General features: G+C 47.7%; 3 protein-coding genes across 3 annotated transcripts in view; 2 read left to right on the forward strand and 1 right to left on the reverse strand.

The window, feature by feature from the left end:
• The first annotated feature begins 6,969 nt into the window (after nucleotides 1-6,969).
• Nucleotides 6,970-81,950, forward strand: AMOTL1 (angiomotin like 1). The gene is made up of 14 exons (XM_050911651.1): nucleotides 6,970-7,054; nucleotides 9,649-9,699; nucleotides 31,939-32,085; nucleotides 34,442-35,330; nucleotides 47,649-47,931; nucleotides 53,395-53,539; nucleotides 54,609-54,698; nucleotides 62,400-62,545; nucleotides 69,053-69,202; nucleotides 72,838-73,028; nucleotides 74,346-74,471; nucleotides 76,363-76,589; nucleotides 77,314-77,583; nucleotides 78,929-81,950. The coding sequence occupies exons 1-14, from the start codon at nucleotides 6,970-6,972 to the stop codon at nucleotides 79,030-79,032; spliced, it is 2,904 nt and encodes a 967-aa protein (XP_050767608.1). The 3' UTR covers nucleotides 79,033-81,950.
• Nucleotides 81,951-108,256: 26,306 nt separating this feature from the next.
• CWC15 (CWC15 spliceosome associated protein homolog) lies at nucleotides 108,257-126,642 on the reverse strand. Its single transcript, XM_050899119.1, has 7 exons — nucleotides 126,597-126,642; nucleotides 124,032-124,170; nucleotides 121,812-121,924; nucleotides 120,784-120,872; nucleotides 119,884-119,994; nucleotides 109,341-109,459; nucleotides 108,257-108,606 (listed from the first exon to the last, which is right to left on the reverse strand). The coding sequence occupies exons 2-7, from the start codon at nucleotides 124,160-124,162 to the stop codon at nucleotides 108,477-108,479; spliced, it is 693 nt and encodes a 230-aa protein (XP_050755076.1). The 5' UTR covers nucleotides 124,163-124,170; nucleotides 126,597-126,642; the 3' UTR covers nucleotides 108,257-108,476.
• Nucleotides 126,643-141,663: 15,021 nt separating this feature from the next.
• The window catches only part of ENDOD1 (endonuclease domain containing 1), an 8,582-nt gene continuing 7,650 nt past the window's right edge, over nucleotides 141,664-142,595 (forward strand). The window contains exon 1 of the mRNA XM_050910298.1: nucleotides 141,664-141,972. Within this exon, the coding sequence (XP_050766255.1) occupies nucleotides 141,679-141,972 (294 nt within the window). The 5' untranslated portion in view covers nucleotides 141,664-141,678. The remainder of the gene's footprint in view (nucleotides 141,973-142,595) is intronic.

The raw sequence follows: 142,595 nt of genomic DNA on the forward strand, positions 1-142,595 counted from the left end.
GACCTTACAGATCTTAAAACCACCCCAAATCTGGGTTGACATACGCACCCAGCATCTCCTGTACCTTGTCATCAGAGCAGTGGTCCTGGAGCACTGCGAGGTGGCTCCTGGCATCCTGCCATGCCTGCGGGATGGCTGGGACAGGCTTGTGAGCTCCTTTGGGACTGTTTTAGGGGGTACTCTTGCTCAGGAGTGAGAGTAAGAGCTTGGCTGAAATTGAAGCTAGTATTTTCAAAGCTTTTCAAGCTTTTGTTGTGGTTCCTGGATATCTGTGTAGATGTGTGTCCCTAGCTAGGGATGACCTATTCAAATGAAATAGGGATGTATTTATTGATATGCCTCCTACCTTTATATCCAAAGGGATATAGAGGATATAGAGGAGCTTCTAGCGCCTGTTCCCATCAGTGCGGGTGACCTGAAACTACCCACCTGCCAATATGTCCCCTGAGACCAACAGGTCCTCCAATACAGCTTCATCATACATAGGGCTTATCAGAAATGCCTTGGGGTCCCTAAGCAATGCTGGGAGCCTGCCCCCGAGCCCCTTCCCACTCTGGCTGTCCTTGCAGCCCTGAACTGAGGCAGGGGGACAGCAGCTGCACTTTTGGGAAGGCTCCCTTCAGAGGAGAACGGATGTTTCCTGGCTCCTGAGTGTTTTTGTTCGTCAAGGCGAGGGGAGCGATACAACTTGCAGCTTGTCCTGACATGTGCCTGCTATGTGTAAACCCACAGCTTTTATAAAAAGGGCTCCTGTCCTGGGGACTGTGGAGCCTTCAAGTGCTTCTTGGCTCTGGGCTTCTCTTTTAGCTGTCGTAAGATCAGATTAATGATGTATTAGTTTGAGATAACTGCCATGAGATCATGTAATTAACTTGCGATCATGCTCTGTGCCAGTTGGCTGAAACTCGCCACTTTTAAAAAAACCTCTTTCAGACCAGCTACAAATAGAGCTTTTTGAATGATGACATTAACAAATAGCTCATTAGTCACCTTTTGGGCTAATTAAGGGAGAGCACATTCAAGGCAGTAAAGAACAGCAGTGGATGATTAAAGGCAGCCATCAGGCTGAGCTCTGTAGTACGGGGGAAGAAGTTGATCACTTTGTGCCCTTCGCTGTGGCCATCATGCTCTCAGTTACACGGATTCGTGATGGACCCCTCCAAGGCCTGATCCTGCCCTGCTCAGCTCCGTAAGGCTCGGTCAGACCTTCTCATTCCCGTTCACGTTGCCCTTGGGCAGACAAATAGCTGGGGAGAGGTGGGTGCAGAAAGGCAATGGCTTCGCAGGGCAGCGATATATGCCCAAGAGCAACTGCTGCTTGCCTAAGCAATGTGACTTCACCTCAGCACTGCTCCCAGATTTGGCATACGTGGCCTTTTTGATGCATAAAAGTTTTGCTCTGAGCAAAACTGAGGGTCAGAGGATGCTTTAACTTCTCTGGACTCCTTGGGAGTGGGAAGAATCTGCTTACTGTGTAGGCACCGTAAGGATGTATATACCATTTTGGTGAGCACTGGGCTGGAACAGGCACCGTAGGGATGTATATACCATTTTGGTGAGTGCGGGGCTGGACATTTCCAGCCTATGCCTGATGAGAGGAAGGCTGTGTCGCTATCCCAGTATTTTTGTAGGGCACTGGGAAACATCCCAGGGAAAGGGATCTGTCTCGTAGCATTTAATCCCATGCATGGCTACTGCAAGACTGCTGCTCGAGACCTTCTCCCACAGTCTGCCTGAGCTCTCTTCCTCTTCTCCAGCTGGATCAAGCTCCCTTCTTCAGTCCCTGCTTCTTGCCTCAGCCTCAGTCCTGCCTTGGCTGCCCACCTCATCCCTTTGGCATGGTGGATGTCCGTCCCAAACCCCACAAATTGCTCAGAGGCACAGGTTAGGGTCGGTGCCCTCTCTTGCTGGAAAACACACTAGCAACTGCCAGCCCCCACTGTAGGGTTTGCAATGTGAGCAGAAACAGAGATTTGTCTCCCCTGTCCCACCCTCCCTTGCCAAACTGATACCCAACCCCACTCTCCTCGGTGTTCTCCCTGCTGCCCCATCTACTAGACCTCCCGTGGCTGGTGGCCACCTCAGCTGTTGCGTAGCCCTTTCTCTTGCCCCAGTCCCTGCCGATGCTGACTCCCCCTTTACACCGGGCTGTGACATGCTGGTGGTGGCTCTGCAGTCACCCACCCTGGCCTGGTCACCAAGCCCTGTGATGGTGTGGCTTGGGGCTGCTCTGCTGCCCAGGAACCAGCTGTGTGCACCCCACGCTGCCTGACTCCCCCGGGCCAGATCCTGCTCAGAAGGGTTCACACGTGAGCTCTTCTTAGGTGCTACAAGAGGTTGGAAAGGTCGTTCATTGTCGTGGTTTAACCCCAGCCGGCAGCTAAGCACCACGCAGCCGCTCGCTCACTGCCCCCCCACCCCTGGGATGGGGGAGAGAATCAGGAAAAAAAACCTCGTGAGTTGAGATAAAGACAGTTTAATAGGACAGAAAGGAATGAAAAACAATGATAATGATAATAATAATAATATGACAATAGCAATACTAAAAGAATTAAACTATACAAAGCAAGTGGTGCACAATGCAATTGCTCACCACTCGTTGACCGATGCCCAGTTAGTTCCCGAGCCGCGATCGCCCCTCCCAGTTAACTCCCCCCAGTTTATATACTGGGCATGATGTCATATGGTATGGAATAGCTCTTTGGCCAGTTTGGGTCAGCTGTCCTGGCTGTGTCCCCTCCCAGCTTCTTGTGCCCCTCCAGCCTTCTTGCTGGCTGGGCATGAGAAGCTGAAAAATCCTTGACTTAGTATAAACACTACTTAGCAGCAACTGAAAACATCAGTGTGTTATCAACATTATTTTCCTACTAAATCCGAAACACAGCACTATACCAGCTACTAGGAAGAAAATTAACTCTGTCCTAGCCGAAACCAGGACATTCATCTAAACAAACAAATCCTTAAGCACAAAGGGCTCCTGTGTGCTGCTTTGGGGGTGCGGACCAGCAAGGTGGTGTGTGGTTATTGCCAGCCCTAGGTGGTCACCAGCCCTAGGTGGTCGCCAGCCCTAGCAATGCCCAGATCAGATTGGACTGAGCACCTCACGAAACTGTGCCTTCCTTCATTCCTCGTGGAGGAGAGGAGAAGTAGCTGAGTCTGTGTCTTCTGGAAGATGCCACTGATTTTTACCCCCAGTCAAGTAGGTGGATGCAGCTAGAGCTCTGAAGTTGAACCATACACAAGGAGATACGATAGCTGAGAGAAATGGGAGATCCTTCATACAGCATCTGCATCTCCGCTCAGCAGCGCCTGGTTTTGGTGAGCCACATGGATGGAGCCAATTTTGAGGGCAGTGCTTGGGCATATGCTGCCAGCTTCTTCTTGTCCTCCAGATCAAGCCCCTACGTGCTGGCACGTTTAGGATTTGACACTTTAATCTCTTGTCTGTCTGGGTTAGTCTCAGGTCATTAACTTTTTTTTTCCTGCTGTTCTGGCCATGTGAATTCTGCAGTTTATGGTACTAAAAAAAAAAATCCCCGTGCAGCTGCTGAGTGCCCAGAGAGGCTGTGTGGCAGATATTGTCTTAAATTGGAAATGCTCCAGAAGAGGAGCTTAACTGGGGCTTGTCCTCCGGCAGTCACTTCTTACAGATTAGAGGGGTTGTAAAATATTGCTGAAATGGTTATTCCAATATTACGCTATTTTATTCTGCAGTTTGGAAGAGATTTGCAGGTTAGGCCAAAAATGGACAGTGGTTTGTGATCCGTGTGGGTGTTATTGAGGTCTAGTGAAAGCTGTGAAGTGAAAGGGGTCTTAATTCATTCAGCCCCTATTATTCTTTTATATTGTATCAGGATATGACATATACCAGGAATGTGAGTCAAGTCTTTTCTCATCTTATTTTTTCTTAGAGGACTGGTGGAATCTGTAGGAGTGTAAAATGAGCTCCCCCTGCCCTAAGTGAAGACTGAACACAGGATCTGAGTGCAGGCACTTTGGAAAATCTGACATTTGATTTGTCTTTTTCTTAAAAGATGGAGGTAATAGGTGTTGACTATTGACTGCAATAAGGCTGAGCGCTTCAAGCAGCTGAAGCATAAATCCCAGCCGTCGCGAGACACCCAGCTGAACAGCAATGCCTCTATCTTCAGCTTTGCATTTTAGCAAGAAGTCTATTGCATGAACGTTAATGCAGCTAGTGGCCCCTGGTCCGTGTTCGTACCCATCCCCTTCCCTCCCATCCCATCCTGCTGGGTCGCCGCAGTGGAGGGTGGGCTCAACAGATGCTCTGTGGTGAGACAGGGACCACAAACCCATCCCTGATCCTGTGATGCTGGCCACGAGGAGCTGACACCACCAACTTCTGCTGGCACCAAGCTCTGCTGTGAAGGGATGGGATGGTTGCTACAAAGCTACAGCAATGACTGAGATTTATGATCTTTTAGGTGTTTCTCATTGCTGGTATTATTGTACCAAAGAAATTTTGGCCTTTGCTTTCTCTAATGTTGTTTGGACCTTATGTGTCGGTAAAGTTGGAAGTTTTACATTGGCAATTAATGTTCTGTGTGATGGGAGCTCAGGACTCGTGTCTACAGTATTTCATGTCTATATGATTCTGAGCAGAAGGGGACAGGGGGCAAAGAGCTGAGGTCCAGAGGTTTGCTTTTTTCCTCTTTCAGAGAAATGAGTGAATATGGAAAAGCCATTTTATCTTCTGTGTTACATTGATAAATTGCCCTTTCGTTCTTTCTCTCTTATACTGTTACTGAACTCGCAGACAAACCTCTCCCTTGGCAGGTGGAAAGAAGAAATTGCCAGCAGTACACATTGACGAGATGCCTTTCAGTAGTGGAGCTGTACAAATAATAGTTTTTTCATTTCAATGGCTGAATGGAAAATTTGAAAATAGTTTTTTTGGGGGGTCATCCCCTAAAGGAGAATGTTGTTTTTCTTCTTTGATTTCTTTTCATAAACATTGCACGAGACATTCTGGGTTAAGATTATTTAGTGCTTTTCATAACTTAAAAAAAGAAGAAAAACGAAAAGAAAAAGCAAACTAGGTCACTTTCAAACCAAAAACATCATTTGAAAGAACAACAAAAGAAGTTTCATTTTTTAAATGTCAAAATGGAGCCTTGCAGCTTTTTTCAGAACTTTTTTTCTTCTCTTTCAGCTAAAACTAATTACATATTCAACCCAAATTTGCCCAGAGTCTCAGTACCTCTTAATTGCACTTCAGGTGAATTTGCTACATCAAAAAAACTCCAGTCAAGCTCCACCTGCACGCGGCAGTGACCTGTCCTGTTTGCTGCTTAGCAAACGTATACGCACAAGTATTTAATTCTACTTAATTAAGGTATTGAGCAAGAGACCGTGTGAAATGACCTCTTGCAGGTCTGGCCAGCCAGGGAAGCACCGGCACGGCCATGATTCACCCTGGTGAGGTCCGGCAGTGCGCTGGGGCAGGGGCTTGGGTTGTGCCATGCCGGGAGCCTCCGGGGCGATACGCCAATGTGGGGCTGCTGTCCCTTCCCGCAGCCTTCCCAGCTCCAGCATCTCCCCCTGATGGGATGGTGGCTGGGAGGTACCAGTACTTGGGAAGTGCAGTGGTATGGCTCTGCCATGCTTCGCTTCCCCGTGGAGACAGGGCCTGTCCATCTCTTTCTTTGCCTGGTTTCCTAAGGAAATGGTGCTGGTGTGATGGTGTCTCTCCATCGCTACCTGCCCATCCCTCCCAGGAGTGCCCTGAATTAGGGTCCTGGAGGCATTAAATGACAACAAATTCCTACAAAAGATGATGATGAAAATCAGAGGCTGAGTAGAGATGCACAGCTGCCAGGGTGGTGGGTCTCAGGGCACTCACCTTGCCATGAAACCAGCTCCATTGGTGCCATTTGCGGTCTGGGTTTGCCTCAGACAGCATTAAGGAAAGTCCCTGTTGTCACCTCCTCTTCAGCATCTTCCCACAGAGACAAAAAAAGCTCTACAGTAACTTTTTGTTGCATCCCAACACTCTTGTGTGCTTCCTTGATAAATTAGAGGCTGTTGATGCTGGAAGAACTCTGTTCCCTCCCAAATTCATGTAATCCTGAAAACTTAGGGATGCATGAAATGCCCCTGTGTGCTTACCCCACCAGGGATGCACAGGTCCAACGGGTCAGGGAGGGAAAATGTCTCCATGTATCTCCATGGACTCCCAGCTGCATCAAACCTGTAGGTAACACCGAATGGCTGATAGTCAGGAAAATAATTCAGTGTCTACACCAGAAAGGAACTTTTTGGGGTTAGGAGCTCCAGCTTTAACTGCTCAGTAATCTCCATCCTTCCCTGGTGGCTCACAGCCGTCGCTCCAGGGCCAGGGCAGTTGCGAAAGCCAAGCGGCCAGTGGTAGCATCGGCTTGTAATGTGTAACTGATAACTCCCAGCCTGTAACTCCTGTCCATGGAGGGGCTGGGATGCGGGAGCAAGGGCCAGCACCCCTGCCTGCTCCCCTCACCAGCCAGGACCGCATAGCCGTCAGACTGGGCACGTAGAGCTGAGACACACATCCCTGACAGGTGCCCTCTTGGCACATCACCCCGCTCAGAAATAAAACCCCATCCCTGCAAATATTGTGAGAGATTAGGAATTTCTAAGCGTTGGTCAGACTGACAACAGAAAATGGAAGAGGTCCAAGCATCGGTGGCCTTTTGACACAGCAGGGAGACTTGTCGATGTGATAAGTCGAGGCTTGGCGGAGTCAGCTACTCCTTGGTCCAATAGTCCCCTGTGAGCTATGCAGGTTTTTTTCTCAATTTTTTTTTCTTTTCCTTTTTTCCTGAAATAATGACATTTTCCTCTGCTGAGGTAAGCTTCTCAGCAGCTGGCCATGGTGTGGACCACGACAGGCACTCAGAGTATCTTCTGGTTATTCCCCAGAGAGAGCGGCAGGAGGCATTGCAAACAGATCTTTGATGCTGCCGATCAGAGATGGACCCTGGTGAAAACTGGAAGCTGGATGAAACCAACTGGTTGTCTCATGGTGGGATCCATCCCTTTGCCAGTGTGAAAGGAGGTAGGACATGATTGCTGTTTTTTAATCCACCCAGTGAATGTGCTGGGAGCCTTCCCGATGTGCTGTTGCCATTCGCTGTGCTTGCAGTGGTCCCAGGGGTTTTGCTGGGCTATGTCCAGAGCAAGGCAGTACTCAGTATGAAGGTGGGAAAGGTCTGACCCAAACTGCAGTGTCTTGCCAGGAGCTGGCACACTGACACAGGCACTCGATCTGTGGCTTGTCTTCCTTCTCTGGAGTGGCCTTTTGCCAAAAAAACCCCCCATCACCCACCTTTTGGCAAGTTAATATGCCACTTGTGCTAGATGTAACCACCCTCATTTTTGACAAGCAGGACTCTGCAGATGACAGTGGTTGGAGAGGAGCGAGGAGGAGAGCTGGTAAAATATTCCCTTCTCTCTTCAATCATATTCGAGTGGGACAATTGAGGATGGCTCCAGGGAGACATGCTGTCCCAGCAGGGACAGGAGGGCTGAGGGCTGCCCCTGCTGGGGCTCCCAGTGCAGGACCATTCAAGGTTTCAGCCCACCTTAGCATGACACAAGACCTCCCAGCCCAAGGCCGGGGTCCATCGCTCTCCAGAAATTGCCAGTCTCAGGAAAGCACTCGGGGCAGATACAATGGGAAACAGCCAGCAGACCTATTTCCTCTGTCGATTCATCTCTACCTAATTTCCAGCCAGCTGCTGTAATTTGCTTTTTAATCCCTGTTTGAGCATTTGGCAGAAGCAGCCACATGTGCTCCCTGCTCAGCCCCAGCTCATCTTTGTCACCGGAGGTCCCCGTCCCCTGGGCCAGCACAAGCTGCCCCTCCTTGGGCAAAGCTCCTTCTTTGGCGGGGATGCGCTGTGCCCCGGACTAAAACCAAAATAAACCCACAGCCTTCCAGATTACAGTAGCTTGGGAACGGAAACATTTTGCTTTGGTAAAATGCTTCGCTTATCTCCATCTGTTTCCCGCGGCTTCCCGCTGATAGCCCAGATGCCTAGGGAAGGGGAAAGGGACAGTCTGAGATGTGGCATCGCCTCCTTTTCTGCGAGAGCTGAATGAGATAGGTAGGTTTATGCTTTTGAACCCAGCAGCCCTGGGTTCAACCTCCCCAGCCAAGCACCACTGGGTGGCATCCTTATGATAGAACATCTCCTGCTTCTGCAGGTACCCAGCCCAGGGTGGCTCCAAGGGACCAGCACAGGGACGATTGCTGCACTCCATCCTTTTTCCCCATTAGTACAATATCTGCTTCTGTTATTTTTTAAAAATCTTCGCCGCGTGCATGGTCTGTGTTACTGTTTATAGCTGTAGTGGTCAAATGCCTGTCGAGTTCAGGACCCCACTATGCTTGGGTCTGTAAAGTAGAGGAGGGCAGAGTCACTGCCATCAGGAGTTTATAAAAATCCCAAACAGTTAAATGAGGATATACATTGGCTTTTGGTTTTGTATGCAGCCCATTGCTATCCTAAACTGGTCGCTCACAGCTTTTTCTAACTGATGGGCCTAACAGCATTTTATTGTGGGGGGCAAGATCTCTTAGAAATGTCACAGGTATGGATTACTGTATGGTGTCATGCACCTGCCCTTCTTAAATATCCTCCTTGAACCCCCTAGGAACAGTCCACAGATTCCAGACCAAAAGGTTTTTTAGTCTAACCCATGCATTGAACAAATGCCATAACCCTGAAAGGAAAAAACCCACCAAAAAACCAAAAACCAACAGAAAAAAAATCCACCCTCTGCAAAAGTTTTTTTTTTTTAAATTGCATTGAGTTTTTGCAATTTAGCAGCATTTTGACATTGCAAGAAATGTTTCGAAATAATGAAATCCCCACCAACTCCAAGGCACAAATGGCATTTAACACTTGGCCACGTGCTCCTGTGTGGCTCTGGGTCTTTCTGGCAGTGAGGGATCCATGTGCGCTGTGCTCTGCAGCCGGGAGCAGACAAGAATGGGTGGGCTCATGGTGGGATCGGTTTTAGGATCCAAAATAATCTCCCACAAGCTTTCGGTGAGAGATGCCACTGTCTCAGGGGTTTCCAGAGCCCATGGTCTAACTTGCCACAGGCACTGAGTTACAGCAGTATTATTATCAGATGACTCAAGGGTTCGCTCTGCCTCTGAAATATTCTGGCCGGAGCATTTCCTGCTCTTGCTGGTTAAACTTACTCCAGCTGCTGTTGTCGGCAGAGACTGTAGCATTCACGAAAGCTTTGCTGCAGGCAGGATGCTCCTGGCCATGCCCTGAGTGCCGGGCGAGCCAGGGAAAGGGAGTGGAGAGCTGTGGCACGGCCGAAAAGGGGAGCACGGCCAGGGATCCCAGTGTGGGCAGAGATGGGGCAGCAGAGCTCTTGCTCTCTGGCGATGCTGGGGAGGGAATAAGGGTTCATCCTGTCAAGTCTCCGTCTTGAGCTGATTCCAAGGGTTTTCAATAACAGCTGGATTAAAAAAAACCCACAACACACATATGAAGGCTGTCAGGGGTGAACTGGAAGCAGGCTGAGCAGGGGCTTATCTGCAGTGTGATTAAAACAGCATTGTCACCCCAGCTCTCCACATCTACCTCTCCAGCTGACCTTTCTGAGCATTTCTTCTTCTTCCCTCAGACAATGAGCTCTCCGAAGGTGCCCCAGCCCTCTTTGCTCTGGATCAGCTGGGTAAGTCCATGCGTGATACATTTTCCTCTTCCTTTTTTCCTATGTAGAGTAATTAGGAGATGACAAAACACAGGGCAGCCGCTGAATGCTTTCCACCACATAAATATATCATCACCAGCACCTCCTTTCTGTGTTGCTTTTGAATGCCATCCATCAGAGGGATGGGACAGCTCGATGCTAGATGTGTTTAGTACCTTTCTGTGTTAAATTGATGCAGATTTTTTTCCCCTGGGAGAGAAGCTGTCACCTTTCTGGTGCAGAGCTCTCCTGGATGCTGCTGCTTCTTGGCTGAGCAAGAGTTTTGAGGCTTAGCTCGCGACTGGCACTGGAGCTTCTGTGACTTTCTGGTGCCTTGCAACATGATGAGGGTTTTTTTTCTCCCTGGGAGGCAGAAGTAGAGGTGTGTAAAGCAAGAGTGAAGAGTAAGACACCCAGGGAGAAAACAACCTCAAATGGGCATGGGAAGCTGAAGGCTTCAGAAGCTGAATCCATGGGGGAACCCTATCTGGCAGCAATCTCCCCTTAATCCGAGGGTCAAGGTCAAAAAAGACATGTTTCTCAAGATGAGTTAGAGATGCACAAGGTAAGGTTCAGGGTGAGGACTTGAGCTGCATGATGGGAAGCTTCTGCAGGAGGGCTTCTGGCCACCCAGCCCTGGAGGTCTGATGTGCAGGGAAGGGGGAAATCAAGCCCTCAGCCCCTCCTGAGAAAATGCCTGAAGGCTGGAGATGGAGCACGCTGGAAAGTGTGAATCAGATGTGTTGGGAGAGACGCCAGGCTCAGGTCTGTGCACCTTGCCTTGCTCTTTGGCAGCATGGTGGGACCGCCCCGGCGCACTGCAATGCCTGTCACCTTACATGACCGAGCACTGGCCCTTCCTCCCAAGGAAAAGGCACCCTCCTCTTCACTTTCAGGGCAATGAATTCTCCATCCTTGGAGATATTCAAAAGCTGCCTGGACATGGTTCTGGGTGACCAGCTCTAGGTGGCCCTGCTGCAGCAGGGGGGTTGGACCAGATGACCTCCAGAGGTGCCTGCCGACCTCAACCAGTCTGTGATTCTGTGACTTCCCCGCTGCTCTTGAAATCCACCTTGTCCCCAGTAAGGATGGTCCGTGTGCACCCACCGGCCTGCTCACCACATGCGGCACTGGTGGAAACTTGGAGTAGGAGGGTAAAAACCGCAGGAGCCCAGAACAGTGATTTTTATCATGTGTAACTATGTCTGCTGTAAACCTTTGATGCTAAGAGCCAGGATCTTGAAAAAATTCCTATAAATACAAACATGCCTATAAACTGTATGATGCCTCACTGGCGCTTGAAGGGGTGGCTGGGCCGGCAACTGTCCTCACTGGCAGTCTCATACACTTGATCGTATTTTAAAGGAGTCCTTGTGAGTTCTCTCCACTTGGTGTCAGGATAGAGACTGCTCTGACATGCGTTCACCCAGAGGAGTGTCTAACAGGGAATGGGAATAAAGCCAAGAGCCTTCCCTTGGCTGCCTCATTCGTTACCCAATTGCTGTTAAAACAAGTCAAGTAACTTTAAAATGTGTTTTCTGTGACATAGCTTCCATCAGCTCCTTTTCTTCTTGATCTTCCTCATCTTATCCCTTGACCAGTGTCTTCCCTCAGTGACATGTGCCCATTTCTCCTAACCTTGGCAAACCCTCCAAGTCTTAGCAAACGTATTCAGTGACAAGCTCCCTCTCCCAAATAACAAGATTTGCTTGGTTTTGGCTGAGTAGCAAAGAAATGCATTAGCAGCTAGACAGATGTTTTAGATGTGCAAAATGAGGCTCGTGGTAACCCCTGGTCAAGGGGCAGGACCCTGGAGGGGCAGGGATCAGGGCTGAAACACAGGACAACCGGCTTCCTGGCATCCTCCTCGTGTTAATGGGGAAATAGTCTGTGCCATCCAGTGTGACCCATTGCCTCCCGAGGTGGTGGTTGGCATCTCCCAGGGCTTCTGCACAGCCCCACGCCCAGTCGAGGGGTAGCAAGAGCTCCTCAGACACCGCTTTCCTTGGCACAGCAGTATTAGACGTCCCTCAATCTGGAAAAGATTATTCAAACCAGTGCTTGTATCACCTTACATTTCCACTCTGCTTTCCAAACACAGTACAAGACGTGATTGCTCCATCCAAGGTAGACAAGACAGACAAAGGATGTGAGATAGCAGAACAAGTAATGGAAAACTGATCTCTCCTCTTGCCTCCCTCCCGGCTGGTGAGTTTTCAGCTGGATCAGTCTCCTGACCTGAGTCATGCACAGCTGTGTGGTCTGCGGTGCCAGGCAAGCGAGGGGGTAAGAGCAAGCACATGTTGGAGGGGGAGAGGACAAAACCATCCCGGTAGCAGCTTGGATTTATGCTGTGTTGAAGTGATTGTGTAACCAGAGCCTGAGAATACCAGGTCAAATATACTCAGCCCTGGTCAAACCAGCCACCTAAACAGCAGGAGTTATTAGTAAACGAGCAGATAATAAAGCAGCATTATAATAACAACATCCTGAGACAAAACATCAATATCGTAACAAAGCATCATCACCATAAAAGTCACAGAAAGGCAGGTCTGAGCAGGACTTCAAGAGGTCAGCTACACCTCCCTCCTGCCTGGAGGCTGGGCTAGCGCCTCCTCTTCACCCATCACCCCACACGGAGGACCAACCTGTCCTAGCAGCCTTCCCAGGCAATCCACCCCAGTGCTTCACGGCACTGGAAGGGTTTTCTTGGTGTCTAATTAAATTTCTGTAATTTAAGCCAATTACGCATTGTGCTGCCAAAGGCAGGCATAAGCAGGGAAAAGGCCTTCCACGAGTCAGACTGAGTGTTTCTTGTTCTCTGTGCGGGGGCTGGAGGAGGATCCCAATGGAGGATCACTGGATTGCATCGGTTTTTTCCTGCTCGTCAAGTCTGCCTTGACCTCTAGTCCTGCGTGCAGCTTTCTGGCAGCTTGACCCAGCCTGCTGTCAACTGCAAATGTGAAAAGCTGTGCTTGGATTTCGAGTCATTCATGGAAATGCTGATCAGTAGCAGATTTACGAGAGGTTTTTTGCGTCGCCTCATGCCATGAGTAACTAACCTCCGAGAAAGGGTTTGACCAGTCATGCATCCATCTTTTCATACTTTCTTCTAGTCCAGGCTTCCCTCTCTTGCTTATAGTGATACCATATGACACAGTGTCACAAGCCTTACTTATACACCAACATATATGGCGTCTGCACCTCCCCCCTCACCTACAAGATTTATTACCTCATTGCAGAAGACTAGATGAGTCTGACCAGCTCGGTTCTTGCTGAATCTGCGCTGGCTATTACTCATATCCTTCTTTTCTACATGTTTGCAAAGCCTTTGGTCATTCCAGTGCTTCCAAGGATAGAATTAACAATGACTGGGAAATCACTTCCTAACTCTCCTTTCTCTCCTTGTCTTAAAGATTGGTGGTCTGCTTGCCATGCCTAACCTTTGGAAACCTCTCTGTGGTCCGCTGCTGTCTAAATCAGTGCATGGCTCACCTGTACCTTGAGCAGTGAGCACATTTCTGAGGTTCCCTGGAGAAGTACCAGGCAAGGGAGGCAAAGGTGACCTAGGGACAGAGCAGCTTCTGTGAAAGCAGACACTGAGTAAACTACAACTCGATGATGTGGAAAAGAGATGCTTGAAGGAGGATACAGGAGAAGTACAAGAATCATGAATGGCATAGAAGTAAATAAGTGCAAAAGAGACATGGACATACTGGAGATGATAGATAGTCCAGTGAAGGGCCACAAGGATGATGAAGGGACTGGAGCATCTCTCCTGTGGGGAAAGGCTGAGAGAGCTGGGTCTCATCAGCGCGGAGAGAAGGCTCTGGGGGATCTCATCAATGTCTATAAATACCTCCAGGGAGGTTGTAAAGAGGTCGGAATCAGGCTCTTTTCAGTGGTGCCCAGTGCCAGAACCAGATGCAATGGGCACAAACTGAAACACAGGAGTTCCCTCTGAACATCAGGAAACACTTTTCTCCTGTGAGGGTGACTGAGCGCTGGCACAGCGTTGCCCAGGGACGTTGTGGACTCTCCGTCCTTGGAGATATTCAAAAGCCACCTGGACGTGGTCCTGAGCAACTGTCTCTAGGTGGTCCTGCTTGAGCAGGAGGGTTGGACCAGATGACCTCCAGAGGCCTGTTCTGACCTCAAGCAGTCTGAGATTCTGTGAAATAAGGAAAGGCTTCAAACAACCCAAAGGAAATATGTCTTCACACAGCGCACAATTACATTGTGCAACTCGCTGCCACAGAATGTCCGGGGTGCCAAAAGTACGAATGGGCTCAAAAAGTGATGAGAAGACATCATGGAAGAAAGGTCTGTGAAGGACTCTCAAACCTGATGATGCAGCTACAACCTCTGGCTCAGGAAGGGAAACGGAGTCACGTACTAGAGGAAACAGCATTTGTACTTGTGCTGTTCCTTGTATTTTCTCTGCCGTCATCTACCAGAGGCCATGTCAGAGAGAGGACACCAGGGGCTCTTAAACTTTGGTGTAATCCAACGTGGTCCTTCTTGTCTTTCCTTAGGTCCACAGTGACTAACCAGAAGAAAAAAGCAAACCAAACCCACACCTCCTCTTCCTTTCCTCTCTTCATCTGTCTCTCTTCTCCCACAGCTTTGGCTGCTGGATTTCAGCAGATATGAATCAGACGGTGACTGTTGTGTTCCTTTTGTTCTGTAAATGATTAAAACAGAACATTTCACACTTGCTTTGTGGCCCAGCAGAGGGATGCTGCATTGTCTCCTTGGCAAGTCTCGAGGTGGAATTTCTGGCCGTGGAGAAAGTGAGGTCAGGGAGAGAGAAACTCTCCCAGCGGGGGAACATGTGCAGACTGCTTCGCTGTCTCTCTCCCGTGCTTGCATGTCTTCTCCCTGTCTTCCATTCCCTCATCCCTCCCCTCTTTTCCACCTCCTTCCCGCCTCACTGGCAATTTTTCTGCTTGCTGCTTTAAGATGATTTAGCTGAACATCAGAAAAAAGAAAGAAGACTGATTGGAAAATGCAATGTGAAAGCCCCCAGCCCAGAAAGCCTTGGGTAGACTAACAAGAATGTGATGAAATGGAAAAATAAAGTGGGAGTGGGGGGTAGGAACCCCACCTTGCCAAAATCAAGATGAAAATGCCTGTGTAGGAGATGCAATATCTCAGTGGAAACCCCTAGGACCTGTGCCTCACATTTCCCGACAGCCGACCAGAGGAGGGATTAGCTGGCTGTGCTATTTATACCTGCACCCTGGGTACGGTCAGCCTGCTGGAGGAGGCTCCCCGCAACGGCGGCTTGCAGGAAACACTGCTTTTGTGATACTGTCTGCCGGAGGAATAAATACACCCAGGAATGAAATCCCATTGGATAAATAAAAAGGGAAGGAAAGAAAAAGCCCTGGTCCCTGCCCTGTTTTTTCCCACTTCTTCATAGCCATCCAGCTGTTTCTTTTTCTTTGTTGTCCTGACCTCATCTCGTACTGGAGAAAATCCAGAGAGCGAGTGCTCTGCTTAGCTGTCTTCTGCCAGAAACCAAACAGGTCAAGTTATTAGAGAAAAATGAAAGCTCTTTGGCAGAACTGGAAAAACAGATGTGCAGAGATATTTCTCCTGCCTCCAAATACAATGCTCTCTGTTTAGTGTGTATCAGAGGGGACCTGATAAATATGCACAGTTGTCACTGTGAAAATCTTAACAGTGGCTATTAATTTATCGGGATAAGTTTCTTTGGGGCTCCCTGAGCTGCTGAGCTCACTGGCTGCCTGGTAGCAAGATTGCTTGAAAACCTTCCGCAGATGTGGGTTTGAAAGTGCTGCTCCACCACTGCAAGAGGATTCGCCTCTGCTCAGTAGTTAAAGATGCTTCGGGGATGCTGAGCATGGGTAGAAGGGTCTCTCCTGAAATGAGATGTGTGTGCCGGGTGAGCGAAGCCTGTGACTGTCAAGAAGAGGTAGGATTATCTCCACCTGAGATAACGGTAAGGGCATCTTTCATGTCAAAGGCTCTGTGTCTTTTATTTACTAAACTTACCTGGGTGAAGCTTTCTACACAATCTATTTGATTACTTGATTCAGCTCTCGCTGTGGTCTCAACATCGCACGGCAGTTATTTGTGCCGTCCCCCGCGGTGGCATTAACGGGGCTGTAACTCTCTGGCTGCCCATCGCTAAAAGCAGCAGTGACAGCAAGAAGTGAAACTGCGTGCAGGCATTTGGGGTTGCCGCAGTGTCAGGCGGAGCGGGACAATTATTTGTTTGCTTGCAGCATTAGGAATTTGTGGGATTACACGCATGGGTGGGTGCAAATGTAACGAGCGTCAATACCCGGGTGCGCTTGTGGTTTGGGATGGCCACGTCCCTTCTGCAGGGCCTCGGTGGTCCAGCCCTGGGTCTGGCGGTAGCAACCGCTCAGAGCTCCCCAGCCATGGGGGATTCGGGATGGCGCAGGGATGCTGAGTGATCCAGTGGGCTGCTAATGGCCGAGCCAGGGAGGCACCTGGAAATGCTTCTCCCTTCCCACGCAGCTCGCCGAAATGCTTGGGAAATCCATGAGAGGGGTTTATTTCCCACAGCAGGGTATAACAGACATGTGCTTCCAGCCCGTGGATGCTGTGTGTCTCCTGGATTCGTAGTTACCAGGGGCAAGCGGGAGGGAGGCAGTGAAGCGAGATGGCACTGTCAGCTCCACTCTGCTGACCTGACAACTGGAGTTGTGGTGGCACTTGGCCCTGGCTGAGCAGGTTAGGACCAAAAGGGGTGGAAGGATGAACTTCTTTCCTTCCCCAAATTCACTGGAGGAAAAACATTAAATAAATAAATAAAAATATATATAAAAATAGTGGCGCTATTCCCGAATTAGAGGAACAATGTATTTTAAAATATAAATAAATGAATAAATAAATACATATAAAAATATATAAAAATAGTGGAGCTGCAAAGGGGAGAAGCTTGAGCAGCAGTTGCCTTGCCCTCCTGGGCAGACACAGCTCCCCAGTGGTTATCAGATGTATCAAACCACAGAGGGATTAGAGACCTCCATCTCCAACCTGCCATCCTTCGTGGCCACTTAGTTTATCAAATCAAAATGGAGGTGAACAGGAAAAAGATTTTGAAAATCACATGGAAAAACACACACCAGAAAATGAATAATGTGGGGGAAAAGAGAAATGACATTTTTACCTCGGCAGAAAAAAAGGCTCTTTTCCTTGGAAACGTAACAGCATGGTTCACGAGGTCCTTGCAATGCTACTGAAAGACAAGACAGCAGATAATCTTTTTTCTTGACATACTTGTTCCTCTAGCACCAAAATCCTCACTGATCATCATGCAGCAGTAGGTAAAAGGGGAGCATAGACTGTGGGGCCAGAATGAGAAATAAAATAAGCCCTTGGATAGGCTGGATCTGCTTGGCCGAGGGCAGTACAGCCAGATTGCACCCAGTCCCCCATTGCACAGACTGTGAAGCAGAATAACCAGAATAATGTGTCCCATTTTGCCCAAGCAAATGATAAAGTTGGAGCATGACAAAAAGTAGCGCTTGAATTGTCATTTTGAACTGGGCTGGGCGAGCAGTGCCCTCATCCAACTTCATCCACCGCTGTGAACAGGCACCTAACAAGCCGAGGGCAAAATTTCACCTTCATTTACAGCTGAGCAGGTTCATGGTTCATCTGTGTCTATAGGCAAAGCCAACATTTATCTCTGGAGGAGGTAGAAGAGGGCAGCTATACAGTCTGAAAAACCAAAGGCCAGTTCCTCCAGGGGACTGAGGTGTCTATCTGTTGTCAAGGTTCTTCATGATTTCACAGAGGATTTAGCATTTAAAAACCTTAATTTGGGCCTGACTTTCTCTGAGATACTCAGGGCATCTTCAGAAGGCAAGGGAACTGAACATCCCTCTCTTGTCCAAGTCTGGTACCCTAACCACTAGCCTGTGTTTTCTCCCCTGAGGAGGCTAAACTGTGTGCCAAGGATGCAATGGTTCCCTTGCCTGCCCCTGGAATAGCACAGTATTTGCAATTCTCTGCTCTCGTGCTTGAGCGTAACCCCAGCCTGTATTAGGTGACCTCAAGGAGACAGCTAATAGCTGCCTCAGTTTCAAAGCTTCAGAGAGACACCTGCAGGGACAGCACCCGACTGTCACCTCGCCTTGCACGCCGACACGGAGGGAAGGGCATGTCCTGGTTTCAGCTGGGATAAAGTTAATTTTCTTCCTAGGAGCTGGTACAGTGCTGTGTTTTGGATTTAGTGTGAGAATAATGTTGATAACACGCTGATGTTTTAGTTGTTGCTAAGTAGCGCTTATCTTAAGTTGAGGACTTTTCAGTTTCCCATGCTCTGCCAGCAAGCAGGTGTGCAAGAAGCTGGGAGGGAGCAGAGCCGGGGCAGCTGACCCAAACTAGCCAAAGGGGTATTCCATACCATGGAACGTCATGCCCAGTATATAAACTGGGGGGAGTTGGCCAGGAGGGGTGGATCACTGCTCGAGCATCGGTCAGCGGGTGGTGAGCAGTTGCATTGTGCATCACTTGTCTTTTCTCGGGTTTTATTTCTCTCTTTTTTTGTTATATTCCTTTTCATTATAATTATTATTATTATTACATTTTTTATTACTATTAGTTAGTATTATATTTTATCTTACTTTAGTTATTAAACTGCTCTTATCTCAACCCATGAGTTTTACTTTTTCTTCCTGATCCTCCTCCCCATCCCACTGGGAGGGGGGACCGAGTGAGCGGCTGCGTGGTGCTTAGTTGCTGGCTGGGGTTAAACCATGACAGGGTACCTCTGAGGATGCTCAGCTCACATGGGAAACGTAGTTCTGGGGTAACTGCTGCCATGGGAGATGCACAGCTGCGGGAACCGAGGAACCTGATTTCACCATCAATATTTTTTTCCTCCTTTGCCCCTTTCCCATATCCTATACTTTCCCTGTGTGTTGCATACACCTAAGTAACATCGAGCAAAGCTGTGTTTTGCGATTCGAAAAACCAATGTCTCAGACTGCTGTGATTCACAGCACGCTCCCAGTGCCTGGAGCTGCCAGGAGTTGCCGCTGCATCCATCCAGCCTTGCAGCGATGGCCCCAGGCCAGCTCCCGTCTTGCCATGCCCCTTTACAGGGCTGCGGGGGCACTGGGTGCATTCCTCTTCAGCCTGTCGCTGCATTTCCATCTGCTTTTACCCCTTCGGTGCAGTACTTCAGGAGGCAGACCCACCTTTGGGGCCTGAAAATCTTGTCCGTGTGTTAAGAGCCGGGAGAAATGAGTGCAAATGGAAAGGATAATACTGGTATCACTAGGCATCTTGCTGGACTGAAGGAGTTTGGAGCAATGAGATGGGGAAACCCAAGCAGCGTGCTGACAGTGCCAGTCATCTGAAAAGAGGTCTGTCCTGTGGGGCAGTGCTGGGAAAAGGGTGCAGAGGGACTGCTGAACCCAATTTGTGCCCACATAGCCCCAAGGAGGGGAACAAAGCGCGGTGCAAACGCTCGAGGAGATCTCCCATGCCATACTCTCGGCAGCAGGGCCAGGGTGGGCTGGGGAGACAAAGCAGTGCCTCCAGCCCTAGTGAAAACACACCCCATGGAGCTGGTGTGCTGAACTGCAAAGAAACCCCGAGCTGACAAATGTTCTGTGTTCCTGTTACTGCAGCGCTCGTGTCCGGCATCGGCCGTAAGTCCCTTGACATCAAGGGATACGTGCATCCGCTGCTCACGTGAATATGCGTGATGAAGCGGGTGGGCAGCGGGGGAAAGGGGCTGCATTTAGGAATGGGGAGCTGCATTTAAGAACATGGGGCTACCCCAGCTCCGCACCGGCTAGATACAGCCCAGTCGCTCCCCAACAGCCACCTGCTCCTCCAGGCGCTGGGGAAGCAGCTGGAGCCCTGAGAGACAGGGAGGATGCCTGGGGTTAATGTACGGGCTTGGGACTCGGAGTAACTCCTATCAACTGTCCTGCGAGGCTTGGGGTGGGATTCAGGGAGCCTGTGTCGGTATCTAGGATGGGATTTAGGTCCCAAGCATCCCCAAGCATGAAGTGGGGAGGCCGTGCTGCCACACAGGCTCACCCCCGGGAGCATCCAGGTGTCTTCGGTGGCTCCGTTTGGGGCTGCGAAGCTCCAGCAGAGCCCGTGGCCCAGCCTGGGGGGCTCGGGCTCCCCCCGAACCTGCCGGCCCCCCAGCCCAGCCGGGAACCGTTCCCCGCGATGCCACCCCTCTCGCTGCCCGGGCGGCGCTCAGCGGCCGCGCCCCTCCCTCGCCAGGCGCAGGCCCCGCCCCGCCCCTGGCCACACCCCGCCCCTCCTCCGGCGGCTGCCCCCCGCCCCGCCCCTGGCCCCGCCCCCGCCGTGCTGCCGGCCCCGCCCCGCCCCGCCCCGGCCCGCGGCGGCCGGCGGTGCGCGCCTGGGGGCGGCGGGGAGCGGCGCGGATGGCCAAGGTGCTGCCGGGGGCGGCGGGGCGCGGAGCCGGAGGTAACGGCGGCGGGGAGGTGGTGGGGGTGTACGTGAGTGTGCGAGGTGTGTCGTGTGTCTGTATGTCACCGCACAAGGGCGCGTCTGTGCATGCATGTGTGTGTGCACACGTGTGTCTGTGTGCACCCGTGTGCGTGGGAGTGCGTGTGCCTTTGTCCACGTGTGTACCGGGGGGTGCACCGGGGTGCGTACCGGGGTGTGCGGGAGTGCCGGTGCGGGCTGTCCCTTCTCATAGCCACCCGTGCGTGGAGCGAGCGCTGCGTGGGGTGCCGGGCCGGGCCAGGCTCGCTGCTCCCCGGGGAGGTGCCCCGCCGCTCCCCCGGGAGCCGATCCGCAGCTCCCCCGGGGCCGTGCCCCGCTGCTCCCCGGGGACCTGCCCCGCTGCTCCCCGGGAGGATGCGGGGAGGCCTGGGCAGCCCTCAGCAGGCTCCTGGACCCGGCACACCCGGCTGCCCCCGGACTGCGTGGAAACCCCACCCGGTGTGGGAGCGGGGGCGAGTTTCTCCTTCCCCCGCCGCGCTGCACCGTTAGGGCCGGGCAGCCCAGCCTGCCCGGCCGCGGGCTACTCCATGTTTCTCCGCGCCCTGAACCCTCCCCGAGTACTTCTGCGAATTTTCTCCGCTCCAGAAAGGCAAAACCAGCCGGGCGTGCGAGCCCGGGGTTAGCGCCGGAGCCGCCACCGCTCCGATGGGGATGTTTGCAGTGTATTTTGACGGAGGAGTGTGTCAGGCGTGGAGGGGGAGCCGCCTCCGGCTCTCCTGGGGAAGAACGGAGCGAGCGGCCGGGACCGCAGCGGGAATATTTCCCGCGGGACCCGGAGTGGCCGCTTGTGTTTCCGCAGTAGCGGTCGCGGCGTCCCCGTGGGTCCCTCAGCGCCGGGCTGTCACCGCTCGTCCCAGCCCTGCCACCCGGTGGAGCAGCAGGCCTCGGAGGGCCCCCCCCCCCTCGGGAGCACCCATCGGGGGGGACGGCGGATCCCATCCTATCCCGTCCCGTCCCGTCCCGCTCCGCCGGCGCGGACGGGGCGAGCGTGGCCGCGTCCCGGTGCGGGGTGCGTGGGGAGGGCAGAGCCGGCGGGCAGGGTGAAATGCAGGAAGGGCCTCCCACGCCGGGAGAGCGTTTTCTCACGTTGTTGTTGTAGGGGGATGGTGAGAGGGAACTTTTATATTTAACCTTCCTACCCCTGCAGGGAGAACAAAGATAAACTCCTGTTTAAAAAAAAAAAAAAAAAAAGGCATTGAAAGAGGAGAAAAAAAACCCGCGTGAATTTAACTCGAATCCTCCTGCCAGGTTTTGTGATTCATAGTTTTAAATACAGGAAGGTCGCTGCTTGGTCTTTTTCCTCTTTCAATGGAAAGAGGGTTTTTTTTTTCTCTTTCCTGGTGCTGTGTGAACGTCCCGGGAGCAGTGAGCAGCTGCCTGCAGAGCGGCGGGCTGCCACACGCCCGCCAGAGACCCAGATCTGTCTGCTAAGGCATCTGCAAGGCCCTTATCGGGCATCCACTGAGCTGAGGTTTTGTCTTTTTTGTATAAAAATAAGCCTGAAAAGCTTTCGGAGAGAGAGGTGGCCGTGAAGATGAGGAGTCCCCTGATTTTTCCTGTGCACAGCTAGCTGGCAGTGCCGTTCCTGCTCACAAGGGTGCATGGAGATACATATTTACATATATATTTTAGATATATATTTTTTTACATATATGTAGAGATATATAAAAATATATTTAGATAAGTGTTTTTATATTTCTATATATTTACATATATGTAGATATATATGACTACCTACGAATTATATATATAAAAATATAAAATATACTACATATATATTTATATTTTTATATGTGTGTATATATATTATATATATTTTTATATGTAGCCATTGCTAATGGCCAGAAAAGCTCTTAAAAGGGTCCTATAAATACCTTATCAAGAAATGCCGGAGTGGTGAGGGCAGGGAATATCAGGTGGGTGAGAGCCCATAATAAAACCCTCTCCGGGGTTCCACTGGGTGCATGCCGTGGCCCCGCGTGGAGGGGCCGCATCCTGCCCAGCCTTCCTCATCCCCAGCCCGACTGGAGCAGTGGTGTGAGGGGATGAATTCAGGGGACTGTTTTTAGGTTGTTAAATAGGGAGGGATGTGCCCCCTGGCATTGCTGGGGCTGCGCCCCCCCAATTTCCCCAGGCTGTGTGAGGCCAGTGGGAGCCCCCCCATCACCTGCATGTCCATTCTCCTCCTCCTCTGTCCTGATGTCCATCGCTCCCCTTTGCTCTTTGCCAGCGTTTGGCAGGGGGAGCTTTGCTTTCCCTTTTCTTTTGGAAAGCGCTCGGCTGCAGGAGGAGGGCAGCTTCGACCCAAACAAGCACGTGCTGCCTCTCTGAAGTCCCAGTGCCCGCGGGATCGGTGGTTGCTCACTTACTTTTCATTTCCATGCACCTGTGACATTGGGGACAAGCGCAGGGGCAGTTCCCAGCGTCCTGGCCCTACGCAGCCATCTGGACCAAACCCTCCGCACATCAGCATCCTGGATGGAGGGACTGATGCACGGAGACAGCTCCGGTGCTCCTCGCAAGAGCTCCTCTGTGAGGAAACGCCGGCACAGAGCTAAAGGCATTGCATTTCTCCAGCAAAGAGACACCAAAGGGGGTTTGTAGGGATCCCAGCAGCAGCCCTGAGAGGGATGTGCGCAGGGCTGTCGCGGGGGATCAGGCTCAGCCGGACTTTCGAGGTGCACGTGGAGGTTTCAGAACGACATGGAGATGTTACTGCTGACCATTGCAGCTTTCCTTTGGGAAATGAAAGCCTGACGGTCCCCAGTGCCATTTTTTTTAACACTGATAGGTGTATAACTTGCTTTAAAGGACAGATCTGGTATAAATGTTATTTGGTGCTAAGGTGGGAGTACGTGCCTTGCGCAGCCTCCTTGTCCTGGAAACCATTAGGAGAACGGCTGCATACTCGGGTTTTTGCACAGAGACTATCTGCTAATGTAATAGTCCCAGTGGAAACTTTAGTGCTCGGGAATATTTTGCGGATTTGGGAAAAATCCCAGGAGGATTTTTGGTTTCATACAGCAATTGCTTTTTGGCAGCTTTGGGATAGATGTAATCTGGTTCCCATTTGTGTCCTGAATTTTTAAATGGAACAGCCTGCCTTCAGCTCAGGGCAGAAGTAGAAATAGATGCAAGTAGATAGAAAATAATAGTAATAACAACAAGAACAACATCACTTCTATAAAAAAACTGCTAGGGCAACTTTTCTATTGAAATGTTGCATTAGGAAGTGTATCTGTTCTTTTTTGGTCCTTTAAGTGACTTTTTCAGTAGGTGGGATGCTGCTGTGAGTGTAAATCTGGAGTAAATCTGTAGAAGCTGGTGAAATCGCTCTGGATTTGGACCCGTGCGTGTGAGGGCAGAGTTTTGCCTTGCAGTAAGGTGTATCCCATGTGCGGCAGCAGGTCCTGCAGCATTTGCTGGCTCTCGGTGGCCTTGCCCGGCCCCAGCGTGTCCCACCGCGGTGCGTGGCCATGCCTTTCCCCATGCGTGTCTCTACCACGTCTTGAAGTTGTAGAGGGTCCTTCTTGCGTGAGCCAGGCGATGACGGCCGGCACACGTTGAGGCAGTGCCTTTCAAGGAGCAGGGTGATCTACAGGGGGATGCCACATCTCTGGAAAACATAGCATGGGATTAAATAATTGAGCAATACTTGGGATTATCTGCTCTGACCATATTGGTTAGCACAAATATAAACCTGCTTTAGACAACAGTAACTCCAGTGATCAAGGCTTAGGCTGGAAAATAATGATATTATTTTATTAATTTAATTTAATGAATAATTTAATGAATTGAAATGCTTTTAGTAAAATTCAGTCTCAATTTAGGACCTAAACCAACTGAAGTCGTTAAAAAACTATTATTCCTCTGCCTTCCCTCCTCAATGTGTATGTTGTGAGCAGATATTTCAGTGAAGTCCCTGCTGGGCCGGGGGACGACACGCGGGTCCCCCGAGGTGACTGGAGGGCAGGAGGCACCCAGGTCTCCCCCCCAGGGACCTGGTCTGGGCTCCTGCATCCTGCAGAGGTGGGAGGCACTTCTTGGGGGGGCTCTCCCCCAGGATGGCTACCTGGGGTGGGCAGGGGGTCCCTGCCAATGACATGTCCCATCCCCTGGGACATGTCCCCCTGCCTGCAACGTGCATCATTTTGGGGCCATTTTCGAGGCGATGGCTCCATGCCATCGGCTGTTACCGTGATTTTCCCTGTTCTAAATCTGAGCTCAGCCATCTGGGAGCAGGAACTAAAGGCAATTATCCTGTTAGCACTTCTGTGCATAATACCTTTATTAAATTTCTGCATTTTAAAAGTGGCTGAATGTAAATTGCATGTAATGATTTAATAACAGAAGGCTCATAATTTTAATATATATTCTGGTGGGAAGAAAGTTTAATGTCTTTTTCCTTTAGACGTGACACTTAGATAAGAATAATGCAAAGGCTCCGCTCAGTGTAGGGTTATCATGAGCAGTTCTTCACACGGATCAAATGAAGAACTGTGGATCCTTAGCCTATGGTTTGTTGCCTGTGTTAAAAAAAAACGGAAAAGCTCTAGAAATCTGAAGATCCATACGATAGAGTTCAATGCCTGCATTTTCAGTTAGAGTACTGTACAGTCTTTGTACTATTTTTGTTCTGTCCTTATCCCAGGCTGCTTTGTATGCTGCAAGTTTGTGGGAATGACTCAGGGAGAAAGCTATTTAACCTAAAGGACACCACTGGCAAAAAAAATAGATGGATAAAGAGCGATGTCAGTGACTGTGAGTGGGAACCGAGAAGAGTATTTGTGTGTATCTGAGGAAGAGGATCCTGAAACCTCCTCCAAATGGGGTGAAAAAAAAATCCTCTTCTTCAGGTGCTGTTTATTCAGTTCAAGAAGGGAGTTTTATAATATGGTTGCTCGAAGTAGCGAGGAACTAGACTGAATGATCCACAGTCCTAGGTCCTATTTCACTTCTGGTTAATTAATGGAAGGGCTTAAATATCCAAGTGACATGGATCATGCCAGTGCTTTTCGGTAACGTGATCGTTTTTAAAGGCAGTAAGTACAGTTAATCATAGCTTAAACTCCTGCTTTGCAAGTGTCTTGTCTGTATGTTGTAGCTGGTTGATTTATGATTTTTTTTTTTCCCCCAGTGGAAAAAAAAATTCCTTCCCTAAGAATTTGCTTGATGAATTTTTATCTTAGAGGTTTTTTATGGCTTGGAAGTCAGAATTTACGGTGTAGTGAAAATGTCTGCAGACTCTTCGCTGTGCTGACAAGTGGCGCGGCCGTAGCAGAAGCGTTGTCTCATGAGCTCCATGTCAGCCTTTGTATTTCACTCTTTTACGGAGAGTTTCTTCCCTTACTTTCAGCTCCGAATAGTACTTACCCTTTTATCTTGGAGCAGCAACACTGACATGAGTCGTCATTGTGCCACTGGCACTTTGATCAAAGTAGAAATTTCAATTATTGATTCAATTCTTTGAATAAATTTAGGCTGGCTGCGTATTGTAGACTCACTGTTATAGCTGCAGAGGCAAATGTATAGCTCATAATATATAGAGGCCTTTAAAATGCACATATTTCTGCAAAGCCTAGCGCAGCCACCTAAGGAACATGTGTCCCTTCCTCCGTTGGGTTGATGCCCAGGTAACTGCTCGGCGCCTGGAGCTGCGATGAAAATACTCTGCCTGCATCCTGCCTCTTCTCTGAGGGTGAGCCTGGGAAGGGGGGAAAAAACCAGCGGATTATTCTAAAGTTATAAAACCTGTAACCATCTGAGATGAAAGACCTGTGACAGGCACTGTTTGCCCCCACACGCCCGTGCACCTGATTTCCATCGGGAAGGCGGGGAGGTGCGGGCATCCGTGGGGGATCTCCTGGGCAGGCAGACTTGGCTCTGCTCTTTCCTGTATCCATCTGATCTCACGCCAGGTTCAGGAGCTGCTTTCAGCTTTGCTCGTAGCTTTTTTGCTTGTGCGCTTTGTTTTTTGCTGATGGGAAGCGTGTATGAAAATAAGCACGAGGCTGAAGTTTCACGGAAAGTGTTCATCCTTGTAGGCAGTTAAATTTGGATGTGTTAGCATGATTCCTTGGGAGAGATGGGGTTTGGCTGCCTCCATTGCCTTTTCTCATTAGTCTTGCTAGTGCTTTCTTGGACGATGCACTTTTTGGAGAGTGAAATGACAGTACCCGAGCTGGGAGACTCCAGGAGCAATTCTTGAGCAAGGGAGTAGCACAACATGGATCCCGGAGCTGACACTGGGATAAGGATTTCTCTTCCCAGAGCAGGGAGCTGTGGAGGTGGGGCTCGGTCTGGTGAACCCTGCCAGGCACAGGAGTAAGGCCTCTCCCCGCTCAGACGTGGTAGATCCCTGGCTTTCATGTGGGAAACAAGAGGTGCTGCTCGCTCACATCTGGTGTGCGTTATGTGGGTTGGATTTCTGTCCTGCAAGATGTTGCTCTGCTCCCGTGAAAATAACATTAGTGGTGCTTATTCAGTCCTCGCGGGGCTCGGGAGCCCTGGCAGTGGATGTGAGGTTCCCAAGCAGAATTACAGGGTGCGGGAGTGAGCCGGCCACCCCAGAAGTGACCTAGAAAACCTGCGCATCTACCGAGGAACTGCCGATGGGAAACGATCATCAATGTGTGCCTGAATCCCTGCGCTTTGTTGCAGCTGGGGCTGCAAAGCACTCCCAGCATGGCTGGAGAAGAGCTGCTGGTGGTACCAAGACCATCCTTTGCAACGCTGTTGGAAGTGGTGTCTCCTTTTTGTAGGTAAACCAAGAAACGGGACACGTGAATTAATTTTTTCGGAGCCAAAGGAAACTCAAATCTGCCTCCCAGCCTTGGGAGAGCGGCGCAGCTGTGTGGCTGGGGTACGGTGATCCCCCCTCTTGAAACTGGGCTGATGCTTAGGAGAGAAAGTAAGGTTCACGGGCCGAGACGCACATGGAGGGGTGTCCAACCTCGACAGAGGGTCCCTGCAACCTGTTAGAGGGACTGATGGGTCCACCCTGGGGAATTCATGGCACAGCCTTTGGGCAGCCCCTGGGACCCTGGAGCCCTTCAACCGTCCTTTTGTTATCTCCCTTAAATAATTATTTTCCTTTCTTGTGACCTGAGATTTTTATGCAGCGACAGGACAGGGAAAATGTTTTAAATGTGGAATAAGGTATTTATACTCCTTTTTGGCTTGGCTATGAGACAAAAGGACAAATGTGGGCTTGGAAACGATGTCATTTTTGTTCTGTCATTTTTGGACCTCCCTTACAAACCACGGCAGAGTTTATAGGAAAGTGTAAAGCCGCCTTACTTACTTTTTAATTTCAGATGATTGCTTTGGATGGTTTTTGAAACGCCTCGGTCTCTTTCGAACCGCTCGGTTAGTAGGGTACAAATTGGAAGAGGATTTTTTGGAGGACAACTCTGTGTTTTTGTTTGACTGGGTGGCTTTTGGGTGGCAGAGGAGGAGCTGTACATGCTGGCAGCGTGGGCTGTGCCTCAGGCAGCCGCAGAGTGGTACCCGGGCGGGCAGTGGGGTGCAATGCAGAAACTCATCACCCGGGCGCTGCCTCGAGGTGTTGCCTCTAAATAGCAGCAAACTGTCTTTGCACAATGGGCATTTTTTTAGTGTTTTACTGAAGGCAAGAGTAGTAGTACAGTTTGGCTGTAAGAAAACCATCTTCTCTGACTATTTTTGTGAGGAGGAAATTTGCTTCTTGGGGATGCTCTTATTGCTCTAAAAACATGGTTTTCCTGTAATGTCGCTTCCTATGAGGTTTTGCTTTAGATCCTTTTCAAAACCAGACTGAAACCACATCAGAAACAGGAAATATTTAAGCGTTGCTCCTCTGTCTCTGGGTCCTTGCTGACTGTCTGGTGTTAATCTTAGCAAATGATTCATTGAAATAGTTCTGAATCTTCAAATGAATTGCACTGCTGTGTAGTAACCCTCTAGGATAATACGTCTGCTTCTGTACGGCGTAACGCATGTTTATCTTAAAAAAAAAAAAAAAAGGAAAACAAATGAATTGGTGTCAGGCAATCACTTAGATATGGGAGAGTTGGTAGAGATGCAGAAATGAAGGCCTGGAGCAGCTGCCCAATTGAGCAAGGACTGAACCGGGCCAGAAATGTGGTCATGTCTTACAGGGTTGGCTATAAGAGACACCGGATATATGGCAATTGAAGACATGATGTCTATGGACTGGGCTGTATCCTGCCATGCTGGGGCCGAGGGGACTGGGCTGGCTTTTGGGAGGGGGAGAGGAGAGAGCACAGCACAGCTGGCAGCTGCCTGCGGGCACCTACAGAGGTGACGGGGTTGGCTCTTCTTGGCAGCAGCAGCGACAGAACAGCTGGCAGCAGCCATGGTTTGTGGCTTAGGATGTTTGGGCTGGATGTGGGTAGAAAGCCCTTCCCCAGGGACACGTCCTTGGAGGGGTGATGGCAACTCCATCCTGGGTTGCCCTCAACTGGCTGCTTACCCGTGGCCCCTGGGCACTGCTGCTCAGGCACCAGGGTTCAGTTATAGGGATGAAAATTGCTTCTTTAGTGAGCATCATAGAAGAATGGGCAGGTTTGGGGAAGGAGCCAAGTGCCTGAGCATCGGACGGGCACCTTGCACCCCAGCAGAGCTGGGTGTAGCAAACCCTTTCCCTCCGGGGAGGGGAGCTGGGATTTGGGAGGCTCCAGTGACAGCAAGGGGGGAAAGAAAAAAGGCTCGTGCCTTGCTCCAAATGGCTCATGAGGCTTCACTGAGCTTTCAAGTGGTGCATTACTGCCCATGATCTGGATTGTGGCCATGCGCCAAGCACTGATCTTTCGGCAACTGTTATCTGTTTTACACATGAACTGGCTTTCTGTGCCAGTTACAGCTGACGTTTTATTAAAACCTACTGTGAATAAACATAAAATATCGTTACATCATTTTTAACATCATAAAACATCATTACATCATTTTATGATGATAAAACGTCAACATGGGTACAGCAAAGTGCAGTGGTTTCTGCCCGGGTCAGAGCTACTTGGTTTAGACTCTGATATAACAGAGATCAGAAACTGAGCAGTTTGGTAGATGCTGGCATTTACCAGTCTTGATTTTAGTAGAATATTGCTTTGCCACGGCCACCAAAGACAAGTGGTTAGGTGAGAATTTCTGCTCTTATTACAGAAAAGGCAAGTCTTTACTCTCCATTTTGCATCTTGGAAAATTTGAAACCACGACCCAAGGGTGCCTACAGACTCAAAATGCAGAAGGCGAGTGTACAGTTTTACTAACAGTTTCTTTCTTTGAAATTCTGTTTGGTGAGTGGTGAGGCCAAGCTGGTAGTTGCTGGCTGTTCAGGTTGCCTGTAGTGCTTGAAGCCGCTCGTCTTCCTTGGTGTGTGGATTTTCTTTGTTTCACCCCAATCCACTTTTTATTCATAAAAGAAGCTCAGGCTCAAAACTCCCTTGTTTCATACAGGATTCCCAATTCCAAGGCAGGACTGTGTGTGTGGAGGAGCAGTGAAGGGTGTCTTTAATGCTATTCTGTGCCATAATAGGGTGATAATGTTGGAAATAAGGGTTCTTGAGATATTTCTTGGGTCTGTATCAGCACCAGTACAAATTCCAGACCAGTCTACCATGCTCATTTTCACAAACATATTCGGCTTCGATCTACTCAAGTGAGCAATCTTTCCCTCTTGCTCTCTAAATATAGATAACTGCCATACACATTCATGCATAATATGAATGGTAAAGTGATGAATTCATTAACATTTCGCAGAAATGCCTGTTTCCTCTCCTCTGGGCACAGAAGAAAATAGTATCTTCATGCCTGTAGAGAAGACGGGCTGGATCCTGCCCTCCTCTGCCCCCCTGCTGCCCTGCACCATGCCGGAGCATGGGGTTAGTGGTGACCTGTACTTAAGGAGGAGAGCAAAGCAACTTCCCTGTATGCCGGTGAGCATGCAGTTAGCTGAGCACAAACGAAGCAGTCAAGATTAATAAGTCCAGGTCATCTGTAGCTGATGGTTTTTCTCGCAGAGCAGGGTGCTGCAGGTCCCTGTGCTCATGGGCTTCCTGCCCCACCGGGATGGACAGATGCCCCGCTGGGATGGATGGATGCCCCACTGGTGCCACTTCGAGCCCTCCACCTCCTGCTCAAGCAAGTCCCTCGGCAGTGGCCAGTGCTGGAGGTCAATGGCCATTCCCTTAGTCTAAAACCTATGGCAACCAGTGGTGTAAGTGGAGAGTGATTCTGCTGTGTCCCTGCTGCACCAGGGTACTCGGGGCCAGGAGATGCTCACCTCCAAGGTTTGGACCTCAAAGAGCCTTCTCTTTACAAAAATGAGGTAGTGCTCAGAAAAATAGGTAGGAAGTGGAAAATGATAGAATCATAGAACAGCACAGGTTGGAAGGGACCTTAAAAGATCATCTGGTCTAACCTTCTGTGGGAAGGGGAGCCTAGATGAGATTGTCTAGCACCCTGTCCAGTCGCATCTGGAAAACCTCCAGTGATGGGGACTCTACCGTGTCCCTGGGGAGGTTGTTCCAGTGAATGATTGTTTTCACTGTAAAAAATTTCTTTCTGATGTCAAGATAAAACCTCTCTTGTACCCATTGCCCCTTGTCTTCTCCGTGTAGCTCCTTGTGAAGAGAGAGCCTCTGTCCTCTTTGTAGCCACCCTTTAAGTACTGGAACACAGTGATGAGGTATCCCCCCCAGCCTTCTCTTCTCCAGGGAGAAAGGACCTAACTCCTTCAGCCTTTCCTCATAGGGCAGGTTCTACAGCCGTTTAATTGCCTTCGTGGCCCTCATTTGGATCCTCTCCAGTCTGTCTGTGTCTTTCTTGAATTGTGGGGTCATGCCAATGTCATTCCTGTCTTGAATTGTGGGGTCAAGCCAATGTCATTCCTGGCTTAACACTGCTGTGATGCATTTTGTATGAGCTTGTTAAAACAAGCACCGCCAGAGAAAGCCACCCCTGAGAGCAGATTTAGGATGACCCTTGTTGCTTGCCAGGAGAGCTTGTTCTTGCTCACCGATTGTGAAGGGAGTTGGGGGACTAGTCCAGCCGTCGATGTCTGTGGGATGCCGGAGCTCGAGCGTGCGGCTCCTGTGCAGTTGGTCTGCCAGATGCATTCCCATGGCCCTGCAGCTACATCCTCTCCTTACCGTATTAAGAACATCTGGACAAAGTGATTTATAAACTCTCTCCCTTGATAGCGTTGGCTGTATTTTATGTCTCAGCAATTTTCTGTATTGCTGAACTATTATTCATGAGCAGATTTTGTGGTAAAGCCTTTCCCAGACTTTAGCCCTGTTGAATGTGTGGCTGGGTCCTCACCTGTCCTTCTTTCCTTCTTTTTACCCACTCCGTCTTTCAGTTTTACACTGGCTCTGTTGGCTTCATGTCCTGGGGCCATGCCTTGATTTGTGAGCTTGTCACTTGTCACTGTTAGCTTTTATAGGCCTTGCTTTGTACCTGGACAGGGGACCTTGAAGGCCAGGCTGGGCTGGTGCATGAAACAGCACTGGCAACTTGGTGACTGCCTCTTGTTCCTCAGAGCTAATGTGTTACTTGAGTGGTGAGGACAGAAGAGGTGGTTTGCTCAGTGGCCTCAGCAGGGCTTCTCAGGCACCTAGCCATGCTCAAGAAAATTTTTTTGGACTTCTGTCGTAAGTCATGGCTTTATATTTTGTCATTCAAGTGGTTTCTTTACTGACATCCTGTTCTTTCTTACAGGCTCCACATCTGTTTGTTACAAGCCTACCAGCCCAGTGCAGGTACTGGAAGACACTGGCTTTCTTTACCAGGATCACCAGTTGTTTGCTGGCAGGCATGAAGTTTCTCCTCTAACAGCTGAAGCGATCAGTGCCAAAGAAAAAGCTGGTAAGTGCATGGCCACACTTCCATGTGGGAGTTACTTTTACTCCAAAGGGGAGTTACCTTTGACTTGAGTGTTATGACCCACCATCATTTGTCACCTGTGCTTGTGGAGGATGCCGCATTTCCGCTTGTCCTTCAGGACATGGCTGTTCTTCGCTGCACAGCTGGACCGAGGTCCATAGCTTTTTGCTGATGGAGCAGGACCACAGGCACCCAGTGGAAGGCTCACTGTGGTCGATCCTTTTGGACTTCAATAATGGGCGACTAAAGTACATCTCCCAAAACCAAGGATTCTAACAGATGACTAGCACAGGGGTGGAAATCCTTCTGATGTATGATAGAGCTGCCTTGACCGTGTGACATTTGCTTTACCCACTTTCCTCAGGCTTATCTCAGGCATAGTCTAACAACCTAGACTGTGAGCTTTCTGGTATGTTAGGGAGACTTTTATTGCATGTCTGCAAAAACGTCCAGTATGGTGAGGCTTCTGTGCACTGTGATAACATGAATAAAGCAGTAGGGGTTTGCTGTAATTGCAGGGACATATAAAGTAGGTGGATACCTGGCTGTTGTGCAGACAGGTAGATGGAGATGCGTGTGTCTGTGCATCCTTCTGGCTCAAACGCCGGCCCGGGGAGCTGACAGACCCTTTGAAAGCTGGTGGCCAGGCTGCAACCCCAGCAAGTCAGGCTGGCAGGCAGATAACATTGTCTCAGGGAAAGCAGGAGAGGTGTATCTCGTAAGGCAGATGTGGAGTGAAACAGCCTGGGAATATTCTCTCCCCCTCAAGCCCCACAATCATCTTTAAGGCTTTGCCGCAGAAATGTTGGTGGAAATGACCTACTCTCGTAGTTAAGAGTCGAAGGCTTTTCTTCCCCTCTGGCATCCAAGTTGTATATGTTATCCCACAGCATGTGCAGTGACTGATGAAACCTCAGGGAAATACTAGACCTCAAGAGAAAGTTTGCTTTTTAACTACTTTCAAATGCCAAAAAACAAATGTAAGTCCTTCTGACTAACTCCTCTGAGAATTGGAAACAGCAGGAGAGAGAGAGAAAGTTGCCAAGAATGACCTCAAAAACTGAACTGAAAACAGCACCTCCTTCTTGCCTAGGGACATGGGAGGACTCTGTCCAGAGCTGCGGGCTTATTCTCGCTTTTGTCCGCACTGGGGTCTTTCAGGAGCACCCTTCTGGGCTCAGACGCCACCCAGACAGACGTCTTACACCACTTTTGGGATGGATGTGGGAGGAGGGCTCCAGGAGGGAGGGATTCCAGCCTCCTAGCTGTGGTTATATGCCATTAGATGCTCAGCTCCGGGCAAGTTCCACTGCGTATATAGTGCAAAAATGGTGCCATTGCTTCTGAATGACCTCAGTAGCCTGTGTTAGGGTTGTGTAGCTAATCCATCTGTGCTCTTTTTAAAATGCTGGCATTACATCTATCACCGTAACACCTTCCTTGTACTCACCCAGCAAAATTACAACAGTTAGTATTGACTCCCTTAGAAATAGCGTTACTGGCCAGAAGGGAAATTGCAGTTTTAGTGGAAGATGCCAGAGCACAGATTATTCTTTAATTACACTTTTAGGACCCTTTTGTTTTCAGTGTCATTTCACAGTTTTCCTGCGACACATTCTGCATTTTATTTTGTCGTGGCAGGCAGTGCAGTTAGGAGGGAATTTGACTCTTCTGACTTAAGCCACCAAAAACACAGCATGTCGTTTAGTATTGCCATACAGGCTGCCTCTGTAAGCCATGCAAGGCATCGCTGGGGGGAGGTCAGTCACTGGAACAGGCTTCCTAGAGAGGTGGTCGATGTCCCAAGCCTGTCAGTGTTTAAGAGGCATTTGGACAATGCCCTTAATAACATGCTTTAACTTTTGGTCAGCCCTGAAGTGGTCAGGCAGTTGGACTAGATGATCGTTGTAGGTCCCTTCCAACTGAAGTAGCCTGTTCTATTTTATTTGTATTTTAGAAAAGACCAAATTTCCCTGTGACATCACCTGTTCTTCCGTTGACTTGGGAGGGGGTTGAGAGCTGTGGGTATGGGGCGCATGGAGTATTATGGAGAGGAGGGCCAGGAAGGGGATGGGAATATGTTTTTTTAGGGGTCACTGCAAACAGAATTAGGGATGATCGGGGGTGGGGGAACAAGCAGAGAGCCGTGCCCTGCCTCCTTTGGTGGCTTCGAGCCATGTCCCCTCTGTTCCCAGGGGGACCCTGGCAGGGCACTGCCCCTGGGTTGCATCCTGGGCATGGGGTCACAGCCATGCGGTGTAGGAGGGGGAAAAAAGCAGGGGGGATTGGACCTCCCGGGCAGCAGAGCTAATGGCCACCTCTCTCTCTCCCTACCCAGCCGAGGAGGCCCTCTGCACCCTGCGCCCACCCAGCTTCCGCCGGGTCCCAGAGGCGGAGATGCGAGGGGCGGAGGAGGTGGCAGCCGGCACCGTCCTGCAGCGCCTGATCCAGGAGCGGCTGAGGTATGGCAACCCCAGCGAGAACATGAACCTGCTGGCCATACAGCACCAGGCGACGGGCAGCGCCGGCCCCTCTAACAGCACTGCCAGCACTCTCTCTTCCGCAGAAAACCTCGTGCCCGAAGACCCGCCAATGGTCCAGCCGTCGGGGCGGCAGGAACCGCAGGGGCAGGAGCACCAGGGGGACGGTGCTGCGATGGAGAAGCAGCCCCGGGCCCCGCAGCCCCCGCACGGCACCGAGGAGCTCCCCACCTACGAGGAGGCCAAGGCCCAGTCTCAGTTTTTCCGAGGCCAGCCGCCGCCGCCGCCGGCCACCGCCGCCACGCCGGGTTTTTATGGCGCATCCGGCCAGAAGTCCAGGACAGAAGGGAGGCCGACGGTGAACCGGGCCAACAGCGGGCAGGCGCATAAGGATGAGGCGCTCAAGGAGCTGAAGCAGGGCCACGTCCGCTCGCTGAGCGAGAGGATCATGCAGCTCTCGCTGGAGAGGAACGGGGCCAAGCAGCACGCCCCGGCCCCGGGGAGCGGGAAGGGCTTCAAGGCGGCCCCGCCGCCCAGCAAGGCCACGGACCCACGGGGCCCACCGCCCGAGTACCCCTACAAAGGCAAGGCGGCGGCCCCCAGCAGCAAGGCGCAGGAGCACGGGCTCTTCTACGGCGAGCAGCCCGCGCAGGATGTCCTCAAGGCCTCCTATGCCGCCCCCCAGCCCGCCCGGGCAGAGGTGGCCCTCGTCCGCTACCAGCCACCCCCAGAGTACGGGGTCAGCAGGTAATGGCCGTCAAGGGCGGGGGGGGGTTGTCTGCTGGAGGGGCCTGATCCTGCCCTCACTGGAGGAGGCGGCTTCTGCGGGGCTTGGGCCTCGCGTGGATGTGGCCCCTGTGAGCTTCAGCCACAGGCACATGGTGGGGACATCACACCCCCGCAGCCGGGCCCGCACGGGACGGCTGGTGGAGGCACCTGCATCTCCAAGAGGGCTATATAAAGCATATACGCCACTTATGAGCTACTTAAATCTTCCCAACAGAGCTCACGTAGGGCTTTCATGGTACCGGGCCCCTCGTGCCAGGCCTCCCCACAAGCACGGGTTTATTCCAAGCGCATTAAAAATAATCCGGAGCGTTTACTCATTGCGAGCTGATCCCTGCGAGTGGCACGGGTCCTGCCCAGCGTCCAGGCAGGTTTGCTGCCTTCAGAGGCGAGCCCGTGCGTTGAGGGCTCCTTTTTCCTTGCTGTACCTAAACACAAGTGTTTCTCTGTCTCATCCCTGTCTCTTTGACTGCCCAGACAGTATTTTGCTGGATTTGGAAGGCTGGTGGTGTCTGGTGTGATTGTGGGTGGTTTTCACTTTGCAGGCTGCCTCATTAGCTCTTTTCTGACCCCAAAATCCCCAAAGGTTTTGTTGGCGTTGACTTAAGTTGCATGTACTTATTTTGCCACAGCGCAGGCACAGAGAAAAGATGGCGCAGCTGATGCGGCTCTTCCTTTCTGAAATTCGTAAGGCGTGAAACCAGGGGGTGAATGCTCTGCTTTTCTGTGTTTGCAAAAGTGACGGGTTTCATTTCAGGACAGGGAGGAACTCAGAGCATGGCTTTGATGAATGTTGCAAGGCGGTTGTGACAAGCAGAGGGCCCGCGCTGAGCACCGCTGGCCTTCCTCCAGCTACACATGTGTTTTGATTACCAGCCTACCACTGTGCGGAGTTTGTGCAATTTTTTCAGAGTGAGATGATATTTTTAAGAGCTCAGCGAAAATCTCTGTTTATGCTAAGAAACAGCTATACGAACTCCAGGGCAACGGGGTCGAGCTGGAGCCATGCTCTGCCGCAGCCATTCGCGGTGCTAACATCTCCGGCACCAAGCAGATTTGTCCTCACAGAAAAGGAGCTGGTTTGGGTTTTTTTATTACTCTTGGAAAATGCTGATTCAATGCCCACAGAGTCTGTTCTGCTGAGTCCGTGTAAGCGAGCAGACCTGGGCGCTACATGCACTGCTGCAGCTAACTGGGAACGGTGCTGGTGTTGAGTGGGAAACCCTTTGGGACCAGTTTCAAAACCTTGTCCAGGTGCCTGATCAGCAAGGTTAATGCTGAGAAACCCCTTGATTTCAGTGCAGCTTTCCACACCGGCAGCGCGGGCCAGCCCCCAGCCTTATCCCAGGGCGCTGCTGGATCACCCCAGCAGCTGTGGGGAGAAACCTGGCTCATGATGGTGGTTACTGCTCATTCCTGGTAAGGCAGCATGGTTTAACCCCCAAATCACACTGCAGAGGGGATGCCTGCTACCCCTGCGTGCTGTTTTCTTTGCGTGTGCCTCCTGGCAGGTTCAGGGACACCGGGGGTATGTGTTGTGCAGCAGAGGACTGGCAGCGTGGCAGAGCAGAGCCACTGCAGTTTTCAGACTTATTAAAAAATGTTGGGTGGTGTCTTTCTTGCAGCTCAACAAGGGCCTGCATATGTCTCGGTCTGCATATATGCCTGCTGGCTACTCCAGCATGCGTTTCCAGGGGTAGGTTAGGAGGTTGGCATAGCTGGGGAGTTTTTCTCCAAAGCTAGGTTTGGTCTAAGGCGTGTGGTCTCTCTTGAGCTTTCTCTAAGGCAGTTCTGGGTCCAGGTGTGCAGACGGGGATTTTCAGGTCCTTCTTAGCAACTTTCACACGGTGCCTGGATTTTGGGGGATGTGTTCCTGCCGGCTACATTTTAGGTGGTAATTAGCACTAGCAGGACAGTTGCTAACTTGCAGACTCTATCTTGTGCTGTTGCTTTGCACAGTGCCAGCGGCTGGGGGGACGTTTGGCTGCGCAGGAGATGTCGGCAAGCAGTGGTCTTCATCCTCATCTCGGGCTTTTTTCTGTGATACTTTTTGACACAGGAATGTCAACCTTTCACTTTGCTTGGGTGCACTGAAATATTCACTGTTGGCAGTACCCAGACTTGTTCTTAACTGGTATGAACTGGTTTGGTTTCTTCTCCTGTGCCATATCTCAGCTTACAACTGGCCCCACAGGCTGCAGGATCCCCTTATGGCCCTGTTACCTGGGAAGATTTGGGTGACAAAAGCCTTTAGGAAGTGGCAGTAATCCCAGTGGGCTCATCATTTGCCATTTCTCTGTCTGCAGCAGCTGTGCTCTGGTGCATCCCTGCACGCATCTCGGGCTGCCTCGCAGGATGGGCTTGCCCAGGTCTGGAATGAGCACGGTTAAAATGAAATTTCACAAAATGGCCTCTGCCACAAATACTCCTCTCTATGGACAGGGTTAAGGCAGGTTACCTGTCCGGGGATGTCAGCCCCATCTCTGCTAGAGGACTTGTCTGGGTGGCAGCCCCTGAGTACTGCTGGAGGAGAGCCGGGGGCTGTGTTACACTGCTGGGCTGCTCCCAAGCACAAACCTTCCTGTGCCTCAGCTCTGGCTCACTGCTTCCCCCCTTACCTGGGCTCTGGGGAAGCTCACAGCCAGCCATCTGACTGGGATGGAGGACCTTGATAAGAGAGGTCGAGGTAGGGCACTACTTGGTTTCATAAGGTTAATGGAAGAGTAGCGTTTGGAGAGGCTGTTCTTTGTTAGAGGAGCAAGCAAGGTGAGAAATTCCAGCTTTCATCTTGTCAGGAGGGCCTGGGAAAGAAGCTAATGGAAACAGAGCTTTGCCTGTGGTTAGATGGGAATCTCATACCATCCCAGCATCTCCTTCCTTCTGTCCTGGCCATATCTGTTCCACAGCCCATCCATCCTGGCATCCTCTGGACAGGGACTGTGCAAAAGGCTTCTGCCTTCCAGAAAAGAGAGGAGAGAAGCACAGAGCTGCATCGGTCCAGAGGAAGCACCCACAGATGCCAGGGATGGAAAAGACCTGTAGGATCACTGATCCCCCACTCCCCCCCAGTCCTTCTGTGATGAGGGAAATGTGGCTGGAAACCCAGAAATGCTGGCAGGGAGCTGTTGAAGGAGATGGGATAACTGCAGCTGCTGCTTAACTTGCTTTTTTGGTTTGGCTTTTTTTTTTGCAAGTGGCTGGTTTTAAAGGGAACGTTGCCTTTATAATCACTGTGGTGAAATCTCACAACTTTACTGTAAATCTCAAGATATTTGGTATTGTCTTGAAGACCTCCTAGACTCATATGATGCTGCGGTAATCTCAGCATTTATATAAATTAGACTTAGTGACCTCTGCTTTATGGACATCACGATTGCAGAGCAGAGCTTGAACCCTGAAGCTTAAAAGGCCAAAAAAACAGAGGGCAAATAAAAAGGAACCGATATTTGTTCCTGTTCTAAAATATCAGTATTTTAAAGCCAGTTGCCTGATGCTTGGGACCCTGACTCATGACTTCTGAATGCTTTAAGTTGGCCAAGTGTAATAATCTGTAGAAAACCTTTCCTTTCCTAGATGTGCAGCTATTCCTGAATGATGTCTTTGCTAACTTTCCTTAGGTGCGTGTTCAGAGAGTCACAGCTGGTCAGGTAAAAGGGCTTGGAAATAATCTAATTTAGTCTTTTGCACAATTCCGTGAATTAATTCCAGTTTGCGAAACATTCAGTCCTGGTGATTATAACACTCTGTGTCTGGAGAATCCATCACGGCCTTTACAGACTTGTTCCACTAGCTAATTGCCATCTCTGGCACAGATCTGCATCCTAGTTTTAGCCTGTATTTTCTAGTTACCGGTTGGGATTTTGCAATATCTTTGTCAGATACAGTGAGGAGCCCTGTGCTATCGGTCCTTTAATGCATTTAACAGATGGAACCTGGAGCCCCGTAATTATTTGACTGTTCTCAAAAGCCCTTTTTTCACTGTGGAAAGCTGACCTGGGCACTGTTGCAGTACCAGCTGAAGCAGAGGCTAATCAGATATAATGTCACCTCTGCAATGCGACTCAATGTTCCTCGTTTACGTAGCTCATTAACACTTGCAGTTTCAGACATTGGCACCGCGGGAGCTCCCCATCCAGCTTGTTATACGGTCAGGCATGTGAGGGTAGTCGCAGCCCGGGGTAGGATTTCCCACCCTTTTACTGTAGCTTGCTGTATTTATTCCTGGGTGGATGAACTTGGACCTGCTCAAGTCCATATTGTTTCTCCGTGCCCTGCTTAAGCAGTGATACAGATCACTCGATGCAGTGAATCCTCTTCATTGCTCCCAGTGGTCCTTGTCAGATCCTGGTGTCTTTTATCCAGGATGATTTCTTTCTCTGCACTGTTAATAAAAAGTGTGTATAATGCAAATGAAGCCTCGAACTGGAAACACCACTGCTTGGTGAGAGGACTTCATTTGTGGCTACATGCAGAAGTCAATCATGCAGGCACCTTTTAATTCTGATTTAATCCATGCATTTTAAAAGGTGCTATGCAACTGAAGAATAAATCTGGGCTGTTTTTAAAGATATCCCAGTTTTTTATGTGCCTCAAAATTCCATCCTGCCTGGATGTAGAAGCCTGTATTTAACTGCCGGAATAGTCTGTGGCTTCTCTGGTTATTTGTGTATTAACACCTCCCCCCCCCCCCCCCCCCATTACTGCTGTTTTCAGACAACCTGTTGATATTTACTCATTCAGCCACATGTCTGTGGCTGCTGAGGGGACTACAAGGAGCTCCTTTTCCTCTCTGAGACGCCCCAGGCAGGCGGGCGTTCTGGCAGCGTGGCCGAGCCGAGGGATGTCACGCCCAAGCTGACTTCTGCTGGCGTTTCTCTGCGAGGATAGCCCAAGTATGAGCGTGGGTCGGAGGCTATGCTTCCAGCTGACATGGATGCTGGCCGCCCTGCAGAAGAGCTTTGTATCCTCTCCTGGTCTAATCTGCCTTTCATTAAAATAAATGAAAGAGAAACGAAGCCGTTCCCACAGCTTGGGGGATGCCCATGTCATTTCTCCTTGCCCTTCTGTGTTATTATCCTGGTTCGTTCCTCTAGGAGTGCAGAGGTTGAGGAAGGCACCTTTTCCTTTGCTGAGAATCAGCTGGGCTTTAGAAAGAGTATCTGTTCTGAGTGTGGATTCCTGTGAAGAAATACGATATCCTGTCCTTCTCTTAACTACGGAGGATATGTTTAATGTAGCGTGTGTCTTTTCAGATGATAATTTTGCCCTGCAAATCTTGATGGAATCAACCCCGAAGAAGCTGGGCCAAGTCTGTCCAGCACTAACAAACATCACTAATGAAATAGTGAATTCTGGAGATGTGAGTCCAAGTCTGCAAAATGGTTTCTAAAATAAACCTTTGTGTTTATAAGGTGCTGCAACTGTTGCTGATTCCATAAGCCAGAGGATACCATGAGGGCTACGTCTTGGCTGTGGAAAGTCTTCTCCCATTTCTGGCTGTATCAGTATTTAATGATACATTGTAGCTGTGTTTCCTTGCACCATGACCATCAGACTGGGCTTACTGACTTTCCCAGGATCCTGTCTTTTTCCCACACGGTGACAACACTGATTCCTTTGTGTTATTCACAACTACAAAGAATAGCATTTGAAGTCTGCTTCATGACTGCAGAAGTCATAGCTGAAGTCAGGTAGACACCTGGCTCTGAGGTTAGTATCCAGACTCAAGGCTCCCGCTCAATGGACAGGAATAAGCACCTTTCACACACTTTTTACTCTCATTGTAAGGTAAAAGCCTAAGGCAGCTTCAAAGAACTGCACCCCAGAAATGCCTCTTTCTCTTCGCTGACTCAACTAGAGCATCCACAGTAGATGGGTGAAGTTGTGAGATGAAGTCCCTTGGGAGAGTCTTCGAGAGATGAAGTAGGCCAGTCTGCCCTAGAGGCAAAGGAAGGCAGAGAATTCAGAGAAAGATGAGCTAAATACGTTAGAGGAGGGCATTCTAATTATGAATGACATGGTATGTTGGAAACAAAGTCCTTCCTCCACTGGCCGCTCTCCCTCCCTACACAGAGGAGAACTGCATTAGCTGTAGCTAATGCAGCTACATTACATGCCCTGCTGTAGCAGGGCAGAGGTGGACTTACCTTTCCAGAACATTTACAGGCATTTTAGTTTTATTACTTCCTAATACTGCCTTGCTTTATTGAGCAATAGCTCTTCTGTATTTACTATTTCCTGGTGGTAAACAGCAAGTGGAATTTATCATTAATTGTCCTGTCAGGGTTTCTTATTCCTACATACAGCTACAAATTCCCCCAACATTCCTCTGTGTTGGTCATTCTTGCTCCCAGGGGTTCCAGTGTAAGAGGTGTATTAAGACCGTGCCTAAATTTGGGGGCTTGGGTGGCCTTGCTGAATTCTGAGGGATTTCTCATGAAAGTGAGGTCTACGGTCAAGCATTTTGCTGAAGCCACTGTATTGCAAGTTATATATAGCAAGCTATTATATATATTGCAAGCTATACATCACTTAAAAGAGTGAGTGCAGTCTGGTGACCCTAGCATGGCAGCCCTTGAAAGGCTCACTGCCTGCCTGGTGCTCCCCATTCGAAAAGCTGGTTTCCTTAGTTTTTTCTTTTTTTCTTCTTTACATTGCATTGCAGAAGTATATAGGAGCCCTGCTTCTACAATAATGTCAACAAAAAAAATACGTTTTCAATAGAAAGGTAGATGAAGTGTTGCAGAGATGCCCAAAACTAATAACGTTTCACAGTTTCATGCTTTTAAGAAGGACGATTTTCGATGAAAACATGTTTGGCTGGAAGATTTTAACCTGCTCTAATGCAGAGTAAGATCAACGTTTAAAATACAGTAGAAGCATTTTGAGAATGTCGTTCTTTACTAAGCCCGAAGGAGCTCAGGATAATCCTGATTGCTTCATTTCTTTGGAGCTTTACGTGAGTGGTAGGATGTGAACTAAGCTGATGTTATAACTCTCCTATTTCTACAAATGTTGATTTGTTAATGTGAATTGCTGTGTTGATTTTATTGCATATACACTCAGAGATTTTGCAGTTGGCTAAGTCAGAATTAAATTGGGACAGATTAAACAAGTAAAAGGAAAGTGAGAAACATGTTCATTATGTTGAACAGCCGCGCTTCAAAAGGCGTAATGTTGATTGTGCCTGTTCAGTTTCCAAGCTGGAAAACAGTTTGGGGAATCTCTCCTGTGGCCCCAGCTATTGAGACTCTGGTGCCTGGCTGCTGCTACAGGGTGTAAATCTTTAGTAGCTCAGTAAGTGGTTTGCAGTTCAAGAAAAAGGAGATCTCGGGGATCTTTCCTCCCTCTGTAGCATAAAGCTAGACAGACTGAAGTGCATGTGAAAAGGTTAAATTGATGGGAGGTTGAGATTTCCCAAAAGTACAGTGTTAAGAGTTCCTGCAAGTGTTCAAAGGGTGTATCTATGACCAAAGATTGCTCTACTTCATAACGAAAAAGAAAAATTGCTCTATCTCCACTGGTTTAGATTCAGAGATCCATTTAATTATATTGTTCTAAGCTATACCCATAAAGAAGTGAGAAAACCTGTACCTGTAGCAAATCTGTGTCTTTGTAGTGGTATAACTGTGTCCAGACAGCTGGGCTTTTACTGGCATAAAATCAGCTGTGGCCTTTATTTTGGTAAAGACAAATAAACTCACACTTAGCTGAATTAATTGCTGTGTTAAAATGTGCAAGTGCATACTGGCTGTCAGCAGCGCTGAGGAGGTGCTGCGTGCTTGACTGCGTTTGCATGTGCTTGTGGAGCATCTTTTGCATTGTGAGTGACGTCCCTCACTCATGATGTTCTTTATTGTTCAGATTTTTGAGCAAAAAATATTGCAGTCCCATGACGGGCGTGGGGTCCCTTGCTGGGTTTTACACGCTGGAGGACCAGAAGGAAAGGGGCACTGTGGGGGTGGTGTGAGAGCTGTGCCCATGGCGGGCTGTCCTTGTGATTTGCAGAGCAGCTCGGCACAGGGCTTGCTGGGCTTACCGACTCGCATGGCCTTGGATCACCACGCACTGGTAGGAGACATGGTTTTGGTCTAAGGAAGGTAAAACAAGCCCCCCAGGTCAGTGTGACCCCCCAGGGCATCCTGCTGCAAGGTCCCAGCAGCAGGCAGAAGTGGTGAGGCTGGAGAGGCAGTAAACTCCAAAGGCAGGTGAGCAGGGAGCAGCATCTTAATCCAGTGCCGGTGTCTGGGAGCTCTGGGGCTACCTTGGGACCACCCCATTGAGGGGGAAGTCCTTTTGCAGCCCTGGGGTTTGCTGAGCACTGTCCAAAGGCCATGGTGCAGATACATCAGCTAGAAAGTCAGCTTGGGGGTGGGGATGCATGCTCCTCTCCTTTCTGGCCATACAGCTGATGACAGATGCAAGAGAGCAAGGCAGCCTAACACCCCGAATTAAAATTATATGCCCCCTGTTGCAATGTCCCCCCTTCTTGCTAAGGCAGTGTCGAGCACTGCTGCAGATCGCTGCAGTCAGTACAGAAGAAAGAGCTGCAGTAGCTTCCTCTCCTCTGGTGGGGTGGGATGGTTTTCAGCTCCAGCTAGCACGGCATTTGATGAGGGGTGTTTTTGCATAGCAAAACTACTGCAGTTTCCTTTCTCCTGCTTCTCTGTGCCATTGCATTGCCGCTGTGGTGTGTGCTGCAGCATGAGATGAGCGAGCAGGGCCAGCGCGGGCAGAGCTTTCACCAGCAACAGCAGATAAAACTTTGCAATGTTTCTTAAGAAGTGGTAAGATCATGGAACAGATCCTCCTAGAAGATATGTCAGAACATATGGAAGCCAGGGAGGTGACTAGAGACAGCCAACATGGCTTCACTAAGGGCAAATCATGCCTGACTAATCTAGTGGCCTTCTACAATGGAGTGACTGCATCAGTGGACAAGGGAAGAGCTACTGGTGTCATATACCTAGATTTTTGTAAGGCCTTTGATATGGTCCCTCACAACATTCTTACCTCTGAATTGGAGAGATGTGGTTTGATGGATGGACTGTTAGATGGATAAGGAATTGGCTGGATCGCCACACCCAAAGAGTTACTGTCAATGGCTCAATGTCCATGTGGAAACCAGTGACGAGCGGTGTCCCTCAAGGGTCTGTACTGGGACCAATACTATTTAATATCTTCATCAATGACGTAGAAAGTGGGGTTGAGTGCACCCTCAGCAAGTTTGCAGATGACACCAAGCTGAGTGGTGCAGTTGATTTTCTAGAGGGAAGGGATGCCATCCAGAGGGTCCTTGACAGGCTTGAGGACTGGGCCCATGTGAACCTCATGAAGTTCAACAAGGCCACGTGCATGGTCCTGCATCTGGGTTGGGGCAATCCCCAGTACCAGTACAGACTGGGGGATGATTTAGAGCAACCCTGCGGAGAAAGACTTGGGGACAAAAAATTGGACATGAGCCAGCAATGTGCACTCGCAGCCCAGAAAGCCAGTTGTATCCTGGGCTGCATCAAAAGCATGGCCAGCAGGTTGAGGGAGGTGATTCTCCCCCTCTGCTCTGCTCTCATGAGACCACACCTGCAGTACTGCATCCGCTTCTGGGGTCCCCAGTACAAGACATGGACCTGTTAGAGTGGGTCCAGAGGAGGGCCACAAATCAGAGGGCTGAAACACCTCTCCTATGAGGACAGGCTGAGAGAGTTGGGGTTGTTCAACCTGGGGAAGAGAGGCACCAGGGGAGACCTTATTGCAGCCTTTCAGTACTTAAAGGGGGCTTATAAGAAAGATGGAGAAAGACTTTTTACCAAGGCCTGTAGTGACAGGACTGTGGGCAATGGTTTTTTAAACTGAAAGAGCGTAGATTTAGACTGGACATAAGGAAGAAATTTTTTATGCTGAGGATGGTGAGACAGTGGAACAGGTTGCTCAGAGTAGTTGTGGATGCCCCGTCATGGGAAGTGTTCAAGGTCAGGTTGGATGGGGCTTTGAGCAACCTGGTTTCGTGGAAGGTGTCCCTGCCCATGGCAGGGGGGTTGGACTAGATGATCTTTAAAGATCCCTTCTAACCCAAACCAGTCTATGATTCTATGAATTACTGTATGTTTTGTTGGCCATATGTGAAGTGTCATACAGCACCTCCCTGACTTCCTGTCCTTTGGAAAGTTTTATCCACTTTCAGTAGATGTTCAGCTCCTAAATCACTAGACTGCACCTTTGCCAGAGGAGTAATATGCCTGGGGCTGAGAGCAAACCCTCCTGGCCCTGGGAGGTGCCTGGGGGGAATGAGCCCTCTCTTGTGCTCCTGAGCTGCCTCCATGGATGTTTAATTTACCAGAGGAGACACAGCCTTAGGTTATGTCTATGCTGAGCAGGTAAAAGCCGTCTCGAGGCCAGGGTGTGCTCAGCACAGGCTTTCCCAATGCTGGCTGCACAAAGCTTGGCTGGGATCTTCTTCCCAAGAACACAGAGCATGGACCAGGGTCTGTGCTGCTGGGCAGGTTAGCAGTGTGCTTGTGTTCAGGACTGGGCTCATTGCTGGTCTTTGCTCCATTTCAATACCTTTCCGTGCCACGGTGGATGCATTGGGCAAAGCACGAGAGCCGGGATGGGAGCGCAGGGCTGTGTGTGCGCTGCGTCTCAGGGCTGCAGGGCCCCATTTGCTTTCCCTCTAGTTTGGACAGAAGATACGACTGAATTGCTGGCTTTCCTTGCCGTCGTGTGGCTTGGTGGTGACAAGCTTGTTAGAGCAGCACTGTTCACTTTTAGGGCAGGGTTTTAAAATTGCCTTTGCTTTTCATCCTGTTCTGCTGCAGTTGAAGGCAGTGATGGTGGTGATCTTTTGTCAGTAGAATTAGGCCAACGCTGAGAGCTTTTGAAAACCCCGCTTTGAGAAGCCGTGTAGGTGCTGAAGACAACAGTAATCATATTTATTATGTATTTATATAGCACAAAATGGTCTGTCTAAAAAATAGCATTCATGGATCTTTGAGGCCAAATGGGGTAAATACATCTGTTCCTTAGGTCTCCTGCCTTGTATAGTGTACAGAAATAAAGGCAATGATAGCTACAGCAGGCCTAATAGCTTGTGGTTAAGCTAAAATACAACTTTCGGGTGGTGCTTGATTGCAGACTTCAGGTGGGGTCCAGCAGCCAGCTTATTTTCCAGCCAAACTGGGCTCTGACACAGATGTCCCACATGGTCTGGGTTAAGTCTCTTAGACAAGCGCAGTGCAGAAGTTTCACAACTTTGGCATCTGGGCTGAGGAGTGGCTCAGTCTGTGCACAGCGAGGCTCTACACGGGGCCGCCCGCCCTGGCCGAAGCTCTGAGGCTGCCTGTACGGTGGATGGAGGGATGGAGATGGGTCCAGTGCAGCCAAGCTTTGAGCTGCTTCCTGCCTGAATTTCCCCCTTTTGAAACAGGGGCAGTCTCCGTTCTTGAGCTCGCAGGGCTGAAGTGCAGGACAGAAGTGAGGGACTCTGGTCCCGCCTGGCCACCAGCCGTAGGGTTACCCTCAGTGTGAAGATGTCCTTCTGGGTTATCCTACAGCCATTGCAGATTGTGACTTGGGTGGATTAAAGAGCCACCCGCCGTCAGAAAGCCTAGCCCACAAGCAGGTCTGCCACCAGCTCGCTTCTTATCCTTCCCCAACACGAGCCTGGTGGGTGATGGATGCTGTTAGTCGGGGAGTGACACAATGAGGTCTCACTCTGGAAGATGGCATTTGTGGCTCGCCGTGATTGACTGGAGCTGTGCCTCCAGCAGCTCCACAGCAGCCCTTCCCTTTGCTGTTTGCTAAAGCCACTCGGGGACGCTGCTTCGCTCACATCACTTCCTTTCGCCTCCCAATTCGGCTGATCAGCCGGTCTTTGTCCAGGCAGGGAGCGGTGTTCGAAGGATGAGTAATGCATCCCTTGTGTTTCCTTCGAGCCCGCCGGCTTACACTTCTCAGCGGTGAGGTTTGTGGCAAGGGGGGGCAGGGAGAGGCTGGCTGGCTGCTGAAATATTAGCTGTGCACCTAGGCAAAAATGCCGTTTTCGAGTCAATGCTTCCTTTATCCATTCGTGCCAGATGTATACATCACTGTCAGGAGCAGGCGAGGAGACAATTTACCCAGTCCCTGCTGCGATTGTTGGTATTTAGGAGTGACTAAAGACCGGAATCACGACTGTACAGTTGTAACTCTATTAATAAACTGTGCAGTCATTAGGCGAAAGCTCCTGCGCGCATTTTGAGGGCGCGCGGCTCTAACGCCTCCCCCATGTGTGCTTTCCCGCAGCCGACAATGCCAGCCGCCCTTCCCGCTGCCGCCGGCCCAGCAGCACAGCCCCATGTCCTCACAGGCCACTGCCGCTGGTGGCCCCCTGCTCCCGGGCGCCTTGCCCCCGCTGCCGGCCCCTGCCGCTGCCCAGACGCCGACGCCGACGGGCCAGCAGCTGACGCCCGACGCCTTCGCCATCGTGGAGCGGGCGCAGCAGATGGTAGAGATGCTCTCTGAGGAGAACCACGTGCTGCGGCAGGAGCTGGAGGGGTACTACGAGAAGGCGGACAAGCTGCAGAAGGTACGTGGAGAGGTGGGGATGGGGCCTGGGCAGGGCAGCCCTCTCGGTACTTCTGCATTTGGGTCCCCCAAGCTGTTCTTCATAGTCATGTCACTGCAATGGGGATGTACCAGCGGCCATCTCTACCATTGCCTCCCCGTGATGGTCTCCCAGAAGTGTGCCCCATGGCCTGTGCCCCATGGCCTGTGGGCTCCTCTGCCTTTAGGGCGAAATGGGGCAGCCCAGCACTTGTCTCTCAGTTGGAGACTTTCCCCTTCCATCCTTCCGTGCTGGCCTCATTAGAGCTTTCCCTGGAAGCCTCCTGTGGGCAGAGTCTGTTCCTGGTGCAGCTGGGTCCTGCACCATCTGCACAGGCGGTAGAGCTGTGGGTGAGAAGCATTTGAAGAGCACAGCCACGTCTGTCCTGAGTGGTCTTGTCCACCACAATACGCTCACGTGGCGCTTCACGCTCTTTGGAAGTGTAACGGCCGTCGGTGGGGTTGCCCGTTATTTGGAAATGCGTTAACTTGGTTGTCTCAGAGGCTTTCAGTGACTGCTCTGTGGGTTTCTAAGAGCTGATTGTGAGTGAACCAACACTCACCTTTGAACATGTTGGTTCAAAAAGCACTGCCCCCTTATCTGAAAGAACCATTTGGTAAAGATTTTGCTCAAAAACCCTTTTGCAAAGAGATCCTGCACACTCTTTTCTGTAGGCAAGCTGGCATTTTCAGTGAAGGGCGATGTCTTGCACGCTGCCTGGGGTGACAAGATGAAGAGTCAAATCAAACGAAGTAGAAGTTGCTTAAAAACGAGAGCTCACTGAAGGCAAAGCAGAGGTGCTCCCCAGAACTGCTGGCTTTGGGTCGCAAGGGCCCAGACCAAATGAGTTATATAGGATCCTACACTGCTACTTCATTTATGTCTTCCCACTGCTTATCCATAAATAGACTTAGGCTGCAGGTCTTTTCTCTCTGTATTTAGGAGTCTAAATAGAAGCTCAATTTTTTCTGTGCTGTGTGGGATCAGGGTGTTCTTGGAGACACCCTTCACAGGAGAAGAGGCAGCTCTGAGAGACCATGTCCCAGCCTCAGCTTTGGGAAAAATCTGTGACAATCTCTTCAAACAGGTCAGAAAAAAGACCTGTTGTTTTGTAGCTGCTGTTGTCTTTTCAGCCGCCTCCTCTGCAACCAGATGAGTTGAGTTTATTCACAGAATTTCCTAAACTTAGTTGAGAAATTTTTGCAGCAACGTTAACTATTTGTGAAGACGTCTGCAAAGATTTTAACACTGACTTCCCTGTGGCCTTTGTGGCAAAAAGAAATATTCCAGCTATTAATTTTACAAAAGCTGTGTTGTTCAGTAGAAGGTATTTGAGTGCGATGCCCTAAAAATATTCCGATTTCCTTTTACACTCTTGGAAACGGCTCTCTCTTTATCTTGGATGCCCTGCAAGTCGATTGCATCAGACACCAACAGAAAGGTATTCAAGCACGGGCTGAAGTCTCACTTCAGTCAACAGAGCGTGGACTCAAGTCCCATTGACTTTGGGGGAATGTAAGCGGAGTATTAAAGTGAAACACATGCTCAAGCGCATTCTTTCTTCTGGAAAATGTCCTGAACCAAAGCCTTAACACACAGTATCCCTCCCATGCTGTTTTTCCTGTGTTTGAACACAAAGAGAGGGCAGGTCCTCCTCTGTTCCCACAGTGTCAGCTGAACATCACCTCTGAAAACATGACAGTGAGTTAAATTACATACTTTGGATGTGAAAACTCTTCCTTCTCATTGGAAGTGGAAGGGTCATGAGGAGTATTTCTTGTTTGTCTGTGCGTAACAGTTTTATTCTAGGAAGGGCCACCCTCCCATCACTTTTATTCATTACAGAATAGGAGAAGAAATTAGAGAAAATCAGCTTGACACGGAGGGCTCCCTGGGCGTTTGTACGAACAGTTCAACCCTGAGGGCTGTCAAATTCTCGGTCGTGTTGGAACAGACTTTTTGCAGAGAGGTACAAGGTGGTGAATAATCCCTGTGCTGTTTGACAAGTTGTCTGTTTTTTTTACCTAAAAAGAGTTGGGGGGAAGAGGGGTTGTGCACATTTTATTTTTTTGCAAAAGCAGAGCATTCTTTTCTCTCTTCTTTTGCTGTTGTTTTTTTGTTGGGTGGTGTTACCTGGCTGAAGTTTAATGGCCAGGCTGGGCTGGCTCTTCCCCATGCCATGTGTGTGGGTTGTTTGAGTGGGTTGGCTCTAGGAGCTACCAGGCAGAGAAGAGGCTGAACTATTTTTTCGCCTCCACAGAAGAAGGGGAAGGAAATCCCAGAGCTGCTGAGAAATGCCGACACAATTTATGGCTGTTCTGCTCTCCTTTAATTTTGTTCAGTGCTGATGGAGGTTCTTTCTTTTCCTGCAGCAAGTCTTTGCCTCCGGGGCTGCAGGAGACTTGTGTGGTGATGTGTTTTGGGAAATAACGGCAGATAACGGGCAGAGCAGGGCCCTTGTGGTAACCAGTAGTGTTGGGCAGAACTGTCAGGCTGTGGAAACCCCCTGCCGTGTTGGCAAACCTGCTTCGCTGTGGTAGGAGCTTTCTGGAGCAGGCATCTTCCGCAGGCAGCGGCTCACCTGGAAGAGGGGAGGCGTGGGAACCAGTGGATATCGGGGCACCCAACTGAGTACGGTGTCTGGTTGGGATCATGTAGTTAAGGATTCAGGAAAGTGCTTTAAAAATTATTTTTGCAAAGTCAAACATTCCTTTCAAGGAGAGAGAAGCTCAATCTGCTTAAATGGTCAAGGAGAGCAATGCGAGGTAGCTTGAATATAGCCTCTAACTACTTATAGGAAGAGCAAACTTTTGGTAGCGGAGGTCACACTGATCTAAAGAAGAAGCTGTAACAGAATCAAGTAGCTGAAACTATGCTGTTATTGGAGTAACTAATCGACACGTCAATTTGATTCTGGAAAATTCACATGAAACAGATTTTCGATTGTAGGTCATAGTCATAGAATAGAACATTTATTTCAGTTGGAAGGGACCTACAACGATCATCTAGTCCAACTGCCTGACCTATTCAGGGCTGACCAAGTTAAAGCATGTTATTAAGGGCATTGTCCAAATGCCTCTTAAACACTGACAGGCTTGGGGCATTGACCACCTCTCTAGGAAGCCTGTTCCAGTGTTTGACCACCTTCTTGGTAAGAAATGCTCCCTAATGTCCAGTGTAAACCTCCCCTGGTACAGCTTTGAACCATTCCCACACGTCCTATCACTGGATCCCAGGGAGAAGAGATCAGCACCTCCCTCTCCACTTGCCCTCCTCAGGAAGCTGCAGAGAGCAATGAGGTCACCCCTCAGCCTCCTTTTCTCCAAACTACACAAGCCTAAAGCCCTTAGCCGCTCCTCACAGGACGTTTCTTCAAGCCCTTTCACCAGCTTTGTTGCCCTCCTCTGGATGCATTCAAGGACCTTCACATCCTTCTTAAATTGTGGGGCCCAGAACTGCACGCAGTACTTGAGGTGATTTTCTCAAAAAAGTTCAGACTTTTTGATGAGGCTTTGTACAAGCTTGCATTGCCACGCATATGAGGAAAAATAAAACTCATTGACTTTTTTTGAACCACAGTAAGGTTCAGTCTGAATTTCAAACAGGTTTGAATTTATGCAGTGTTCCTCCAAGCGTGCTGTCCTAGTGGTGGGAACACGTTTGGTGTCTGGCCATGCATCAGCAGGGTGGGGAAGAAGGACCTGCTTTTCTAGATGTGGTTAGGGAAAATGTAACGGGGCTTCCTGGAGCTCCTGCTTTAAAAAAACAAAATGGAAAGTCAGAATAATCTGACTAAGTTTGTAGTTCGCCCAAGAAGGAGTGTCATAGCGTGGGATATGGCCGATTCAACAGGTCATCCTCTTCTTGGAGCTGTGGAGAATTGTCAGCTGAGAACTAATCTACATATAGTACTTTTTAATGTCATGCATGTAGGGGAGCGGCTTGTGTGTGTGTGAAATACCTGCGAGCTGTTAAATCACCACCGGTGTGAGACAGGTGATGTCATACCCAGCAAGGTACTAATCCAAAACTGCTGGTGTCACGGGGGCCACACCGTGGGCTTTGCACGTCAGCGCTTGTTTCAGCTTTTGTGCCTGAGTGAGCTGAAGGCAGAAATCGGGGAAGGTAACCGGGTTTCCCCATCACGACTCTGCCAGGCTTTCCTCGATGCGTGGTTTGGAGGTGCCGCGTGCCCATGGGCCATATCCAGACGGAGTGGCCCCAGCGTTGTGGGAAGTGCAGGTCCAGGCTGCTGGAGCCTGGCTGCAGGTTCCTACACAGACAGCAGGGTGACAGCTCCAGCGTCCCTGGAGCTTTTATTCTGCAAGTGCTGCAGCTGGCAAATTCCACCTAAAGCTTAACGAGCCCTGGAGAAGGACCTGCCTCCACAGCAAGTGGAGGTGGGCTCACACCCTGGCTTCAGAAATCACGAATCCGTCCCACCCACAATTCAAGAGGCTAAAAAAGCACCAGATTTAGAAAGGTATGTGGGAGGCTATATATATCTCATGGTTTTCCAGCCCATGCACATTATCAAGCTTTTCTCCACAAGCACAAGGGCCAGGCATGCAGGAGCAGATTCCCACATTGGTGTTGATCATTCCTGCAGCAATGATTTTAGCAAAGCACTAGCACTTAACACGACATTAGCTTATTAAAAGAGTTGGATGGATTGACCTGAACAGCAAAACTCTGCCCAGGACTATCATCCTGTCAGTCTTTTGGGCTCAGGTCTTAAGATGCAAGTTCACTGCTAAGGGCTTCCTCTGCATGCCCTGCCTGCAGTTTGCCAGATTTCAAGGAGATGAAGTTAAGAAGATTGAAAACTGAAAACAATTAGTTTGGTCTGTTATAGAGAGTTTCTTCTTGTATAGAGCAGTCTTCAGTCAAGGATGGAAAGGAGTGGACCACAATAGTTTAAAACTGACGTGAGGTCAGAGCTGAGCCTAAAACACTTCTGATGGCACGCAGAGCTCAGAGCTAAGTTTTGAATCAGGGATCTGGCAAAATAATAAATCTTGCCTCCTACAACCCTTTCTAGGAAAGAATTACAGCCCACACAAATAAACCATTTCGTTCGTTTCTCCTCTTGGATGGCGTTAAAGCAACCACCTCGGTTGTAGAGTGAAGGCAACTGAGCAGTTACATCAAGTCCAGCCCACCCCAAGCTTTTTTGGGAGCTGCCAGCGGGGCGTCATGGGGTGCTGTGGCATGGCGAGCTGCCCCACAGGGCATTTGCAGGGGTCCCCACTGCAGGAACCTCCAGCACCACTGGGGCTTCATGCCATCCTCCACCAGGGAGACTGGTCATTGTAGAGCTGGTGGCTGGCATGACACTCGGCACAAGCATCCCCCAACCCTTGCGCCCCATCGAAACGCACTGGGCAAATGCTGGGACGGGACGTGTTCCTGCTGGGCTTTAACAGGAGCTCTCTCTCCTTTCAGTTTGAAATAGAAATTCAGAGGATTTCAGAAGCTTATGAGGGCTTGGTCAAGACCACCACTAAGAGGGAGTCTCTGGACAAAGCGATGAGAAACAAACTCGAAGGAGAAATTAGGAGACTTCATGACTTCAACAGGGATCTCCGTGGTACGTTATACTTGCTTGTGTAGTTTTTTTTTCCTTGGTTGACGTGATGTTTCACTTCTCACAAGCTCCAAAGCAGCAGGCTTTAGGGGAGTAGCTTCACACTTTTTTTAGATAAACGTCTTGAGAAATAAGGCCCTGCTCATTGGTCTGAGACAAAACTGCTGTCACCCCCCTGGTGGCAAGGAAACCTTCTGGCGAAATATGAGAGTAAGCCTCAGATGGTGCCTTTGTGTTTACCACTTGCAAATATTGATTTGACAGCAAGGCTACCAGTCCCGAAGTTTCATCCAGCTCTAACGAGCTGAAGAGCATGTTGCAATATAGAGCAGTGCTGTACAGCATAAATCTAAGTTCAGTGCCTCCACGAACCGTTAGCAAGTATCAAAGGGTATCTCTTTTTTGTATTAAAAACATAAGATTGAGGGTACATCCTTTTGAGAAAGCAAATGGAGGATATGTTGGATAGCTATTACCTGTCCTGGTTCTTGATGGTGGTACTTTGGTACCTCCTCGTGCAGTGAGATGCCTTCTGCAAGCTGGCTCATGCTTTTTGCAATGGTGCAAGGAGGGTCGCATGGTCTTTTTGGAGGAGGGAGGCACCTGAAGGCAGGACCTTCCCGGCGAAGCTGTCCCGGGCTGCAGAAAACTGCTCCTTTCCCAGGGCAGCCCCAAGGATGGGTGTCACTGGGCTGGGGGCTGCCTTCCCCCAGGGTGTCTCGCTGCACCAGGGGCAGCACTCCACTGCGGGAAGGCACCCGTCTCCTTGCAAAGCTGGGTAATTCAGATTGCAAATGCTTTGTGCATTTTGGACAGTGTGAGAGACGAACTGCCTGGGCATGTCAGCCGCAAATGGCAGAGGCTTTTCCCCCAGTTTCTGTAAACCTGAATGACACAGCTTCATGGAAGAGGTCAAAGGCCTCATGTTTTATGTATGTGTCAGCCTCCATTTTAATGTCCTCCTTCAGAGAGTCTATTTATATTGCTCTGCTGGCATGCATCTTATTTTCTTGGTTGGCCTACAATTTTATATACATATATTTATACTTAAAGTATTTCCTGTTTTTTGCAGAACGACTGGAGACAGCCAATAGGCAGCTAGCCAGCAGAGACTTCGATGGGCATGAGGATAAGTCAACAGAGGGCCTTTATGTCACTCAGAGTGAGTATTGTGCTAATCTGTTTTGAAGGTGCCTATATATATGCACACATATATATGTGCTGGAGTGGAGCAAAATACTTTGCTGTTAATTGTCCTTATAGCTTGGTTTTACTCAGCTAATTCGTCACATACTCTTATTTAAGCTGCAGACTGGATTGTTTAGGCTGGTTTTTTCTCTCTGAGCACCAGAACCAGGCAGTGGGAGTTAATGGTAACACAACTTAGCTTATTTTTGATAAATATTTATCTGAAATTGTGAAGTGTTGCTTGCGGGGATCATTTCTGGAGATGCATGTTTTTTAGAGAAGCCAGATTCTTCTCTTGGCTGGGATAAGCCCAGAGGAACCTCTGCTGACTTGTTGTCAGTGACAGGGGTTGACTAACAGGAGGCAGAGCAGAGCTGGCCCCTCCTTTTCACAAAGGATAGAAGAGACAAAGATTTTACAACTTCTACCACTATGAAAAACGTCTATTCCTGTCAAGTTTTAGGCTCCCATAATGACTGAGCACAGTACTGCACCATTTCCCTGCCATGTGCTGATGGCTCCGTGTGACCAGCCAAACCAAAACGCGAGCAGCTGGATGCTGCATGACAGCGCATGGCTTCTCGTGCATCCTAAGCATCTTCAGCACGCTTCCAGAAGGGCTTGACCACCTGGGAGCTGTGCGATACCTTGCAGGCTTAAATCCCATTGAAACTAAATGCTTTGTACAACTGATCCTTCTGTTTTATTTATTGCACCAAGAGCTTCCTTGGAAGATGAGCTGCAACTGCAGATCCTTAGGTGGAGAACTGGTGACCTCCATTAGCAATGCGGTGTTTGATACCACTCAGTGTGCCTCGCTGCCAGCCCTGCAATGTCCACCAGCTGCTCCAAATGCAGGAGAGCCTTCTCCTAGCTCCCACCAGCAGCAACAGTGTCAGCACGGCAACTTCGCTGGTAATTGTGCATGTGTGCACAAACCAGAAGAGAATCTAATGGTCTTTTCCGTGACTGTGTTAGCTTTGCCATATTAGCAGATGCCACAAGGGCATGTAGATACTGCTGCGAATCCAAGGGGATGATCTGTTAAGAAAATAGCATTGCTATGTCAGTCTTGTCATCCTTGGGAATAGTTCAAATGGGGTATGTTGCACAGTGCAAATTGCAGACTGGGGTCTGCTGTCTTTGTACAGAGACAGCCTGGCAGTGTTCCCATATACTAGCTACAAGGGGAAGTTGAATCCCCAGGATGGACTCAATTTGAGTCATTTTCCAGCACATAAACATGCTCTGTGCTTCTACTGATAAGTATCTAGCAATAAAACTTTGCGCTGTGCACTCAACATAATACTGCTATCAATTCACAGCTTACGAACAAATATAGCTTTTCGGATCCTATCACATCAGACGGGCTGGATGCTTGGAGTGTCTCCTGGCTAGGCCAGAGAGCTAAATGTTACTAATGCAATGCAGAGTGTTTCCAAGAATAGAAAAATGGGCACATGTAAAGCAGGTCCTCTTCAGTCATGTTCTTTGGGCTGCTGGGGCACGCACAGTAATGACCTCGATATCAGAGTATCAGCCTAAAACACCCCTCTGAGAGCCCATAAAAGGTTTTGCTTGGAAATCCTGTGTTGCTGACTGCATTTATACGCTGGTGTTTGTGAGTCTTCCCCAGGGGCAGAGCATGACTGGGGTTGTACCCCACTGCCAACCTGGGGGTTTTGCAAGCACGGTCTGTACGCTCCTCACATCTTTTGATGGGATGCTCAGGCACAAAACTGAGAGGAGAAGGGGTGCAGCTTGTTTTAGCTGCCGTGTGTACACTTGTCTACTGAGACTGAAATAGTCATTTTTAGAAGAAGAGAAAAGAAGGTGCCTACATGCGCTCCCATCAGCTGTTGCAATTTTGTCATGAAACTTGTGTTTGTTTTTTCCCTAAGAGTAGTAGCTTATTAAGTCAGATTAGTAAATGCAAATCTTAGTTTTCATTAGGAAAGCAAAAGCAGATTTCTAGTCCCTACGTTTATGGAAAACAGCCTGAAAACATGACCCTTAACATCCCCAACCCAAGTTACATAAAAAGACTCCAACATCAGCAGGTTCCTAAAAGTTACCATTTTTAAGCCAGTCTCATGATGAGATGAAGAAGGAAAGATAAAACTCTTGGGTTTTTTTTAACGTTCGTCCTTGGTAATACTGCAAATGCAGAATTAATACTGTGGTAAAACTCCAGTAATAGGAAAAACTCCCTGAAAAAAAAGTCTGGCAAGGCAAGACATGCAGGGATCATTTCTCAGTTCCTCGCAGAGCTCTCTGTTAGCAGTGCAACAATGCAGAGCCGTCGTGCGCTCTGAGATGGAGACCGGAGGTGACAAAAACTCTTATTCTTTGTAATAATAATAGACAAAGCCAGGCTGCATGCCTCAAAGTATTAAGTGCTAGGCATTTGTGCCTAAGAAAAATGTTACTGTTGTATCAGGGGTAGGAGAGAACTCACAGCCTATTAGTTTCATGATAATTATGTGATGTTTTGTCAGTGAAAAAGGTTCTTTTAAGGAAAGACATGAAACAGCGACCGATGAAGGCGTGTGGGCCCATAGAGGTGAGAGAAGAGCCAGGCAGGAGGAGGCTGAGAGGTGCTGTGGAAAGGGAGATGCAGGAAGACTGAGGATGGTTTCAAGGGCATAGGGCAGAGAGAAAGCTTATGATACAGCATATCACGGGAAAAATTTGTTCTGGTGGAGTCTGAGAACTTTGTGTGTTTTTCTGGGATTTCTGGACTTAGAGACGCTCTGTCAGAGCAGGGGTTCCTCCAAGGGGCTGTTTTTTCAGGTGTCTGAGGCAGATCAGGGTCTGTGCCCATCCACGTGGCTGTGCACCCATTAGTGGGGATGCACAGACAGTTTTGGCAGTGTGTTAGTAGAGCCTCATGCTTCCTGGGAGCGTGCAGTGGATGTGCCACATATGACTTGTGCATATATCTCTGTCGCAAATATCCCAGGCAAATAAATATTCCCATCGAATGAACCCAACCAAAGAAAATGCTCACAGTAGATGTTTCTGAGAGTGGGGTTTTGGGCAGACTAAGAGCCCTGTATTAAGACAGGAAATAATCAGGGCAGAGGCAGAAGTTTCAGGGATGAGTGAAAGGGAGCTCCTTACCCTCTTGTTTCACAGCCATGAGCTGCACGTGGGGAGGTGGGGAAGCCGCTGCCCCCGTGTACCCAGAGCCAAGGGCACCTGCACAGGGAGCAGCGTCCTGAAGAAACAGTGTCGTATAGAAAAATGGGTCTGTTTTGCTTGACTTCCCCCTGCCCTCCGAAGGGAAGGGGTGTGGGAAATCTGATTTCAGTTTTCAACACATGAACGTCAAATTCTCCCCTTACTTGTACTTCATGACATGCAAATGGAAATGCCCAAGATGTAAATCAGACCAAGGTTAAGCTGCCCATGATACTTCGTAGGGTAAGGAAAGCCATCATGAGTTTTGATGGAGATTCGGTGACTTCCTGTGACAACAGAGCACCAAACCTTTCTGCATCCCTGCTTAGGTCAGTGACCACAAGTAACCCTGTACCCTGAACCATTTAAGTGTATTACAATTGATCATAATTATTAATTCCAGCACAGAATCCCTGTTAATCACCACGTGAGAAAGTGGACTCAGGGACTCAAGCATGACCTCCTGCAGCTTCTCAGCCTTTTCTTGGTGCTGGCGTGGCCCAAACTCTGGAGAGCTGTCGGGAGCATGCCGTTTGTGAGTGAAACTGCAGGAGGAGAAGATTGCAATGAGCTCTCTTGGCGTTTGTATCTTCTTTCTTTTTTTTTTCCTCACGGAGACCTGCCAGTGGGGATGGAAAGAAATGCTTCATTTCCCAGTTCTGTGTGGCTGCTCCAGGCCTGCCTTGGCCCAGCCTAGTCAGCATCAAACCACAGCAGCAGGGGGCTGCAGCAAGACTTGGGCAGAGGGATGGATGGACAGATGGACAGACGGTGGCTTTGCTGCTCCTCTGGAGGGAATCGTCAATGTCTGAACCTGGCAACCTGGCCCTGTTTAACGTGCAAAGAATTTAGTAAAGCTGTGGAAAACCTCCTCCTGGCTGGCTGTGTGGAGTGAATGGGCTCTATTTATTCATTTATTCTGCTTATTCTTATGGGGTGGGAACCAGCTGCTGAAAAGTCTTTGGAACAGGCAACAAGGTCCTGTCCTCATTTCAGATTCCTTCTGTCGATCACTCCGGGCAGAGTGGCAGGGCACGAGGGGCCCGTCCCGCTCTTCAGCCCCCTGCCTCACCGCCCCAGCACGCTTTTGGGAAGGTCGGGCCACTGGCGTTGGCCAAGTCCCAGCCTGAGCTGGATGAGCAGAAGAGGCAACTCTGGTGCCCCATCCTGGTGAATCAGCTGGTCCGAGGGTGACTGACAGCAGCTGCCGCGACATACACCCGTGCCCGTGGACAGCGGATGGCAGAGCTCGTCCACACACTTGCCATGTCAGGAGTTGCAACACTGACGAGAGGCTAAATAAGTCCCGGAGGTTTCACTCAAGAAAGGCACAGTCGCTGGAGAGCATCTGTGGAATTAGCAGCTGTGAGTGAAGAGCCACCATTGGGAACTGCAAACCTGCGTAAGAGAAATTATTGGAAATGCCACAAGGGACGTGGTGTGGGAGCCAATCTTCTTTTCAGCAAATCTCCTGCAGCCAAATTAGGCTCTCGCTGCCATTATTTGATATATTTTCATCTGCCAGCAGTGGTCATTCTGTAGAAACAAGGAGCGTCGTTAAAGTATGTCCGTGTTACCACTCTGCAATATCACAGCAAGGAGAAAAGCAGCTTGGGATGTATTGAGATGGTCATTAAATTGGTCGAATAAGTTGATACTTAGATATAATGTGTGAAAAGCTGGTGGTCACATCTGAGTGTAGGGAAGAGGTGGCACAGATTGAGTGTATCTTTCTGTCTAATGTTTCTGCTTCAAAGCAGGGTCAAGACTGGTCTACTTGTGGTGTACCTACCCAGCTTGTCAACTCAAAAAGCCTGTTTGTGAAGCACTGAAGCAGGCTCTTTGCTTTATCTCCTCTTTATTCTGCCCAGCCAGGGTATAGGTGTAACATCGTCAGTGTGTTGAGGTACAACAGTCAGAGGCAGTGGGTGGAAAGCTGTGAGATTACAACTGTAAACTGCAGCAGAGAAGCCTTTTGGGAACTGTTCAGTAGCGGGATGTGGCAGTGACCCACCAGAAAATAGAAATAGTTGTTAGCTGGAGTCTGTTAGGTAAAAAGCACGTGCCCAGGCAGAAAGTGTATGCAAGGGTAGCACGGTAAAACAGTACTTTTAGACTTTAAGAATACCTTGTATGTACTTGAAGAGAATTTAAGGTATGTTCAACAAAGTCCTTCTTTACTAAATATTAATGCAGTATAGGAAAGTACTTATAAAATGTGCCTCCAGCATTTTGCAGGGAGAAGCTGATGTGGAAAAGTGTTGAGAGCTGTTAAGTAAACTTTTCTTGCCAGCTTTCTAGTGGGTACAGCGGTTATTTTGTGTACAGCATAATCTTGTCCTCCTTTGTGGGGGGCTAGAAAAGGTAATGCTGCAGGGCAAGCTGAGTGGTTCAGGTTCCCCAGATGAAAGTTGAAAGTGAAGGTCCCAAGTCCTGTTTTTCTATGTGCTGTCCTCATGTGTAACATGAAACATGGGTTTCAAATCCGGAGCAGAGCAAGTGTGGTCCCAGCATGAGATGGTGGAGTGCCACAGGGCTGAAATAGCATTCATCTTCCAGCTTCCTTACCCTCTAATGAAATTAGCTGCTTGATAATTTGCCCAGATTTACACTTTTGTACAATAGATATTAATGTTCCTTCTGGTCAATCTGATTGAAGTAAATGTATTTGCATTGAAGGAAGAGGTCTGCATGTCAAATATAAAATTCCTTGCCAATGTGGGAAGATTAAAGCCACGTCATACCAAGATGGCTCGTGGTGGCAGTCGGTGGCATGGTGTGCGCAGCACTCGCTGGGCTTTGCTCGTGGGCTTTGCAGAGGTCAATGTGCCAGTGTTGCTGCCAGGGTTTCTTTTTGTGAGGTGCTGAATTCCTCCTTTTAGGGTAAATGAGAAGACGGCTGGGTGGGTTTGGGCTCACCTCGTCCACTTGTGCCTTGTTCCACATGGCTCAGCTTGTATGCATCTCACCTTGCTGCAGGCACCTACTGATAGTGTGTAAATTAAACCTGTTTTCATCCTGCCTGTAATTAAGGAAGAATAAGGCCCTTCTGGGGGTACTTCAGGTCTGAAATGGGCTGGTTTTGGCCATGCGAAGTTTCCTGACCCTCCTCGGAGGGATGGTGGGGCTTCCAGCTTGAGTGGTCACGCCTGGGTGGGATGGGCTGGATGTTAGGGGCAGATTTTCCACGTTTCGATGTTTTTGGAGCAACTTTTCACGTCCGTTAAAAAATAATAAATTCTGTAATGCTGTGTTTAAAAAGTCAAAAATCAAAACAACGTTTAATTGATGCCAAATTAATTTTTGGAGGAAATTTTCCTTCCTGGAGGCTTTCCAAGTGCTCTATTTTTGTTGTCATTCAGAACGAAGGCCAGATTTTGAAATCTCAGGTTTCACTGAACGAAACCTCCATCCCCTGCTCGCTCCAATCATTAACTGCTTGCGGTCCGACGCCGGCGATCCAGTGATTGGCCCGCGATGCTCCTTTTTCCTGAAATGGCTTCTCAGCGCTGTCAGGGCAGAGGTAGATGGAGCCAAGCATTTCCCCAGGCAGCTTGCCAGCGAAGTCAATGGTGGGCCTGCAGTCTGTTGCCGAAGAAAAAGATGTGAGCAAAGCTGACTTAATCGAGCCAGGTTTTTTTTTTTTAACGTCGTTTTAAATCTTATCCAAAAAAGGGATGATTTTTTGGCACAGAGGTTATGTAAATGTTTTAGTGTCACTCCTGATGCGTTAAGGCGTTTAACAGGAGGGCAGCACCGATCACTGGACCCTTAGCTCATGCAGGATTGGAAAGTCACCCAGGGCCCCTGCAGGGTTGAGATGCCTCCCACGGCCTCCTTTTCTCTGCATGGCCAGAGAAAGCCCGTTCAGATGCCTCCTATCTTATTCTTATTGCTTTCCCCTCTTTCTGTTTTCAGACTGTCCAGCACAGATCTGTGTTTATTGTTTAGCTTCTTCACATATTCTGTATCTCATGATCTCCATCCTTGCAAATAAAATGGACCAGGCACAGCACAGCCCACATCCACGGGGCTGAGGTTTCTTGCCCATTAGAGAAGGGCAGCAGCATCCAAGCTGGCAGCTATAAACAGTCCTTGACGTAGGCTGTTCTCAGGCTGGGCCTGGGCATTGTATGGGAAAGGAGCAGCTGGTGCAAGCCAAAATTTTGCTGGGGAACGTGCTAGTAGTTCAGCAGAATGGACAATTATGAGGCAGTGCTCAGGTCCACAAGCTTTGCTAGTGCAGATGCAGCCTAAGCTGCCACTGGTTTCTGCTGCTGGCGCTCGTGTAAGGCTGGGCATTGAGGGGCTGAGCCTTGGCAGTAGAAACTCCTTGCCTGGTGTGTCTCAGCACTGTGTTGTAATGGCCCCACTCGCTGCTGCTTCACATAATTTTTGCTTTTCTAGGGAGGTGGCAGCTTACCTCTGGTGCATGGCCCAGGGCCTGTGAGCTGTCCTCCTGGAGTGGCTCTTGTTCTTGTCTTCCTTCCAGACAAAGAGCACTTGAAGGAGAAGGAGAAGTTGGAGATGGAGCTGGCAGCTGTGCGCTCTGCCAATGAGGACCAGCGGAGGCACATCGAAATCCTCGACCAGGCCCTAAACAACGCGCAAGCCAAGGTCATCAAACTGGAAGAGGAGGTGAGGCATGGGCAACATTTCTGTGCTCTGAGGATAGCAGTGGCTCATGGTTAGGGCTTTCTCCATCCAAGTCCTGAATCTCTTTTAGCCACGGTGTGGCAGGTTTTCCTGCTCCCCTTGCACTGGCCCTCTTATAAAGAAAATGTGTAGTTATACAATACTAAGCCAAGCAAGCAAGCAAAGGAGACCACAACCATAGATGTTTTCAGAGCAGAGCCTTCAACATGTAACCAGGAGCAACACCAAACTCAACTAGCTGGTGGCTGATGTAATGGTAGGACTTAACAGAAATATCAAATAAAAAGCTGACTGCTCACTGGCTTGGGACTGCGATACAAAAATGTGATGTTGGTGCATCCCATTTTTCCCCAAAGAATGCCAGGAGGCTTTTGAGATGTGCACAGCAGCACAGCAGTGCAGGGCTTGGTAACTTCACATCTAAATGGTGGTCTTAAAAGATCTGGCTGATCTGGCTGGAAGCAGACCATCCAGGATTTGGAGGTACAAAGACCTACAGGTTTTATTTGAGAGCTGAAAAAAACCTATCATACCATGAGACCGAAGAAGTGCCCTCTGTGCGAAACTCCCAAGAGGTCGTTAAGCAATGATCCTATAAGTCTGATAGTGAAAATAGGTATTCGGATATGAAGAGAAATCCCAGGAACAGAGGGCTCTTCAAACTGACAGACAAATGCAGAACAACATCTAGTAGCTGGAAGCTGAAGCTAGACAAATTCAAAGTGGAAATAATGCTCAGTTTTAACGATAACTAAGAGTGATGTTGTCAGTTCTCCATTATTAGAGGTCTCAAAGTCTCAATTTATTGTGTTCCTTAAGGACCTTCAATCAGGAGGTGTGGATTTAGTAACTAGCTGAAAGTCTATGCATTCTGGCAGATCAGGCAAGACTATCAAAACAGCCCTTTTTGGCCCTAAAATCTCTGTCCATGGGACCAACAAAGAGGGAGGATGTTTTATGGGGAATAAAAGAAATATAATCTTTACTATCTGAGTGGGCAGGTCGTTGGTGAGGGGAAGGCCATTGATGAACCTCTACCCTAGCAGGCTTGGAAGAGGTTCAGGCTCTGGCACAGACTGCTGGCATGATCTTGGGCAGGTCTGTTCCCCTTCAGTGCCTCATTTCCCACCTGCACCCTTCCCAGGGCTGGCCTGGAGGTGAATCCACAGGAGCCTGTTGGGGGCACAGATGCAGGGGGTGTTGTGAGGAGCAGGGAAGGTCTTTTCTCAAATACCTGCAGGTAACCTTAAGTGCAGTTCATTGTCTTGGAAAGGTGAAGGGTGAATCGACCTCAGTGATACTTGAATGTTTTTCATCAGGGTATCCAGCATAACAGACCCCCTGTTAGGCTAACTAATGGTTACTTAAGAGTCTGGAAGATTTAAGGTACTATATGTAAGTGCTGAAGGCATTGCTATTTTGTTCCTGACCATTAGACCATTCTGACTTCCTATTTAGAAACATTTTAAAAACTCCATTCCCTCCAGTGGATACGCTCAGCAGCAAGAAGAGGATCGCATTAAGTTTAACTGCTCCTTTGTTTGTTAGACTAAAGCCTGCTCACTGTCCCAGTGTATTTGGGGCAGTCCCTTTGGGGTAGCTGCAGGAGCTAGCGTACCTTTGATCTGTCATAATTCACTTGACACTGTTTGCCTGAAAGTCAACCAGAGGTTTTCTATTTGCATTTCATTACAAAGTGGCTGAATAAAGGAATGTTTTAGGTGGCAACATCTCCTCCTACAGTCGCGGCATCACGCAGGGGATGGGAAATACATTTAGCTCCTGGCTGCTCCACAGACTGTCAGTGTGACATTGGCAGGTAACATTAACTTGCTGAATACACACCGGTGAAGGCAGCAGAAGCATAAACACAGATTTCCAGGCAGGTGGTGTAAGAAGCTACCGTGTGCCTGCTGGGTTGTAGTAAATACGTTTGCAGCCTTAGGGCTCTGTCTCTAAGAGCTTTGCTGTTGCCAGTTTCTAGTCTAGTCATCCAACAGAAATGTGCCTCTGCTGGGGATCAGAGCTAGGATCCTGGATTGTGGACTGGTGGAGCTGAGGAGAGGGCAAATGTTCCTCTCTACAGAGCTGGTAACCTCCTGTCCAGGTCATGGTGGATATTATGGAGGTGGTAACCTCCTGCCTAGGGTATGGTAGATGTTACAGAGGTGGTAACCTCCTGACCAGGGCATGGTAGATGTTATGGAGGTGATGATAACCTCTTGCATAGGGCATGGTAGATCCCAGGGGTGACAACATATGAGGGTGATGCAATGATATTTGCCAGAGTTTGTCTGTCAGAGCTCTCAGCCTGAGCGAACCCACGTTGACCTGGTAGTGTTTAACTGCTTTTTTCATTATAGGGGGAGTTCAAATGAATTTTATCCCAGCTGCCATATTTTAATTGTTCAAGGCAGTGTCATGCAGCTCAGGTGAAGTGCAGTTAATCTGTGGCTGCCGGCGTGTGCCCAGACTCCTGTGCTCCCTTTCCCTTGCTTTTGGCCTGTTTCATCACTAAATCAGAGCACCTTTTCAACAGTCTCCAGTGTTTCTGGAGCTCAGTTTGACACATAGGCAGCAGATATCATTGAAGTTTTGAACCTTCATCTTAAACTAGGGATTTTTACTATAATTTGGAATATATTGAAGGAAACACAAAATCACTCAAATGAAAATGACTGTTATTATTAACAGAGCTCTACCTCATGCACTGCTTTGTAAATCCACCCAGATTTCTTCTACCACCAGAATGTAATTAAGTTTAAAAGCTTTTTAAGTCAAGGCTTGAGAAATAAGCAGTAGCTACTAAGTTGAATTAACATAAGATATCGTACTATGTAAATCTGCATTATCCTGAGTGCCTGCTAGTAGAAGGATTTAATTCAAAAATATGTAGGTGGTATTATCACCACATGTCATTTAGGAGACTGCTGCTGGAATTGTGTGTCTGGTCCACGCTTTGGATAGAAGACTGCATAATTGGAGGAGGTTCAGAAAACAGCTGTAGAATTTATTTGGGGCCCAGAAGCTGTTCTTTGCTGTGAACAATTAAAGTGAAGAGGTGGCTGAGCTCCAGTCCATGCGCATGAACATGAAGAAGGGATTGCTGTCAGCCAGATTAAACATTGCTCTTTAACATAAGAAGAAATAATGAGATGCAGTGTTTGGGGGCTGAAGCTGAGCAAATCAGGCCGGAAATAAAGAGTTAGAGTAATTAACACTGAAACAACCTACTTAGGGTGATAGTGGATTCTCCATCTTGTACAGTCTTTAACTCAAATCTCATAGCTATAGAATAGATATTCTATAGCTCAAACTGGAGTTATGTTCCCAGTGCAGATATTTTTCCAAGACCCACTCATCTTTACTCAGATTTATTTGCCTGGATCGTACCCTTCTAGCCTTAGCTCTTCTTCATCTTTATTTTTCCTAATCCCTGGGACAAGGGCAGTGTTCAGGCAAGTTTGCTGATGTTGTGAATATGTGAATTGTTTCATTAAATGCTTCTTGCTCTAGTAGATCACCATTTGGAAACAGAACAAGAAGTAATTTACTTAAATTGCATAAGAGAAAGACAGATTAGGCACTAGGGTAAAAGTTTTCTGGCAGTAAAGGAAAATAAGCCGTGAAGTAGTTTGCAGGGGGAGGTTGTGGAGTCCCTACCCCTGGAGGGTTTTGTAAACAGATTATATAGACATGTGCCCAGTTTTAGGTAGAATTGATCCCACCTTGCAGCGGGAGGATGGACTGGTACCTCTCCAGGTGCCATCCAGCTTTTTTTTTAATTTGAGTCTGTGTGCCTGTGAGGTAGTGGAGCTTAGTATCATGTATTTCTGATTGCAGTCCCCCTCCCTTACAGATGCATACTGCACTGACAAGCCCATTAATTTAAATGACAACATTTTGTACTTCATTTTTTAAATGCGTGGGTGAATTTTTTGCTTATGAATCTACAGGCAGGACAGAAAAGTCAGAATTGGCTCAAGAACGTCGCTGTAAATTTATGAATGTGGGAACTGTCTTGTTGCATATCTCCGACAAAATTGTTTTCTAAGGCGGTGGACGCGTGTGCATTGCCTCACCCACACGGGCAGAGGTGCACTCATGCACGAGCATGTGAACCCTGGGGCTTAGAGGGCTGCTGCAAAGCCAAATTCTTTGGTAGATTCTTCTGCTGTGGTACAGATGGACCCTCCAGCATCTGGCAGGATGTGGGGGAACAGATGAGGTCTGCTGCCGAGGAGGGATCCCGGGGGAGCCCCCTTCCCCTCTCCAATACACGCTGGTGCGGCTGGGAGGTGGCACAGGCACCCTCCTACTGCCAAAATAGCACATTCAACAAGAAGCCACCGCTGTGTCTGTCTTGCCAAGTTGTGAGCTCCCGAGGAATGCAATCTTCGTGCTGCTGCCAGAGACTAGTGGGGATTATAATCTCATTAATTTTCATGGAAAGCCCCGGGAGCCGTAAGCATTAGCCCAGATTACAGCAGGGCTAGGGAGGTCACGCTGCCAGTTGTTGGCTCTGGCTGGGGAGGTTTGTTTAGGCCAGGCTTTGCTTTTGCTGTGAACAAGCCTGTATTTCACTTCACTTGTGACATGGATGGATTTAGGGTGGCAGAAGAGGAATTTCAAGAAAAAGTGATTTTATTATCATTGTAATCAGTAGAAGGGGACCTAGGTGAATCCAGCATCACACAAGTAAAAAAAAAATTCTTTGCAGCATGGGAGTCCTGGGCTAAGCAGAGGACTCTGGGTGAAGGGGAGCCCCACAGAGCTGGGCGGACCCAGTGCTGGTGTTTATTTGCTCCACATGCTCAGGAACAAGGCAGCAAACTACATTCCCTAGATATTTAGACACAGATATTTTGTGGCTATAGCTCCTATATCATAACCCATGTTGCAGTTAATTTCAATAGTGATTTAAGTACTTAAAAAAGAGGTAGGCACTAGGATATCGTTTTGGCCCTGGCCTCGCCAGCTCACAGCACCTCTCCAGCCTCTCTTATTTATCTAGTTCCCCAGTGTTGACTGGGGTTAATGCATTTTTCTGCCTCCTGTTTTGCTTCTGAAAAACTTCAGGTCTCAAACAAGCGTACATATAAATGAGGGAGACTAGAAGTCCTAAAGAGGATCTTAGCGCATCCGTCATTAAGCCCCAGGCTGCAGATGGGGTCCGACTGAGGCTTGGCAAAGTCTGCGTGATCCAGCATTCAAACTGATTCACCCTCCCTTTCCAAGTCAGGGGATTAAGTCGAGAGTGTTTTGGGGTCTTTTGGGGTTCATCAAGATCTTTTGGGGTTTGCAGCTTCAGTTTGTGTACACCGTTGCTTTTGCTACTACAAGGCAGATATCTTTAGAAAGGTAAATTTATTCATGTTTGTGAAGAGAAAATTCATGACAAAAGGTTGGGGGAGAAGAGGGGAACTGGGTTTCCCAAGGTTGGGACTGCAGCCCATGGGGTGAGCAGGCAGACCCCGCTGCTGCAGCCCCATGGGCAAGCTTTCGGGTCAGCGTCCACGCTCCCCGGGGACGAGGACTGGTCACGGACACCCAGGAGTTCCCAGCCCCCGTGAGCTCGCCCCTTTTTGGTGCCAGTTTTTTGCTGAGGGTCAGGTTTCAGCACTGGCTTTGCTGCCCATCCCAGTGCCCAGCGCAGCTGATGTTCAGTGTGTCTGGCATCTGCAGCCCCCTCTCCTCGAGGGTTCTCAAGCATGCCAGCTCCTGCCGTGAGCCCCGATCACGATACCCTGTGGTGTCACTGAGTGCCTGGTGGCATGGTAGGAGGCCAGAAGAAGTTGGGATAGCCACTAAGCACCCTGAACATCTGCAGTCCACTTGCAGATTCCTTTTGGGGTATGCTGCTTGAGCAATCGCTGGCTGTAAAACCCTGTATTGCAAAATTCTTGTGTCATGTTTAGCCCTTCAGTAATTGCATTATATATGTAAGGAGGGCCTGGCTTTAGCTGCCAGCACATCTATACATCAGCATGGCCGAGCTCGTGAGCAGGATAGAGCAGGCGGAGTGCTTTGCTGGCACCCCGCTTGTTCCACCTGCTTTGAACAGATACACAGGGTTGAAAAAAAGAGACTCTGTTTGGGTGCAGACGATGTGCCGAGTGTCACCAGTCAATAAAACCCACCGGGATTCCTCTTAGCTGAGGCCAGCCTGCGTGCTTGCCTAAAGAGTATCCACCAACGTGATGGCTCTTGCTTAGAAATGGCCAGTGAGTTTCATGGCTAGCAGATCCCCAATGGGTGGAAGATCTGGGCGGCAATCCCTCCAAAAGGGGTAGAGCTGCCCCAGCGACGCCTGCTGTGCCCTTTCCCTGCCCATCAAAGGGGCACTATCCTTCCCCTGGAGAAACTCTCCAAAGCAAATGGCCAAAGCCATGCTTGAGCCCAATGCATGCTTGCAAGCGTGTGGGGGTCCCGGCGGCCCGGGGCAGGGTACGGTGCCCCCCAGCATTGCTGACGCCCTGTCCCCCACAGCTGCGCAGGAAGCAGGCCTATGTGGAGAAGGTGGAGAAGCTGCAGCAGGCGCTGACGCAGCTGCAGGCAGCCTGCGAGAAGAGGGAGCAGATGGAGCGGCGGCTGCGTACACGCCTGGAGCGGGAGCTGGACTCGCTGCGGATGCAGCAGGTGAGGACGGAGTGGTCTGTGCAGGACCCCAGCACGGGGCCTTCGGTGTTGCTTTTGAAGAGGGACGATTGCTTGCAGTCCTGCCAGGTGCCACCTTGCTTTTGGGTTCAGGTCTTTGGGCTTTACACCTAAGCCTTTCCTTTGGGTGGGATTGTGGATGCCCCATCATTGGAAGTGTTCGAGGCCAGGTTGGATGGGGCTTTGAGCCACCTGATCTAGTGGAAGGCGTCCCTGCCCATGGCAGAGGGGTTGGACTTAGATGATCTTTGAAGGTCCCTTCCAATCCAAACCACTCTATGATTCTAAATCCTGATCTCCGGCGGACGATGGGGGAGCTCTGCAGGAGGGCTGCTGGACACAGCCAAGCCCTGCCTGCTGCAGGGCTGGGAGGTCCCAGCTCCCCTGCCCAAGGGCAGGCAGGGCTCTGCCCCTACATGTCCCCTCCCACCTGCTGGGGGGAAAACATACTTCCAGGTTTCTCTCCAGCAATCACAGATTGTGCAAGATCAGCTCCACACTGAAGGAGGAGAGGAAAGGTGCGGTACACGTGGGCGTGAGATTTAGCCCACAGATTTTGGCTGATCTTCCATTGAAAAAGCAAGGTGGGATGATGTGGGGTTTGGTGGGAGCAAGAGCTTGGGCCGTATTTGTTCTGGGCAAAGCTGATCTACATGGTTCACAGAAACCTCTACCCATGACAGATCTGGAGACACACGGTGTAATCTTCAGACAATATATTTAAATATCAGTCCAGTCCAGAATGGGCTAGAAGTGTAGATTTGCATTTCTGTGTATGTATGTCCCCTTGTTTTTTCACAGCCTTGTGTCCTTAGAGGGATAGTGTTATGCTTGTATTTTATGTACAATTATTACTTTGTTATTCCTCCTCCATCCCCAAGTCCCAGAATCCAGTCATCTATGAAAAGGAAAAAAAAAAAAAAAAAGCACGAGGAGGTTGCAGGGAGGATTTCCAGGCTGCAGCTGGCACCAGGTGCCAAATACATGGGCATTGGCTCCAGAAGAGAGCAAGCAGATGTACTAAGTGTATCAAAGCACCGCTGGGGAAGAACCAGCAACATAAGCAAAGCATGATGCTCTTGTAACTCTTGAAGGGCTCACTCATATCTCTGTCAACGCATGCATCTGCTACAATAACCCTTCCTTATTTATGAGCCATTAGTGGAGACCAAAGCAGCTGTTACACAGAGCTTGTGCTGCCAGAAAGCAGAGGGGCTGATCCTGCCGGCAGGATGCGATTGGGAAATAGCTCTACAGGCAGTGTCAGTGGTTTGCAGAGTCATGAGGTGGCCAGACCTGAGAGCATCCCCTTCTCGCCGGCAGCCCCAGGGCAGGGCAGGTCCCCCAGCACCCCTCCGATGGCATCGCTGTCACTGCTGCTCCCTGGAGACCCTTCCCATCCATCTTGGCTCTTCCTTGCTGCCGTATCAGTGCGTTAAGTCTTTCTTGCCCTGTCCACCATGGGCTTGCTGTTCCTGTCTTCTTCCAGTAGCTCTTCTCAGTTGCCCCTTAGCCTACTCTCCTCCAGTTTAACAAAGAAATTACATGGGGTATGACATGCTAATGCTGGTGTAAATGAAAGAACATTTGAGAAAAAATACAATTAAAATTCAAGTGAAGGTAAAACCAGAACTAGGGAAGATTTTGTTCTCTGGGCTGGCATATAGGGAGAAATCGATGTATTAAGTAACTGGGACGGACTGTCATTGAAGTCCTTGTCTTGGAAGTTCAGGCTATGTCTGCTCATTTTGGCAGAAAATTCGTTTGTAACTTACAGATTGCTTCATTTTGAATATTTTTTTTGGCACTGTAATTAGCAGTTGGATTTTGGGTTGCCATAGTTCTCAAATGCCTGCACCAGTTCCCTCTAGTAAATTTTAAGAAAGATAATCTAACTTCAAGTCTGACCTATCAGCTTTGAGAGGAGACTTCGGGGTATTTTTTACTACTGTTATTTATACTTTTATGAGCCACAATGCTGCAACGAATCATGCTGCATCAAAATGCACCAACTTTTTACTTCAGAGCTGTCTTCTCTGAGTTATCAAGTTAAATCTACTGAAACATTTTCTCATCGCACAGAAAAAAAGAGCTTTTTTCTCCTTTTTACTGGAGTCAGCAGAAGAGACGCAGCACACAAGGAGACAGCCAGCCAGAATCTCTTGTGTTCCTGGCTTGTTGGTAATAGAGTCCAAACAGCAAATCTTCATTATCGCTGACGCATGAACTAGGACCCTAAAAAAATCGCTTTGACTTAGCGTTGCAGGCGAGCGTGCAGGGCTGGCAGAGGTTTTGACTCAGAAGACAACAGGCACCCATGATGTCCCAAGATGCCATTTACAGACCAGGACCGTGCTTCCAAAATATTACCTTCCTGCCAGAGATTTGACAATATTTGAAGTGTAAGTGCTGGTTTTTTGCAGGAGCAGAGTCACAGCAGAAAGCAGCTTCCAAACACATCATTACCGCACCACAGGCAAAGGCTGCAGCCCTCCCCTGGTATCTCTAGTTTCCCATAAGCAGGACATAAGTGTCTAGAAGGAGGAAATGTGGTTTGGAAAATGGAAACGGTTGCTGCAGCCCTCGCTGTGGTGTGATGGTACAGCTTTGCTGGTGGAAGTTCGTGGTGTAGCATGGATGAGAAGCCAGTGCTCCCGAGACACGGTTCCCACTTTAACACAATACTGTGCACCGTGGAGTGTAACAAATCTCTTGCATTTTTTATTGAAAAAAACATTTACTTCTGCTGAGTTCTCCCAGAGCTTCGTGCCTCTCCCCTCGGTGTGCGCTCATCCCATCCAGCCTCTGCTGAGCCGAGGACTGGATCTCCATCCTCCTCCGCTCTCCACCAGCAGTGAGAGGAGCTCAGGGCAGCTACCCATGCTGCTTAGGTGCTTTAATTAAGTGCCTGTAACTGGGTGGGATAAATCCTGCCTGGGTAAGTGTTTTCCTCGCAGCGTAGATGCAAAGGGTTATGCACCTATTGCTGCTTGTCAGCATCCCATGGGAGCCACCCCACACTGCCTGGGGATCTTCTGCCCCTCTGTCAGAAAGTTACCTGCTGTACCACAGAAAGCATCTCCTGAGGGCACGTGAGAACTAATGTGCCAGAAGAGACAGGCGTAAATCCATGTCCGGGGTATTTTACCAGCTGCTGTTTTAAATAGGTTACATGTAGCTAGGTTACATGTCGCTTTTTTTCTGCTTTTATATATAAACCCTCTGGTAATAACTGCCTGCCCATACCGAGCACTGCCCAGACATGTGTTGAAGTCCCAGCAAGAAGAATATCTTTTAAAGCTTCATTGCTTCTTTTTCCTACCAGCTTTTTTTCCTACCTTTTCCCTTGGCTTGGGATATCACATGAAATCCCTGCACATCCAGGGAGCAGCTGGATCCCTACTTCTGTCAGCATGGTCTGGAGAAGCGTGTGCTGAGGTTGCACGTGGTCAACCTGCCTGTCTTCCTGCAACCTAAGGGGTTTAGCCTGGGGTTTCCATCTGCCCCTGTCAAAAGACATGGGGATGTCTTTGCATGCTCCAGGAAAGTGGGGGAAAAGCGTCAGCAGCTCCCATACTTGACAGAGGGTGAATATCTGTCGCTGTTTCCACCGGCAGAGGCAGGGCAGCTACCAGGCGAGCAGCCTCCCGGAGCACAATGCCCCAGCCCTGATGGAACTGGTGCGGGAGAAGGAGGAGAGGATCCTGGCCTTGGAAGCTGACATGACCAAGTGGGAGCAGAAATACCTGGAGGAGAGTACGATCAGGCATTTTGCCATGAATGCCGTGGCCACAGCTGCAACGGAGAGGTAAGATGACCTTGCTGCAAGCAGGCGACTCTCTTCACCATGGACAGCATGGGGGAATAATAAGGAATGGATATTTTCTTAAGGCTGGATTTTGCTTGCCTTTCCCTGCTGAGTTGCACCACCAGGGTTAATACACCTCGTCATGCCAGTGAGATGCAATGGTCGGTTAAGACAGGATTTACCCTTCTGACCAGGTCCAAAAGTTTATCAAATCCAGGCACCAGACTCAAGCAATGGCCTCGACAGCAAAGTCTCGGGCTGCCAAATTACACAGCATAGGTGAGGCAGCTCCTCCCCACTGCACCGATGGAGTGAGCAGGGACTGTTGGTATATGGCTGCATCCATCCCACGGTCTGCAACATGGTTGTTTAACCTAGTTTTAAAAACCTGTAACGAGGGAAATTTTGTGGCCTAAGTCCCCTCTTTCACTGCTTCATTAAGCTTCAAATTAAAAAGGTTCTCCCGATAGCTAAGCTAAACCTCTTTACTGCAAATTACCTCAACTGATTCTTGTCCTTCCCAGGTGTACACAATGAACAACAGATCACTGTCGATGCTGTAACAGCCTTGTAAATATTGGAAGACAGATATCCCCTGTTGTATCTTCCCTGGCCTGATCTAACTTACTTCCTTCAGCCATTCCTCACATGTCCTAGTGTAAACCCCTTCCCATTCCCATTGCATTTGTCTGGACTGTCTTCAGTTTGTCCGTGTGAAAGTGTGGTGCCCAAAAGCAGACAAGGCACTGCAGCAAGGCTTTCCAGCGATGAGGAGGACGGGATAATTAACTTCTCGCCCCAGTTTCTTAGAAGCCAAATCTCCTGAAAACATCCTAGAACGAGATTTCCCTTTGAAATGCGGTTAAGTGTGTGACTCAGGATGATCCTTTTCTTTTGCACTCCAGTCTAGGCAGCAATTCCTGTGCTATTTTTCACCTTCCAAAGTGTGCAATTTTGTTTCTTGTTTGCGATGTAGTCTTGTTGACTTGGGACCGTTTCCCCGGTGAGTGAGTCCCTCTGATGTCTGACCCTGTCCTTGAGGATGGTTGTTAGCCCCATGGGGGTTGCCCATGATTTCAGCGTGCTCTCTGTTCCATCAGCCCAGTTAATTAATGGCATTAATGACTAAACCCAAGCCAAGAGTAGCCTGCAGCAAGATGACTCAATGCCAGATAGCCATTCACTTGACAGGCAACCATTGCGAGCTTGCTCTTCGAACGTGGGTTTGGGGTTTTCTTTGCAAGTACCAATCTCACTTGCAAAAGCCAGCCTTGCGGTCTCACGAGCCCAACTCAGTGTGTTGAACCGCTTTGCCAGGGACGCCTCGGCCCCGAGCCACTCACGCAACGGCAGCTACGGCGAGAGCGCGCTGGAGGTGCGGGGCTGGCAGGAGGAGGAGGAGATCGTGCAAGCCAACCGGCGCTGCCAGGACATGGAGTACACGTAAGGGGCCGTCGTGCCGTACTGGCTTGTCATGGTGTTTGGGCTGGGTTCAGATAAACCAGGATGCCCTTCTGTTCCTTCATGCATGCCTGGAAAGGATGGGCTTAGCTTCACTTTGACTTAGTTTTGGTCTTCTGGATTAAAAAAGGGATTAAAGAGTTGCTGTCGTTAGATAACTTCCTCCCTACCTTCCTGTTAAACCTTCTCTGTGCCAAAAACGACCTTCTTACAAAACAGAGGCTGTTCCACTATTAATAGTAGGTTGGCATGCGAGGAAGCTGAATGCTTGTTTAATCTTGGTGAAAATCCCCCTCTGGAAACAAGAGCATCTGGTCATAAAAGCTGAAGTTGTAATCTCACTCCTACTTAATCAGCAACACGAGGGCTTGCCTTTGCCTCACTCTTCTCTCCTTGCCTGCTTATTGCTCTTTCTAGATACACTGAGTTTCCCACATCCAAGTTGTGTGACGGTCACATTGGCATTTAGGAACAAACCTGCAAAATTCAGCACCACAAGCACCACTAAAAAAGATGCATTTACAAGTAGTAGAAGATATAAAATAAACTTTTTGGGGCACAGGCAATCAGCAAGAGTAATGTTCGTTGTTGCAGATACTTCTCCATTTTCAGCACACAAGTGGACATGTGGCCGTGTAGTTCAATGAGCATTAGGCCTGGGCAGTATTTTTAATCCAGACTTTTTTCCTGGTGAAAAGTGGCCTTTTTGATGAGTAAAAAATCCCTTGAGAAAGTTTGTGTATTCCTCTAGGTTTTTACTGAAAGCCTATTTAAAATCTGTTCTTCAGTGTTGGCTTCCCCACAAACACACCAGTCTGCAGACACTTTTACAAAAAGGTGTATTTGTTGCTTGTGGAAAATATCAACGATTGTTTTTACTGGGTTTGGTTTTTGTTTTCCACTCACAGATGCAAGCTAATCCTGCCTCCAGTGAGTTTTGCCATTGGCTTCATTAAAGATAGATTAGGATCTTGTGTTTTCATTGCAAATCAGACATCTGATTATGAAAACTAACGCCAACATGAAGTTATTAGCTGCCTCCCTTGTACGTATAGGTTTTCCAGATGCAGCATTTTAGCTTTCACTGCTTCACAAAATGCAGCTGCATTGGACTATATATTATACATCACAGTCAAGCTATAGTCATCTGGCTGTCATATTGTACATGTACAATTATTTTCTTTAAATTGTGGTTTTGTAGTCTTTCCGTATGATTTGGTGTTAATCATTCCTGGAGAAAAGTCTCAGATAATCCTATTTTTTTGAGATTTGAGAGTCTTTGGGGTCTGTATGAGAGAAGTAGCGAGCTTTGCTCGGCTCTGCACACCATGTGCTGATCATTTCTGCAGCAGTGAGGGAGAAACAAGAGCCCAGCCCAGCTGTTCAAGAAACTGAAGGGGACCTTTCCGCTCGCTTCAGCAGGTCCTTACTCCAGCTGACGACAGACCCAAATTGTGGTGTTAACTCAGCCTGCCAAAGGAGGGTTTCCAGATTTGGCCCCGATGTATTACGGGGGTGGAACTTGCCTGTGTGTTTGTATTCTGGTGAAAGTAGCAATCTGCAGCCCGGTCAGGATACTGCCCTCATTGCCTCTGCTGGGTTGGTAAAGCCACAGCAATAGATGGGTTCAGTTAACCTTGCAGAAAAGAGTTCCCGGTTTTGGCTTAATAGCTGGAAATGCTGCTTGTTTCAAAGTGCGTGGTTATCCTCAGAGGAACTGGTGGGAGCTGCCTTGTCCGAGTCGCTCAGAACCAGAGGGGACAGAGCAGCAGGGCACGTACCCGGGGACTCATCCTGCTGCCCCAGGGTGGGGACACCTGCCCATATAAATGCTTTTTCCATTCTGGTAAGCAGAGCATTCATATTTTGGCAGAATAAAGAATCTCCATGCCAAAATAATTGAGAAGGATGCCATGATCAAGGTCCTTCAGCAACGGTCACGGAAGGACCCTGGGAAAGCCGACAGCGCCAGCCTGCGACCGGCTCGGTCCGTCCCCTCCATCGCCGCTGCTACGGGTGTGCATTCGCGCCAGACCTCACTCACCAGCAACCAGATAGCTGAGGAGAAGAAGGAGGAGAAGATCTGGAAGGGAAGCATAGGTGAGCTCAGGTTTTGGTTAAGCTTTGGCTCATCCATCACTTCGTCCTAATCCTTCTGCTTGAGCTTAGCAAAAGTGCCTCAGCCATGGCACACATTGTCCCGATGGCTCATTTCCAGAGCACTTTCCATGGGCAGAACGTGTGTCCTTGTGCTGAAGTCAGAAATTAGTCATTTTTTAACCTTGTATTGTATCTTAATTACATTTTTAATCATATTAAATTGTTCTGCACTGATTAAGCCATAGTTGGGGGAAATCCTCCCAGACACAAGCAGATGATGTTTGCAACTTTGGGAGTAAATAACAAATTTGGGCTAGAAAAAAAGCCTGGTTAAAGTTAATCAAGAGGGTGAGCATCCCTTTGGGTAGCAGTGCATGATGTGATGTGACAGCTAAACTGGAAAATGAGTGCAGGACTGCCTGTGGTTTGGGGCCACATAGAACAGGGGTGTGGAGGTATGCAAGGCTGTGCCAGGGCTAGGTACCGCTGGGATGGGTGTGCAGAAGGGGATGCAGGAAGGGGCAGCTGCTTTCAAAAGGCTGTTTTGTAGGAAAGTACCATATAGATGTCAGGAGAAGAGCAACAGGCAGCATCAAGGGGAAAGGTTAAGCTAAGCTAAAGCGCTGGAGACATATCCAAACCAGCGCCTTGTAGCTCTGGGGTGGGACGGGGGGACAGCACTTACATTCGAGCTGGGATGTGACTGACCGCCATCTGTTTTCAGGGCTGCTCTTGGGGAAGGAGCACCATGACCACCCATCGGGCCCCTCACTGCCTCCTCCGCTGCCCTCCTTGTCCTGCATGCCCGTCCCAGTGCCGGTGGCCTCCCACGCGAAGACAGGCAGCAAAGACAGCAGCACCCAGACGGACAAAAGCACTGAGCTCTTCTGGCCCGCCGCTGCCTCCTTCCCCGGCCGTGGACGGCTGGGTACCACCCCGTCACACAGCCCAGCCCCACGGCCCCCGGGGACACGAGTGGCTGGCGAGAAACTGGGTGAGCTCTGCCGGATCCCCGCGTCAGTGCGAAATACCAGGATCCCCAGGGCTGTCAGCAGATCCCCAGAGACACCCCAGTATTGATGGAGGGGGGTGATGCCTTCACAATTTGTGAGGTGGTGGGGAGGTTTCTTCAGGGAAGCTAAAATCGTAGGGAGAGAACTTTGCAAGGCTGCCCGGTCTGGCTTTGCAGAGCTTCATGCTTGGCAGCTTCTGTAAAGCTCCGCTCGCCTGTGGCGGGCAGAGTTTCCAACAAATGCAATTATTCATGCTGCCAAATATAAAATTACAGAGTTTCACACCTTGAAAACACTCCAGACCTGCTCAGGTAGTCAGACCCTTCTCTTTTTTTCAACTTAAACCATGGTTAGTGAAAGCACCATTTTCTCCCTAATTTTTAAAGGAAACCTGGAGGGAAATAGTAAGGAGAAAGTGGAGATTTTTTGGGGGAGGGGGAGGGTAAATAAGTACAATTTTAATTATTTTTGAAAGGTGGAAACTGCTGGTTTGCAGCCCTAGCAAGGAAGACATTTATTTTACACACATTATTTTGAAAAAGCCTGTTTCCTACACATTCATCTCATCTCAAAAGCAAGCCTTCCCTCCAAAAACTTGCCATGTATCATTAATAGGTCTGAATATCACCGATTCCTTGAAAATCTAGATTACTGTATTTTGGGCAATCCAGATTGGAATTTACTTCCAGGTACTCTTAAAATAGCCTTTCAAGCTTTTCCTGCTTGTAAGAAATCGGAGTCCTCCTTCTCCCTGAATTTGACTGTTGAGAACTATGGTGATGAAGATAAACACCTAACAATTATCATACATTGTGATAATTGGCCATATATATTCTCTTAGCCCATCCCACTGGCAAAGTGGGATTTTAGATTTTAGATTAAACCACCTACCTGATTATTTGTGTACTGCCTTTGTGATGTTTTAAACTCCTAAGTTTTGTACCTGATGCAGAATAGGAGTATACATGTGGAGAGCTACTGTGGATCAGATGACAAGTAGTAACTTGGTGAAGTGATGTAGACCTTTCACAAATGCCTGTTTCTCTCTAGGGCCACAGCTGAAGAAGTACTTTGGTCTGTATCTCTTAAATACCATCTTTGTGCCTGCCCTTGGGGTCTGTGCACACCGACACACCTGCTGTCATTGTGCAGGGAATTCAGCATTACATGTTCTCAGCCTCCTGAACAAATTTGGCTTTCAGTATGTAGGACATACAGTTAAGACGTGCCCTACCATCACCCCCCAAAAAAGGGTTTTATATTTGCTTCAAACAATTTGCTGTTGAATTTGAACTGAAGACCAGCTTTCCCTTCTTTCCATTGCAGAGAACTCCAGCCATGGGAAGCCACCCGACAGCAAAGGCAGAGTGAGCAGCTTGCTCCACAAGCCCGAGTTTCCAGATACAGACATGATGGAAGTCCTCATCTGAGCAGAGGATGGCACCTCTGGGGTTTCGTGTGTGTACAGCCAGGTCCAAGATGGTCCTCGGTGTGCCAACCTTAAAAACTAACCCTGAGAGTTCGAAGAAAGATACAGAAAGTTTGTGTCCGAAACGAAGCTTGAGTCTGATATATTGAGACTTTGGACCAGGCGAGAAGTCAAGAGTGCTGAAGAGGAGTGATAAATGAACGTCTGGGATTTTCTGAGCAGAAAGGGGCATTGAAAACGGAAGGTGGTGTGAGAAGGGGATCGTTGAGGGAAAAGGAAATTGCATTTTCTGGTGTAAAGAGAAGGTAGCGAAGTCACAGACTGGGTGCACACTGCCGCTCTGTTTTCCTGCCTCTCTGCAGCCGGGACAGGGAGCAAAATCCTGGCTCTTCTGAGGCCAGAGGGAGTTTCTGAATAACCCAGAGAATCTTGCATCTTCCTCAGTATCAATTCATTTCTCGAAAGTATTCACTGCTTAATTTCGGTGAATAATTGGTCCATAGGTGTACACGGCAGGTTCTTGTAAGTATTTGTTTGAAGTGGTGTGGTGTGGTTTTCCTGGGCAGGCAGGTCAGGTGCCTCTTTCCTGGCTGGACAAGTGTTGCTCTTGGAGCTGGATTTACAGTGCAAATATTTGTGTCTTGCAACCTCAGAGCTTGCTGAGACTTCTTTTTTTGGTAGGAGCAGTTGTTGGCTGGAATTCCCATGGAGGATGAACGTAGAGGGGGGAAGGAGGACCCTGTTGAAGCAATCCCTTTTGTAACGATGGGAAGGTTTCAGGAGGGAAAGTCGAGGAAGGATCCTGGCAGCTCCCCGAAGGGCTGTGCACTACAGAGCTCGTTCAGAGTGGGGTTGCGTGGGTGTGTTTTCAGTGGAGTTAAGCTGGGTTTGCATGTGAGATCAGAAGATGCCTCTTACTGTGCACTGGTTCATAGCAGTGGAAGAATCAGTGTGTTTGTGGTAAGAACAGGATTTTTCCTTATTTTCAATGCCTACAGCCAGATCCTGCCTTCCTTGAGCATACAAACCTGCTGTTCAAGCTGACGTGGGACTGGGCATTAAGCGGTGTAGGATCAGGCCAGGAAGGGTTTAACTGCAAAGCAGTACATGAGCACTATCTCTTTTCTGTGCTGAGCTGCAGTTTCTTTTGACCTTGTTTTACCCGGGATGGAACATTTCTCATTTTCAGCTTAGTCCCTGATTTCTGTAAGAGGTGGCGACTGTCTGTAAGACAGCCAACTCGCCAGCTGTGTTAATTGTGGCATACCATTTGGTTCGTGCATTGCACGTGCTGATACGGAAATTTTCCTCTGTGAGGTATTTTTGTATTGGCTTTGCGGTTCCTGAACCTCGTGGTGCACTGTAATGACATTAAGAAGAACTTGGCTTTGGGAAAAAGTGTGATAGGATTTTATGTGAACCTGCCTAGAGTGGAAAAGTGATGGGTGCTGGAAGTAATCGTGTGCTCAGGGCTGGCTCAAGGTCACGCCTTCCTGTAGGTATCGAATCGCAGCCCTTGATTGTGAAAACACCAGGCACTTTAAACTCTGCTTTCGCTGAAAACTGAAGTCCTTGCACCCTCAAAGCCTTCAGGGGCCAGAGCCTTGCACTCAATACTGCCTGGCTGATGCTTTTTTTTTTAAAAACAAGATTGCTATGTTACATCTATGCACTTATTTTAGCGTGTACATAGAATTAGACATACGTCTGTGTCGCCCTCTTTCTGATTTTTGCACTTGTTAAACGAAGTAGTGGTAGGTAGGTTGTGCGGGCAAGCGAACTGTGTGTTTTGAGTATTAGCAGCTTTGCATTGTGAAACCAAATGTGTAAAACCCTTGGAAGATGTTACGCAGCTTAATATATGCCTTGTAAATTTTTTTTTTTCTCTGAAGTTAATTTAAACGTTTTAAGTGCTTGCATAAAAGCCAGGCCCACGCGTGGCATCAGCGCCGACCCACCTCTGCGGCCCTTCCTCAAGCGTCTGTGGCAGGAGCGGGGCAGGAGGAAGACAAAGCAAGCGAATACAAGTAAAACAATGGTGAATATTTCATTTCATCATTTTTCTCCAAGAAATAAGGATACCCAGGTGCTTGGAAGTCCCTAAGCATTTTATTACCAGCTGTATTATTTCTTTTGATGAAACTGTTTAATAAGTTGTGTACAGGCAGACAGCTAGGCGTCCAGCAGAAACAGTGTTGGATCAGCGTGTGTGATGTGGCTTTCAGTTATGTTTGGTAGTGGTTCAGCTCAGCTTCTCCAAGTCAGCTAGAATACAGCACTCCGCCTCCTCCTCCTCATGGAGACCACAGTCTCTCCAGTTTCTGGTATCCAAAGGTATGTTTACAGTTGGTGCTGCCCCAGATTCATGGTCATGTACAGGAAACTGTTCGTTAGAGACTACAGTGTAGGCAACTCTTGTAGGCAACAGCTCAAATAAACCCAAAGGTTCATTCTCCTCAATTGTGTTGAACTCAAGAGATGTTCATTTTTCTGGAGGGAAGGTCTGGAGGACCAGCGGGTCTCCCCCCAGCCCGAGCACTAGCAGCACTTGCGTGGAGTACTACCGCCGTATGTCAGCCCCTCTCAGCAGAGCGGCACAACTCCATTTGTGCTGGTTTTCCCAGCTCTTTGAACTGTTCTGTGTTTTGGGAAACTGTGCTGTAGCCATTCCAGGTGATGTTGGTAACTAGTTGTAAAATACTGTCATTTTTTATTGTCGTTGGTTGTATAGAGAAGTTGGTGTACAGTGTTGTACAGCTGGAGGGTTATTTGTACATAGGGGGGAAAATGAAGAACGTTATGTGTCGCCCACAGCAAATATTGATATTGTTGGTCAGCCAAAGATTTCTTATTCTTTGCTGTTTAAACTTGTGCCTTAATATTGTATATAATAAATGGATAAACATGTTTATTTTCTCACTTTTCCAGTGTGAATATATTCAGTCCCCAAGAAGAAAGGACTTTTGAAACAATTCTCTAGGCTTTGCACGCAACATGCTAAGACTAAGTAGTGACACCTCAGGGACTTTAAGGTTGCATCTTCTCTGTTTTCCATAGCTGTTAATGAAAGGCCCTGCAGCAGGTGCCACCGGTAGGTGTATGTGGGCACGAAATCAGTGGGTCTGCAAAGCAGAGGATCAAACTGAGAGCTTTGCCAAGCAAGAAGAACAGGATTTTAGTGAGATCATCTTCACGTGAAGGAAATGAGGGTGGAAACTTAATGAGACACTTTGGTGAAGATCTGAAGATCCTTTAGCCCTACATTTCCACTAAGCATAGCACTCCCATTGATTTTTTTTTTGGTTTTTTTCTTGTTCTTGAGGGTCTGGGGCTTCTTTATTTGACAGGTGTTGGATCAGTATGAGTGAGATACCTCAATACCTTGTATATCTAGATATTCTTGAATTACTATAACGTCCTCAGTAAGGAATAAAGATCAGATCCCATTTCAAGCTGTTGTGCGGGCAAGGGGAATGTTCTGGCCCAGTGGAAATATTGCTCGTATGTTTGCTTATGCAACTGAAATAAACGGGGGGAGGGGAGCAAAAGTTACCCAAGTGTCTGGCTTTGAGTAAGGGAGGTTTGCTCAGCAGGCTCTCACATGCTCTTGAAAGTGTCTGTTAGAAAATTCCTGAATCGGGTCCCAGGGAGCTGCAGGCATGAAAGGCATGAAAGCCATTAACGGCATCTCTCTCCTATGGGTTCTCCTCTGCCTGTCCCAACCTCCTCTCCCCAAATCCTTGCACACACTAAAAAAAAAACCTGCCCTGGGCAGGAGTGTGTCAGCAAAGGTCTAGGGGTTTTGCAGAAACTCGAGCAGCGGTTTGCTTCACCCACGTCCCGGCACCTCGTGTTCCCTGTGCAAGCACAGGTCAGCCTGACCCATCTGGTTACTCCATCTTCAAGACATGGCAGCTGGAAGTATTTGTAGTGCCCTGGCTCTTTACCACCAAGAACAAAAATTTGGTGATTGCTGGGATTGTGGCTTTTCAACTTTCTTCAAGTCAAGATTTGACAGTAAAATTTGGGGCTTAGCTTGTTTTTTCAAGGCCGTGGGGGAAAAGAAACTAACAGAGGCCAAACCAGTATTAGGGAGGGAAAAACCTCATGGCCAGCTGTGTTCAGGTATAACAAGGAAGGGCTTTATCGCATTTTTGGGTTGTATCTTCACCACGGATGCTCCAGCCAAAAAACGAGAACATCACTGTAACGCTGTCTCCAGGTTAAGTACATTTTGCATGTTAACCTCAGGAAAAAACGTGTAAAGGAGCAAACTTCCAGCGTCAATTTGTTTAAGCGTTAAACCCCCTGATTACTGCATGCTCCCAAAAGTAAGTACCGGGCAGTGGTCTCCTTACTTGTCACGTACAGGGGGAGAGCTCAGAAGAGCTAAAAATACTAACAAAATTGCCATTTCGAAGCATTCAAAAATCACTAGTCAAGTCCCACCCAAAATGACGAGACCTTTTCAGGATTCACTTGGGTTCAGCGCACTATTACAGCTGCGTCTCTTCTGCTCCGGTTTGTTACCGTGTTCAGGGCTCTCTCCTCCCTACGTTGTCAGAGGAGCAAAGGTACAAACAGCAGTGAGGTGGATTCTTGGGGAAAAGCTGTGATTTCTCACATTGTTAAATGCCTCTTGGGGCTGGACTTAAGGCGTGCTGCAGTGAAACACGCGCAAAGTGCAGACATCCATCGCCGGCAGGAAGGGTGGTGCCAGATGTCTGCTTGCCATCGGGGTCCCCAGTTTGGGGTCTAGATGCAACCCAACAAACGGGGCTGCGTCTGAGCATCCCGCTGTGTTCCTGGACCACCCTTAGTCAGGTTTTTGGGTACCCTGTGGTGGATGAGCTGCTCACCCAGAAAGCAGACAGCATGGGGGTGGGAGAGCCCCGGTGGGTCGGTGGTACCCGGTGGGGTCTGTGCTGGGCTGCCCTTCCCGGGCATCAGCCGGCAGTGATGGGGGCTTGAGAGACCAACTGCAAGTGGACCTCAAACCACACCTTCTTACAGGTCTGTAGCTCTTATTACAGAGATCATGGAAATTTGGGAAACACTCCTCTTCGCCCCCATGGTGCAAGAGTGCTGTTCAAACGGAAGCCTAGGGGGGAAAACAAAGTGCAGGGATGTGCCTGAGGCCAGTGCTGAGCTGCATCCCGTGCTGGCACTGCAGCAACGTGCTGGGCACGGACCCATCCCCTGAATCCCAGTACTAAAACTAGTGGACCCAGCAGTCCCACAAGCCTGAAGGTAATAACCCCCCCTCTCTGCAGACCAAAGCAAATGGGGAGAACAAGGTGCAATGTGCAGAAGTGTGATACCCGCCTGAAAGCCGGGTAAAACACGAGCAGCTGTCATCGTCCTCACCGTGATTAATGTTCATCCAGACCTTAAGCCGCGGCTTCACAGCCTTGTAAAACCAACCAAGAGCGCCCGGCATTCCTGAGCTATAAAAGGCCCAGGAATTCATTGACTAGAGGTATGAAAGACCACAAGCTATTTTCTTTCATGCCGACCACTTCAGCTTTAGATGAATAAAATATCAGCGCGCATATTTTCCGGAGTAACCCTGCGTGGCCCTGCTGCAGCCCGGACCTTGGTCCTTTGCCAGCGCCCTCCACTTGGATGGAAAGCAGGGCAGCAATGAGAGATGAGACCCAGGTCCATATTGGCCCCCCCATCTTGTGGGGGGGCTGAGGACCCATAGCAAAGCTCAATGCTGGATGGAAGCTTGTGTTTTCCTGGGTACCACCGGCAGAGGCAGTGACAGAGCTATCAGCAAGCTAAAAGCTGGCGAATGGCAGTGCCACCACCTCTCCTAGGAGGTCATACCCACGCCTGGCTGCTCGGTGGCCTCTTTGACTCCCTGTACATGGCCCCCCTGGTGCCCGCGTGCCCTGGGAGCACCCTTGGGCCCCCGCAGAAGTGGGGTGGGCAGCCGGTAACCGTCCAGGCATGTGAAGCTTCCCATGGGACAGCTGGGCTCAGGGCGAGGACAGGGACTGTGTCAGCAACCGACATCCCCCCGCCAGTCCCTTGTTTGGGACTTGATCAACCCAGGCAGGAGAAATCCCACTGGGAGGAAGTGCCAGGAGGGAGAAGGGTGTCACAGGGCATGAGGAGACGGAAGTCCCCTCTCTTGGCCTGGTTATTCAGAGGATTTTCAAGAAGACCCTTTCTGGTAGGCTCGCTTTTATAATCACATTGTGATTTGGTGCACAAAAAAAATTGCTGCTCGGGGGAAGAATTCCACCTGAATTCATAGCACACCCAGAAATGAGCAGACCAAGCACTGAATCCAGTGGTTTGCTGCTCTTATTGGAGGACTGGTGGCACCATGCCTTTGCTCTGATGCTGTCTATGCCCCGAGCCCATCAAAGCAGCGATGGGACCTGGTGACCCCATGGGGAACATGGAGCACCTGAACTGGCTGCCCCAGGACTGTCAAAGGAGCAGGATCAGCCCATCATCCAGATGCAGACCCTGGCCACGGGAAGCCTCTCCCCTCCTTGCTGCTGGGCAAAGCAGGATGCAGGGATGGGGAACCCTCAGGGCCTGTGGGTCCGGCCACCTCTCACAGGGACTGGAGAAGGGCCCGTGGACGGGACATGCCCCACACCTGCAGGGAGCCTGTGTTGTGTGGGTTTGGCTCCAGTCAGGTTTGGGGCTGAAGCGGGTTAGAGAGCCGAAGCCACCGCCTGCACAAACCCAGGTCTGGGATGGGCATGATGCTGGGGGCAGCAGTAACCTGTCCGCTCCCTCGGTGGGGAGTGGGGTGTGCAGAGGAGGCTGCGGTGGGCTGTCCCCATCCATGCCCTGCTCCTCCACAGGGACACATCATCATCTATGCCCTGCTCCTCTGCAGGGAAACATCCCCACCCATGCCCTGTTTTCCTGCAAGGATACGTCACTATCCATGCCCTGTTTCCCTGCAGGGACACGTTCCCGTTCCCCCTCCATGCCCTGTTCCTCTGCAGGACATGTCCTCGTCCCCCACCCTGCTCACCCATGCTGCTGCTGTGGGCTGGCAGGCTCATCGTCGCAGCGCTCATCCCACCCTGCCTCTCTGCTCCATCCCTCTCACCCTGCTGCCTCCCCCATCTTTTTCTCACTCAGCCCCACCAGAAACAGGCGGGGAAAGCCCAGATGTTCAGGTCCTTGTGTGCCACCATTTCCCCACATTTCCCTGTTTAGTTTTAAGATTGAACAGCTGGGAGGAAGGGACTGCCCTCATTTAGGTGTTTGTACAGTGCCTTGCACAGTGGGGTCATGTGTGGTGGCCCAAAAGCACTGTCTCAAGCTGTAAATAATAATATTTGACTATCATCATCATCATCATCATCATCATCATCATCATCATCATCATCTGCGCACCAGCTCAGTGTACCTCTGCTTTTGAAATGAAATCGTTGCACAAGTTCCCTGAGCCTAAATCTGGCGCAGAAGTAAGAACCCTTTCACTTAGGTGTTAAATAATGCCTCACCCCCACCACAGGGCTTTTTTTAGATGGATGAGCCTTTATTTTCAGACGCCATGAGCTCCTTATCGTGTTACCCAGATGATGGCTGTGTGTGCTGGCTCTTCTCCTGCCCGCGGGGCCCTGCAGCCTCACCCGACCCTGGCTGGGGCTCCACCACCAGCCTCCCTCGTCCCTGTCCCCATCTACCATCAACAGGTCCCCAGTGCCGGTCTCCAGCGGCCACGTACCAACTCCTGGGCAAAGCCAGCCGGCAGCAAGGGATCTGCCCGAGTGCCGGAGCAGTGCAGGAGCTGCTCGCCCCTGCTGCCCTGTCCTTCACTGGCACTTAAACTGGGAAGACTCCGGGATGGTGGTCACGGACATTTTGTGTTTATGCAGCACACAGCATGGTCAGATTTTGGTGTGAATGGTACCTCCAGCCTGTAACGGTGATGGTGATGTAATAGTAATAGTCATATGGTAATGGTAGTAATAGTAATAGCAATAGCAATAGTAGAGGAAGAGAGAGAGGAAGAGGAATACGAATAAGAAAGAATGAGAATAAGAATAGGAATAAGAATAAGAAAGAATGAGAATGAGAATAAGAGCAAGAAAATAAGAAAAACAATAAGAATAGGAATAAGAATAAAAGACTAAGAATAAGAAATTCAGTTCATCACAGGGAAAAAGAAAATGAATGAGAACAAGAAATTTGTTCACCACAGGTGGCAAAAGAAGGGTTTGAATGTGAAGAACTTGATTCCAGAGTGTGCTGCGTGTCCATGTAAGGAGAAAATTGTCTGTTATCCCCTGTGACCACTGGCTGTGGCCAGGCCAGCTCAAACTTAGGTCTTTTCAGGTAAAAATCTTGACCCGAGCACAGAGTTTGAGTCTGCATGGAGAAAACAGGATGATGCGCTCACAAGAACTGGGCTTCATTTGAAAACTTTGAATTTTATTACATAGTCTCTGGGTGTGTAAGTCCTCCTTGCCTCATCACCCGGTCAACCTGTTCAGACCCAAAACAGCTACTGCAGACTGGGTTCATTTCAGTTTCAGAGAGGAATTTCATACACCTCTTTAGAGCAAACATTTCCCAGCACTTGGCAGCCTTCATCTGACGCACGTCGGCTTTCTCCTTGGATCCTTCACCAGCGACAAGATTTTTCCCACGTGAAAAATGCACTTGAAGTCCTAAGTACAAGAGATGGTTTTGGACACACAGACTCAATCCCAGCTCACTGGGGAGGGGAATGCCATTTCAGGGCCTGCCCTGGGAGCAGCTCCAGCATCACCCTGCGCCGGGCATCCAACAGTGGGGCCCGCTCTGGGGTCCTAGAGCCCCTCAGCAGCACTGTGTTATCATCATGTGCAAAAATTGTGACCCATGGCTAGTCCCTCCTGATCCTGGCAGAGGTGGCATGGCAGGGCACAGCAGCCCCATGGTTGCTCGGGCACTGACCAGCAGCCGGGAATCCCTTTGGCAATCTCCTCCTCACCCCACCAGCTCCGTGTGTCTCCTGTGCCAGCCCACGGGACCATCAGGGAAGCACCGTGGAGTCTCCACCCATGACCAAATGCATTTGCAGGGACTATCCCATTGGATGCTGTATGCATCAAAGGTTTCCCTTAGCAGACCATCATAGAAAGAGGGAGAATTGGAAGGGACACATATGACCGTGCATCGTTTGCTGGGCAGCGTGGGGCATTGCTGGGGTGAGCACTGCAGCGGTTCCCCCTTGTGCTGGTGAAACATCTCTGTCGGACCCCTGAGTCTCTTCTAAAGCTTTCTTTCTAGACCGATGAAGCAAATTGTTCTCAGTCATACTAATGTTTGTTTGGGCCCCAAGTTCGCAGTGTGCCACTTTTAGCTGTAAAGAGAACCACGTGTTTGGGAAACAGGTCGTAGGAGTCAGCCCTGGTGCGGTGGAGGCAGAGCACATTCCTGCAGGTTTCAAGACACAGGACAGAGATGGTCTAAGGACCTGATCTTACCTCCAGAAAGCCAACAGAAGAGAAGAAGCAGGGCTAGGTCCTTGGATGGTACCAAAACAACATACAGAAAAGAGGATGAAATGCTTCAGGATACTTCTGTCATTTACCAAGCTTTGCAATCATGGTGCTGAAAACCACTGGAGAGAGGTTGATAGCATGTAGAGTTCCTCCTAAATTACCAGCAGATACTAACTTATTGCAGCAGTGGAGTAGCTATTTGACATCCCATTTGTACCTAGGTCCCAAAGAATTCAGCCTTCCAAGACCCATAAGCCTCAAAGCTCCTAAAACATGCCTCTACTGTGGATTAGGAGGATTACAAAGCTTCACAAGATGATGGCAATGAAGAGGAAAAGGAGACCAGAAGCTGTGTGGAGAGAAAGTCTAGATCAGAGTCACCCTTGGCCTTGAGGTTGAGGGTGGGGCCTAGTTTCCAACCAAGTACCTACAGGTACTTCCAAGTGACACCTTAATTAGGGGCCTAAGGTAAAGCAGGGTCTAATGAGCTTAGATATGACGGAGACCTGGTGAAGGAAAGGGAAAGTCAATAGAGTAATTTTCAAAAAGGGGCAGAATTTATATCAAGCAAACCAGCTGTTTCTCATGGCAGCTTCCAGGGTGAGTCTGCAGAAGATCAGGCAAATAGCTGGGTCAGGCTGGGGAAGCGTGTAGGAACCGATGAATGGAACCCAGACTCAGCAGCAGGGATGGAGAGGGGTAAGCGGACCTCGTAGCAGCTCTGCAGAAACATGGTCTAATGGGAGCACTAACCTGGGAGAGAGGAATCACATCCTTTGGTGCTTTGGCTAGGAAGTATCTAAGAGGTGTCAGCAGTGATAGGAAGGAGACAGGAGCATCAAAAGGCCGCATGAGGGTAGTGCTGGCACCTTCCTCTAGATCATTAAGGTCAGATGTGGATATGGACAGGGATTTCTGTGCTGTTGTAATTGGGCGGATACTGTCAAGCATGGGAGTGGTGTCTTCATTAAAGACCTTAACTTCCCATCACGCTGGTAGTAATGATGAGATGCAGCTACTCCTGGACGCAACAGTCTGGTTTCTTCACTGAAGTGTCATTAATCCAACAGGAGAGAGACTTTTTTGCTTGGCTTTGATAAGAAGTAAGGACATTATAAAGGAATTTGTCATAGAAAACCTCTTGGATTGAATGACCTCATGGTATTTCAATTTAAATTAGAAAGAAGAAGTTAGCTTGCTGCTAGCTTTTTCAGAGGGGGAATTTTGAGAAATTAAGAGAATTAATCAGGGAAATCAACTGAACTTACAAGAATCAATCATCTGGAACACAATCCCAGGCAAGAGAGGAAACCTCTCAGGGGAAAGGACAAAACCTTAACTGGATGAAGAATTACCACAAAAAGAATGTTAAGAATAACCACAAGCCTGCAACGGACGGAAAAAGGGATTAACCAGCAAAGAGAGTTTTATGTTAAAGGTCAAGCAACGCAGGGGTAATGTGAGAATTGCCAAAGTCAAGCTATGTTAGATCTTGCAACGGAAATAAAATAAAACAACTAGCAAAATGTTCGTGAGTCATACATGAGAAAAGAAGAAAGAAATGTGGCTTCTGCATGCCTAAGGTGTGGTGGAGTCTAAAGATACCAAACTATGTCCCTCAAATGAGGTGGCTGTTCAGTGTCAGGCTTTGGGAAGAAAGAGGATGCTGAATCTCAGGCCAAACTGAAGATGGATGAGGTCCAGGTCATCTACCTGGACTTGCACAAAGCATTTTGCACTGTCCCACATGACATCCTTGTCCCTAAATTGGAGAGACATGGATTTGACAGATGGGCCACTCGGTGGATAAGGAAGTGGCTGGATGGTCACACTCAAAAAGTTTGCGGTCAATGGCTCGATGTCCAAGTGGAGAGCAGTGACGAGTGGCATTCCTCAGGGGTCGGTTCTGGGACCAGCGCTGTTTAACATCTTTGATGGCGACATGGACAGTGGATTGAGTGCACCCTTAGCGAGTTTGCTGGCGATGCCAAGCTGTGTGGTGCGGTCGACACGCTGGAGGGAAGGGATGCCATCCAGAGGGACCTTGACAGGCTTGAGAGGTGGGCCCATGCGAACCTCATGAAGTTCAACAAGGTCAAGCGCAAGGTCCTGCACATGGGTCAGGGCAATCCCAAGCACAAATCCAGGCTGGGCAGTGAGTGGATTGAGAGCAGCCCTGCAGAGAAGGACTTGGGGGTGTTGGTTGACGAGAAGCTCAACATGACCCAGCAATGTGCGTTTGCAGCCCAGAAAGCCAATCGCATTCTGGGCTGCATCAAAAGAAGCGTAACCAGCAGGCTGAGGGAGATGATTCTCCCCCTCTACTCCACTCTCATGAGACCCCACCCGGAGTACTGTGTTCAGCTCTGGGGCCCCCAACATAAGAAGGACATGGACCTGCTCGAGCGAGTCCAGAGGAGGACCACGAAGATGATCAGAGGGCTGGAGCACCTCCCCTATGAGGACAGGCTGAGAGAGCTGGCGTTGTTCAGCCTGCAGAAGAGAAGGCTCTGGGGAGACTTTATAGCAGCCTTCCAGTACCTAAAGGGGGCCTACAAGAAAGCTGGAGAGGGACTTTTTACAAGGGCATGTAGTGATAGGACAAGGGGTAATGGCTTTAAACTGAAAGAGGGGAGATTTAGATTAGAAGTAAGGAAGAAGTTCTTCACTGTGAGGGTGGTGAGACACTGGCACAGGTTGCTGAGAGAGGTTGTGGATGCCCCATCCCTGGAAATGTTCAAGGCCAGGTTGGATGGGGCTTTGAGCAACCTGGTCTAGTGGAAGGTGTCCCTGCCCATGGCAGGGAGGTTGGAACTAGATGATCTTTAAGGTCCCTTCCAACCCAAACCATTCCATGATTCTATGATTCTATGACATCAGGATATGGAAACGACCACATCTAAAGGGGAAGGAAATCTCAAAGAGCTGGGTGCATGCAAATTGGAGGAACTGGACCAGCTCCATCCCAGAGTCAGGGAAGAAATGGCCATGAAATTGCAAGTTCAGCAGCAAGTTTTTGAAATTAATCTATGGCGGTTTAGAAGCGATGCTGGAAAATAGTAATTTAAGAAAGGCAAGAAAGATGCCCTGGGCAACTACAGCTCTGCTTGTCTACAGTACATCTGCCAAACAAAATCCTTGCCAGAGAATTCTGCAAGCTTTCCTGAATAACTGATTTTCTAGGTAAAGGAGAGGCATTCAGTCATGTGTCGTTGGACTTCAGCACTTTTTTTTTTATGGTGTCCCATGTGAAATTATTAGTTAAAATGGAGAAGACAATACCTGGTGGGCGGAAACTGTGAGATGGGTAGCAAACGGACTAAAGGAGATCCCAGTGCTCTGGCCCAGTAAGGGTTTTCTCAGGCTACAAGGGAGATGACAGATAACTCCTGGAGACAGATACTTAAATTTCAGTCTTGGGGCTCATATAGTATTTCTGGCGATGCCAGTGGCACGAGAAATACTATGTGGTAACACAAACATGTCACAGTTTTCACCCCCAAAAAAAAGGATTTGTGTATCATTTTGGAGGAACTGAATGACCCTGTGGAGTGGAATAGTAGAAATGGGATGGAATTAAATAGGGCAAAAAGCCTGAATTCATGGGTTGTCCCTAGCAGACAGGCAGATACATATATATATAAATGTGTATATATATACATACCAGTTTCAAATGCTGGAGAAAATGCTGGAGAGAGATGATGATGCTGAGCCATCAGCATGATGGTGCCCTGGAAAACCCAAGTACCCTCACAGGAGTGTTGAGCACTTAACAGCAGCCTCCTGCTTTCAGAGGAGACAGCACAGAAGGGGGGAAACATGGCACATCCACATTCAAGGGACGGGTGCAGGGCCAAGTGAAGCAATGTAGAGCATGCCAAAAGAGAGGAGAAAGCGGTGGCTTGGTGTTTCCCACTTGCAGGACAGGGGCTGGATGGATGCCCTTGCCTTCTATCAGAGTATGACTTGGGGAAGGATGGAGAGATGCTGAATTACCAGATCGCCCTTGGGATGCAGCCCTGCAGCTGCAGTTTCATTTTCTTCCGTGTCTCATTTCCCACCTCAGCCTGCTCTGAGAGGGCTGGAAGTAATCTCCTTCAGGGGTGGATCTGTCCCCACAAGCAGAGCATCTGCATGTCCCCCAGTTTATTCTGCCATCTGTATGTTACATACCAGGAACCGAAACCCTGAGATGCTGAACGACTTCCTCCAAGTAGCGCATGAAATCTGAGATTGCAAGGGCTTGAAGCATACCCCCAGCTACCACATTGCACAGCACCAGCACCCAAGGTTTCTGCTGTGCTTCTCGCGTGCCCGAGCTGCCCAAGTTGTCACGGTGACACTGGAAGATGCACCACGCTTGGACCGCGCACTGCTCAGCTCAGCTCAGCCCAGGGAAGTCCTGGTAACAGGAGCTGCCTCCCTGATGCTGCTGCCTAGCGTGAAGCCCTTGGAGAAGCTGTCAGGAGTGTCCCCTGCCACGGCAACCAGGATTTCATTTAAGTGTCTCTTTCATCTCGTTTCTAGGAGGAAGGGTCAGGAGGAACCTCTGGGATTTGCTGCTCTTTTAGAGAAAACACCGTGGGAGCACATTTTCTCCGAGTGTTTCCAACTGTAAATACCCTGGCTCCCTCCTGGGACCATCCTGGCCATGACGTCCCCGGGCTTAGGAGGGGACCTAGCAGTGAATGACCGAGCACCAATCCACAGCAGGGAGCCGGCGTAATGGAAACCAGCCCCAAATGGATGGAAACCACCAAAAGGTTGTTTAAATGGAATTGCTTTTTCCTTCCTACCTTGAAGCAAGAATGTGTTGAACAACCACAATTCAGGAACCAGGGTGCCCATTTCCAGCCTCCTTGGGTGGACACCACTGCAGTGGTCAACAGGTCCCAGGGCAGTGGAGCAGGAGATGGTGCCCTGAAGATTTGGGTGCTTTCCCAGACTGCTTCCAGAAGGCTCTGAGGGGATTTGGGCAAAATGTGCTGCAAAGCAGAAATCCCAGGAAAGCTGTGGATTGGTGCAATGACTTCTGACCCCACCTGGGAAGCCTGAGCCTGCTGAGCATTCGGGAGGGGAGAGCAAGAGCCACGTGTGAGCCACATCCTTCTTTTAACCATGAGTAGCCTCAGCCTCAGAGAGCAAAGCAAATTGCTTAAAGGTCAACAGTCAACAGAAAAATGATCAAAAATGAAAGCTTATGAGGACAAAAGTCCACCCCCCCAATCACTGGGCACTCTTCCTCAAAAAATAACTTCTTCTGAAACAAATTATTAATTGTTAATTATTATTTGCCAGCTCACTGTGGCCTGGATGCAGAGCCCACAAGAAGGCACCTCTCCCACGACACACCTGGAGCGCTGAGCCACAGGCTTTGACGAGCTCCCTGAAACACGAAATAGCAATGAAAACCAAGAGTATAGTGAAATAACTCAAACGGGGTCACCCAGAAACCAAGGCATCCAAAGCCATGAGTCACTTCTGCACAGCTCAGCCCATCCGAAGACACTTTCTGCCAAAAACCTCTGACTTGTGCGTCATGCAGCAATGGTTGTGAGCTGGTGAGCGGGAAGCTCGCCGAGCAGCACCGTCCCCGGAGACCAGCAGCACATCACACAGCCTGAGCACTGGTGACACACTGCACTGTCCAACTGCCCCAGATACACTGGCACATATATAATTTTTCCAGGAAAAAGGATTCCCTACTGATGCTGTAGGCCTCTTCCCACCAGATCCCTGCCAAGAAAAGCAGTTTAAGCAAGAGGAGAGAATCAGATGTGCTGTGATCAGTCCCTTTGCCCCAGGCTGCTGTGCCCTGAGGCTTGCAGAGGTGCCATCTGGGTGACGCTGCTTTTCAATTGTACACCACTGCATCCCTAACCAAAAATAGTTGCTGCAAGGCCCCCAAAGCTATAAATAATAGTGGAATATGGTAGTAATAATAGTAATAGCAATAATAATAATAATGGTAATAATATCAACCGTTCTTACATATCTACCAGCAAACCTATCCGTTTGTCGCAGCTCTCTTATTTTCAACCAGGAGATGTTGCTATAGGCAACATGGCAATGTGATCTGGCAGAACAGAACTGAAAAGGGAGTTGCAAATGCGTCATGATACGTCACATTTCCACAGCAAAAATCCACCCAAGGATCACTGAGCACTTCCCCAAGGCAAAGAGATCTACCTCTGCGGCACCCTGAAAAGGCAGCTGCCTGCCATCCCCAGGGAGGCAGGTGCTCAGAGCCAGACCCCTAAATCCATGCTGTCCCCTTGGAGGTGCAAAATTGGTCCTGGCTCCTGCTAGCACACCTACACGCTTTGGGGCAGCCAGCAAGGCTGAAAGCAAGCCCACCACTTAAGTGGACCTACTTGCTGTCCTTGAGACCGGCCCAAAGCACCTCCCCAGCTCACCAGGGAGCTGGAGATCAGCCCTTTAGCTTGTCTCAGGTTGTGGATAAATCACAAACCTTTTATTTTTCATCCACAGAGCCATAAAAATAATCCATGCAGAGGAGTTGGAGGACTCTGGAGAGGTTCCAGGTTTGGGACCCTCCTCCTTTTCACTCTCAGCCACATCACCCCTTGGTGTCCCCCCACCACCGCACGCCAGGTGCAGCCTAGGGGACCATGTCGCACCGAGACCTCCATGCCAGATGCAGGAGGTACCTCTGCACCGAAGGAGCAGGCAGGTACCTAACCACCAGCTGGGTGCAAACACTAAAACAGCCCCGCCTGGGATGTTACACCCCCAAAAAAAAGTGGGCGAGGGGGTAAGCTCAAATGCTGGACCCCCAGTTGCCCACAGCACAAAATGATTTGCCTGTTGGCCCTCTGCGGTGCGGTGAGCTCCAGCCAGCTCTGCCCAGGGTGAAACCACAGCCCAGCTCCAGGCACGCTCCAGGGGCTGTGTACAAAAGGCACAGGGCCAGATCGGCACAGCCTGGCTCCTTCTGCCCTGCACGCTCCTCCATGCTATCCCAGCAGACTTCATGCTCTCGGTGATGGGCTGACCCTGGCTGGAAGCCGGGTGCCCACCAAAGCCGCTCTATCACTCCCCTCCTCAGCTGGACAGGGGAGAGAAAAAATATAACAAAAGGCTCGTGGGTCGAGATAAGGACAGGGAGATCACTCACCAATTACCGTCACAGGCAAAACTGACTTGACTTGGGGAAAAATTAGTTTAATTTATTACCAATCAAATCAGAGTAGGATAATGAGAAATAAAACCAAATCTTAAAAACACCTTCCCCCCACCCCTCCCTTCTTCCCGGGCTTAACTTTACTCCCGATTTCTCTACCTCCTCCCCTCCCCCAGCAGCGCAGGGGGACGGGGAATGGGGGTTGCGGTCAGTTCATCACACGTTGTTTCTGCTGCTCCTTCCTCCTCAGGGGGAGGACTCCTCACACTCTTCCCCTGCTCCAGCGTGGGGTCCCTCCCACGGGAGACAGTCCTCCATGAACTTCTCCAACGTGAGTCCTTCCCACGGGCTGCAGTTCTTGTCGGTCCTTTCCACGAGGTGCAGTCCTTCAGGAACAGACTGCTCCAGCGTGGGTCCCCCATGGGGTCACAAGTCCTGCCAGCAAACCTGCTCCAGCGTGGGCTCCTCTCCCCACGGGTCCGCAGGTCCTGCCGGGACCCTGCTCCAGCGCAGGCTTCCCACGGGGTCACAGCCTCCTTCGGGCATCCACCTGCTCTGGCGTGGGGTCCTCCACGGGCTGCAGGTGGATATCTGCTCCACCGTGGACCTCCATGGGCTGCAGGGGGACAGCCTGCCTCACCATGGTCTTCACCACGAGCTGCAGAGGAATCTCTGCTCTGGCTCCTGGAGCCCCTTCTCCCCCTCCTTCTTCACTGACCTTGGTGTCTGCAGAGTTGTTTCTCTCACATATTCTCACTCCTCTCTGGCTGCAGTTGCTGCTGCACAGCTTTTTTTCCCCCTTCTTAAATCTGTTATCCCAGAGGTGCTACCACCATCGCTGATGGGCTCAGCCTTGGCCAGCGGCAGGTCCATCTTGGAGCCGGCTGGCATTGGCTCTGTCGGACACAGGGGAAGCTGCTGGTGTCTTCTCACAGAAGCCAAACCTGTAGCCCCCCTGCTACCAAAACCTTGCCATGCAAACCCAATACACTCTCAAACACCCACGTGTGCTTGTGAGCCACCACCCGGACACCCAACCTCCTTGGCCTTGTGCTAGGAAAACCCCAGCCCAACCAGCTAATGCACGGCCCTCACTTTATGGTGGAAACTTGAATAAAAATAAAAAAACCCACCTGTCAAACTAATGATAATGCCTGTGAGCCCGAGGAGCGCTGTGGAGGAGAGCTGGCCCAAGCGCTAGGTGGTGGGGACATGGCTGTATGGGAGGGAGCAACCCCGGGGGCAGGGACATCCACAGCGCCTGCCTCCCTTCTGCCGGGTCACACGGCTGTCCCCCCGCATCCCAGACACACATCTTCACCTGGCACAGCCACTGGAGATGAATCGTGTCCTGCTAAGCTGGGCTGGCAGGATCCACCCATCCCATAGCACTGGTCCAGCCTTACCGTCTTGGTCGGGAAATATGGTGGGAAGCAGGTGCTGAAGGTTACCTGGGAGGTGCACGCTCAAGACACATCTCCCCAGGTCCAGGAGCACCAGCCCATGTTGGCGTTTGCCTGAGCTATTAAAATGGTCCAACAAAGCGTGCTCTAGAGGAGCAGGAGGTGGGGACTGCAGCAGGACCAGTGCAAAGCGACTGCCCATGGGGGCTGCAGGACGCGAAGGGAGGTCGGGACTTTGGGAGAAGCCAAGACCCCAGCCCACACAGGGGGCACCGGGGGAGGAGGAGGAGGAAGATGCAGGAGGAGCAGCACTGCGGAGCCTTTGGTTTAACGGTGGCAAGCCATTAGTTTACCACTTCATAAGTGCGAGAGGGCTTTCTTGCTCACTGGCCGCTGTGATGCTGCTAATGACTTTTGCTAAACATTTTTCAATGGTCTAAATGCACAAGGCGATTCTGGAAATGCAGTGCCAAAAATAGGAGTGGTGGATGCTCCCGAAGACAGCAAAGACTGAATCAAGGTCCTCAAGTTTGGACCCAGACATGGAGTATGGCCACTGCTGTGTGGGAGGAAGATTGTGCCTTCCCGTGGGTGATGCTGAGCCAGAGCATCCCAGCACAGGGGGACAGAGGACACGGAGCTGGGATGGAGCCGTCCCCTATGGGCAGGGAGGGACTTTGGCGTGGGATGGGGTCTGAAGGGGGAGAGAGCTGCCTCTGGCAGAAACGCGGTGATTCCTTGGTGAGACGCCAGGCCTGCCAGGAGTCCCTTCAGCTCCGAAAACAGCTCATTGTTTCCGAAAGCCAACAAAGCAAATCTTCCCTCTGGTTTAGCTGGGCCAGGGCAGGATGCTCGGCTCCAGAGTGTGATCAAAGGGAAGCGAGGAGAGGAAATGAGTCGGGAAAAGAGCATTTCTTTGGCATGGGTAGGTAACGGAAGGTTTAGCACTGGGCATGGGCTAGTGCAATGGGGCAACGGTTGCCCTGCTTGCTGGCCCTCCAGCCCTCAGCCACCCCAGGGCTGAGAAGAGTACTAGAACTGGTCAGTCTTATATAAGTAACAGCTTTTGCACTTTTCTTCTGGTTTTCCAAAGAAAGAGGGTTCTATTCCTGGAAAAGATACTGACTTAATAGAAGTGACCTTCATGTAAACCACAACTTCTGTGTAAACAGAGATTATTCTAAATATTATTAAAATATTAGTCTGTGTTACCATGACCCAACATTTTTCATAAATGCCAGCCAGCAGGTTCGATAGAAGCTGAAAGCTCGCTTCTTTTTTGTCTCCTCGAGATGGGTTTTCTTTGACCCTTCTGAATCAGCGAGTTGAAATGTTTTACTTGACTCAATGTTTTATTTTCCCTCAAACTTTTACAATAGTTGGAGGCACATGGAAAGGGAGCAGGGTGCTGTAGCCTTGCCTCAGTCGCTTTTGAGCCATTTGCTCAATCATTTTAAAAGGAAAACACAAGCAAAAGATACTGTTTAAACAAGGCACAGAAAATCTGAGGCTGCCCTTCATTGCTAATGAGAGTTGTGCCCTGCCAGATAAACACTCCTCGTCAGAGAGGAGTCAAAAATGCAGCGTGTAAATTGAGCATGGACAAGAAACATATAGTTTATATTAAAGGAGCTTGTTTTCATTTCTTTCTCTTGGGATCTCTGGCCTTGCCTTGACCCATCGTGCTGTGTCTTACAGCCTTAACATGGAAGAGCCCCCTGGGCTGGAACAACAAAGAGGCTGTTGCAAGAGATACCCCTGATGGGCAAGCGAGGTTGTTTTGTCTTCACCATGATCTCTGCGTCGTACCGGGGTAGCATTAAGGGATTGCAAAGATGCAGCTGAGCGAGCCCAAGTTTGGCTTTGGGATCTGAATGCTTCAAAGCAAGGAAAAAAATTTTTGAGGTGTTTTCATGAGCACTGGGCTCCTTCCATGTGCCTGGCATTGAGGAGAAGGGGCAACCCTGTGTTTTCACACAGGCTTTCACCCTTCCAGCTGCCCCCCAGTGAGTCCCGCTCATGGTGAGAGCCTTGTGGGGACCAGCTTTTGGCTAATGGAAACCCAGAGGGTAGCCCTGGGTGAAAACACTTTGAGAAGAAACAAGGTATTGGCATAATGATGAACACATGGACTTGGGGGGATTCAAACACCACAGCTTGAAACTTGTTAAAATGTCATAAATAAGCAGCCAGGAGAAAATAAATGAGAAGGCTTCATGGCAGCTTCTTGAAAATTAGTTTTCCCAGTGGGTGGGGAGCCAGGGTCTGCAGGGCTGGTTGCAGTGTGCTGGGTTTCCCCGCCACCACGGTACCCATGCTGAAGGGCTTCAGCACACATTCCCCAGGGAACGGCGTTGTCCCCTGTGGTACAGGGTGTCCTGGAAAGCAGCTTGGTTGGCCTCTCCTCTCGATGCTGAAGTGATGACTCGAAGGTCTCAGGAGAGAGGAGCACAGCTGCACTTTCTCTTCTCCTTCCACATCCCCCTTTTGGGGTGTTGTCTTCAGCTCTCCGGCCCTGCAAGAGCTGCTTAGCTCCCCTAAAAGAAACTCAGCGAAGCAGAGGAGAGCATAGGTGGCATGTTTGAGGGACGCTCTCCTCCTTCCCCAGAGATGCAGCATTTGAAACTCTCATTCTGCACCCAAATCACAACTGCTGCCCCTTTTGCTGCCTCCAAGAACAACTGCAAAGAGTTTTTTCAGAGCTGTGAGTGCTTTCCATCACTCTCCAGTACCACTGTACTGGTAGCCAGGGAGAGAGAGTGAAAGCAGCCCATGCAGGCCTGCAGAGCCACCCCAGCCCACAGCGACTCCCCGTCCAGAGTGCTCTAACACCCATACATCAGTTATCACAAGGTCTGAACATTTGACCTGACTCAATCAACATCACTGCAGTCAAACCATACCCGCTTTGCAGGCTTACCGGCATCAAGGGGTACCCTCTCTTGCTCCTCAGGCAGAGCACACACCTCCCACCCAGCAAGACCCCCAAGCTCCCCTTTCTGCTCTACCAGACAAAGCCACCACAATTCCTTCACAACACAGCCATCGCATAGCCCTTGCTTTTGAGGGCAACCGAGAAGTTTTATAATTAGCCTCAACCCTTTTTCAGAGACAGGAGGAGCCAATTTCAGCTTCTCTGGCTGTTTACCCTTTAGGAAAAAGCTAGCTCTTGAACTGCATTTTAGTGCTGCATTAACGTAAACCTCCAAGGAGGCGTGAAGCCCATGGTGCTGCCCTACCAAAGCCAATGAGCATCCCAGCAGTTCCCAGAGACTCTGTTAGGACCAGGCCCACATCGTATAGCTATTCCTCCCTCTGAGGCTTAAGCTTATATGATAAAGCAGCTACCTTGTCCCGCCTGATGCTCACTCATGTATGCCAGTGATGCACTCACCCTCCTGGGGAGCTACAGAGGTCCTGGTCAGCGACACTTCTGGGCTCCATTTGTGAGCTTCCTCATGACTGAAAGGAGAGCACACTTGTAAAATTCCACGTCGTGTTCACCAGGATAAGTGAGGGGGTGCTTACAAGTGTTTCAGAGGATTGGATTAGATTTCAGCATAATCCTGGTAAACAGGGAAGTCTCCTCCATCCCAGTCAACCTGAAAACAGCCTTAGAAAACAACTAGAATGTTGGAGAGGCCCATTCAAAGGCAGAAACTCCACCAACGAACGAGCAGCCCATGACGGGGCTGTGGTTACATGGCAGCACAGGGTAGCGGCAACCAAATTGCAATGCAAGAAGGCAACCATTGCTCCAAGTCACATCCGAGACTCACTGCTCCACCGCACCAGCGCTGTGCTTGGCAGCGGCTCCATGGACAAGTTCAGGACCTCAAATTGTGAGACTGTCACGTTTCCTCCTCATTCCCCCCCTCCAACTGTGCCTGTGATAATAGCGGTTTGGATGCACCAGAGGCCGAGGATACATCTGCTATGGGAGATGACAAATATGAGCTGGAGCCACCATTCCTGCTGCATCTGTCATGTTCAGTTTATGGGCATTAATTGTTACAGCAAAGCTCTCTCTAGCCTTGGTGTCCAATGCCAATTCATGTCATGTTGCACAAGGCAGTACCTGCAGATATCAAGCCTTTCCCAGTTCCCAGCTCACAATAAAAAGGAAGAGAAAGCTTGGGAGTATCTTCATACTTTCTGAGCCCCCTGGATATTGCTTTAAAATTACCAGCTATGTTCTGTCCTACTGAATGCTGGATGAAAAAAAAATATCTCCACTGCTTTGCCTTTCTTTAAAACTTAGGCATTACAGAGGAAAGAAGAGAATTAAAAGCCCGGAGCTGAAAATAAGCCCTGGACTCACTCCTTTGCTGGTTGAAGTTGGCTTAGCTGACGACCCAGTGCTGGTCCCACTGCGTCCTTCACGCCCCCACCCTGCTGTCCCCATGTCTCCTCTATTTCTGCTGCATCGGCAAAGAAAACTTGCTGGGAGTTTTCAACTTGCTGACAAATCTCTTTCCTTAGGCAGAGCAGCTGCTGGGTTAGTCCCATAACGACGCCATTCGGCATCAACCCATCCCTCTAGAGCGCAGCTTGCCACCTCTGATTTGCAGCTGGTGCTCTGAGACACTCAGTTATTCCGTGTCCCCGGGGCTGGCAGGGGCGGCTCGTCCCACCAGACTCCCTGCACTCGGCAGGAAAAGATGCGGCTGACTCTTAGGATGTTCAGGATATTCCAAAAAAGTCTTTGGTTTATTGTTATTTCCACTTAGAAAACACATTTCACTAAAAAAAGAATTCCAAGTATTTAGAAACATCTTGGTCTTGCTCTCCCATTTACAGCAGCAAGGACCAAGAATAACTCCACTGCAGCCAGCGGTGTAACACTGGGATAAAACCAGAACCATGCCAGTCACAGGATTAATGTCTCAGAGCACTGGTTTTCGAGCATCCTGGGACAGAAATTAGATCTTCAAAAGCTCCCAGCTCCCTTTCAGACGCTTCTTAACTGACCGCAATTTCAGACTTTGCTCAGCATTTTCCTGCAGACATTGAGTGCTTTGGAAAACCTGTTGACAGGCCCTTGAACTGGTTGTCAAAAGAGCAACGATCTGTGCTGAGACTCTGAAACTCATCCTTTGTGTCAGCTGAAACAAGTTCTGCTGAGCTGTCGAGAGCAGACAAACGAGTCCATCTGGTCCTAGTTAGTGAGTTATCACCTCTTCGGCTAAGGCACATTACAGGAGCGGGAAGAGCTTCTCTCTGTCTACGTTACTCTGCTCATCTTTCCCGCTCATCTGTCACACCTCTCCCGATCTCCTGATCTCTTCCCTTCACTTCATTTTACCATTTTATTATTTTTTTTCCTTAACTTTCTGCATCTGCTAGTTCTGCACCGTGTCCGTCTCCAGTTGAGTGCGGTCCAAACGCCCTCCAGGTCTTCTGTCAAGTCCCTCCTCACATTCCCTTGTACCAAGGCGCCTCATGGCATCTCTCCGTCTTCTTGCAACACGCTCGCTCTAGTTCTCAGATTTGATATTCTTGGCAAGGAGTAACTATCGGGAAAAAAATTGGATGAAATTAAATAACAAACCCACTCCAAACCAACAAATGCCGAAGAGGAGCCAGCCAGCCAGGCTGCAGCAGTATGAAAAGGAAAGGCTTTATCCATAAACGCTCCCATCTGCAATCAACAGTTGCTAGTAGCTTTCTATTAAAAGGAAGAGTAAAATTAAAAATACATTTCTGAGACAGATCGCTGCTAATTGACCAAAAATGTTGCCTTTGACAATGTGTAATTTTAATAAAATCTTAATGCTAAAGGCCCTAACTCCCCATTCTCAGTCTAGATCCAGCCACGCTCTTGTGCTCTGCAGCTATGGCTGAGCTAACAGGCAGCTCAGCAGACAAAGGTCTGTCCAAGCTCTGTCCTCCTGCAGGAGTTTGACCTGGAAACCAGAAGTTCAGATGGGCTAGTGCCACCCCAGGCACGTCCCAGAGGGTGGTTGCGTCCCCCCACTGCGACCACTGCCTACCACAGAAGTGCGGTGCAGCCGCTGTCTACGCCAACGTGCACCTTTCTAAACGCCTACGTAATACCATCTTGCTTTTATTCTTTATTGGAACAAATGGCAGAAAGGGGTATTACATAAAGGATTTTAATTTGCCTTTTTTTTTTAATTCTTTGGCTCTTGAATTTTCTAAAATTATTCCTTCTCTCACTGTCTGCACTGAAAGAGAGAATATATATTTTTAAAAAGCCGGTGTTTGAAAAGCAAGCATAAATTAAAAGAGGAGGTGGGCATAAAACAGCTATAGATTTCAACATCTATGAGTAATTTCTAAAGCTCTCAGAAAACATGATTTACTGTCGTTACCATCAGCTTACCTGTGCCTCCAACTGATATGAATTCAGCCCTAAAAGTTTTAAACCAGAAAGATGTTCCCGTGAAGTATCATCTTCTAAAATAAATCACGTTCACCGCCTTTGCTGCACTGCCCAAAACAAGTCTTGCAGTAAGAAACGTGATGAATCCATATATTGCTAGCAGCTTTCTACTGGGGAAAGTTGGTTTAACAGAGTCCTTTAAGAGGTGCAAGTGACAGTTCACTTCATCAGAAGAAAGAAACCCAACAGGACCCCAACTTCTTCCAGTCTTCTGTCTGGTGTTGACAGCCTCCGTGGCTGCCTGGCTTCCGAGCAGCCTCCAGCTGCAATACCTCTCCAGAGCAAGGGAGACCAAGACTATCACACACTAAGCTGGTAGACAGCGCACAGGAGCATCAGCCTTTGCAAACTAGGTCATGAATTAGGCTACATGACTGGTTTTGTTCAAGCCCATTGTGATCCTGTCCTCAAAGGGACCGTGACATTTTCGTGACGTTGGTCTGCACCAGAAGGACAAATTCAGCAAGAACGTTCACAGAACTCTGAATCGTGCTGGTCTCACCACAACGGCACATCTGGGGCTCCTACCTGGGGCACACGAACAGAGGATGTCTAGGATGCATGCACACCAGAGGAAGGATTCATGAAGATTTCAGTCAGAAGTGACTTTTCTTTCAGAGAGTTAATTTATCCTGCAACGAGAATATCCAAAAGTTTAGTGCTAGGATTCAACCATCCACCCAGGCGGTGTTTCAGCACACGATGCTTCAGCAAGAGCGTACAATCCACGCACCCCACCAGTCCCAACAACTCATGTGCCACCGAGTCCAACGGGGCCACCCCAAAGGACAGAGATCGACCCCATTTGAAAGCAAGCAGATCGACTGGCAGATCTATCCTCCACCCTAACCTGTATGATCTCAGTCAAAGGAGGAAAGCAGCACAACGGTAAAATGTATCGGTGCTTGAACAACATAAGAATTCAGTATTGTTGGGGGTTTTTTTAATTTATTTAAAATGAGTGATTTGGACACCTATGGAAACATTATTCTTTTTTCTGCTTATGCCCCCAATTCAAAAAGAGAGCTCAGAGGAGCCTTTCTTAAGAAATGTGACTTAGGCCTAACGTGCCTATTTATGCTCTGCTTGAACCATATCTTGAGGGACACGAAGTACGGTAATGAGGCTGCATTTGCTTTTATTGCTAAATATGACAGTATGTCAGTCTGCCTAGGGAAAAAGTAGCTGAACTTACAACAAAACATAGACTTTATTTCTTTGGAAAAAGCATCCCAAAATTTTTCTCCCAAATAAGCAAGACAAAATTTGGCAGGAAGTTTTGTTCTTGACCAACAATTAAATTTCATTCTAAAAGCTGACAGGAGATGGAAGGAGGACTTCCACAGACAGAAACATTTCTGTGGGTATTTTCTTTCCCTCCCTCTAAATCTGTATTGCAGAGCACGAGGCACTGAGAAAGAAATAAAATCAGAGAAGCCCCTACATGTGATTCTGACTTTCCTTAGAAGAGAATTAAGGCTTCAGGCTCCAACTAGCCATGACTGCAGATATGAATAAACACTTGGGCCTGAAGCAATTTCTGAGCATCAGCACATCCCTTCAAGGCTTGAATCCTACAGATCTTCCTTTGAAGTGAAACACTTCAAGGCAACATCCCCCATCCATTTGATGGTTTGACCCTGTGCTCAGATCTCACCTCCAGCATGAAAGACTTTAAGGTATTTGTAGTAGTAGGAAAAAGCAGAGAGAAATTTCAGCAGCTCGATGGGAACCGATACGTGCATGGCTGAAAGGAGACACCAGGCTGTCACCACACCAGGCACCAGCTGGGCTGCCCACGAGGCACCTGAAGGTAAACAGAGCAAGTACCAGATCACCTCTGCCCCGGGATTTCATTTCAAACAAAATCCAAGTTAACAGAAGAACTGGAATTCTCTCAGAAGGCTTTTTTAAAAATTAAAAACAAACAAACAAACAAATCTCCTTCCAGGCATTCATAGGATGCCTACATGGTACCCACGACTATGTGAAATCCTGAAAAATGCAGATGATAATTTTGCTGGTTGCAATTTGAAGCCTTTAATATTCAGCCATCTACTTGAGGAAGACAGATGCTAAACATTTTAGAACCTTGTATACACACAGCACAATTATTTCCAGCTGCAGGACTATCATTAAGCTTTATACCTCATACTATTAATCCCTTCAGAATTAGAAAACATATTCCAAGAAAAATGTGGAAACACAAGGCTTTTTAAAAAAACCCTTAGAAGTTTAACTGTTAGTCCCTATGGAAAATAGATCCTGGTTTTCAGTTCCAATGCTACACCGAAGATAACCACAAACAAGGGGGAAACTGTTTATAAAGCAAGTGGCTTTGTTTCAAGCCACCAGTTACAGTGAGTTCAGGTGTTGCTTACAAAAACACAGGATTACACAATCCTGATTCCTAGGAACTGTAAAATATTGCATTCCTTGAAGTGCCGAATATTAACCTTCTTCCACTTCACCTCCTGGAACAGCTGCCTTGCCAGCTCCACTGCCTTTGTTGAAAGTTATTTGTCATACGGAACAGAGGTTCCTGGAAAAAAAACGATGCTGGGAGCAGAGGTGTAGAACATCACAGTCTGATTTTTTAAGAACTCACAGTCACACTGCAGTTTTACAAAAACAAATGATCTGCTTGTCTTTTCCTAGATGAGTACAAGAAGCACAGTAGACAATTAAACATCAATACAGCATCAAAACTGAAAGCACAGGGCTCTTCCCTGACAAAAAGCACAGAGTGCTTTAGTTTTCCAGTACTGGTGAAGAAAATTCAGTAGTTAATGACGCAAAACCCACCAAGAGGTAAGGCTTGAGATTCCTTAATTATCATATTGTGTTTGTGTATTGCTGAGTCCTCAGACTGTGGGTCAGCTTACACTGCAGGAGGCTAAAATACAAAAGCTTTGAGAGGGAGGTTAGAGATAGGATCTGCAAATTCTGTGGTTGAGCTGAACAACAATGCCAACAAAAAATCTCAAATAAAGCTGCAGCCTGGAGCTATACGGTCCCTACAGCTCTTTCTCCAGAACCAGGGAAGGAACTACTGGAAAAAATGACTGAGTACACCTATGCATTATGCAAAAGTTTAAGAAAGGGATGTTCCTGCAGGTGTGGAGAACAACTGCCTGCATAGCTGAAGGCGACCTCATCCAACCCCGGCCATCTGACTTCTTAAAAGTATTATTTTCTTTAAGAAAAGAGTTACGTTACTTCAAGAACACAAATGATGGCATTATGCACTTATGATTTCCACGAAGGCACTGAACTGGCGTTTCAACTATGTCTCCCCCTCTCCAATAAAACTGTATGCTCACTTGCTCACTTTGGCACACTGACTATATCTTGTAATACTGCGAAACCAATGTATTTTTTGTTGTTGCCATGACAACTATCCTGTTAGGTCAGACCTAAAGCAGCAGCTGGCTTCTCTACTGCCAGACCCTGACAAGTACAGCTCTTAACTTTTTTTCCCGCTTCTAAATACATTGCCTATATACCAAGATTTTAGTAGCTTTAATTTAAAGAGAATTACAAACTACACCCATTTTTCTGCTTCCCAAGAATCATTACTATCATGAGGCGAGTAGCAGAAGTAACACAAACATATTCCTCCAGTAGCTGTAGGAGCTCACATGACCTTAAGCATGCTGAAAATCTCGCTTGCAAGTAAATATGGGTAGTAGCTGCTGGCATTAGTACACTACGCATAGCTTAATGAAAGTGTGGCAAATATAGCTGAAGCTAATGAAAGCTTTCACAGGATACCAGAGTCATGCCCAACAAAAATCTAAAACATTGTGCTCCACATTTACTCTCTTAAAAAGAAAATCAGATATATTTTCAAATTAAGAGCTTGAAAATATTATTACTGCTATGAAACAGTGTCTGTAAGAATGAACTAGACTGAGCATAACATAGGCAAAGAAAAGGGCAAGACTTTTACATAAACACATCTGAGTTCTGCCACTGTAGCTGTCTAGATAGAGAGGTAACTACTACATTTAGCAAATGTTAGGTTCATATCCAGTGCATCACTTGGCCAAGATTTCAAATGCAACCGAGATGAAGACGAGGAAAAAAAAAAAATCCCTTCACAACTGAGATTTTTTTTCAGTCATTCATATTATATACTGTCCCATTAAGTGTTAAAATGGACATTGAAGAAGTAAACAAAGTGTACTATGGTATCTTGAGGAGATCACTCGTTTAATAAAAACACTCACTTGCAAGTTTGACAACACTATTACTACTGAACCACGCACACACAGACTGAACCTTGCGGCCACGTGGTTGTCGCTGAGGGACCGAGCACTGCAATGGTTTATTAAGGAGGAAAAAAACCCCATGGTTCCACAGAGCATTCCCCACTCAAGGCTCCTCCAAGCATTACATGGCACTGCTCTGGAAGTGCTGAGCCATGAGAGCCCAGAAAGCAGGGCTGCTAAGAACTTGGAGCTATTCCACCAAACCATAACTTGGTTGACAGTAAGAAGAAACTAAAAGGGAAGATTATTAACTAAGTTTCTAACCAGCTATTAAAAGGAAGTCCAGTTTGCTACAGAAAGGATAGCTCTTTTCAGTTCACACTGCTTATCATACTCAGCTATTCCCCATCCTCAATAATACTGACATTTACTTAAGTTGCCTAAGTTACAAACCACCATCACTACAAATACAGGTTGTTTTGGAAAGCAATTTAAACAATTAGAAGTATTTATTGCAAACCAGCTTCTCTCTTCTACCATTTACAAGGCAGTCAGTAAAAGTAAACGCATGTGAACAGAAAAACATTCATGAAACACAAACTGATTTAATTAAAACTGAAAAGAAAAACATACTGCAGGAATAAAAACTCCAGATACATAGCAATTATTAATTATGAAGCTGTTGATTATCTTGGAAAAGCATTTGGGAATTCAGGACCAAGTATTCAGCCTTGAATTCTGGGGGAAAGGGAGGGAACAACCATGACCTTCCAAGTCCTTCAGCACCACTGCACATAAAACTGTACTATTTGATATATTTTTCCATGAACTTCTTGTGAAATTCTGATCGCAGAGTATCATTCACGAATCTTTTGTCCTTTTTTGTTTCGTCTATCCCCTTGGCACAATTCTTGAAGACAACATCATCATCCCATCTGAAAACAAAAGTTTTTAACTTCAGTAAGTTTGTATGAAAATTAGGTGCAATTTACAAAAATATATAAATGAAGTTTGGCCCTCCTATTTAAATGTACTCAGAACAACTAGTCATTAGGATTAGATTTTAGTCTTTGGACAAAGATCTATTTTTCTAATCCAAGCCATCTCCTACATGCTCCTGAGTTAGAAGCGAGATAAGTATCAGTAGATTAAAGGTTGTTTTATCTTTACAGAAAATGACGACCATTTGAACAGAGCAGAAAAAAACCTTTAATCTAATGGCCCTAATTTTGATAAATGCAACAGTAATTGGAATATCTGCAAACAAGAACGGCATTGAGAAAAAGGCTGTTATTTATTAATTCTAGTTACCCTAAAAAACCAAATAAACAAAACCCCCAAACCAGCTAGATTTTAAAGAGGAGCATTAACATCAAATTTCTTGAGGAACTTTGGTCCTGTTACTTTTTGTATCATTATGCACAATGTCAGATAAACACAATTCTCAATCTCTCTTTCTCTCTTTTTTAAACACAAAGTAGCAGGATGATTTGTTCAGAGAAATGCACAAGACAATCACTCCATGCATCAGTATCCCAATTCTACATTACATTGCTTGTGACAAGATCTGAGGAAGGAAATAAAAACCAACAGCAGTGATTACATTTTCTGACTCTGAGTATTGAGAGGGAGCAAGGGGATGGGTATCACAGTACAGACTGCACAGTACCTCCTCTTCACTTTGAAGTTTGCTTGAGGCTGTGCTGGGCCAGTAAGGTTCAGCAGTGGGTTACCACTCAGAATGTTCTCCATCCGAATTCTTTCTTCTTCAGCCTTTTGCTCTTGTTCCTGAGAATCAGAAATGGATATGTTACTTTTCTAGGCCACTTCTCTCATCTAGTTGGTAGAGACAAACATTATTTAGCTGTGAACGCTCACATAGATAGAGCTTTAATTCCTAGCTCAGACTCTTCAGAGCGTTTGACACTTGCATACGAGTAGAATAAGGATAGAAGCAGAGATATTCTAAAGAGCTTAACATTGCTAATAAACTATCAATCTAGCAACACTTATATCTGCTTTACTTACCTCTGATGTTCCATCAAATACTCAGTTAAATTCTAGCTTTACCATTTACATATTTATTATATTAAAAACTGTATACAGATCAAAACATTTTCTTTATCCTCATGAGAAAAGAAAGCACATTATACAATATTCATTGGGTGCAAGAAACCTTACAGCATGTTGAAACTTCTCCATCTTCAGCAGCCTGCTTGGGTTTTACAACTACACTAGGGACCAATTAAAAAGAATACTGAGAAATCTAAGGTGAAACTGAGCAGTGGATATCATAAGACTATTTAAGAGTTCCAATATTAAGGAGCAGAAAAATTTTCTTCTCCTTGTACTGTCAAAAGCATGTAACTCAAGCCTAAGTGAAGCAATGCACTACAGGCAACACAAAGTAGATTTCACTGCCCATGCTTCCAAGATGTATTAATATATTTACTGACTTAAATGTTCACAGACTTCAAAATGAATGTGTAATATTCATTTTACATCAGCTTATTTTTCCACAACCTTTCAAATGTATTACAAGGATTGCTCTTTGATGAAAGTACCAGAAGGAAAAAAAAAATAATTCTTTAAATTTGGATGACTAACTAGGTCTCCCACTCCCTGTATGCTGAAGTATGGTCTGAAAACATTCTAGTTAAAAAATGCACTGAAGTCTTATTATCATTGCAGGAGACTCAAACCATGGCTTTTAAAAATGACATAAACTAAACACAAAGACATCACAAGGTTGTTTTTTTTTTCCAAACTGCAGAAAATTCATGGCCGAGGGCTGCTATGGGGTCCCAAAAGAGAAAATGTTTTTCTTGATGATAGCTTTTACAAGGTTTAAGCGCTAAACTTGAACACTGATGCTAGCCAGAGTTCTCTAGCTTCAAACATTTAATCGATACTAAGTGATATATTACTAAAACTATCTACAATTTACAATGTTTTTCAATTGGATTGATCAGGTATGTGAAATATTCCTATAAAACACCCCAATCCTCTTAAGAACAATACCAACTTAACATACATACGAATACCAGATGATGCAGGATTACTGGTAAAGATTTCACCTTTCAAAATCTACCCCAGTTTTAGTTATGAAAAAACACCTACCATTACAGTGCTTCTCACAAATAAAATTTAGAGCCAGCTGCAATTAATTGCCAGTAGGATGGGAAAAGCTCCCCCAAAAGGCACATTGCTTAAAAGCATGGCACAGCTTCAGGACAAGCCCTGTAATGCCCTTATTAAAACATATGGGTAGGCAAAACTTGCCCTTGCTGCTGTATCCATGGAGCTTTAACACAAACCGCAGCAGTTAAAAAGTTATTAACACAAACTAAAGTTTTGTATTTTCAAACACAGCTCTAAATCCAGCATTTGCATTCCAACTTCAGTTGTGAGTACCACCCTAGTAAATAAGGAAACACAGAGAGCAAAAATATTTGATATGGAACAGCAATTTCCCCCCCATATTAGAAATACAAATTCAAATTATACATTTCTTTCCTCTTTGCATTACAGACAAGAAATGTATGCAGCTTCTTCTGCACAGTATGCCAGCCTCTGACTTACATCTTCTTTCCCCACAACTGGAGGAGCCAACAGCAGTGAAATCCGATTTACTGCAGTCTGTGTCATGTGTTCCCACCAGAAGTCAAGCAGCCCTCAGACTACTGTACCACACATGCATGCAAAGCACTAATCTGAAACCAACCAAAATCTAGGATACTGGTACAAACGAAAAAAATCAGTACTGATTTTCAGGTACCTCCCGAGAGGTTATCAGATCCTCTTTAAGACCATTAGGCAAATTTACAACAGGATGCAAGCATGTGAAATGTTCTTTGTGTTGTCCAAAATGAGGTGGGCTCTGCATCATTAAATTTAATCTCCGACGCTTCATTAAAAGTAAGACTTTGAAAAAACCAAGAGGTCTGGGACAAATCTTAAAAGCAAATAAGAATGCTACAAACCAAAAATTCATACTGCACTATACTCAAGAGAAGGTAGCACTAATAAGAGCATTGTAAGAAATTAATACTCCCCTATTGAAAAATGCTTCTGTAGAGAGAACATCTTCCAAGTCCTATATATGCAAACAGATGCAGCAGTTTTCCACTTGAGAGCTGAACTCCAGGGGAACTCTTCTCAAGGTGGCATGCAGAGCATGGCACAGTCTCGCCCTCAAATTTCTAAGATATTAACCTCGGCCGTGATCCAAAGTTACTGAACCTGTGCATCATGCATCACTTTATCTGGGGCACACATAACTACCTTATGCTGGTTTTTTATGATGCATAAAAATGCATCCGCACACCACTAACAAATACAGAACTAAAATGCACTCCACACACAGTGTTTCTTTGATGGTCAAAAGTCCACTGGAGTCAGTCAGCATCTTTGGGAGCGGGATTACAGTTCTTCTTCCCTCCCTTTCCCCATTTCAGACTTAATCTCAACAGTTCCTACAAAGCTGATGGTTCCAGCATTCTTCACCATGCATGAAGAGGAGAGAAGTGAAAAGCACTCAAACAGTCATTTGAATTGTAAACATTCTGTGCTGGTTTTGGCTGGGATAGAGTTAATTTTCTTCATAGTAGCTAGTATGGGGCTATGTTTTGGATTTGTGCTGGAAACAATGTTGATAATTCAGGGATAATGTTGATAATTTTATTTACTGCTGAGCAGTGCTTACACAGAGTCAAGGCCTTTGCTGCTCCTCACCCCACCCCACCCACCAGTGAGTAGGCTGGGGGTGCACAAGAAGTTGGGAGGGGACACAGCTGGGACAGCTGACCCCAACTGACCAAAGGGATATCCCGTGCCATATGACATCATGCTCAGCATATAAAGCTGGGGGAAGAAGAAGGAAGGGGGGGATGTTCGGAGTGATGGAGTTTGTCTTCCCAAGTAACCTTTGTCTGTGATGGAGCCCTGCTTTCCTGGAGATGGCTGAACACCTGCCTGCCGATGAGAAGCAGCGAATGAATTCCTTGTTTTGCTTTGCTTGCGTGCGTGGCTTTTGCTTTACTTATTAAACTGTCTTTATCTCAACCCACGCGTTTTCTTACTTTTACCCTTCTGATTCTCTTCCCCATCCCACTGGGGGGGACTGAGCAAGCGGCTGCGTGGTGTTTAGTTGCCGGCTGGAGTTAAACCATGACACAGAATCACTAGAGGAAGATAAAGCCAATATTAAGAATCATAAAAAATATGCATACAGTACTCCAGTGTTCTTATTACACACAGATGTACATGTAATTTTTCTACAGTAAGATTTTAAAAAGGCATGTTAGGCATCATCCTAACTTTTATCTGCCTTACATAACCCATGTAATATCCTTCAGCCTCGATTAGCCTGACAGTTTGCTTTCTGATAACGAAAAAAGCATTACCAGACTAATGTGATAAAATGTGGTGATAGAAAAAAAAAAAAAGAAAAAAAATTGAAATAACACTTTTAAGAAGCGTTACACTACAGGCAGTAGTGTAAGACTAGGAGTAGGACTTAGCTCCAGATTAAGACACCTACATCTAGATATCTGCTTGTAGGCACCTGAGTTCACATCTCAGCAGAGACCTAGAGAATACAGTAAGGAGTCAAGACGGCTCTTCTGCTCACACTAAATTACACACAGAGGAGACCAACCACGCTCCAGGCTCTACTGACTGCATCTCCACTGCACCACCATGGAAGTGGGGATACATAACTTGCACATTGACCCCAGCAACTGGGGTCAATGCTTGAATTGGCATTTCAAGCTCAACTGAATTCTGTCTAAAACTGCTAATTGCTAGCAAGAAACTACAATGACTCAAGTCAACTACAGTTCCAGAGGACTGGAGGGTAGCAAAAATTGCACTATAATTAAAAGAAGTGGTAAGGGCAATCTTGGGAATTTCAAATGATTACATTTTACTTTCGCACCTATTAAATTATTAAAAACAGTTATGAACATAACACTAACAGAAGCTGTCAAACGTTCTTTTATAGTGACAACAGTTACAGAAAATATCCATGAACCTTGTTTTCACACATTGATTTTCTGTATTCACAGTAAGAAATGCTGCAGAGCCCCGGGCCCTTCGCTGCTTCTCAGCTCTGTTCACAAACAGAACTCTGCTGTCTTTTAGACCCGCAGAGGCAGAACAACTAGAAGTACTAACAAACTGCATAAGCTTATCTTTGTCACTAAAGATCAGCAGATTAGAGTCTGAAAGCAAGCAGGGAACAGATCTGGTAAGTAAAGCATCACCAGTTTTAGTCACTTTACAAAGAAGACTTGGTATGCATGGTAATTTATTTATGGCATTCAGTTGTTCAAAGCTGTTCTAGGTTGGATGACATTTCAACTTATTTGCTACAAATTTTAGGAAGCAGGCTAATTCTGAAGATTAGTCTTGAAGATTTTTTGTATTATTTAGCTTCACCAAAACCTCCCAAAAAAAGGTATTCAAGATTAAAAAAAAAGGTAATTTACTAAGTTTTGTATCTTAGAGACATAACATGGAGGAAATACTAGGTGTAACTCACAGTGGTGTAAAGCTGACATTTACATTTAAGCTAAGTTATACATTTTGGCCAGAGCTGCAGAATCCCTCGTCTCCAGCCAAAAGAGGTTTTCATTAAGTTTCAGAATTTTCCACATAAATCTTCCCCTGCCCACTCCTCCACTGAAAGCCAGGACGCTCCAGGCAATGGAGCATGGGTTGTATCAAATCAAACAGACCAGACATAACCTTCATAGCTGTCTGAGCTTCACACCTCTGAGGCATGATCAAGCACAGCTGTTCACAAAATAAGCGGCTCCGGTTGCTCCAAAGCCTATATTGTTCTTTTGTGTGGTGGAACAAAGGCTTATTAAGCTAAAACGCTATGGATACAACAAACCCACAACAGAGGGAAAGCCTAAGGGGGAAAATAATACATCTGTATTCACTCCACCCTTTCTAAAATAATGCCTCTTTGCCTGCCTTTCTGTTCAGCAAGATGAGGTATACAACTCTTTTCCTAAGCCATTTTAGCAAAAAAACATGCTACAGGTTATTCCATCACTACAGACAGCAGCACTGTGCTTTTCAATGGCAGCATGTTGCACCAACTATCTGCAGAGATGAATCAGACATCAATCACACTGTAACCACCGTGTTAGAGGCAGAGGTAATAGAACAGGAATATTATGGTGTGGGGAGTAAGACTGGACTGGCAGAGGGAGTCCCATACCCCAAGGAAGCAGATGGAGAATCAGATCTCACAGCAAGCCTCCATTGTACAACTGAACTCACCATGTGGCATCACAGCTGGGGGAAAAAAAAGAAGCGAACAAAACTGCATTAACCTTAACTAAACAATTATTCCTTATCTTGCTGTAAGAATAACAGTCCCTTGGCATATTTGTTTCTGACCGCAAAGGAAAGAAAAACATTATTGTTACCATGGTTATTTTTTTTTTTTAGTATAGTTCCTACCCTTAGCACAGAGAAAGATTGCTTTTACAGAAAGTGCTGAAATTCCTGAAATGACTCCATTGTATTAAAGTAAGTTACCCTACTCAGTTTTTATAGATGTTGAGTAGCTGAAAGAAAACCTGAAATACCCACATTTCATTGAAGGCTGGGATCACGTAACCTTATTTAAATGCTAAATTTTGAATGACAAACTATGACAGCACTGCCTTTAGCAGCAGGGAACAAAACTTAATAATGCAGAGATCCACCCCAGTTGTTTGATCCTATGCAAATGACTAACCCTATGCAATACAGCGATTCAAAGAACTGATTGAAACTTCAAAAAATAAGAGCACAGAGTAATCACAACTGCAGTGTCTATACGCAGATTTGTTGTCATTTTGCCCACAAGGGAGGGGACATTATCATTAGTGCTTGACAAGAGTACGTATTCCTAGCATGTCTCAAACATTTAATGACGAAACATACTCTGCCATCTGCTTTTGCCTCTTTACTGAAATTCTTTCTTAATCACTGATTTGACATTCTAGTTTTAGTTAGACGCTTAAAATCTAAGTGAAAAGGTTAATATCTATCAAGATTCATTTTCCAATGTTTTATTTGAAAGTCTGTGACATGGCTAAAACACAGGACAGAGCTAAGATCTATTTTGACCATTGGTAAAGTAATATATTCAGTTATGGAGAAACACTTGGTGAAATAAAACTGTTACGAAAACAAACCAAAAACTTTCAGTCTGTTCTCAAATAAGCATAAAATGACTGGATGCTAAAATAGCTTTGCTGGAACTCCACACATACATTCAGCTGCTCACTGGTTTGAGGTTTGTTTTTAATTATTTCAATTTACCTTTTAAGGAAGTGCTTGAAAATTGAAAATCAAGAGCATTGTAATGCTGAATTTGGAATACTGAAATGTTTCCATGAAACCTATCCATGGATAGTTCACATAGACAGCAGACCTAGTGTTTGTACAGTTTTAGACAGACCCAGAATTATTCCACAGAAACGGCTTTCAAAACTAAAATTTCCTGGTCAGCTTAGTGTCTACTAAAACAACCCAAAAGATTAAAATTGTGGAGGGCGTGAGAAAAGTCAGGAGGACTCCCATGCCTAATCAGTTTTTAAAAACATTCGTAGTACTTATTTAGTGTTTCTACAGAATTCAAGGGAATTTAAGCATTTTGAGACATTAACAAGCTTTGACAGGAATTGCGTATTTGGTTGACAAACTATTTGCTTCACAGATTACAGGGAAATATCAGTGTGAAGGAAGTTAGAACCTCTTAATACTAATATTTGTCAAAATTAGATTTAGAGGATTTCTATGGAAATTGGTATTACCACATAAAGGAAGTTAACAGAGAGCACGATGATCTTGAAAAAAGCAGATTCTCATCTTTTGTTTTTAACTGCTGTCTCACCAGAGATGCATTTTAAAAGGTGCAGTCCTCCTTTCATGGCATCTCAAACACTGGACACCAACGCAATGAGTGAAAACAGTTAACAAAAATACAGTTTACTTTAAATGAAGTCTCAGAAATAATTGGACTAGCATTTTAATAAATCAAAATAACTGAAGTATCAGGAAAAAAAAAATCACATATGGCACAAATTTGGGATATATTACTGTATTTTATCCACCTCATCTTGTTAAGACCCTGGCGTGTTCCAAGAAGATGCAGAGACACGTTAATCTGTCTGTATAACAACAAAGAGATTTGAGAACGATGTGCAGAAGAGTGAACAGGCATTCACTCTGCAGTTTCCCTTTGCCTTGCCACTGGTTCACCCATGCTGTCTACTACGGACAGCAGTATTTCAGCAGATAAACCATCCCTGTACGTAGATTAGGACTAACAGTGACTACAGAATTAAGACTTTACATGAGATGTTATCCTGAAGTCAGCTGGATGACTAATACAAGGTTACTTACAAAATTAGGTTTAAATTAGGGTTTGCAATACATAATAATATGAAATCCCACATATCTGAAGGGAAAAGGGATTTATGTAAAATGGCTATAAAGCGCTTTGCCACTAACACCTTATTTCAAAGCCATGGGAAACAAGGCATAATCTAAACAGATTGCACCCCTAAAGCCAACATACATAAGTGATCTTTCCTAAGGAGACCCTTACTCCTAAAAGCTCTTTCCAAGGCGGCACCCCACCTTGGTTTTTACTTTTTCCATCAACGTCGTCTTAGTTTCCTACTCTCAAAAAACCCCAAGCAAATAAAATTCCAAGTACCTGTAGAGTACCCACTATTTACTGAAGATGCCAATTTTTAAGAGAGCCAACCTGCCACCAACCAGTGAAAGGATGAGTAGGTAGTGAGTGTGCAATAGTGTGCACTATTGCAAATAACTAACTAATACTAATTTTTAAGAAGAAACAAACGTATTCATTTCAGATAAGCATGCATGTATTCAGTATGCACATAGCATTGGACATTATAAACCTTGCTTCTGGGGGAAAGAGAACATCCATGAAGGTAAAAAATACTACCAGTTAAGAGACAGCAAAATAAAACAAGTGCTATGCTAAATACTTCATAGCTTTCAGCACCCTCTAGTGACAAAATAAGAATTTCATAGAGATGATAACATTCCTGCTTTCTACACATGAACAGAGAAGCATGCACTTGGCTGTCTGGGCTGCAATTTACTACCATTATTTTCCTAATGCAAGTTTTCTACACTGAAATGTGACAAGTTATGCTGTTTAATCTAGATGTATAATTTCAACTATCAGGCAAAATGAAAAATCCATACAGATCTAAGCTTTCATTTTAAGCGCTGTGCAAGGACAGCTGAAGTAGATGTCTTTCCTACACATTGCTACCCTTAATTTGTAGTTTAGTACATTTCACACAGGAACACATGGAAGAATTGTTGCCAGTGTTTTTAAGTCATTTTCACCATGTTATTACTGCAGAACACAACTGTGTTATTGCTGCATGACACGCTTCAAATGCCTAGACAAAGAGATGAGAGACACTTTCAGGCACGCTTTAATGTAAAAGACCACCCACAGGCCAGATGGAGAATCAAGTATCAACAGTCTCCTACAGCAAAATTTCTGCACTGAAGCAGCATGGTACAGCTTTTAGCCTTCCAAAGTACTTAACTCCAAAACTGCAGAGCTCACTGGTTTTACTGGCCTAGTAGATTCTAAAGGTAAATTTCTATATTGTTAGCCAAGAGTAGGCCATCACTACATTGCTGCCTACAGCAGTTAAAACATTATTCTCTCCGAGCTCTTCCTAGGGTCTGCTAGATGCTACACCCTGTTCACTGCCAGTTGACTCTACTGGAGAGCATTCATGAAAAGCATTAAACTATAAGCATGTGTGTTAAGCTACAGGACAGGTTATGAGTAGTTCAGAGGCACCAAAACATTAAGTTGTCACAGCAGCCTTTGATTAGCCTCCCGATCAGCATTTATATGTTTACTTAGCATGTTCTAAAAAACTTCTCAGATTACCTTATACAAAGATGACAGGTGACTTGTTTTGGGGGTTTTTTTGGATGGCTTTGTTTGTTTGTTTGGTTTGGGTTTTTTGTTTTGCTTTTTACACTAATGGAGAATCTACTTATAAAAACATACAAAACTACTCAAACTGAAGCATGCAATGTTTTTCAAAAGCACTAAAACAATTTAAGCCCTACTCAAAAGAAGAAAGCGCTTGCTAAAAGCAGAAGAGGGAATGCTGCACATATCCACCACTTCTGTTGCATCACCAGAGGCAGAGTGTTTCAGTAGTGCAGATGAAATACCTGGACTCTAAACTCTGTTGCAATACAATGTTAGAGCCAGTACAGTTCATCCTAAGTCCTGATCAGTTTGGCAACACAGATTATTCCCAGAAACAGTCCCTAGAAGTCCATTCATTAAACAGGGATTTTGCTGATGCACTCCATCCCAACAATCTCTCTTACACCAAGGAGGCGTGGAAGCCAACAGCATAGGATTTGATCCTGCTCACGGGAAAACAATCTCTAACTACAGGGACTTGCCTCCCCTTTTAAGGGCAGAACATGGTGTTTCTATCTGGAGAGAGAGAGATCATAGGGAGGTACGAAGGCTACATGTGAGTTGACTTTCCAAGTTCTGAAAAGACTGCCCTATTATTATTCATTTTTGTGGAGACATTTTTCAAATAAACTCGCCTGTGTATAATCACATGAAAATAGTTCTGGTCTTATAGTTACAACTGGTGCTCCTTGCCAAGGCAACACAGCACCAATGCTGTGAAAGAGCAACTACTGTATAAAACTTGCAGCGATAAGAAAAAGCATCAAAAAGCGCACATATTTTTATTTCATAAATAAAAATCATATTTCTTGTTTCATAAAAGCTAGTTAACAAATGAAATTACACTGGATAGTATGTAGCTTACTAATGCCACTATATAGTTTGGTATGATAGCTGTCTTCAGAGAACGACTTGCATATGAAAAGCAAGATTATCTTGACTCACTGCCTCTACAAAGCGTTGGGAAAGCGAATAAAATGTTTCAGTGAGTGAAATGTTCAGTATGTCTACTAAAGAAAAAAATTCTTGACAACAATTATTAGATAGAAGAACAAATCCGTCATACTTGAGAAGAATTCTGAAGGGCACTTACTTTGTTTACCAGTTCTCACTCGTCCTAAGTACTTAAGGCACACCAGTTTTAGTAAACACCAGTTTGCAAAAAACAGATGCTCTTTAACGAGTGAGATTTTACCTTTCGAGCCTGTTCCTCAGCTCGTTCTTTCTTGATTTTTTCCAGTTCAGCCAGAAGAGCTGCAGTGTCGTCATCATCACTGTCTTCCAAGTCCTCATCTTCATCATCTTCCTAATAGCAGCAAATGGAAACAAGAAGCAGCTTGTTCATTTCAGTTAATAAAACCAGCCCATGTCTGCCCAGCTAAGGCTGCAATTTGCTGCTGGCTGACTGCTGAAGTACTTAGGTTCTTGTAGCAGCAGCAAATACAATACAAACGGTTTATTCGCTCTTGTACTGTAAAGTCAAGACAAAAATATGTTTGTGCTTTTTGGATGACTGCAATTCATTTTTTATAATTCAAATGCTATGTAGCTGACAGATTCTAGAGAATGGCTGTCCCCAATCACTCTCTAATCGTTGTAACATAAGTCTATTATAATAGTGTGCCTGAATACCCTGTCCAATATTGTTGGGACCAAATATAACAGGATTAAAAATACCTGAGCTTATCGTCAAGCCTTAGACCTAACTCCTAGATGTCAGCACAAGGAGAGGAGCCAAGAGCAAGAATCCACTGCTCATGCAGACATTCACTGTATCTCAACAGTTCTACCTTTGCGGAATTCTAACTAACCCAGTAGTTGATCGAGTCCAAAAAAAGTCACCCATTCTCAATACTTTAAGTGGTATTTTCAGTTCCCTAGTTTTTGCGTGCTTTCCAAGAACACCACTACAGCATGCATGGACCAGAATCCTCTGAACCACTCTGGACTTCCACCACAGTAGAGTAACTGTAAACAGAAGATATGTTGGAATCTGTCTTAAATCTTTAGCAGACCTATAAGTACATATTCTATTCACAGCAAATCCTGAAGGCAGGACAATGAAAGGAAAGAAGACAGAAAAAAAGATACATACATCAGTAAGAGGATCATCTGCATCAAGATTTGCTGCAGGAATCTGGTCTAGCCGAGGCTTCTTAGACACAGAAGATGATGTTGTGTGTTCTATGGCATAAGATTTAAAAAAAAAGAAGTGACTAAGTCACTTCATTTAACAGCTTCTAATGTCAGAAAGCAAAAATCTTCACAAACAATTTGTCTTGCGTTAGAGTAAGAGACACAATCTTACGCTTACTTTTTCCTCACTCCTCAGTCTTAATGCCCACGCTAATTCCCCCCCTGTAGGTATCCCTCAAGGGAAGTAATAACATCCCCAAACTTACAATTTGGCCTCCAGAAGTTTTTTGAAGTCAATATTTGAAGAAGAAAGAACAGCAGAAGAAAAAGCTGTGGAGAAATATCCTTATTGTATATATCCAATTGGAGGGTTCCCATTGAGGACCACCCCAAAGCATTACTGTTGGCTAGTTTGGTCCAAACCACGTCTGCTTTTATCTGTGAATCTGAAAGCCCCACAATACCTTCACACCAAAACCTAAAATGCCTAAATTCTGTCAAGCTTAATACTAAAAATGAGTATTTCTCAAAAAATCCTTTGATTTTCATTTTAATTATTACTTCACTATATCTGAACAAAATTGCATACTTTAAAAATGGATTTATTGTTACACTGGTGCTGTAACACTAGAAGATGACTCATTCCTCTTCTCCTTCCTGTCTCGCTTGTCCAAGTACAAAAAAAAAAAAGCCCTTTATTAGCTGTACATACTTGCTGCCAGTTCATTACAACCATACTCTATCAGCTGGCCTGCATGATGGCCTACACTCTTCTACTGGCTGGCCTAGATTCCTGCTAGCATGAAGCCAGCATGAAAGCCAGCGGACATTCCCTTGCAGGTCAATAGCTCTGAACTATCAGACCAATACCCTAAATTCTACTCTCATGACATGCTGTCTGCAACCTGCAAACTTCTTACAACACCAAGTTTTGTGCAAGAGCAATGTCACACAAAGGTATTAACATTTTTCTTTCTTTGTTTTTACCTCTGGTTGGTCTGTCTCTATTCTTCTCCCTTGCAGCAACCCGTTCTCTCTCCTCTAGCTCCCTTCTGAAATCACGGTTACGCACCTCTTCAGGAGCATCCTGAGTGGTCTGTCTAAAACAACATGAGGGAGGGGAAAAAAAGCTGAAGTTGACAGTTTGCAGCTGGGAGCAATTTTTTCAAGGAGGCCAATAAATCCTGGGGTGAACAGGCAAGTATAGAGACTAAGAACTGGGTACCATGTAGACATATGTATGTTTACTCTCTCTTCGTCAGCCCCCTTCTCTGTACGCATTACATACACACAGACATGCAATGACACACACACATGCTCCTTCCAGTGGCTCTCAAATAAATTAAAAGACCCTACATAAATTTCTACAAAACCAGGATGACTACATCTACCTTTTGTAACTATGTCTAAATCTTCTGTTCTCCAGCAGTCCAAATGCAGCGTCCTAGCAGACATCCACGAGCATTACGGTCAATTTTCCTCACTATTTTATCATCCAAAGTTGCTGCTGCAAACCCAGTCTCTAAGGCTTACAGATAAGACCAAGACTAGAACATACTTTTCATAAACCTTTTCCCCTCCAAGAGACGTACCAGACAATCTCCCATGACCATTAAAAAAAAAAGTTGGGAGAACAGACAAAACACTAGCTTTAGTGAAACATATTGCAAATACATGTTTTCCCCTCTTTTATATAATACACACTAGCCAAAAGCAACAGACTCTTTATATTTGAGTCACACTAAGTTCCACCTAGAGAGCGCTGAATTTTCTGTGGAAATCTTGAAAAAGAACTAATGAATACAAACAAGCAGCAATTCCTTTCACCTTTCTGCGGACCCAGTGCTGGAAATAAGAGCGCCTGGAAGAAACCCAGACTTGAGCCATTACAAATACATTGTGTGCACAGCCTGTCTTTATGACGAAATATTTCATTTGCTTTGTAATTAAAAACGTGAACTTGGAATCCCTGATATAGCCGCAAAATCCCCCTAAATCCTGTGTCATTCAAGCGAACATAAGTGGGACTGAAACACTGAACTTTTCCTGCAATGATGCAGTCCTGGCGATTTAGCAAAGACAACTCTGTATTAGGTATTTGGGAGAAAGAACAGAAGACACTTAATGCCCCCTCCATCTCTCCCTCTCACGCACACAGATGAATTTGTTACAACATACACTGTACATTCCTGTACATATTTGTCCCCACACACTTCTTTCAAAGCAACAGACTGGTGTTCCAAACCCCACTTTTGTTTAAAGAAACAAACCACCAGCAGTTTTTCCCGTAACACCAAAATGCATTTGACAGCACCTTTTGTGCTGTTGATTTTGGTATTCTCCAAACCACTCCAACTCCCGTATCCATACATATTCTTAAAAACCAAAGGGGCAGGAGGGAAGAGGTGAAAGAGTAAACATCTGCACAAAAAAGTGCAAACGTAAAACCTTAACAGTAATTTCACAGACAAGAGTAACATCACTTAGATAAAAAGAACATTTTTAGGCTGACACATTTCATTTAAATTCTAGGTATCTGTATCACATTGACACCAGATTTCATTTAATCTTTCAAAAGGATAATGAAGATTTATTATGCATTTCAAACAGATGAAAATATTCCTAAGATCCCATTATCTTTCTCACTGATTAAAGGTATTTCCTCTCCCAGGACCTGCATGAACCACCTGCAGTGTTTAACATCAACTTTTCCAACATTTACTACCGCCCGAGTGCTATTCCATGATTTCCCTGCCTCCTCTTAATGCCCTTCCCAAGTGGTCCTTTGCCAAATACATGGTGGTTTTCCTGCTTTTAAGAGGTGCTCAACTTTGCTCCTCTTATCCCATCTTGCTCTGCAACTGACAGCACCCTCTGTGGCTCAGTCCCAATGACAACTTACTTTCTACTCCACTGCCTGAAATGCTTGGTCTCCAAAGCTCACCTTCTTCTGACGATTCACTTCCATCAGCAGTAATAAATACCACTAAAATTAAACCTCTCCAATTACTTGCAATGCATTCGATCTCCTAGGTCTGCTTTTGAGACTTACACTTTCAGCCCACTCATTCAGCACTGCCGCACAATCTCTGGTGTCTGCTCAGCGTCAAGCACATCAACATCTATTGTGAAAATTTCAGAGTACCGTTCACAACAAAGTCATTCCCAGCTTGTTTTGCCGCAAGACCAAAAAAACCCAATACTAACCTGTATTTGATCTTAGTATGAGAAGGAAGGTCTCTGCTGGAATATTGTTTGGATAGCTGACTTAAGTCTCCTTCACCTTTTCCTCTTCCTCCTCTCGCAGGTTCAAATGTTGGCCTCGCTGCTGTTGTCATTTTAACTACTACACAATCAAGAGATAAAAACAGTTGTTACTACAACTTACAGCAAAAGACATTCACCACAAGCTACTTTGTTCCTGGAACTGTAGAAGCAATAACAAATCCCACTACAGAATACCAGCTATCACTCGGCTCATGATCCTCAAAATCTAAGCTTTTTACTGACAGAACTGACAGCATATATTCAGGTTTTCAAAATAAAGTCTTTTCCAACATGCTTGAAAGATGATACACAGACTCTAACAAGAATATGAAGCTACATTTGTAAAGTAAATAAAACCGGCCAGGAGCTGGTCTCCTATCCTTAAGGCAAGCAGTAGAGTCTTGTAACTAAACTCTTTCCCCTCATGAAAAATGACAGCCAAAAATGATTGCCTACTGGGAATGATCCCTCCATTATTCCCCAAACCATATATTAGGTATCATCACCAGAATTGCCGGCTGACACAGACCATAGCATGCCTAGGATGGTGTTGATGATTAAATACTGATGAAGATCATGCAACTTGAATGCTCCAGCTCTTATCATGGCCCCATTCAGTTCTCTAGTACAGGCACAGCACTTTCATTAATATTGCAGCACAGTCCTTTGGGACCGACCTGCACAGAGCTCCAGCTGGCCACTAAAACCTTCTGAAGGGCTAGGGTTAATGTTTCCCTGGTACCACACGGCCGACAGCTTTACCCTTATGCAAAAAAAGTGCAATTAAGAAAGCTCAGACAAATGCAGAAGTTTTCACCAGCTCTCACTTAGAAACTGCAGGAACTCACGTACTGCCAGCATGTCCTAAAAAATGAACTAGCTGATGCCCAAAATCGCTACTATCCATTCTTCTGTGGCAAAGGAGTGAAACAGACTCCGACCAGCCTCAGCCACGCAGACACCCTGTCAGCACGCACTGCGTTCAGCGCTGCTGGACAGGAGCTGGAGACCCTGCAATCCCAAACCACTGTGCCAAGAGTTTAAGATGGTTAACCAATGCCAAAAAACCCTGCCTGATCAACCAGCGCCATCTTAAATCTACTATCTGAAACTATGCTTATTCCTGCTTCACCAAGACACGCACATCCATTAACCACAGACTAAATATATGTAAGACACAAGAGAGATACATCTGCAGAGATACATACAGGCATCAGTCCTACCAACCAGAAGGCTAGATGTTAAAGCATGACAAGATAACACGTTAAAGAATATTAAAAAGCAAAGAAAAAAACATGACATTGCTTCATATGCTTTTGTGATACACAAACAAAAGTTATTTATGCTCTGCTTGCATTATTTGTTATTTTTTCACTTTTAATGAGATCACAAAGCACATGACTTCAGTGTTAAAATTGTAAAACAATTTGTCACTCAAAGTAACATCCCATCAGGCAGAACACAGCTACTGCCACTGAACTACTACTCAGAAAACAAAATTAACAGACAGAAACACCTTTAAAAAGAAATGAGACAGTAACTAGCCTTGGCTCGTTAACCAAGGATTGCTGACGCTTTTTAGTGACGCTGTGCAAGTCAGCTGGAGCTCAGCAAGACATTTTAGCTCAGTCTTGGCAGACTCTGCCAGACCCATGATCCAAGAAAGCCACTTGCTCTCAGAATTTATCTGTGCTAATTACATGCAATGGGGGGGATCTATGAATTCAGGTGAAGAACCAGATCCAATGTGGCTGCGGATTCATGAAGCATTAACAAATCCCCTAGAAACTGCCCCCGCTTCTCTTAAGTCAGTTTGTATTTGGTTTGGCCTTAAAGGACCCAAACTCAATCTGAAACCACTCAGGGACCGTCACACTGACCTCTTAGGTTTCAGAAATACAGCCCTGGAGAAGTCTCTTTAGCGCTACACGAGGACAGGACCGGCCACGCAGGGGTTATCAGCCAAGAGACAGTGACCGGGCTCGGCCTGGAGCTGAACTGCCTTGGCCACGCAGGGCTGCGCAACAGCCGGCCCCCCCTGACCGCCTTCACGGGGGAGCCCGAACCCGAGCACCGGACCGGGCCGCAGCCCGCCCCCCAGCAATCACCCCGCGGAAACCCAGACCCGCAGCAGGAGCGGGGCTGGAGCACCGCGCTGCTCCCGCCTCCACCCAGCGGACTCCCCCACACCGCCTGGTACCTGGAGCTCCGCCGTGAGGCCCGCCGGCCGCCCCTTCACCCTCCAACCCAACCACCCTCTGCTGTTCTCCACAGAAACGCTCCCCCTCGCCCGGCCCAGCTGCCCCCCCAGGGCTGCCTTCGTGCCCCGGCCCCCCGACCCGGCCGCAGCCCGTCCCCTCCCAGGGAGCCCCCCCTCAACACTCCTTGCCCCAGAGCCGACTTTTTCCCCCCTCAGGGACCCCACCACAGCCCTCCCAGGCATTCACTCCCTCCCGCCAGCCAGGCCGGCCGGCTCCCTCACCCACCGCCTCCCCGGGTACTCACACCGCGGCCTCCTCCCACCCTGCGCAACCAGGCGCTACGCCACCACCATAATTCCGCCAAGCGCCCACAATGCACCGCGCGGGAACCATAGACACAACGCGGCGGAAGCCGTCGCCGAAGGAGGATTTACCATAGAGAGGGCTCGTGGGACTGGCATGTGAGGGAGACGAGCGTGTCCACCATGACGGCTACCGAGGCGGAAGTGGGCGCTGTGGCAGCGCTGCTGCCTGCGTAGCAGTGGCGGCCTCCTCCTCCTCAGCCCGGCGTCGGGCGAGCCCAGCTCGGAACAGGGAGCATAGGGCGCCCATCCTGCGGGCTCGGGGTTGCCCTAGAAGAGGGCCTTGCCCTGAGGTGCTACCAGGCTGTCGCCCTGTGCTGGTCCTGCCCGGGCAAGGCCTCCCCTCGGCGGCCTGCAGGCTGCAGGGCTCTCAGCGGTGCGGTGGGGACCAGGCAGGCCCTGGGGGAAGGCCAGGGGACAGTTAGGTGGAGGGTGAGGGCCTGAGGACATACTGCAGCGTAGCTGTAACCTACTGGTGTGAGGCACCGTCAAGTCTTCTCTCACAAATTAGCTCATGAATAGACTTGCAAGTTGCATATCTCAGACGAGTCTGCCCAGAGGCTGCTTGCTTAATGTAGGAGGCTTGGAAAAGGGCGGTGTATTTGTTATGTGAAACAGCACTTCATGGCTTCAAAGTGCTTGCCCTGGGTGTCAATGGGAGGAGGGATGAGGGAACGGCCCGTGGAAGAGGGAATGGGTTAACGAGATAAGGTTGGGATCCCTGTAGGGATGATGGGGAAGGATAGAAACAAGGGCAGATGGAGGAAGAGAGAATACCTCAGTCGTTCTCTTTCCTCAGAGGTGTGTATTAGCAACATCAGCCTGAGCCGGACTGTCAGTCAGCAAGTCCGTCCATCCGTCTGTCCGTCCCCTGCTCCCCTTGCAAAGAACTCCTTTACATGGTGTGTATTCATTGATGTCTCTGAAGAAGCCAAAGCATGAATGAGCATCACTTGGGGATTAAATTCCACCTCTTAAAATGCAGTTCCTTTCTTGTGTTTTGTGTTGCTTTTAGATGCATCTTATTATCAAACTTCTGCGAATCCACATGAAGGCATGTGAAGTAAAAGGCTCTTGGATATATCTACAAATTAACACGGAAACATTTTCCTGAGTGCTCTTCACCCAACATGCCATTTAGAAGACAGCCCACAAGAGGTCCCCAAAGATACGGCTATCCAGAGAGCTACAGCAACAATGTACATTACATCCTTTGGGTCCGCGAGCCATCAGAGAAAGCACTTGGAAGAAGTGGGCTCTTGGTATACAAAGAAACCAGTTATTTTAAGCAACTTGTCATAAATGTTAACCTTCACTCAGAAGTCAGGTAAATAGTAACAGTAATTACTGTGTCATTTCCTAAGAGGTACGCCTGTCAGTAACCAAGTATCCACCATTGCATTTTCTTATCTGCAAGCCTCAGTCCGCACCCTGTGAAATGGGTTTATGATTTCTTTCACTACAGGCAGTTTAGACTCAGGATCAAACCTCGCAGAGGAGTCTGGCCTCCCAGCTGGGCAGTCGGGAATTCAGTATTGTTGGGCTACAGATCACAGCCGCCTGAAATCAGTACATCATCCTATGATGGTGGCTGTTATTCATAGATTATAAATCTGTGGACTTTAAATTAGGAGGAACTGTCATGCTAATTTGACCATCTTGGTGCAGCAGAATGTTGTATTTTGCTCAGTAACATGTCCCGAATGCAGTGCCTACTGTTCAGTTGTAATATCTGTCTGGCAGAAGGTATCAAATCTTGATTAAAGACCTCAAGAACTGAAGAGACTTCTCTGCTGTTAAGTTAGAGTGAAGGCAAGCATTCCCTGTGTGGAGGATTACCTGAAGATGAGAGCTAAAAACCTAGCACAGTCGCTGCTCTGAACAGATACAATGATTCTTCAAATAGTAAAGAAAAGGCTTAATGTCTTTGGCCAAAATTGTTCCCCACAGCCCCGAGGTGCTTCCCTTCCCCCAACTTGTGTGTATCAATGTGAAGTACAAATAGCTACAGAGGTGGTTTATGGTCAAGGGTTTGGTTTCCTTAGAAGACTTGGGCACTAAAGAAGGATATTGGTGGAGTGGAGGTGCCTGCGTCCAGGGTCCTGAAAATCCCTACTCCGTCTTGTTGCAGAAGCACCTAACCTTCACAGGTTCACAACTTCTGGGTTTAAAGATCTCTAAACATACAGAGTTTTGCCCAATCTTGAACTTGTTTGAACTTAGTTTAAGTCTGAGAAGTTTAGCATCATGCTCTCACTGGGCCCTAATAGATACATCCACCAGCCCAAGTGCTCAGAGAGCTTTCATCCAATAATTATTCTCAGAGCATGTCCAGCACTCATGGATATCACTATCAGCCTCTCAGCCCCTCCGGGGCACATCCTATAGCCCTTTCCTGAGCAGGGCTGACCCTGCATGTGGAGAATCATTACCCTGTCACTCCGGCAGCTCTAGGCCACTTTGATATTTAGGGCCTTTCTGCCTGTGTTTTTGAAGCTGACTAGCTGAGCGTAAGGGAGGGAGTTAAAGATTCATTGGGAAAGAGAGCGTGTGTGTAGAAGGGAGCACCAGTCAAGTCCAATGGTACACGTGGCAAGTGGGAATTCCTGGACTCCAGGATTGCGCATTAAAATGTCATCAGATAACGTAAACAACCAGACAATGACAAAACCCCAGGTCTTCCCCCTTCCCATGGCTGCTCTAATCACAGAACAGCTCAAGGCTGAAGACTTCTTTCTTCCTGTGGCACGCTAAGCCTTGGATCTCTTTGCACACAGTAATTGGCACCAAGGATGCACCCTCAGTTATTCCTCTGCTGAGCAATTTGGCTGTGGCAGCCCTTAGAAAGGTATTGTGTACTGCGTGGAAAACATGAAAAGCAGAAGAAGTCACCACTTCCCTTGATCATTTCCTCCAGTGATTAATTATCCTCACAGTTTAAAACTGCACCTTATTTTTAATTTCAGTTGGCTTTATTCCCAACCACGGGTGCCTGTTGTGCCTTTCTCTGGTAATTTTAAAAGCCTGTTTTCTCACCAGGTATTTATACTTTGCAATCTAGTCTTGCAACTGCCTTTGGATAAGGTAAGCTGACTGGGCTCTTCTAGTCTCTTAGAACTGTTTCCTTCCTCCCACCAACTATTTGAAGGCTTTTTCTTGCTCTCTATCCAATTTATCAACATCAAAAATATAAGAACTGTTTCAGCATCAGCTCCATTAATGGGAACTAGAGAGATAAAATCACTTTCCTCCCCCAGCTTTCTACACAATTTTTTTTCTATCTGAGGATCACACTGGCCTTTTTACCCACACCACTACACTGGGTGCTTGAGTCCAAGTGCATGTCCATGGTGATTCTTGAATCCTTCTCAAGGTTGTTGCTTTCTGGATTAGAAAATTCCATGTCATCTTTGAGCTGAGATGAATAAACATGTTTGGCTGTGTTAAAGGCATCTGTCTTGAAAAGAAATCCCTTGCTAGTGTCACTGGCACGGCCTCTTAGTTACTGTCCCAAATTCTTTATGGTACCTGTACATAATCTCAGTGCAATTTTATGTTTGCTTGTGGATCACACAAGGAGACTAACATTCTTTGGTTATCTCAGTGCTCTAGGATGCAGGTCTCTCCTAAGTGCTGGTCCTTCTCTGAGACTATTGCAAGACTGCAAAAGACATTGCATCCTGAAAGAGAACAGAAATATTCATAAAAATCTGGTGCCTGTTTGGAACCTTGTTAATGTTTTTCTCATCTACTTCTTGGCCTGCAGCATTATGAAGATTGCTTATGTTCCTAATGGACTTTAAAAACTCCCTGTTAGCCTTGCCACTGCAGGGATTTTTCCCCGTTTCCTGTGTAATTTTTCTGTTCTTTAAAGCTTCTCATGTATACTCTTTGCTATCTGATTCCCTTTTCTTCCATCTGTACCATTACTCTTAATTGTTGCTTTTCACTGATTGTTTCTGAATCCAGATGGGAATTCAGTCAAGGCAATTTTCTTTCCTGAATTTCTGGGTCTCTCACTGTAGACTCTGGGGCTATCTTCTGCCCACCCTTAAAGTACAGCATCAGGGCATGCAACCTCCTCTTTCAAACCAGCATGGTACTGTGAACATGAGCATTTTCCCCCAGTAGGGCAGAGGTTCAGTGCCAGAATGGAACTCTCCCAGCTTGAATTTTCCCTTTGCCTCCCTTCCTGTAAGAGCCTGTCTTTAGCCGTCTGGGGCACAGCTTGCATGGGTCAAGCAGCAGTAAATCCCATTTCTGCTTAGGAGAGGCAGCGGCACGTTTCCTCCCTTGGGACACTGTGTGCTTTGAAGAATCGTGCCTTCCGCTGGGTTACAGGCAGGGAAGGGCACAGGGGATTGTCCAGAGTGGAGGCTTGGTGCAGGAATGCTCAGCATCCAAATGGCAGCCTTAGAAGAAGTTTGTGGGAAGTTGCTGTTTCCTTGATTGGGAAAAGAATAGAGGCCGGGCAAGGCTGTGACTCAGTCCATGAGTCAGCGGGAGCTGCTTTCCGATGAGGCCATCCTGCGCTGTTTAGCTCTCCGTCACACCCTCCCTGCTGCCATGGGGCAGTAAAAACCTTGTGCTGCTGCTTCTCCATGCTCACAAAGTCGTCCTGGCCCTTAACCTCTTCCCTGCCACCTCCTACTGCCCCGTCTCTCCAGCTTTCTGCTTCTGTGCTCCATCCCATCCCCTGGGCTGCTGTCTCCCTTTATGCCTTCAGTGCTCCGGTCCCGAGTGGATTTAGCAGCTGTGAACTCCTGCTTTGCAGCAAGGGAGAAACCTTGTAACCTATTAACAATGGAGGGAAAATCCCGGGAGTCAGCAGGAATTCCTTGCAAGAAAAGGCACAGGGTGAGGACCTGATCTGGATCCTGCTTGAGGCAGTGATGACCTTCATCAGACACCACAGACTGCGGTTCCTTTGCCACCCATTAAACGGGCTGGACCAGTGCTGCAGGTCCGACATACTGGTTTTGAATACATGTTCTGTTTACTGTGTCTTTCTCTGTCTGCTTCCCCATGTGCACAGCTCTCTGCTGAGATCCTAGTGCTCTTTCAACGTGAGACGTGATGTCAACCAAAAGGCACTCGGGGACGTGGGGAGGGAGGGTGCTGGAGGAACGAGTGACGCCCCGAGATGCACACAGCTCATGCTTCCTGGCCTCAGACTCTTGGATTCTCAGCTCCATGCAGGCTCTCTTGTTTCTACTGAATTGATTTTTTTTTTTGAGCTTGGACAAAGCAAATAATTCTAGCCATGCAGCATTTACATCCAGGCGAGCAGCCAGGACATACCTCTGTCTATGGTTGCATCCACTGTTAAGCAAAAACGTCCCACTGTTTTATTCATTAGCCAAACATTTCTACTAATAGCTAAGCTAATTTTATCCTGTTCATAATGCTGGCTGACGATGACTCAGTCTGGCTGGGAGGAGTCTCAGTAGCACAGGGCCCAGACTCTGAAAAACTGGCGCTACACGGAAGGAAGGGCCAGCCGTCCACACGCTGCAGTGGCTCTGGCTTTGGACCTGCTTGTTTTCCCTCTGTCTTGTCCATGTAGATGTGGAACAAAGAAACCAGTGAAGTGTTCCACAAGTGAGCTTATTGGGTGGGATGGAGTGGAGGTGCACTTGTCTCTGTAAGAGCCAGCTGCAGCTGTAACTTTTATCAATAGCATCAGGAGCTGGTACCCATATTGCTCTACAAGTTTTTTCTCTATTTTAGCTGTTTATCAATATTTTCTGTCTAAGGCAGTCCTCAATTTATGTGCTACTCTCCCTTAAATTTAGGATTACTCTCACAGGGCTCCAGGTAAGTGAGATATCTAGTCTAGGCAAATCTTTAAGGCTCCTTTTCTGTTCAGTGGACAGTGACAGGTTCGTCTGGGAGATGATTCACTCACTTGTCTTGGGCAAGCTCAGAAAATCCTGCCCTGTATTACATTAGTATGTTATAAAAGCAGGTAGAAGATGTTGCAGTTACAAGATAAAACAATATAAGTAGTTTTGTTCCAAAGATGAGATTAGGTTAGATTAGATCCTTCTGGGTTTAAAATTGCTGTTACTGAAAGCTTCAAGATGCAGCTAAGTACTTTTTATAAATTGGGCTGTAAGGAATAGAGCAGCCGGCATGAAAACACAGACACTCCTAATTTATCTCAAGTCTCCAAACCAGGAATACAAGGAGGAGTTTATAAGAAGAGTAAAACAGCTAAGTGTCATCCTGACCAAGTTAAAACCCAACTCAGGTTCCTTTCCAGCAACATCTTGCTAGTGCAGTCCTCAAACTCATTGAAAAGGATCAGCCATAGGATCGATCCCCACCTCCTCCAAAGATGCCATATGAATGTATCATGTTTTCCTACCTAAGAGGATTCTAGCTGGTATCAGCCAGCAGTGAGTTCTCTTAACCACTGTGATAACCTTTAGTTATCCTTAGTTATCCTTTAGTTACTGAACTAGCACACTGTGCAAAGGGTTCGCCCAGTAGCGAGGCAATTCTGGCTTTGGAAGTGTTTTAACCACTTGCATTGTGTCTTTCAGACGTGGGCAGAAGCGAGTTTACTCTGATTCAGATGAAAACAAAGAACAACAGCTTGGAAAACAATGAACTCTTGACCCACAAGTGGGATCAAGCAGGTTGATTTTCCCTTAGCTCTTGATTGCAAATTCACAGTATTTTAGCTGCTGAGGCCTCGTCGGAGCCTTTTGCTTATGTGGGGCTGTGTCAGTGCAGAGGGCTGGCGCTCAGGAAACTGGTATTTTCTTCCCAGCACTGCCACTAGCCTGGGGACCTTGAAAAAGTAACCCCCTCTCCCCCAGTCCTGTGCATTTCCTTCTTTGTAAAACCACAGATAATGGACCAAAGGTTTTTGCTCTGCAATCTGTAGATGCAATATCCCGTGTAAGAGCAGGCTATGAAATTTGATTTCCTGTATTACAAAGCCCAGAGGGCTTTGCCGTGTAATTTTACCATCAGAACCTTCACCTCTATTTGAGCTAGACTTGTACACCGAGTCCTGCTGTGGGACACAGACTAGGTATGAGGCAGGCTTCTCCTACAAGATCAGTAACCATGACTGAAGCCCTTCCTGGATGAGATAAGCCTGGCAAAATTTCTTCCCTTCCTGGGTGTTGATCTGTGTTTTGGGGTTTGGGCAGAGGGGCAGGAGGTGTTCAGCTGAAGTTTAAGTGGTTAGTGCTGGTTAGGAGTATCAAAACCTGATTAGCAGAGTTGGTTGATTCAGGATTTGTGGTGGCCTGTGCCTTCAGCTGAACACGGAGCTCCACGGCAGGTGTAAGCAAAGCCCTACCTGCAGAAGCAGGAGGCCTTTTGAACAGGGCGTTGCATGCTCCCTTGCAGACTCAGGGCACAGTGAGAAGGTGTGTGCTGCAAATGCGTCTGCAGACGTGCCTTGTCTTGGCAAGACTCTGCCTGTTTCTGTATCATTGCTGCTGAGGATTAGTAACTGAAACCGAACTTTGTGTTCCCCTCCCTCCCTTTCCTGTTCTCCTTCGCCTGTCGCCTGCTATGAGCATGGTGCAAGCAGCCACATTTCACGTCTGTCTCTGCTGAAACACGCACATGAAACAGCTTGACCTCATTGTTCCTATCCAGTACTATCTTAGCGTGCCCTTAGTAACTTTGTTTTGCCATCCTTGCAGGTAAAATTCTAAGCAGGAATAGAGGGAGGAGTCCTGGTCCTGTGCAAGGTGCTGCGTCCCACTCTTGGAGAGTCCCACCACAGCACAGTGGTTCAACGAGCAGCTGTGGAGGGAAGCACGGATAGAGCTCGTGCCTGTGGGGGTAGGGCTTGCACAGGAATGTTTGGCGTGTGATGAATGTGCTTTCTGCACTATTCACATCTCTTCCCTCTTCAAGTTTCCATTGTGTTGGAGCCTGCCTACTCCAACAACTCCAACTCCTGCAGTCTTTACCAGCTATGAGCTCTATAATCTGTGCTAGGTAGGCTTCAAAGTGCTCCACATGAGATGTAAAGATGTTCAGCTAGAAACACGTTCAGTGGTTATGCACTGCATTGTGCTGGGGGAAGGATAGAGCGTTGGGATGCTCTCGAGGGAGTTCTGGTTCATTTGGGTGCTGCACAGAGGAGTTTGAGGGCACTGTGTCATGGCATGGGCACAGGGACTGCTGCTCAGAGGGACTGTAAGCAGCGTGGTCCAGGCTGGACTGCGAGTATCTTGCTCTTGTCCTTTCACTACAGCACTAAAGGGCAGAAGGTGTTTCACCTTCTGACTTCATAAATAGGTGACTATTTGTGCAAAGTTCAAAAGCAAGCAGCCCAGGGCAGCAGGACAGTGACTGGAGCATTCTTATGGGAGTGAGACAGTTGACCCCAAACCTCTCCTGCCTCCTGATGGAGGTAGGACTAAAACCTTAATCTCCTAGATGCTGATACTGAGCTTAAGAGAGAGAGAACAAACAAAGTTACCTTTCCTTGAGTGCCTGCAGCCAGGAGAGAATTCATGGCTACAGATCTTGAGGATATGCAGGCTTTTAATTCTCTTTGCAAAGCAGTGCCAAAGCCTTGTGTTTTGTTATTAGTGACTGTCTAGCTTACGAGGGCCCCTGTGTAATGTGCTGGCTTCTATGATTTCTGTTCTGCTGCATCCTCGGGGGAGCTGTAACATCTACCCTGAGATCTTGAGTTTTACTGTGGGGAAGGAGATCTAGACATGAGACACTACAGCACCCTGAATATCACCTGATGAACCATGTGTTTAGGGACTGGCTGCTCCTCAGCCCAGTATATGACAAGTGTTACACAGCCACAGACAAGTTAATACCATCTCCCAAGAAAGTCAAGTCAGACAGTTACGCAGCAGATCCCAGCTGAGACGCTGCAAAGTCTGGCTCTTTTCTTCTGAGCTGTTTTTGAAATCAGGAGGCTCCCAGGTCTGCTCTCCAGAGACTTTGGGTTTTGCACTTGTAATTTAACCTGCAGTCCCAACCAGCCACCCATTTATTTAAAGCACTAATTTAAGGCCAGTACTTCCTTCCACCCTGCTGTCAGTTAGCGTCACTAAAAGCACTGCTGCTTTTGTTTTTTAGAGGAAATACTTTGTCCCGGCTGTCATACACTGATGCTATTCTGTGAACTCTAAGGGCAGACGCTGTGTCCTGTACTCACAGCAGTGACAGGATCCTGGGACTGGTTATTGTATTTTTCACATCTGAATCTTTCCCTAGGCAGTACTGGCCAAGAAGAAATATATGTGGAAAATATGGTACTACGTTTACACCTAGCAGCAGTTGCAATATGTATTTCAGTAGCAAGGCCAAGGCCTGAAAGGAGCATGGAGAAAAACCTGTTGCTTCTTCCCTCGCACAGCCAACACACTTGATTTTTCACAGGCTAAATCCCTGCCGTGGCAGGAGTATGTTAGGTCCTGCCCAAGGTTTGTCTGACCAGCTGTGGACATCCTGGGCTTGCTTTACAGACGGTGCAGAGACGGAGGCACATCTGGAGGATGCCATCTCATCCTTGCTTGGCCATATAGGATGATGCAAGTCACACCCTTGCGGTGCCTGCTTTTCTGCTTTGGCTGTTGGGATGACTGGGCTCCATGTGGGCATCTCCACTGATGATCCGAGCGGCACGGAGGGTGTCAGAGCCGGGGGGCATGGTTGGAACTTCACCTCCATCTATCGGGTCTGGCCAAACCCTTAATGCAGAACATCTCACTCCTCCTCCCACTCATTGGTTCCGAAACATGGTGGTGTTACTGGAGACAGGCAGTCCTGGGTGCGGCTGCTATCTTGCCTCTTGATTAAAGCTTCTGGATCCTGCCAGCAGGTTTATCTTTCTCAAGGATTATGGCTTTCTCATTCCCTCTTCTGAGATGATGCAAGCCTAACAAGTTAGTACCTCTAATTTTGTTCCCACCCATCAGTCTCCTGTCAATGCAGACTGTCAGGAGCTGTCTCACACCTTGTTTTCAGGCAGCACCTAGGACCTAGCATCTCAGCATTGACCGAACTACAACGCGCTTTTGAAAAAATAAAATATAAAAAACAAATTAAAAAAAGTCAGTAATAATACCTAGAAGAAAAGCATGCAAGTGGGTAACTTTCCTGTCCAAAATAGATTTAAGGTGTGAAAGAACTGCTGTGGCTCTGACCAACTGACAATCTGTAAAACAAAGGCCATTACATTTGAAGCATCAATTCTTTTATCATAGTTGTTACTGTGTTAAAAAACATCTCTTGATTTAAAGAATGAAAGTGTTGGAGCTTTCAGCACATCTCTAAATAACTCATTCTGATAGTTAATCATTTGTACTATTAAAAATGTTGCCTTGTACCGCTATTCTAAATCTATTCTACTTATGCTGTCGTCGTGCTTTTTTCTAACAGCCTGAAGATTAACAGAGATCTCTTGAGTCTGAAGGCTGTGACAAAGTGCCGAAGGATGTAGCCTCTGGATTTTATTAATTTAATACAGTATTTGTGCAATGCATTTGTACTTCGTGGTTTACAAGGTCCCTGTCAGACTCCCACTGTGCAAGTTTTTGTACAAACCCAGAACACGTCCCTGTCCTAACGGTGTTATGGCCCAGAGAGCAGTATGTTTGGGTGCTTCACCCTTGTCAGTCGTCACTCTCTTCCTCTGACTGTGCACCACAGACAACCTCCTCCATCATTTTATGTCTTAAACCTCCCCATCTTTTCCTCTTCTGATTTCGGCTGTGACACCACTTCGAGGCATTCACTGGCTGCTGTGGACAGAGACCGCGAGTGCGGCCAGGAGGAAAGGCAAGTGAGGAAGGAGAGTAGCCAGTTCAGCATCCCTGGCAGTTGGAGGTGGTTAGTGGCCTCTTGCTGTCCCACCCTTGTTTGTGAGCATTACTGCAGAAGGTGAGCAACGAAGTAGTACCATCGGCAGTGGGCCGTTCCTCACCAGCATGAGGGGCACACAGGGAAGGTGTGAAGACGTCTGTGTAAACACCTAACAAGTAGGCAGCAGAGACTGGCATCAAGACCCAGTTTGAGGTGGGAATCAAAATCCCAACAGCATGTTGCTAAGCTCTTGCCCAAAGAGTTTGTTGTCCTTCTGCCCTCCCGGCCCTTGAATCTCTTAGTTTTATCAGGAAAACTGTTTCACTCCTGCTTTTCTCCCTAGCTCAGCACTGGGCTCCTTTCCCAGACCAAGTTTTTAAGCTAATTTTAAAGACATACTCTTTCCCCATGAGACAGTGAGGAGGCAGATGTGCTCTCTGACATGCCATGACGTGTCTGCTGGCACTGCCATGCTCCAAGTCCAATCTTTGGTATCTCCACTGAATCAGATGGTGTCTCTCCAGTGGGACTGCTTTCCCTTGGAGACACTTTCTTCTTCCTTTCCTTCTCAGAAGAATGGGACAGTCACATACAGCACTGAGGTCCCACCCAGAGGTCATGGTAGGAGACAGGAGATCTGGCCTGGAAAAATATTTGGAGTCAAGAATGTTTTGAAAGACTAGACTAGAGGGGTCAGGCATGCGAGGAGAAAGATTTGCTATCTGTAGCAAATCCAATGTCAGCCGTGTGAACAGAGAGACAGGGCTGGAGGCACAGTGTGGGAAAGCAGGCAAGCAAGCCCTGCAGCTTCTTCATGGCTAAAGCGTTTGAATGCTGGCATGTTTTTCAGGTTTGTTTTGCGGGGAAGTGTTCTCTTCTTTGAGACATTGGTCTTGGTGCTTGAGACCCTTGAGGAAGAGGAGGACTGGCCATCCACGTTATGTCAATGAAGACAGATGAAAACCTCCTTTCATTCTCCTTTCCCCCTCCTCTTCCTCATGTTTTCTCCTCGTTTTCTTATCGCAGAAGAAGACAGCTTTCCTCAGCTTCCTCTCATCTCCTCATTTGACCCTGGATTTCCTCACACCTATTTCCATTCATTTTCCTTCTTAACCTTTCCTTAGTACCCCAGTTTTTAAGGAATGAAGATCCCCCTGAATTCTAATTTTTGCCCAATATCCTCCTTTTTCTCCTGGTCAACACCATTTTCTGGATCCTTACCTCTTTTCTTGCCCTTCCCTCTCTCCAGTCTCTCTGTCTTTAATCTCTTTTCCCCGACGCACTTTATCTCTGGTATGCCTTGCAAACTCTGTGTCCATACGGTCTATTGCCTACAGCCTCTCCTGTCCTTCTACATAGCTCTGTCTGCCACTGAGAGATCACTTTTCTCACTTGTCCCTTTGACCATATCACCTGCCTCTTTGCATCTTCCCCGGGCTCCCTCTCCTCCATCACATCAAACATAAGGTGCTTGCCTGCACTGCCGGCACCGCTGGGCTTGTTGCACTGTCACCCCTCGGTGGGTTTGGAGGAGGCAGCCTCTGTGAGGCCATGCTGCCACTGCCAGCTCATGCTGCCTGCTTCCAAGCCAATGTGCATTTTCCCAGAGCCCCTGCTCACATCAACAGCCTTAGGGCTGTTTTGGATGCGGTATTAATATTCTCTTTTGCATCACTCCCTAAAGGCATCACTCCCTGCGATGCCTATAAAAGCCTGTGATAGCAGATAAGCTACTGGAGCACTGAGTCGTCAAAACCTCTGACCAACTCCGTCTCTGTGTTTGACTCCTCTGTCTGTCTGTGATCCCTTGGCTGACAGCGTGATCTTCCCGGGGCAGGGCAGTCCTTTGGCCTTTATCTTCCCAGCACGGTGAGTGCCACACCATGATGATGGCACCCAGTCTCTTTAGTAATAGGGATGTTAGTAAGAACGGAAAAAAATATCCAGATGCACATTCAAGGGTTACAACAGCTATCTTAAATTAGATAGAAACTGCAGAGGAGCCTCGCTTGGAAAGAAAATGCGACTGGGAGTAGAGGAGTGGAGCTCCATGCTGGCTTTCATGTTGATGCTCTTCCTAGGAGATGAGAGCCTGAGGCTCTTGCTCTTCAGGCTGAGTTAAGGGTTATCCATTTGCTGGTAAATACAGAGCTAAATAGGCAGGCAGACCCCAGCCTCACAGCCTGAAAGGAAAGAGCTGCTCAGAGTTCCCAAAAAGCAGATAAGAAGCCCTTGAGGCGCAAAAGACAGTTTGGGGCTGTGCATCCCAGTGAGGCAGAGGTGCTGCTTTGAAGGAGGAGGTTGATGCACAGGTCCAGGGCAGAAGCAGGATGTCCGTGTTTCCTGGTGGAAGTCATAGATCTGCTCAGCGTGCTGGTTGCTGTCATGCTCATCTTGAGACACCTCATGCTGCCGTTTCATTTTATTGGGACCATGCCTATCCTGGGGTAACGCGTGTCAGTCTTGGAGCGGGGTGTTTAAAGGCATTGCTTGGCCTAGGTTTGCCTGGGGAGCAGGGCTTACCACACTTGTGAAAATCTTTTCCTCTGCTGCCCAGGTAATTGCAAGCCTGGGATCAGACAAACATCTAACAGCTAAGGTTTAGCTTCAGTTCTTGATTTCCCAGAAGCCTTTTTACATCCAGAAAAATGAAATTTTAAGCCTGTCTTTTGGAGCCGCTGTCTTCAGGTCAGGCTGTGTCTGTGCTTTCAGTTCCATTGTCTTTCCTGAACATGACTAACTCTTTCTGTAAGGCCTGGGTGACCAGGCATCTGCCTGGACCGAAACCAAGCCCACTTACTACATTTCCTGTTGTTCCCCAGCCTGTCCAGCCCACCTCTGTCTCCCCCAGCTGATAATACCACACCGAGAGGTGCTGACATATCTCCTTGCCTTGATACTTCTAGAAGTCATCCCTGAGTAGAGGAATGATAGTCTTAGAGTCCAGTCTATTTTTAGCGCTCTTACAGGCTCCTTCTCTGACCTTGGGCGGGCACTTTAACCACCTGCTGTCCCATTTCGTCATTTGCAATGTAGACTACTCCCACCTCATCGGCAAAGCACTTGTGGGTTGGTAGCACTTGAAGATTTTTCCTTGAAAATCACATTATAAAAGGGACCTGTGCCTTATTGGCATCCAGGATTTTTTAAGTTGTTGGCAACACAGCTGATCATATCTAACCTCTTGGGTGGGAAAATGCACATTTTCTTGACTCTGAGGAACTGCTCTGTAGTCTCCTTTCCATCCCCACTATTCTGAAAACATTAGTTTTCCCAGTCACTGAAGAAATACAGCCTTTACCCAGCAGTAGCTCTGCTGATCATAAACTCAGAGGAGTGGTTTCATTCCCTTTGGGTAGAGCTGGTTTTTTTTGCTAGTTCTATAGGTTTGGTCAAAATATTCAGAGGTGGGTGTTGATTGGGGGTATGTGATCTGAGGGTCTTCATCCTTCTGCCACTTGTTAATCTCTCCTGAGGGAGGGTCTGCCAAGGTGAGGTGATACTGCTCCACAGGAGGGTTTCGGATGCCCGTTACAGCTCCCAGAGAGATGGGACGAGAATGCCTTTCCTAGGCACCTTAGCAGCACATGGCTGGCAGCAACAGTGGTGACAGACACCCCAAAAAGGGGCAAGGTGTGTTCCCAGCAATGCCAATATTCTGCCACCTCTCTTCTCCCTCTCCCTCTCCCTTAGGCAGGCTCATGGCTGGAGAGGGCAGCTAACACCTTCTTCGAGGTGGTGGATCTGACTCCACAGCATCCCCCTGGCAGCCCCAGGAAGATTTCTGGCTGCGTCAGCCAAAATTCCTGCCGGGGACTCTGCTGCAATGCAGCACACCACACCCCCGCCGGCGCTGAGCCCCAGCCTGGGCAGCTGGTGCTGCTCAGCTCTAGCCCCGCACTGCCATAGGCTTCCCTCCTCCTCTTCCCAACAAGCCCTGATGTTTTCAGGTTGCTTGGCATTATCTCCTGCGGGCAGTTGGTGTCCGCAGCGTGTGTCAGCGCAGCCTGGCGCACGTTCAGTTTCACAACGTGCTGCCTGCAGAAAGCGCTGGCTCCCCGAAGGGATCGGCTGTGGTTTCGTATTTCATTTCCCTCGCACGCTACACCCGAATTCCAGACGCTTTCTGGCTTCGCTGCTGCATGGACTCAGAGCACAGGTCCTTTGCCGTACCCAGCGGAGGCAGACGGGGCTTCCCTCAGCTCCAGGGAGTGGACCATGAAGACGTCAATTGTATTTTTGCTTTGCATCTCAGTTTTCCCAGGCTTTTCCCAGGGCAGAGTTGTTGGAGAGGATGAAACTGGTTTTGCTGAGTGTAACGTGTTCTTCCCTGGACAAGTCCCACCCGAAGGATTTACGGAGCCGTTCCACGTGAAAATCTGTCAGCAGTACAACAAAGAGCCACGCTTTGCAACCCTCTACAGTACTAAGGACAAAATCCCTCTTTATTCAGCTTTTAAGTATACAAAGCCAGCCCAAAACAAGGAGGAGAACTGGCTGGTCGAACCGCAGGTAGGTCAGCTTTTCCTTCGCTGTAAAGCAAATATTCCTGGAGAACGTTTCCTCTGGGGTGAAGCTGGAGCTAGGATTTTGCAAAGGAGGCAGGAGCTCTGTTTGTTGAACTTCTTTCCATATTAATTTAACACAAGTAGAACTTATTTTTGTGCTTGGAACTGAGCAAACAAATAGTTCCTTGTCCCACGGGGCTTATAATGAAAGCTGGGAGGCTGCTGTGTGCAATGTGCAATGCCAGGGGAGAGGAAAGTCATCTTTGGCACCAGCTGATGTGTCTGTCCTGCCTAGCCAGCTATCATGGGCAGGGAGCACTGCCGGTGGGTAGCAGGGTTAAACATCACATTGTCAAGCTGAAGTTTGTTCTGTTGCCAGTGTGATCACAGTGTTGATAAGAGTCCTTCAGCTTTGCTGCACAGGGATAAAACATCCATTTGCAGTTCATCACGTTGATGCCACAGCTTTTTGTTGTGTCCTTGTGTTGCAGACTCCGGGTAGGGAAATGAGTTGCCGTGTCCTGGAGCGTGCAGGCTTCAGTCAGGTCAGAGGTGTGCAGTAGAAAATGAATTTCGCCAGAGCCTCAGTGGTTTTTGTTTCCCCTGACACTTAGCATGTTTAAGCAA

The sequence above is a fragment of the Gymnogyps californianus genome, chromosome 1 (genome assembly GCF_018139145.2).
Source record: "Gymnogyps californianus isolate 813 chromosome 1, ASM1813914v2, whole genome shotgun sequence".
Lineage (NCBI taxonomy): Eukaryota > Metazoa > Chordata > Aves > Accipitriformes > Cathartidae > Gymnogyps > Gymnogyps californianus.

What these genes read in the sequence shown, in the direction of transcription:
- AMOTL1 (XM_050911651.1), top strand. Translation starts at nt 6,970, where the DNA reads ATGGACCCTGGTGAAAACTGGAAGCTGGATGAAACCAACTGGTTGTCT. An exon ending in CTTCAACAGGGATCTCCGTG is followed by an intron (nt 53,540 to 54,608) that starts GTACGTTATACT and finishes TGTTTTTTGCAG; the next exon opens with AACGACTGGAGACAGCCAAT. An exon ending in GGGCCTTTATGTCACTCAGA is followed by an intron (nt 54,699 to 62,399) that starts GTGAGTATTGTG and finishes TCTTCCTTCCAG; the next exon opens with ACAAAGAGCACTTGAAGGAG.
- CWC15 (XM_050899119.1), bottom strand. Translation starts at nt 124,162, where the DNA reads ATGACAACAGCAGCGAGGCCAACATTTGAACCTGCGAGAGGAGGAAGA. An exon ending in TAGAGACAGACCAACCAGAG is followed by an intron (nt 120,873 to 121,811) that starts GTAAAAACAAAG and finishes CTTATGCCATAG; the next exon opens with AACACACAACATCATCTTCT. An exon ending in CAGATGATCCTCTTACTGAT is followed by an intron (nt 119,995 to 120,783) that starts GTATGTATCTTT and finishes TGCTGCTATTAG; the next exon opens with GAAGATGATGAAGATGAGGA.